The sequence below is a fragment of the Mixophyes fleayi genome, chromosome 2 (assembly GCF_038048845.1).
Source record: "Mixophyes fleayi isolate aMixFle1 chromosome 2, aMixFle1.hap1, whole genome shotgun sequence".
Taxonomy (NCBI): domain Eukaryota; kingdom Metazoa; phylum Chordata; class Amphibia; order Anura; family Limnodynastidae; genus Mixophyes; species Mixophyes fleayi.
The window spans coordinates 16,815,590-16,959,768 of NC_134403.1; the positions used below are offsets into that span (position 1 = coordinate 16,815,590).

The window sequence follows — 144,179 nt, forward strand, 5'->3', positions numbered from 1 at the left end:
ATTTCAGTATCATCTCTATGCGGATGATACACAAATCTATCTATCCTCTCCTGATCTCTCACCATCTGTGTTGTCTCGCGTTACTGACTGTCTTTCTGCCATTTTGTGGAGATGGTGCCCGAGAAGCGGGCGAAGGTGCCCGCCATCGCTATGCCCCTGGAGGGGCTGAAGATGTGCCTGGCGCCCGGGGAGGGGATGAAGAGTCCCCTGGTAGCTGAGCCCTGCAAGCGGGTGAAGAAAGAAGAGGAGAAGTACTTACCCGTCCATCGATCCAGCGGCGGTGAGTATGACTTTCTTCCTGCAGGTCCCGTGCGCGGGGGAAGGATGAGCCAATCAGGGCTCATCTTTCCCCGCTGGCCAATCAGCGGCCGGATGCGCGAGCCAATCGCGGCTCGCGCCCGGCCATTCAAAAGATTGGCGCCGACGCGAGCCAATCAGCGCTCGCGCCGGCTAATGACGTCACGCCGGCGACTATATAAGTCGCCGGGTGGCGCCATTTTAGGAGAAGTCCGTCGGCGGAGAAGAGGAAGGACGTCTCTTCACGGCGTCCAGGACCAGGACCAGCGGCAGCGGCGGCAGGGGGCCCTTGTAAGGGCCGTGAGCTACCCTGCCGCCAGAAGACTTCAATCAAGTCGCCGGAGCAGTGATCGCCGGCGGGGAGCCCTTGTAAGGGCTGAGAGCGCCTCCGCCAAGCAGCTCTCAACAGCGCCGAACCGGAGAAGAGGCGCCGCCGGTTGGAGGGTCTGGAAGACCCGGAGAAGGCGGAAGAAGACGGCGTGGCAAGCTGAGATACCTGCGCAGAGCAGGTAAGTATACTCAGCGTGAATTCGGGCACTAGGCCCGTGGGCACAGTCGGGCACAAGGCCCGTGGCACCGTGAAGTAGGGGCACAAGGCCCAGGGATCTGGGCACTAGGCCCCAACAAAGTTAGTGGGCCAGTAGGCCATTAGTATATATGATAAAGGGGACAAGCCCCTATTAGCTAGACAGGGGCGTGAGAGCCCAGGTACAAGGGCACAAGGCCCTTAGGTAGTTAGTGGCCTAGAGGCCATAGGAAGGCCAGAGGGCCTGGTTAGGGGCTAGTAGCCCGTATGCTATTAAGGGCACAAGGCCCTCAGTCAGTTAGGGAGGCCACAGGCCTCAGGCAGGGGCTAGGACCCCTAGGTAGTAGGGCACAAGGCCCTAGTTAGTGGGCTCAGAGCCCTGAGGTAGAGAGGGGGCTGAGGCCTGTTAATCAGAGCACAAGGCTCTGTGTGTAGCTGGGCAGAGACCCATGGTGTGTAGGGCATAAGGCCCTGGTGGTGTGTGGTAGAGGCGTGGGAGCCTCGTGAGTGTAGGCGCGGTCCTGTGTGAGGTGAGCACACGTGGTTAGGAGGTACAGTAGAGCGTAGGCTCCTGTGGTGCTGTAGCAACCTGCTGGTTGGCTAGCAGCGGTGTGCTCGGGTAAGTAGCGTGCAAAGTACTGTATACTGTATTTATTCTGTCTGTGCGGCGAGTATAGTTTACATTACGGTATTTTGGGGTGTGCTACATAACTGTGTCCAGGGGCAAGACGTCAGGCCCCCATTAAAGGTAGGCTCTTGTTCCTGTGGTTTTCCTGTGCTAACCCGTGTTGTGGGGACAAGCGTAGTTACCAGCATACACATAGTCAGGGGAGAACACACGTAGTTTCCCTGTCCCTTAGGTCCCCGGGGTCACACTGGTACCCAGAGGGGGTGGCTGAGTGAGTCGGTGGCAGTGCAACACACCTTGAGGCAGTTCCAGGGGCGGCCGTGGTTCTGATCAAGGGTCCTCAAGGCCGGTTCCGTGCAGGTGGACCGGTGGTTCCGGACGTAGGGACACGTGTGAGATACCCGAGTACAGGCAGTCGGGCGGTTCAGTTCGATCGGCTGTTCCGTGCGGCAGTCGGCCCGCGGGTTAGTGTGCTGTTCTACTGAGCCTCAGCCGGGCATAAAGAACTGGTCCTTAGGGTCCGTGAGTGACCCCATAGCAAGAAGGCAGCTTCTTGGTACGACCTGGGTGAGGGGGTTAGGAACCGCCCTCCGGTTTAGGCTGTGAACACCGGCTGGTGTTCCCCGTAGCGTGTAAGTGAGCAGTTCTGTTAGTGCACCACACCTAGTTAGTCCTAGTGTTTTGACTTAGTTGCGTTGCCGACCATTAGAACGTTGTTAGGGTCGGGTCGCTGTTGCAGTCAGTCCAGTTTGGTGGGTGCCATCTTAGTCTCACGGAGAGCGTAGAGGGAGGCTGTGTGTTCTTGTCATCCGCAGGAGTCGGGAAGGTGCAGGAGAACCGGATCGGAAGTGGGAGTGTCCCGGTGAGTATCACGCTCGATTCCCCCTTTCGGTTAGGCCCTCACCGGCAGGTGTGTGAGGTACTTGTGGCGGGATTAGTCCTCGGATTAGTCTTGGCCTTCAGTGCCTGTAGTCCCCCGCGTCTTGGCAAGAACAAAGTGAGGAGGCGGCAAGGAGCTTGGACTGACTGTGCCCTTGTTCTTTGCTGTAGTCTCGGACAGCCCTTACCTGGTAGGCACGGCCGTAATCTCTGCCTCTATCTTAGAGGGACGTGATTGGAGGTGACTGCGGCTGCGGATCTGCTGGGATTGGATCGCAGCTGGGAAATCGGAAGCGGACTGGAGGTGACCATCGTTTACAAGGTGAGTTCTTTTGTGTTGCGTCTGTCCCTGTCTTTCCCCGCAGGGGGCGTTACATTTTGGCGTAGTCGGCAGGATCAACGATGGCTCATCGGGGGATCATTCCGCTGTACGAGGGATACAGCTGTGTCATCTCTCGTGACGAAGTGGCAGCGTTCACGAAGCAAATCCTGGAACGTTGTGAGACAAGGAAGAAGAAGAACAGAGGTACTAAACGGCAACCGGTGGAAGAAATGCTGTGCTGGAAGTGTGGGTTGCCTGGACACTTCGCATACCACTGCCCAGTTGCCGAGGAGCTCTTTGGTGAATGGGAGGACGAAGAAGTCTCCGATGAATGGGAAGACGTAGAAGTCTTCGAGTGGAAGGACGAGGAAGTCTTCCATCAATGGTCTCAAGAGAAGTCGGAGTCTGGAGGGAAGGATCGGCAGAGCCTGCTGACTGTTGGATCGCAGGAGATCGTCTCGTCCAAGCAAGATTCGCGACAGGAATACCCGCGTCAGCCGGATGCTGGAGCCGGGGTATTGGAGACTTCGGATACGTCAGACGACTTGTCCGTGGCTGTGGAAGAGTTGGTCCCTGAGGACGAAGGGAGAACTGAGCAGACCCTCCACGGGGCAACGTTGTGTCCGGAGACATGTGAAGATGTCTGCCCGGTGGTACCTGAGAGGATGGAAGCCATCAGTACCCCGGAAGAGAGAGCTGCTGAAGAAGTACTGCCTGAAGAAGACTGTACTTTAGAGAGCGCAGCTGGAGAGTGGTGGATGTTTTCACCTTCTGAAGAAGCTTCCCGCACAACCGAGGAGGTATCGGACGGATGGGAGGTTCCGGCAGGTGCCGAGGAAGAGACTCCCTGGATACCGACTTCGGGCGAGGAAGTTGCCAGAATGGTGTGGATCCTGCGCGAAAGGGCCTTACCGCGGAGGATCTGGTGGACGCAAGTCAGGGATGCCGGTAAGCGACCCTTGGAGGTGGACGTTGAGGAGAAGACGTCGATTGTGGGGACCACAATGGAAAAAGGCGGCGGAAATGTGGAGATGGTGCCCGAGAAGTGGGCGAAGGTGCCCGCCATCGCTATGCCCCTGGAGGGGCTGAAGATGTGCCTGGCGCCCGGGGAGGGGATGAAGAGTCCCCTGGTAGCTGAGCCCTGCAAGCGGGTGAAGAAAGAAGAAGAGGAGAAGTACTTACCCGTCCATCGATCCAGCGGCGGTGAGTATGACTTTCTTCCTGCAGGTCCCGTGCGCGGGGGAAGGATGAGCCAATCAGGGCTCATCTTTCCCCGCTGGCCAATCAGCGGCCGGATGCGCGAGCCAATCGCGGCTCGCGCCCGGCCATTCAAAAGATTGGCGCTGACGCGAGCCAATCAGCGCTCGCGCCGGCTAATGACGTCACGCCGGCGACTATATAAGTCGCCGGGTGGCGCCATTTTAGGAGAAGTCCGTCGGCGGAGAAGAGGAAGGACGTCTCTTCACGGCGTCCAGGACCAGGACCAGCGGCAGCGGCGGCAGGGGGCCCTTGTAAGGGCCGTGAGCTACCCTGCCGCCAGAAGACTTCAATCAAGTCGCCGGAGCAGTGATCGCCGGCGGGGAGCCCTTGTAAGGGCTGAGAGCGCCTCCGCCAAGCAGCTCTCAACAGCGCCGAACCGGAGAAGAGGCGCCGCCGGTTGGAGGGTCTGGAAGACCCGGAGAAGGCGGAAGAAGACGGCGTGGCAAGCTGAGATACCTGCGCAGAGCAGGTAAGTATACTCAGCGTGAATTCGGGCACTAGGCCCGTGGGCACAGTCGGGCACAAGGCCCGTGGCACCGTGAAGTAGGGGCACAAGGCCCAGGGATCTGGGCACTAGGCCCCAACAAAGTTAGTGGGCCAGTAGGCCATTAGTATATATGATAAAGGGGACAAGCCCCTATTAGCTAGACAGGGGCGTGAGAGCCCAGGTACAAGGGCACAAGGCCCTTAGGTAGTTAGTGGCCTAGAGGCCATAGGAAGGCCAGAGGGCCTGGTTAGGGGCTAGTAGCCCGTATGCTATTAAGGGCACAAGGCCCTCAGTCAGTTAGGGAGGCCACAGGCCTCAGGCAGGGGCTAGGACCCCTAGGTAGTAGGGCACAAGGCCCTAGTTAGTGGGCTCAGAGCCCTGAGGTAGAGAGGGGGCTGAGGCCCGTTAATCAGAGCACAAGGCTCTGTGTGTAGCTGGGCAGAGACCCATGGTGTGTAGGGCATAAGGCCCTGGTGGTGTGTGGTAGAGGCGTGGGAGCCTCGTGAGTGTAGGCGCGGTCCTGTGTGAGGTGAGCACACGTGGTTAGGAGGTACAGTAGAGCGTAGGCTCCTGTGGTGCTGTAGCAACCTGCTGGTTGGCTAGCAGCGGTGTGCTCGGGTAAGTAGCGTGCAAAGTACTGTATACTGTATTTATTCTGTCTGTGCGGCGAGTATAGTTTACATTACGGTATTTTGGGGTGTGCTACATAACTGTGTCCAGGGGCAAGACGTCAGGCCCCCATTAAAGGTAGGCTCTTGTTCCTGTGGTTTTCCTGTGCTAACCCGTGTTGTGGGGACAAGCGTAGTTACCAGCATACACATAGTCAGGGGAGAACACACGTAGTTTCCCTGTCCCTTAGGTCCCCGGGGTCACACTGGTACCCAGAGGGGGTTGCTGAGTGAGTCGGTGGCAGTGCAACACACCTTGAGGCAGTTCCAGGGGCGGCCGTGGTTCTGATCAAGGGTCCTCAAGGCCGGTTCCGTGCAGGTGGACCTGTGGTTCCGGACGTAGGGACACGTGTGAGATACCCGAGTACAGGCAGTCGGGCGGTTCAGTTCGATCGGCTGTTCCGTGCGGCAGTCGGCCCGCGGGTTAGTGTGCTGTTCTACTGAGCCTCAGCCGGGCTTAAAGAACCGGTCCTTAGGGTCCGTGAGTGACCCCATAGCAAGAAGGCAGCTTCTTGGTACGACCTGGGTGAGGGGGTTAGGAACCGCCCTCCGGTTTAGGCTGTGAACACCGGCTGGTGTTCCCCGTAGCGTGTAAGTGAGCAGTTCTGTTAGTGCACCACACCTAGTTAGTCCTAGTGTTTTGACTTAGTTGCGTTGCCGACCATTAGAACGTTGTTAGGGTCGGGTCGCTGTTGCAGTCAGTCCAGTTTGGTGGGTGCCATCTTAGTCTCACGGAGAGCGTAGAGGGAGGCTGTGTGTTCTTGTCATCCGCAGGAGTCGGGAAGGTGCAGGAGAACCGGATCGGAAGTGGGAGTGTCCCGGTGAGTATCACGCTCGATTCCCCCTTTCGGTTAGGCCCTCACCGGCAGGTGTGTGAGGTACTTGAGGCGGGATTAGTCCTCGGATTAGTCTTGGCCTTCAGTGCCTGTAGTCCCCCGCGTCTTGGCAAGAACAAAGTGAGGAGGCGGCAAGGAGCTTGGACTGACTGTGCCCTTGTTCTTTGCCGTAGTCTCGGACAGCCCTTACCTGGTAGGCACGGCCGTAATCTCTGCCTCTATCTTAGAGGGACGTGATTGGAGGTGACTGCGGCTGCGGATCTGCTGGGATTGGATCGCAGCTGGGAAATCGGAAGCGGACTGGAGGTGACCATCGTTTACAAGGTGAGTTCTTTTGTGTTGCGTCTGTCCCTGTCTTTCCCCGCAGGGGGCGTTACAATTTCATCTTGGATGTCTTCTCGCCAACTCAAACTCAGTCTTTCAAAAACTGAATTAATAATATTCCAACCCAAAAACAGAAGCTTCCTGCCTGACATTTCTATTTCTGTTGATAACATGACCATAAATCCCACCCCACAAGCTCGTTGCCTAGGTGTAATCCTTGATTCACAACTGTCATTTATTCCCCACATCAACTCTATATCTAAATCATGTTACATACACCTAAAGAACATTTCCAGAATACGCACATATCTGACACAAGACACCGCAAAAACATTAATTCATGCACTCATCATCTCCCACATCGACTATTGCAATTCCCTCCTTACTGGTCTTCCCAAAGTCAGACTTGAACCCCTACAATCTATTTTGCATGCAGCGGCTAGATTGATTTTCCTTACAAACCGTTATTCCTTTGCTGAGCCACTCTGTCAGTCTCTACATTGGTTGCCTGTATTTCAACGAATCCAGTATAACATTCTTCTACTAACATATAAGGCCATCAATAAAATTGCACCGACATACATTTCCTCACTTGTCTCAAAATATCTCCCTACTCGACACCTCCGTTCTGCACAAGATCTACGTCTCTCCTCCACTCTCATCACATCCTCCCATTCTCGGTTACAGGATTTTTTCCGGGCTGCACCCACTTTGTGGAATTCCCTCCCACGCACAATAAGACTTTCCTCTAGTCTTCAAACCTTCAAGTGTTCACTGAAAACCCACCTCTTCAGACAAGGTTATGATATTCCTCAACCACCATCTTAATTTCCCTAGATTACCCTATTACCATCCACTACACAGCTAATGCAAGACAACAACCTTCTGACCAACTCTGCCACACACACAGCCCACTCAATACTTTTACCTTTGCATTCTAGTTGGTCCATTGGGCAATATGATGTAGCACATGCCCTTGTGTTTCAAACTCCCATTGTCCTATAGATTGTAAGCTTGCGAGCAGGGTTCTCTTACCTCTCTGTCTGTATGTATTACACAGTATTGTGTTATCAATGTTTGTTCCCAATTGTAAAGCGCTACGGAATTTGCTGGTGCTATATAAATAAATGTTGATGATGATGATGATGAGTCAGCAGTAGTTGTCAGTGTAATTTTTAGTGTAATCATAATTTCTCTATATTCTAAATAGAAGTAATAATATATTTTGCGTTATATTTAATGTGTTCTTTCCCGTGAAAGCATAGAGGGTCGCTAAACAAGATCATTCCATGAAAAGAGAACTATTTTGGAGATTTGTAAGGGGGCAAAATAGTTGAAAATTTCATTTTGGGTGGGAAATATATAGACAAAATGGAAATATTTCATAGGCTTTGTTGTTCATAAAATTGCAGTATTAAATACCCATCAAACTGACAAAAATCGACCGCAGATTTATATATTTGCCCCTGGGAATCTTTTGTGGGTCTTACTCCCTACACACACTCCCTAGACAACAGTGAGTTCAGAATTATATGTAGGGAGTGAAGAGGTTTCTTGATGTAACAGTCTGACAATATCATCTGGTCATCACTGAGGGAGCAGCTGGGACTGCTCATGATGATGGACTTTAGAGGCCACAGGGTTGTCCAAACCGTCTGATCCGCTGACAACTCTAATGTGTTTTTAGCACAGTAGAACGGCACTTGTGTGCTTCCAGCATAACAGTTTTATCCACTTTTATATATTGGCTTGAAAATGATAAATCCACCATTAAAGACTTATTTTTGCTAACAAATGGCCATATGGCTACTGGATGGGACTGGCACCCTGGTGTGAGGACCGCACTTCCTAATGGGTTCCTGTAAATCACCCAGGCAGATTGTTGCAACAAAAGCGCAATTATTTCCGTACATGGCAATACAGACCTGCGGGCACACAATCACCAGACAGATGTGATTCTTCGCCGGTACAGCATACACACGCGACAGAAGCACAGATCTTAGTCACCAATCCACGAACCTTCTCAGTACAGTCAAAACACAGGTTATATATCCGTCAATATTCCCACGGAGGTGGAGCGAGTGGTGGGCGGACTAAGGGCAGTAGCCAGGTTATGATAGGTGGGTCAGTGATGAGGCATAACCCTGAGGCTCCTCCCCCTTGGTGGTTGGGTATTGAGGACTCCCTGTGGAGAAAGTACCTAGGAGTCTAATCCAGGGATACCCATATAACAATAACCTGGTAGACTACACAGGAGATAAGTGTATTTGACTTTTTGTAACTTTATTTTTCTGTGTTCGAGGGATCTCAGCCCCTTCGTCATAGTCCCCCCCCAACTTACCATTCTCACATTTTTTCCCTTTCCTTCTCACGCTTACCATTCCTCTCCTCCTTATACTTCTCTCTCTCCCCTCCTCCTGACACTTACTGTCCCCCCCCATCCTTCACCCACTTCCCTTCCCTCTTTTCCCTCCTAATCTCACACTCCCCCCTCTCTCCTGCTCTTATTAGTATTATTAATAATAACATTTAATTATATAGCACCAGCATATTCTGTAGTGCTTTACTACCGGGGAGAAACACAGTAATAAAATAGCAGAATATTGACAAACAGATAAAGAATTAAGAGGTCGCTGCTCCCAAGCTTACAATTGATATTTACTCTCCCCTCAGTCTTACACATAACTCTATCATCCTTCTCACTCCTCTTTTCTCTCACACTGCCCCATCATTCTCCCACAACTCTTCCTTCTCTTACACTCCTAACGCTTTCCTCCTTTTCATGTATGGCATGAACTCAAAAGGACACACACCTTATTCAAAATCTCAAGGAAATATAAAGTGTCCAAAAGATAATATTTAACTGCATATAGCAATGGAGTTAATTATCTTTTTATGATACTGGAGATAGAATGGAGCCAGTTAGTGCCTCGGTTTGACACTCTGGGGCTTGTTTTTAAAAATGTGTCGGTATTTTAGGTAATATATAAAACCCGGGGTAATAGGATAAGCCTTCATCAGAAAATCTTAAAGATGTTTAGGACACTCCAGTTCACATAATAATCAACCACATTGAAAATGTTATCCTTTAAGAAGAGCGTCGTTGGGTAGTAAGGAATGTACCACGGTATCGAATATCTGCAGATTGATTTTTTTCAGCATATTAAACCCATCCTATCAATCACTACTAAGGAACCTTCTTTGTCAGCTTGTTTCACAAGCCAAATTTTTGCCCCACCTTAACAGTTGTAAAGCAACACAATAACAATTGCTCATATTATCATACAAAAACCGCCCAATACCCACAACAACAGATGTAACGTCTCTGGAGGACCAAACTGGCTTTTAGGTTTCAAATTAAACTGTGTTAAACGTTTAACTGTGAGTTAAACTTACAAACTCAGTGAGCAGCAACGTTGAGCCAAAATAAGCTTTCAGCCTCAATAAACTAAATCATTTGCGCATATACATGTCCAAATCAAAAGTATCTTATTTCGTTGAAGGATAGAACGATAGAATGATAAGGCTTTTCTACAGTAACTGTGTGAGTGAACGGGTCCTATGTATTCCAATATCTTCCTGTCTCATCGATCAGCTGAAAGCACGGTTAGCTAGTCTTTTCAGAACTGTCTGTAACAGAACCTGTTACAGACTTGAAATGGACTGGGCCAAGACCTGTAGAACAGCAACACTTCATCATCATCATCATTTATTTATATAGCGCCAACATATTCCGTAGCGCTTTACAATTGGGACAAACATAGTAAACTAATAAACAAACTGGGTAAAACAGACAAAGAGGTGAGAAAGTCCTGCTCGCAAGCTTACAATCTATTGGACAATGGGAGTTTGACACATGAGGTTAAGTCTACATTTGCAGTCGGCCCAGCCAGACTGCAGAGGTAAAAGTATCTCATAAGCTAAATGATCCTGTCAAACAACAATGTTGGTCAATGGGTAGTTGTACAACGGGTAGCAATAGGGTAATGTAGTGAGGTTAAGAGGGTGGTTGAGGGTGTTTCAGCATGTCTGAAGAGGTGGGTTTTCAGAGAACTTCAAGATGGCAAAATAAAGTAATATTAATAAGTAATGCAGTCAAATAGGGATAATTAAAAAAATGACCACAATTTTTTCTGCTGGTCCCCTTCAGCTCTGAAAGGTTATATAATTATGTACTTTTTTCTTTCTCTACCTTACTGTGCATTCACCCAGTGTGGTGGGAGGATATTGTTTGCTGTCATAGGTTAGTCTATTGAACATGAGTATCCAAATATTAGTATTCTAGTGTGACTGGATCACTGATAAATAACTTTTGTTATGAATTTATTTGAAGGAAATAGCGCAGGCTGCTGATTTATATAAATTGCCAATGCACTTATTTTTAATATTGTGTATGTTTTGATATACGGAAATCTTTAATTTCTGAGACCAGGGGAAGAAATTTGTCTTTTGATTAACCTTGCTATAGGATATGCCTATTTCTGATGTATATATCTGATACAATGAGCCTTTGTTTACAAAGCCTCTTGTGTATTGTGATGTGGGAAACAAGCTGGTTTTTGGTTTTTGTTGTTCTGTGTGAATATGTATTCCGAACGGTCTGATGAAAGGCCCCATGTTAATTAGATCTTTTGATGTGTGAAGGTCCAACATTGAAGGCAGGAACTTTTAATTAAGACTGGCTCCTGGATTCTCTGCATCTGAAAACCAGATGCAGGACGTCACAGCGTTTCTAGAATTTCACATATAAGTGTAAATATTGCTAGATTTCCAATGCATGTAAATTCATGTTTGTGTAAATAGAGCACATCCTGATGCTAAAAATAGCATGTGTCTGAACTGTATAAAAGATGAGCTGTGTGAGCATGTAATGTATCATTCTTCTGATTTTCATCTGACCTGATGACACTTGTACCTTTCACCAGTGTGTGAGAGCAAATAAACATCTTGCTTCAAGATCTGCTTGAAAACATCTTCAATATTGCTGTATTCCTGGGATCTGCAGATTAGACCCAAAATCAAATCCGTTCTCCGGCTGTCTGAGGTTTGGACCCAAGCGTTTCCAGTACCACTGCTCTGCCTGCTACCCAGCAGCCCTGGTCAATGTGATAGGCCAGAGGGGATCCATTCACAGCAACCCTGATCTATAGTGAGAGGTCAGGAGTTACCAGCCCAGGTACACCAGCAACGAGATACACTAGTAGCGTCAGTTATCCAGAAGGAACGTGGTCCTGAGAGCCTTAGGAGCTCAGTGGTGGCAGCAGGCCCCTCCCACTGCAGCAGGAGGGGCGTATTCGCAATAACGAAAGGGGGCGGTGGCAAAGTAAGCCCAGCCGATTCCCAGCAGCAACAGACAGGGTGGGATATACGGTCCATCCTGTCGCATCTTGTAAAAAAAAAGAGTATCCCAGACAGTGTTTACCAAAGCAATGCCTAACGACTTCTTCCCAAAACAACAGCTCTTTCAAGTGGTAAGGTAAAACATTTATAATAATGGCGGTGATGGATTTTGTAAAAATAAAGTAGCCATCCCATGCACCACCTGCAGGGGCGAGGAAAGGCTCAAAATCAGGGCCACTTCTTATGTGCACAGGTTCTGCTTCAGCTCGCACTAGAATTCCCAGTACAAAAGTAAGTGCCCACCAAGGCCATGTTTCTGTATCTTCTCACGTATCACTTTCAAATTTTATGTATACGTGTAACCCTCTTACCTTTCCTCGTTCCAGCGCTGTCTCCTCCGTGCTGTGATCGGCGCTTCCGGGAAGTAGGTCACATGACTCGACTGTCAGGGCGGATTTTTGGAATCTGCCTATATAAAATCTCAGCATTGACACTTGCTCAGTGTGTGTCTGACTCCTCTGTGCTGCTGCTCGTGTGGTGCTTTCTGCTGGATCTTCTGTGTAGCGTGGTGCCCCCCTCCTATAATAACATAGAGCTCCAGGCAGGTAAGCATGGCATGGGGCTTTATTCCCTAGGGAGTCGGGGTCCGCAAAAAAAATGCAGGTCCCCTCCCTAGGGGTACCCAGCACTGTGCTGACAGCACAAGGGTAATTCCCACACCCCTGGGTGCTGAGTGTGTGGTAATAAATGGTTAATGTAAACCGTAGTCCTTCCAGCCTAGTGCAGGGCAGAGGAAACTCAGGGGTGACAAACAGCGCAATTCTGCTGTAATTTTTTGGTCCGCAACCATGTTCCGGTGGATTATTTTGCAGATCAAGCTGCAAGACAAATTATTTTTCCAACACCCTTGAAATATTTTTTTTTTTAACAACGCCATTTGGATTAAAAGAATGAATGTTTTTTTTAAAAAAAATATGCTTATAAAAAATTGTATATTGTGGTTTCAATGAGGGATGTCTTATTTACATTTTGCATTGGTGCACTAGAGCTCAGTGGCTCTGGGTGTCAGAGCATGCAGGCACTTGTGGTTCCCTAAGTGAAAGCATGCCCTGGCAGCCATGGGTATGCTGGTGCTTGTAGTACTCCAAGCACCTGGGTACCCCTGTGGGGGAGGGGGGCTGCATGTTTTGTGTGGACCCCGACTCCCTAGGGAATTCAGCCCAATGCTGACTACCCTGGGGCTGTCTGTCAGTATGGCAGGGAGACCCCGTGCTGTTAGTTACCCTGCTATAATTCCATGAGCCTCGACTGGCAAAGCCTTTGCTTGGTTGGAGGAGAATTGGAGGGACCACACACCGTTAGTCCCCTAATTTTCCTCCTACCAGCACTAGGGTGAACATTAACCATTTATTGCCGCACATCCACCACCCAGGGGTGTAGGAATAGCCCTGGTGCTGTCGGCACGGGGCTGGGTACCCCTAGGGAGTTGGGGTCCGCAAAAAAAAAAAAAAATGCGACTATACTAAGTATTTTGACCTTGAAGGTTAAGTTTTTTATTTGCTGCACCGGCACCCAAGTGGTCGCAGCATATTAAAATAGGTTCACTATATTGTGTCTACCATGCATGGCTCAAGGTACATATAAAGAACGTCTTTGTGTTTAACAGAAACGGTGGTAAACAGAACAGGTTGTCAGCTCACGTGGCACATGAATCAAGGAGCTCCTTCAGTATCTTCTGTAAATTCTGCAGCTTCTGAAAACAACTTCTTGTAATGAGAATTACACTGATAATGAGCCGCCGCAGCACACACATGGTTAAGATTATTAGGACGGCTGATCAGGTTCAAAAGTGATGCTCAAATATCTTGCCGCCTCTATGATGTCCCAAACTGAAACACTGTCTCAAGCGGTGGAAGATTATTTAAATGATAACAGAGAAGTCGATATCAGAGACAGTTGCTTTGAAAACGGTAAGGAAAAGAAGACTGCCTAAGGTCAGCCGGGATCATTCTAAGTCATTGATGCAAAAACTGCTGAACATTGGTATTCGTCAAAATGAACTATAAATGTACTATAACTTGTTAGATGACTACTGCTGCTGTCAATTTGAGAAAGAATACGTAACATTTAATTCCAGCAGGAATGATTTTCTATTGTTGAGGACGTTGAGCAAATTGAAGACGACCACTCTGAGGCTCATCTTTAATCCATAGTCCAAAATACTTAATCTTTTATTTTGTGGGCCCTCAAACAATCCAAAAACTTAATTCACAAAAATCACTGAAGTTTCTGGTTTGTTAAAACTATGGGCATGCTCTGTTGATTGTACCAACATTAGGGAGGTAGAGGGGGCCCAAGGACAATATCTTTTATTAAACTGCCATTGAATCTGCCACGACGCAGCTATTGTTTCATTTGTGTCAAATGACACCTCATTTTACTAGGAAGAAACATTTTGCTATTCAGTTACCGCTATGGGGTTGCTCTTCTAATCTGTTTCATGTGTATCCAAAGCCATCTCCTAGTACTAAGAAATCTTGGGATTTGCTCAACTACATATTTGATTAAACTGCCATTCTATCTGTCATTATGCAGCTATTGTTTAATTTGTGTCAAATGACACCTCATTTTACTAGGAGGAAATATTTATACTATTCAACTACCAATATAGGGTTGCTCTTCTAATCTGTTTCATGTGTATCCAAAGCCATCTCCTAGTACTAAAAAATCTTTGGATCTTAACCCGAGGAAGTTCTTTTTGTAGGAAATGTATCTTGTATTAAACTTCAATTCTATATGGGGCTGGTCTGTCACTCTGTTTCATTTGCATTCACTGCCATCTCGGTTTACCACTAGTAGGAAATGTATATTTTATTAAACAGCCATCCAACTATCTTCAGCTGTTCTGCCAGCCTACTTCAATTGCAAATTTGGCCTACTTGTATCACTTTCGTAATCTCCCATCCCACAACAGCTGGTGCTGCTTTTCTGTTTTAAGTCATTTGCATCCAATGCCGTCTCTTAAGCTGGGTACACACTACACGGTTTTCGTCCATTAATCGGCTAAATCAGCCGACATACGACCGCTCGTTCAAAAGTCGGGTCAGTGTGTGCAGTGACACGATGGTCGAAAGTCTGCCCAAATGGACGATTATCGCCTCATTTGTTTGGTCGCACCGTTTAATATTTTCATTCCAATCTCGTTTCCGTTGTGTAGTGTGTATAAACTTCCGACCGATCCACAACAGTGAGTACGAAATTGCAATCATTGCTCACGAAAACATGGCTGTAAAAAGTCGCTAAAGGGACGTCCGCTCTTCCCTTTATCATCCTAAACAAGGCTAGTGTGTATGCAGTCCATGGACCGAGCGATCGGAACATCGATCGCATGTAAAATCGCTCGGCATAAAAAGTTGGTTGAAATTTCTGTAGTGTGTACCCAGCTTTAGAAGCAGAAAGACAAGACTGCAACAAGGTTAAATATTTAGCCTATTAAATAGGCAAGTGAAAATGCCTACAATGGAGGAGAGCACAAGCACATTTTCCATAGGCCTGTTGCAAACTATATAATGTAAAAAATGTAACATTTTCAGCCAGCCAGTCAGCTTGCTGCAGTTTTGACCAATTTTGAGATGGTCATTATAAAATAAACGATAAAGGACTGCACACAATAGATTGAAAAGTAGCTAAAAATTGCACGATTTTCTGAGATTTTTCACCATGCTAAAATTTACATATTTCAGTGATATGTAAAAAATAAAACCAGCACTAAAACAAGAGGATGGTTTTGGAAACAAACCCAAAGCACTAAAAGGTATATTTACTAAACTGCAGGTTTGAAAAAGGGGAGATGTTGCCTATAGCAACCAATCAGATTCTAGCTAACATCTCCACTTTTTAAAACCCGCAGTTTAGTAAAATATACCCCTTGGTGTTTCATTCATTTCTAAAACAAAGCGGGTCTACTTACTCAGGAACCAGCTTGCAGAAATTTCTGTTTATTTTATAAATATAATGAACTAGCATAAAATCTAATGTAACAAAAGGAGGCATTTAGCTGGCAATATGCAGAGAAAGCAGGGAAATAGAGTAAAACATTTGTGCAGTAACGTACCTAGATTCAATGTAAAGACTTATGTATGAAAAGCAATAGTTTAAGTTTGGTTAACTTACATGATTTGAAATCCTTCCTCTCTGCAAACAGAAAGGGTGTGTCTGTCTGTTAGTGCAAACAGAGCCAGTGATGGGTGTTTCCTTTTAAAGAGAAGGTGGGTGTGTCACCTGTCCATCAAGCTAAGGCTGGGGGAGGAGTATCAGGTATAAAAGCTTGTTTGTATCACTCGTTCAGGAAGACCAACGCTGGGTTAGCTGGCTGGTCCTGAGAGAGAGCTGGTCTATGTATAGCTAGCGTTTAGGGTCTCCAAGTATTGCTGTGAAATCTGTACGGTGTCAAAACATTTACCATCCTGACAATAAAACTACATAAAAAGGAAGAAGTTGTTCGCTTGTGCTTCTGCAGTAGCGGGCTCTTGTCTCACTAAATATATATATATATATATATATATATATATATATATATATATATATATATAGGCTTAGCTTAAACCCCCCCCCACCCAAAAAAAAGCCTCTATTACTACAAGCCTTTCCACCTTGCTAAAATTATCTGGAGCCAACAAATGCATACCACTGAATATTACCCAAGTCCTGTTCTATGTAACATGAAATTTCTAAACATGTTGAATGCATCAGGAGATATAACGTCTACCTGGATTATTATTTATAACCTTGGGATGGCGAACAAGCAAAGTTTTATTGTTCAAGGAAGATCAAAGTTCTTCCACCCTTCAGTCATCCGTTAGACACCGCTTATTCCCTTCATCCGTCATATCACCACCACACAAAATTAGACGGAATACGCTGAGACAAGGAAAACACGTCAGTTGGGGTTGTTATATAAAGCCCTTTCAATTTGCTTTCTTTGTGATTAAAATAAATCTTACAATTGCCATACAATTTGCTTTAAGATTGTCTTTGTTTTATTTTGGACAGGAGGGTCGGCCGTGGTGACATGAAAGGCCCATGAGAACGCAATAAGGAAATGTTTTCTTCATGACGCAGAGATTTGGCCATCCACAATCGCAGGTCCTGAGCAGCTGTGGCTGATAAGTGCTGTCAGGATCTTTCAAGGATGAATTTAAAGCTGAGAGTTAGACAGAGGAAACGCAGAACATTCCGAAACTGAAATGACGGACAGTGCAGGATTAGAGTATTGGAACGGAGCCTACGGGACTTTCTTCATAGTTAGGTTTGTCAACAGGATGGGTGCATTTGAAAGAACTCTAAAATAACAAACTGAAACACAACATTGTAAAATAGTTTATGGAAGGAACTAATTGTTTGTTCTACGTTACAACTTGAAAGAATTAAGATCGTTATGGGTGGGCATCGGAGACCCAACACAGATATGAATCAAAGCAACTTAAGTCTATGGGAAGTGGCACACTGGCATTCTGTATGCCCACGCATTGAACTCGGGCAGCATAAACACTTATAAGCTCTTTTAGGGTTGGTTGCAAACTGGGCAAAATTATGATTTTTAAAAAAAGCCAGCGGTAAAAAAAAAAACCCCATGTGCTGAGCCGTACGCATCTGAAGATCCGTGAATGTTGGCACCGGTGACAAATGTGCCCGGTATATGCCAGGGACATATCACAGACATGTTTTAATCCATTTGTATTATGTGCAATAAACCCATCCACTATTATGTATCATTAAAACTTAAAAATCCGCTAATACAGCAGAAAAAACTCCCCGTCTCATGTACGAAAAAAAAATATTTTTGCTCAAACAAGCACACAAAAGCATAATATATGCCAGAGTGACAAAGAAAGCACCTACCAGCATCAGCAGTACAATAGCAAACAGCCAATCACAAGTGGTTCACTAGCGCCGGAAACAGCATCATCCACTAAGTACACCTGCCGCTGATCACCAGCAAATAAAACAGCTTTATCAGATGTATATGCGTCTTTTCCCTGCCTACATCCGTTCTTCAGTTGTGTGAATAGGCCCTTACTGTACTCTGGCCTACCATAGACAGTCCCCTTACCTCCCAAGTCCTTCCTTACCAGGCGCAGGAAGGTATAAGTGGCAGAATCATGCGCATTATTATTATTATTGTTTATTTGTAAGGCGCCACAAGGTTTCCGCAGCGCCGTACACGGTACGAACAGTAGACTATACAGGGTAAAACAGTACAGAACAATAAACACAAAGTACCAGTACTTCAGAAACTCCAGGCAGGCAAATACAGTAGAGACGGAGCGGAAGAACAGGTATGGAGACAGGAGGGAAGATGGGCCATGCTCATACGGGCTTACATCCTAAGGGAGGGTAAACAGAATCAGGTACATAAGGGAGCCAGTGAAGCAACGGGGAGAGAGGAAGGGGGCAGGGGAAAACAAGAAGAGGTGAGAGGTTAAGTGGATGGTTGGTAGGCCCTTAAGGAACAGGTGAGTTTTAAGTGACCGCTTGAAGGAGCACAGATTGGGTGAGAGACGAATGGAGTGAGGGAGGTCGTTCCAGTGAAGGGGGGCAGCACGGGAGAAGTCTTGGATTCTAGAGTGGGAAGAGGTGATCAGAGTGGAGGAGAGGCGGCGATCATTGGCCGAACGCAGGGAGCGGGCGGGAGTGTGAATGGAGAGGAGGTTAGAGATATAAGGGACAATAGACTGAGAGAGAGCCTTGTAAGTGGTGGTGAGGAGTTTGAAAAGGATTCTATAGGGGAAGGGGAGCCAGTGTAAGGAAAGACAGAGAGGGGAGGCAGAGGAGGAGCGGTGTGAGAGGAAGATGAGTCTCGCAGCCGCATTGATTATAGAGCGGAGGGGGGCAAGGTGGGAGCAGGGGAGGCCAGTAAGGAGGAGGTTGCATTAGTCGAGACGGGAGATAATGAGAGCATGGATGATAGTTTTGGTGGCATCTTGAGAGAGGAAGGGACGGATGCGGGCAATGTTACGGAGTTGGAAGCGACAGGCTTGGGCTAGCGATTGAATGTGGGGGGCAAAAGAGAGAGAGGAGTCGAGAGTGACACCTAGGCAGCGGAGTTGGGTGAAAGAGGAGATAGTGGAGTTGTTAACAACAATAGAGAGGTCATGGTGGGAAGGGAGTCTGGGTGGGGGAAAGACAATGAGTTCGGTTTTGGAGATGTTAATTTTAGGAAAGCGAGAGGACATCCAGGAGGAGATGGCTGAGAGGCAGTCAGTTACACGAGAGAGGAGGGAGGAGGAAAGATCAGGAGAAGAGATGTAGAGTTGAATATCATCAGCATATAGGTAATACTGAAGACCGAAAGAGGAGATGAGAGCCCCAAGGGAGGAAGTATAGAGCGAAAAGAATAAAGGTCCAAGGACAGAGCCCTGAGGGACTCCAACAGGGAGAGGGGAGGGGGAGGAGGAAGAAGCATCTACATGGGCATGTATTTCTGCAGCCACTTTCTGGGCATCTGCAGAGCGATACACTATGCAATCTGGCGCAGTGCTCACCTGCATCAAACCCTAGGAGTGGTCTTAGAGCATGTCACTGGCCATAACCCAAACATGATAGCCAGTAGTTGCCAACCCTACAACATGGCTATGTGCTATGACATTTGCTAGGTGATAAATGTTTTGTGATGCATTAACGCTCAAATTAGATTTTGTTGTGGTGCCTCACGCCTCAGGGATGTCACTATTTCTCAGTGAACGGACTGGTTGCAATGTCATGCGTGTTGGTTAAGCACATAAAACACCTCCTCCCCATATGTAGATAACCTCAGTAAAGAGAACTCGAACCGTTAAAAAATTATTTGTACATTTCAAAATCTCCACAAAATTTGATCCGTTACAATTAAAGTCCACATAACGCCTCAACTTATTTTTCTAAGACATTTACCTATATCACTCAAAATATACATCCCTATGTATTATAGGGGTAACACGGATCTATGATTGACTGGCTATTTGGCCCAACAAACACAAGAATCAGTTCTTCCTGCATGCTGGTCAGTGAGAAGACGGTAATTAGGGTGGGTCAAAAAGCACTAAGTAAACAGATTAATAATTCCCCTATTTGCAATGATATCTGAGTTGTTGTTGCATCACTTGCACTGCCCCTGTTTATGTATCAACCAATCAGCACAGTGTACTTCTGAAAGGCAAGTCTGGCAAACAGTCAGTCCCTCTGACTCTGCTGTCAGAGAAGCTCCTCCCCCACGCAGAAACCTGCTGCAGAGAAGTGAGAGGGGGACATTGTTAAGAATAAACACAGTCATGCATATTATTTAACTCAGTATTAGACAGCTTCGATATATAGCAATGGAAGAGGAGTGACTTTACTTGCCCAAGCCCCATATATGAAAGTTCTTTAAGCCAGAGGTTAAATATGACAGAGCTGTGCAGGGCAATAGAGGATACCATTGTAAAGAGAACAGGGCAAGAATCATACTACAAACAGAAACCGCACCTAGTTGCAACTGTTCGAAAGTCATACTATGGGCCTGATGCAGAATCGGCCAAAATTGCTCCCCAAATCGCAGGTGCAAATTTCATTCACTAATAAAAGCTGAGGGCATTTGCAAAGCTGCCAGGTGCGTGCAGGTTTGCACCAGTAACATATGCGCCCGCTTTACGCCACACACACTCACACCCATGTTTATAACCAATTGCTTTTATTGCAAAATACTTATTGGCTTTTAGGCATCAATACAACTTCTAAACCCTAATACAACTCCCCATCTCATGCAGGTGAAAACATGTTTTGATTAAACACGAACAAATGCATAATTTATGCACATGCAACCTATCAGCGTCAGCGGATCACGCACATACAGCCAATCACAAGCAATTCGTTATTAATGGCGACCATCATCATCATCATCTACTATTTGCACCTAGGGCTTGAACAGGCATATTATGCGTCTGTGGCCCATTCTGTATCAGGTCCCAATGACGCCTAGACGTCCTTACTGTACATGACCTACGTAAGAACGCCCCTTCCTCATGAGTTCGGCCTCTCCAAGGGCAAGCGTACATAAGTGCCAGCCACAGAAATCTGCACAGGCACATATACCTGTGGGTGTTTTCCTGGGCCTGCGCAGAGTTTTCACATAAGATACACTACAGGGACCGGGCATAGTACCCACTCTGCATCAGTCCCGTTAGCGTGGAAGGCAATCTGTAGGAAGCGAGAGGCCGCTCCCGATCGGCTGCCCATCTAGTAAGCTGGCGGGATTATCGGACATTAACTAATTTTTGCGTCAGGAACTCATTGGTAGCATTCTATGTCGTCACTGAGTTTCTATTTTTTTATCCATTACGTCGTATTAAGTGCAGAAGAATATTCCAGGTAAGTATATATTAAACCCACGGCACTACAGAAACATTTGGGGCAAAATGATGTCACTTGTGTATAATGGCGCAGATTTATTTATTTAATGAGGGCGCTATGATTTAATGGTGGCAGTATGATTCAATGATTAAATGGGGGCACAATTAGAGCTTTATTTAGCAATGCGGACATTATGTTTTAGGAGACATTTTATCAGTATTTACCCTGGTACCCACTGGCCAAGGGTAGCAGGAGAGACCCGGTGCTACGATGCGGAGTACCACGGCATGTTAAATAACGCAAGGTAAAGACGGATGATTCCCCCATCCAGGTTTTTACCAGGTGGTTTCCGCTAAACTACATGCAAATTGGGGGTGTTGAAACTGGCGCACATTTAGTTTTTCACCATCCAAACCGCAGGATAGAAAATCCTATAGCTTAGAGGTGGAAAGTGCCGTCAATTTAAAAACCGGCCCAAAAAAATAATGCCTTAGTAAATTTTCCCCCAAGTCCAATACATTCTCTTTACCTTTGAAATAATTAGGAATCAACAGCATCATAGAGGAAAATGTACAAAAAAAAAAAATACTGACTGACTTTACTATGCCATTTACAGTGGTGAAAATTTTTGACCCCATTCCACATGTGGAATTTTCCCACTTTGTGCTCTTCACTACACTTCTGGTTGACTAGTGTACAAATCTGACCCTAATCTAGGAACTCCAATCTGGCACAAGTATATAAAAACCATTAAGTTCCTAGACCTGTACTCACTTAACAACCGATTATTCTAGACCACCAATCTTCTAAGTAGCCAGCGGAATTATAGGTTGATAGAACACCGATTCTTGTCCTGCACCAAACATCGACTGGATCCTGGAGTCCAGTGCAAGTAAACCGCTCTAACGGCAAACACCACAACTGGCTGATAGACGCTCCAATGCGTTGAAGAACGGTCTTTGCCTTCTTCCTCCACACACAGGTCCTGTTACACTCAGTTTGCAGTAGTTATGATGCGTCTACTTAGTATTTAAGCTTTTGCATCATTATGCATTTTATATTATTATATTTTGAATTTTGACATAGCCCCCCACTTCCATGTCATTTATATTTTTTTCAAACTTTTTTATACATCGCTTTCTTTTCTGGTAACAAGATAGATAAATACTACATAAGATTGGATGCAAAATCCTTCAAATAAATTGTCCCGTAACTATCTCCGACACTGCTATAAATCTCTTCTATTGGAGTGCCAGAATTAAACATTTGGTGTGCATTACTGCAAATTCCCAGATGTTCAACTACGGCAATCTAAATGGAATTTACCAAAAAACGGAAACGAGAGGCCACCTGCAACTGCTTCGCAAAATTGCCCTCTTTCTCTACGTAGTGGATAAAATGCAATCTGATGCAACCGGTTATGACCAATGCCAGCTCCGAACTGTCTACTTACAGGAATTATCTGCCCATTATTCAGGTCCTGGAAATGTTATTAAACCAACTATGGAATCATTTTGCCAATTCCTCTGTACTGTCATCACTACAAAGCTCTAAGCTTGAAGAGGAATTTAAATACATCCAAATTTTCTGGATCTTATTACTAGAACGGTGAGCCATCAGAGAAGCCTTCATCGAGACGCTCCGTCTTCAGGAACAGCTAATAAAAAATAAAAAATAAAATTATCCCACCCGTCATGCTCGCTAAAGGCCAGCAGATCAAAATTGTCGCTTTAATTTAAAGCAGATACTTGTCAAGTAATTACATAAAAGCTCAATTCCAGAACATCATTTTGCAAAACGGTATATTAATCCAGATATTCAGTTACAAAGCAAGTATCTATACAATTTAGTTAATATCTCAGTTCAGGGTCTAAGTAAATATAACTCTCAATTTACAGACATAAGTAAAAGCAAGAGTAAGTTTTTCAAGCCTACGTCATCATTGCAGGGCTTCAATGTGAAGCCCTGCTGGGCATTGTTACCCTAAATCCCTGCAGTGTTCTATGACAGCAGAGCACCAAACACACGTTTAGCATCAGAGATGTTGACAAAAACAGACAGTAGATGACTCAGTTTTGAACAATGTGGTTTCCTTTAATTACTGTTGGCTGCAAAATTTGTTTGGAAACAAAACGATTTGTCCAAAATAATAAAATGTTACTAAATAATTAGTAGATTGCAAAACAGTGTTTCGCAAAGCAGAGCGTGGGGACACATTTTTAGGTTCTCCCGCTTCCCTCTGTTGTATCTCTCCCCCATTCCCATTCTCTTTTCTGTATCCCAATGGTGCAATAAAAGTTTCAATAAAATGTACTAGTTAAAAAAAATAAAAAGGCACAAGGCAAATATACAGGACATTCAACAAGAATACAATATTAGCATAAAATTATGCATACATAATATATAACAGGTGAGGTATAGAACAAGCATATGTCATACAGACCAAACAAGATCCATGATACTGGACACACAAGTGGTTAAGGTTGGTGTAGACAAGAAGGGAGAGGAGAAAATGCAGGCAGACACGCTAAGTCAGCGAAAGTTAGGTGAGGGACTGGTAGGTTTTGATGAACATGTGGGTTTTTAAGAATCGTTTAAACCCGCTCCAAGGATAGTGGCAGGTGGGAAGTTTGACCGGGCCGGTACACCTGTCAAACCGTAACACAGGTGTCCTAAGGCGAGCTCAGGGAGGACAGAAACCTCCCGTGGAGCAGAAGTGCTGGTGGGGATTCTGAATGGGTGAGAAAGTGTATTCCATAGGTTAGGAGTGGCACAGGAGAAGTCTTGGAGACAGCAGTGGGATGGGGTTATCAGTGGGGAGTTGATCCATCGATTAATAGTGGCGTAAAATTAGGTTAAAGAAGGGGGAGGGCAACAGGGTGGCAGAGGGCTTTGTAGGGGAGGGCGAGTAGTTTTATCTGGATTCTCCGGGTATGGGGAAGCAGGATGGGGCTGCGGGAGAGCAAAAACAGTCTGGCCACGGCATTGAGGATGGATTGAAGCGGGGAGAGGTGGGTGACAGGGAGGCCAAGCGGAGGAGTTGCAGTAATCAATGCGGCAGATGAATGTGGAGGAGTTTTGGTAGGATGTGAATGGGTCTTCTCTTTCAAAGGTGGATTCTACAGGATACGGAGAGAGATTATTTCTGGGGAATTAAGATAAGGGTCGAGTCAATGGTGACAACCAGCCAGCAGATATGAGTGAGATGTGTGAGGACGTGTGCAGTGAGAAGAACAGAGGTCTGAGGATGGAACCTTTTGGGACTTTAAATGGTTAAGGGACAGGAGGGAAGTATTAGCTAGAGGTAGGAACAGAGAAACACCAGTTGTAGAAGTAGGAACTGAACCAGTAAAGAACAGTCCCACATAGGCCTATGGAGCAAAGAGTGTGCAGAAGATGTTGGTCGACGGTGTCCAAAGCGACAGAGATCCAAGGAGGATGAAAGGGACACTTGGACTTTGCTTTAAGAAGATTGTTGGTGACTTTAATTGGTAAAGGGAACAGAAACATGATTTACAGAGCTGAAAGGACTGAGAAGAGAGAGACATTGTGAGGCACTAGTAGACAAGTAATTTACAGGTGAATGGGAGGAGACAAATTGGATATTAGTTGCAAAGATTTTTTTTCTAGGATTGGTGAGATTAGAGCATGTTTAAAGGATGAGGGAAAGTTGACAATAGGAAAGGAAAGAAGTGAGAAGAGATACGGTCAGATACAGGGGGTAGCAGATGACAGAGTAGCATGTAAATTCAGCCTCTCTGGTTCTGTCCATGCCTGGTTCGCCTCATACCTCGCTAATCGATCCTTCACTGTATCCACGTCTGGGTCTTCCTCCTCCCCCTACCCTCTCCCCGTAGTAGTCCCGTAGAGCTCTGTTCTTGACCCTCTACACTTTTCGCTCTACACTTCCTCCCTTGGTGCTCTCATCTCCTCCTTCGGTCTTCAGTATCACCTTTATGCTGACGACATTCAACTCTATATCTCCTCTCCTGATCTTTCCTCCACCCATCCTTCGCTCGGGTATCCGACTGCCTCTCCGCCATCTCCTCCTGGATGTCCGAGCGCTTTCTCAAAATCTATCTCTAAAACTGAACTCATTGTCTTTCCTCCGCCCAGACTCCCATCCCACGATGACCTCTCTATTGTCGTCAACAACACCACCATCTCCTCCGTCACCCAACTTCGCTGCCTGGGTGTCACCCTCGACTCCGCTCTCTCTTTTGCCCCCCACATTCATTCCCTTGCCCAAGCCTGTCGCTTCCAACTACGCAACATCGCCCGCATGCGTCCTTTTCTCACTCAGGATGCCACCAAAACTATCATCCATGCACTCATCATCTCCCGCCTTGATTATTGTAACCTCCTCCTCATTGGCCTCCCCCACTCCCGTCTCTCCCCCCTCCGCTCTATAATCAATGCGGCCGCAAGACTCACCTTGCTCTCACGCCGCTCCTCCTCTGCCTCCCCTCTCTGCCTTGCCTTACACTGGTTCCCCTTCCCCTACAGAATCCTTTTCAAACTCCTCACCACCACTTACAAGGTTCTCTCCCACTCTACTGCCCCTTATGTCTCTAACCTCCTCTCCATTCACTCCTGCCCGCTCCCTGCGCTCGGCCAACGACCGCCGCCTCTCCTCTACCGTTATCACCTCTTCCCAATCCAGGACTTTTCCCATGCAGCCCCCCTTCTCTGGAACGCCCTCCCTCGTTCCATCCGTCTCTCTTCTACTCGGTGCTCCTTCAAACGTGCACTCAAAACTCACCTCTTCCTCAAAGCCTACCAACCATCTACTTAACCCCCATCTCCTACCTTCTCTCCTCTTGCCTCAACTGGCTCCTCTTGTGCCGGTTCTGTTTACCCTCCCTTAGGATGTAAGCTCGTATGAGCAGGGCCCCCTCCCCTCCTGTCTCCATACCTGTTCTTCCGCTCCGTCTTTACTGCATATGACTAGCCAGAGTTTCTGAAGTATTGGTACTTTTTGTTCATTGTTCTGTATGGTTTCACCCTGTATAGTCTACTGTTAGTACTGTGTGCGGCGCTGCGGATACCTTGCGGCGCCTAACAAATAAATTATATTATTATTATTATTATTATTAATAATGTACTTTGCTTCTTCAGACTGGGGGGAAATACCAGATGTTGGGAGAAGGGAGAAGGACTTAGCATATTTCTTGACAGTGTAAATTTTGGTGGTGGTTAGCGACTGTGTTGAGGACAAAAAGAAGGAATGGGGTGGGTAGGGGAGGGGAGTTGAGGGTGACAAAGGTGACAGGGGTTGGAAGACTGGATAGGTTTTGAACGAGAAGACAGAGATGCAACAGAAAATAATACACTTAAAATGGAAGTAGTAATCATTTAAGAGATTTCCACTTCGTGGTATGGAAGCACTTTTGCATGTAACGGGTCTGCTTGGCGTGCCACGGCTGGAGTTTAGAGTGCTGCCGGGAGAAAGGAGCATGACCAGGCCACATAGTCTGCCTCTGCGAGTGTGGAAGAAGTCCTCCATTGGAGAGAGCTACAGCAGAAGGGATGTTGTACAAGGAGGAGCAAAACTTCCATAATGGCAAGAAGCTTAAGGAAGTTGGAGATGAGGATTGTGAATGGAGGCCATTTTGTTAGTAATCCAGAGAGCGCAGGAGGTAAGAGGGAAGATGTGGATAAGGTTTGCAGGTATACAAGGGGAAGTTAGGTTTGGGACATGAGGTGGCATAGAGTGGGAAAAAGGCAAGACCCAGGAATGGGAGAGATGCTGGGTAGAGGATCTGTTGGAGACAAGTGAGGTAGAAGTGGGTAGAAGAAATAATGTAAATTAGGTAGGTGCATGACATTGCGATGTGAGATATGTAGAGGTGTATGGATAAAATGAGGCTAATATAGAGTGGGGAGGATCAGTTGATCCAGGTATGCAGGGCGGGGGAGGTGCACTCGCTGGTTTTGTTTGGTTTTATAAATCTATAATATAAAAGCCTAGCGGCGTGTGTTAGTCTGTGTGTGGGGGGAAAAAAAACCAAGCTGCAGCGCCACCTGCTGGACGGAGTTATACACTGACCTACTAAATTCTTAGCATTATCTAATATATAAAAGTAAAAGCCTAGCGTCGTGTGTTAGTGTGTGTGTGGAAAAAACTATTTTCACAGAAAGGGCTCATCCAATTGACCTGAAATTTGGTATACTGACATTATTTGACAAAAAAAATTAGAATAGTGAAGTCAGTTAACTTCCATCATCCCCCCTTCCCCCCGTGGGAGGGGTAAGTAAAGGCTAAATTTACGAGTTGAGGGGTCAAACTCATTTTCGTGAGGTAATTTTACCTCATAAACACAGATTAAAAAGGGCGCTTGCGTCAGGAAGTAACGCTTTTCCCCTGAGGAGGCCTGGGCTAGGCCCAAATGCATGACAAGAACCTTTTTAAGACCTTAAGTAGCTTGATTTGACTAGAATGCATGAGTATCATGCACGGGTTAACATATATATATATATATATATATACACAATTTATTTGTGAAGACTAAAGAAGGTGACAGGTAGTAAGATGAGATTACCTGTAGAGGAACGAAATGAGAATCCATCTAAAAGTGTCCATATTTAGCATGATGTACTCCAGATGGAGTCAGGCTGCATCATAATGAAACATGCCACTCAGCGAGGTTAATCCACAAAAGTGCTGTGTGCCAAATATGTTCCGTATATATTTTCTTACTGGTATTTTTAAACCTATTGCAACTGCATAATAGCAAAAATACAATGCTGCTATAAGACAAATTTCTATAGTAACAAATGCTTCGGTGTGATTAGTCAAAGAATTGGTAAGTGACTACAATTTACATAGTTGATGAGGTTGAAAAAAGACACCAGTCCATCAAGTTCAACCTATTTTGGATCTCCTGTGATCCTGCACTTATATTTGAAATTAATCCAGAGTAAGCAACCGCCAATCTGTTTCAATTGTGAAAATCTCCCCAATTTGCAAAGACTTAAAATAATGCATACTGACTTAAGGTCTTTAGTCCCACTTTAAAGGTTTAATGAATCACAAATATAACAAGTACGTTTTTCTGGTTGAACTGAATTAGTAGACAGTGGGTTAATAAACAGTAAAGGTCTGCAGTTTGATTTTCAATTGCATATAGAACCCTCAGGTCGGTTTCCAAATCAACAAATGTTTATTCACTTCAAACTCCTAAAAATCACTGCCAATGGGAAAAAAAAATCTTAAATCACTTTCTAACAGAAAGTTTTATTTTTGTCTCAAATTTTACAAAAAAATGAAATTTCAGTATAAAAATACAAACAGGAAATTTGTACATCTTTTGCTAGTTATTATTAAGCTTTGCTAAATTAACCCAATTCTGAACTGAAATAAACACAGTTAAACTCCTAGTAACTATACTAAACCGATGTCTTAGTGCACCTAAGGTTTTCCAATTAACAAAAAAAACCAAAAACATTTAGTACATAGTTTTATGATATAGCTTTGAAATAATTATATTTTTCCATAAAACCATTAAATAGCAAATGTGTATATATTTATAGGTCTGCTTCATTTATTTCACAACCTTTCTGGTAAATACCCATATTCATTTACAAATGCGGGTCGACACATCTCCTTCCAAATACCTACTGTATCACACAGTAACTTTTATATGGTTATAACCCACATTACTGCATAATGAATTGGATTTATAGTTTGGGGAACAGTCATTTAAGGCAAAGTGTCAGGACCAAAACAAAAACACAGCAGCTAAGTCCATGACTGTCAGAAGAGAGGACAGAAACTATGGTGCATCGGTATCAAACTTCCTCAGCGATTTCTGAATGTGAAGACATTGGTTCAAGTTTAACGTTATTGGCAAGCATTTTCATATACGTGTCCACCATTAAATCCAAATCGTGTTTGGAGTCATAATTTATGTTCAAAAACGCCAGGTGCGGCGACCGCTGGTCCACCGGCGTGCTCTCCAGGTAGAACTTCAAGCGCTTCCTGCCAGTTTCAAATTTCTCATTTTCCACTTTGATGACCGGGAGAATGCACAAAACTTTAAGTAGGGCATAAACGTTGGGGAAGAACTTTATGTCTGGCAGATGGAGGGACTCGTAGATGTTAGACGGAAGCTCAACGTCCTTGCCTCTGTGTTTCCATTTGACACGCCAACAGTGAAGTTCTGCAGAGAGCGTGTCAGGATTGGGGAGATCACATTTGTAGAGATCGGTGTTGTGTTCCTCACTGGTGCTGAATTTTAGCTGGCCCATTACAAAGGGTACAAGGGATAAGCATTTGAGGGCTTTTAAATGCTGTTCTGAAAAGATGTCCTTCAAACCTTGAATTATGTGTTGGATTGTCGGTATACTAAGGGCTTCTTTATAAAAGTTTTCCGACGTTAGGTCCGGCTGCAAATTGGCATGTTGCATTCTACGGAACCTACCTGGTAGCTTAATTGGGATGTCTAACTTGGCTGCCAGATTAGTAGCTTCCTCAAACCAGAACTCGTGGTAAACTTCAATGTTTTCCATGACCTCGTTCAAAGCATGTAATACTGCGGTTAAGCTATTGGCTGCAGAGAAAATATCAGACGTCAGACCTTGTAAATTCTTCCCAAAAGCCCTGGTAAACGAAAGGGCATTTTTCAATATTACAATAGTAACAACGAAATCAAAATCCGCCATGGCGCTCGACAGTATAAACGCATGACTGGTTGTCCTCGTATTCCATCGAAACATGTTGTCGCACGCTACTTTGTCAAAGCAGAGGACGAACGACTGAAGAAGAGCCACTATAATTTCAAAAGCATCGTGTCTTCTTATCCAATCCGATCGCACGACTTCTATAAGTTCAGAACCCTTCTCCGCATTGTCCAGAAAAAGACTGGCGATTGTACTTTCCAGCTCTTTCTGTAAATTAGGCGAGTTTTTAAAAAATAAATAAATATCTTCCAGTGTACCCAATACTACTGAAACTCCGGTGACAGGTGTTGACTTTGCCAACCATATATTCAAGGCACAAGACGAACAGAGTGTATAAGTGGCTTGCGGATACTTTTGTAACAATCGTGAATGAACAACTTTCATTTTAGAGGAAAGATTATTTGAGGCAACGTAAGACTGCCCGCGACAGTATTCCATATTCAGATTCCATTTCTCGGTAATAGTTGAGAGAAAGTTTACAGCCAAGATTTCCGCATCTCCGTGGCTAGGAAAAAACCCAATGAATTCCTCACGGAGGTTATTTGCGTCGTCTAAATGCCTGATGAAAATGGGCAGATGTTCCTCTCCTGCTAAATCCACAGCATCTTCAGCAATTATGGAGAAGAACTGGGAATTACGTATATCAAGTAGCACCTCCTCTCTTATGCAGCTCTCGCAAACCTCCAACATCTGCTCTTGCTGGAACCGGGTGCAATACTCCTGGTTGACAGCAAAGATCTCAAATCGTCTTCTCAGAACATCATCCCCCGAATTTATACGATACTCCAGAAGAGCCTGAAAGTTGTCAGGTACATAAACTTCATCGGGGACTTTAAAACTGCGACCTGCAAACGATATATTCTGCTTGCCCATAAGTAGCACAACCTCAAACAAGGACTTCAAGTAGTCCTTGTATTCTCTTTCTTCTGCTGTCAACACCGCAATCTCCTCTGACTGTTCTATTTCGACAATCTGTATTTCCATGTCATTGTTATTATTTTGATGGTTTTCTTTCTCGGGCACCACGGCATCTACTAAAGGAACAGAAACGACATTTCAGTGGAGGGGTAAAACATATTGACAATCAAAAATGACAACACAACAACAAAATGTTTTTCCAAGGAGAATGCATTAAATGGAACTGTAAGCAAACTTTTTCTTTAATTGCGAAAACACAGGGAAATGTATAGGATAGACAGTTTTAGGTTATCCCTCAGTACATGCTATTTAGGGGTTGTACCTCTTACGGCTTTTCCTGAACGGTCAAATTTTTCACACTTTCCAGATGTGACCATGTCTCAATGACTTCACACATATCTTTTACCACAAGTCCATGCCCCAATATATTTTTCTTGACTACAATAATAAGTCTCCTCACTCTGATTTGATTCAATAAAGATCTTAAATAAAAAATAAAATAATGTAGAGAAGAATATTGTAGAACTTTCTGAATTAAATTTGAAATATAGTGCAGTGTTGTATTTCCATGAAGATGAACACATTTCTATCATAAGTACGTATTCGCAGGTTGAATACTGTTCAAAAGACGATGCCAATCATCTTTGTCTGTGGAGCTTTCAGGGAAGCTGGGGGGCCACAGAAAGAGCTTTGGAGGGCCCTCGTCCAACCGTGACCAGTAAAATGACCTCTTAATTGTGAAATATATAAACTCTTGCTAAGGGCTGTACAGTAACAATATTAGCAGATTCAATACATACTTAGGGGATCAACACTTAGACCAGATTAATAACGAAAAACTATCAAGACGAGTTTTTTTAATAAGATGTAAAATTAAATATAATTGCTCCGATTCAGTACATTTTTATTTTATGGATTTTGCTGTTCATTCTCTTTAATACTATGTTAAAGTCTCGCGCAAACTGGGGTTAATTTTGAGCTTTCCTAAACCTTATAAAATGTGCTTTGAGGCAGATAGTGAACAACAATTAGGGAAGTGAACCTGTAAATACATACTTTCTTGCTTTTGTAGCATTTTTGTATAAAGTGCATACACATAAAATAGACACAGGTAGGGAAATGATTCTTAATCTAACATACTAGATATGCCTAGTAAGCAATTTGTAGTTATGTATCTGTTCCTTCCTACGCAGACACAGGTCTGTTGCATTACGCGTAGCCGCTGTTTTCTGTGCATGTAGGATCCGTTTTCTTTACACACTTTTATGGACAATGAAGGCACAAAAGTATGGGTAGTGTTGCAATAGCATTTTAGATGTGGGAAGTGGAGGAACAGACCGATTAGAAGAAAGGAAGCTCTCAAAAGGTTGTTCTGGAAGCATAGGAACAAAAGCTGGATAATTGTTTATATTGCCACTAATCTAATGAAGATATTATCCATGACCGGAGGAAAGTTCGAGCTAGTGTAGATATTATTAGATATTTTTAGTTCAGACAGACTTGCTCAATAGTGGGTGTAATTTAGTTTTATGATGGCGTTTATGCATACTTACCAACTTTACAATGTTGGTATCCGGGAGCCTGCGAGGGAGGTGGGCATCATGGGGGGCGGGCCTCAAAATTCGCTTCATTTTGGACACGCCCCCGTGACAGCATGACGCAAAATGCGTCATTTGACAGTGGGGGGGTCAGAGCCAAACGCCGCGATTCACCAGGAATCGCGGCGTTTGTGACCTAATTCTGCCCACTTCACTAGGAAGTGGGCAGATCCGGGATTTTTCCACACTCGCCCGGGAGTCTCTCTCAAAATGCGGGAGTCTCCCGGACATTCCGGGAGAGTTGGCAAGTATGCGTTTATGGAATGCCATTATAAATGTGCAACGGGGCATCAAACCAAGGGGTAAATGTATGAAGCTCCCTTTACAAGGCAGGGCCGCTTTAAATTTAAGCGCTGAAGACGCCGAACTCGCGGGTGTTGCAGAACCCGGAGCTTCATACATTTACCCCCAAATCTTTCCTAGAGACCCACAGCGTTGGACGTTCATTAAGGTGCCAACCTGGTAAGCGGCTAAGGTGGCAGAGTATATACTATTTTTTTTCCTATATACGGCACATCTAACCCAGCTCTGTGTTTACAAGAAGTAAAAGTTCACTGTGTAGAGCATTGTTATGTGACTTGTCATCTGATATTAAAGATATGTTCAAATTAAACATTTAATTATGAAGTTGGTTAATAGGCCAAAGAGCAGGAAACTGGGAAAGAATATAAAATGACAATATGAATATTTGCAAAGCAATTACCGATATATTTGTTTAATCTCTGCTGATGTTTGTGGGACTTTTGACTGGTGAAATGTGTGGTCTCCAAAAATACCTTCTGAAAAATGTTTGCTTCACATCAACGTCAACATTGTAGTGTTCAGACCCCTTAACGCTATTGTAAAATACAATGGATTATTAAGTACATCATCATCAATTTATATAGCGCCACTAATTCCGCAGCGCTGTACAGAGAACTCGCTCACATCAGTCCCTGCCCCATTGGAGCTTAGTCTAAATTCACTAATATACACAGAGAGAGACACTAGGGTCAATTTTGATAGCAGCCAATTAGCCTACTAGTATGTTTTTGGACAGTGGGAGGAAAACGGAGCACCTGGAGGAAACCCACACAAACTCCACACAGATAAGGCCATGGTCGGGAATTGAACTCATGACCCCAGTGCTGTGAGGCAGAAGTACTAACCACTAAGCCACCGTGCTGCCCATAAGTACATAATACATTAAGCTGCAGGGAAGCTTTGAGATGCATTAATGAATGTGTAAGGCTCTGTTAAACCAAGGACAAGGTTTGATCTATGCTTTTAACTAGCGCCTTTCAATGCTCATGTGTAGGAGTCTGCCTACAGGTGATTGGCCTAAACCTCTTAATTGACAGCAGTAACAATTTTCCTCAATAAACACAGTGTTATAATGAATTGACGAACAAACATGAGCAGTGGACCCTAGACATTCTTCAATGTCAAGTTATTTCATACTAAAATCAGGAGACCATTTTTTTTTTTTATGGAACTCGCTTTGTGCACGGGAGCATTGTCATGCTGAAAATAGGTTGATAATACTACAGCATTCAATGATATTCTAGAGATTTCCCTTCACTAGAAGCAGGCCAAATCATGACAGTACAAGACCATTATACCTCCTCCACAAATCTTTAAACGTTGGCAGTACGCAATTTGGGTAGGGAGTGTCGTTCTCCTGGCGTCAAACCAAAATTTGTGCATCAAACTCTCAGACAGTAAAGTGCGATTGGTCAACACAGAGAACAAGTTTCTACTGCTCCAGAGTCCAATGACTGTGTGCATTACACCACTCCAGATGTCTTTAACATGGTGAGGAGGGTTGCCATGGAAACCCAATTTCTGCCGAACATTTCTTGCATTGATGTTGCTTCTAGGAGCAGTTTGGAACTCTACAGTGATTACTGCAACAGACTATCTTAACACGCTGCCATTTCAGCACTCAGAGATCCCGTTCTGTGAGCTTGTATGGCCAAGGCTGAGCCGTTATATCCACTTCACACTTGCCGTTGACCGAGCAGATCTAACAGGGCAGAATTTGATGAACTGACCGCTGGGCGAGGTGGCATCTTATGACAGTGTCAGTTTGAAAGTCACCGAGCTCTTCATAACCCATTATACTGTTAATGTTTATCTATGGAGATTGCAATGTCACCGCTGGACAAAGTATTGGTTTTGCAGGCAAGGTTAAACAACAATGCAATCCATGGTGCACAATAAACACACTAAAGCATATTAAGCACCGTAAAAATGTATTTCTATAAATACCTCTACAACATTGCTAATATAGCACTTTAAATATTCAAAATAAGGTTCTTAACTCACTTTTTGATCCTCAGTTCAAACGAGTCCCTATACGGTCACCCTGAACAATCGGTAATTTACATGAATTTATAAAAAAAAAAAAAAAAAAAAAAAAAAAAAAAATCAGATTTGTTTTGCTTTTCGTTTTGTTTTTAAAGTTGCTTTCTCTTCAGACTGGCACTAGTTGCAGTTAGCAATCTGCCGTAGGCTAATATATACTAAGGACCTCACTTTAAATTCACACCAAAATTTTTTAAAGAAAATTAAAAATGTTGCAATAATGCAAAGTTACGCAGCAAAATCATAATATGGAGACTACAGGACAAAACTTTAAAATATATATGGTATGAATTAAATGAATTAACACAGGACAAGAAAAAAAATACACACACATTAAATATATACACACATGTACGTGTGCTACAATTATGTGACTAGGTGACAAACATTTTATTTTATTACTGAAAGATGAATAGTACTTAATGGGCAAAAAAACTAGGAAACTTTCTACACACGACAAACTTTAGCAAGAAATTGTTTTACATATCACTATATATAAAAGTAAGGCCTCCTGAGCCCCATCGCTAACATTATCTTAAGAAAAAAAAACCTTAATTAGGATTGGTTTAATCACAAAGTTTGCGACACCTGGCATTGGGTGAGCCAAGCTCCGCCTGGCCGCGTTCATCGCCAAGTACGGCGATGTTTTCTTTCGTGTCTGCTGAGCCTTGCAGTTTGATTGGCACTGATCAAATCATTGAATTACTGCAGTTGTGTAGAGCTTTAAAAGAAAAAAAAAAAAAGGTGACACTACACACAAAATGTTGCTTACGCAGAAAATTAAAGGTCAAACCAATCCAAATGAAGGCATTACATAAAGCTGGTGCTGCCTTCTCACCATTCATCATGGCTTCGAGTATAGGAACATTGGTGGAAGTTTGAGGATTCTCGAGGAACAATGAGTTTAGTGTACATCGGGCTTAGGCAAGCTTTAGCTCGCCAGCTTCTGTGGAACGGAACAGACCCAGCATACGCCGCCAGCGGCTATACCAAGACTTTTCCTTACACCCTCGGTGGCAAGTCCACCTCCGGTGTATGAAGCGTGCATTAGGATTAAGGTGAATTTGATGACAACGGATTTCTGGTTAATAGAGATGGCTGCGGGTAAATGCCTGGAGAAATATACTGCAGCAATTGTGGGCTGGCTGTGGGGGTATGTCCTTGAATGTTCTCAATATAACAAAAAATAACATTCGTCAGAGCCATTCTAAGGCTTGTTTGGTGGCTGTCGGGGACCTGGGCAAAATACGGTACAAGACTTCTGGCAAAGTCCATGTGAGGATCTCCTTCTAGATTCTGGTCTGCTAATCTGTTCATGAGTCCCATCACATTGTGGGTGAATTCCTCCTGAGCACGTTGAGGACTGTCATCGGGGTAGGTGGTGGTCCAAGAGGCCATCTCTGCATGAACTGATGGGGAATGCGGAGAAGAGGGCTCGTCCTTGACGTAGACAATCTCTAGATCGTCTTCCGTTGGTTCCGTCTCCTCATTTGCCGTCCCCGATATAGTAGGAGGGTCAACCCAGCTTTCAGTTCTAGGATAGAAACTTAGGATTATTTTTTAAAACGTATTTTACAATACAAACACTGTATGAATTGTGCATTAACTTACTCGTGCAGCATCATTACATTTTTAAGAAATAATAATTTCTTGAAGTGAGAGGAGGCTGGTGTTTCAGGGCAGGTGGAGCCACTTTTTGGCTTCTTTTCATTACAGAGTTCTCTTCTGAAATTTTCCTTAAGCGACTGCCATTGCGCTTGCACCTCTTTTACTGAAAAATAAACAAATGATTCAAATATAATTATTTTGAGTGGTGTCGCAAGCATAATATTCAGATTCTTAATCTGATACAGAGGTGCCCAAGTTCAGTCCTCAAGGGCTACTAACAGGTCATGATTTCAGGATTTCTGTCTGTAGAAACAGGTAGAATAATTACTGACCCAGCCAAATAGATTAACTCACCCGTGTATGATCAAAGAAACCCTGAAAACATGAACTGTTGGCAGTCCTTGAAGACTGAACTTGGGCACATCTGATCCAATAATATATATCTCACATCATCATCACCATTTATATAGCGCCACTAATTCTGCAGCGCTGTACAGAGAACTCATTCACATGAGCCCCTGCCCCAATGGAGCTTACAGTCTAAATTCCCTAACATACACAACACACTAGGGTAAATTTTGTTAGCAGCCAATTAACCTACCAGTATGTTTTTGGAGTGTGGGAGGAAACCAGAGCACCTGGAGGAAACCAACGCAAACATGGGGAGAACATACAAACTCCATACAGATAAGGCCATGGTTAGAAATTGAACTCATGACCACAGTGCTGTAAGGCAGTAGTGCTAACCACTAGGCCACCCTTAATAAATATATATATATTTTTTCTCTTTGTACTTCACTGATGTAAATTGGACAACTATTTAGGGCGTAGGGCTTAACGACAAGGGGTACGTGTAACAACGGTAGGCTAGAAAAGAAAAATATGACAGAGCAGGAGCAGAGAAAGCAGATACTTCTCCCCTAAGCATACTCAGAACCTGCATAAGGGATAACATTACACTTTCTATAATATGTATAGATCATACCCTGCGCTAAACATAAAATTAAGCAAGTACAATTTGAGGTCAGTGTTCCTTTAAAATGATGGTAGTCGCTTTTACGATACTGTAAATCACGCCACTACTTACCCTCAGCAGGATTACAGCGAAGACCACATCGCTGACTCACTGCAAACACGGCCAGCTTGAGACGCAGACTTTACTCATTTGCGGCAGCTGAAGAACCCGGCAGCGCCCGATGAGCTCTTAAGGTAGTAACTTAAGGAGGCGCTGCCTGTACAAGGTTCTTTACTAAGCCATATACATAATCCTGCCGGGGTAAGTAGTGGCGTGATTTACAGCAGCGTTTTATAGTAACCCACTCCTTTAAAAGGAGAAATTCTCACAATCTTTTACAGATGAACCGTCCCTCACCCCATCTGGCAGATGGGCCTCATTCTATAGAATTCATCCAGCCATCTCCATTCATGGTTTCCTCTGGTCAGTATTTCCCCCTGTAGTTTAAATTGATACTCTGCTCATTGTATGGCTGCATGCCGAGAGGTGAATGAGGATAAAACTTCTCCAGGAGTGACAGCCTGGAAAACTCACCATCACTGGAGTTGTCAGAAGTGAAATTCTTCAAAACCCACAGGGTGTACGAGGTCAGGGTTGTAAAAATTTAAAATTTAAAGATGTCCACCCCAAATTATCAGCTGACTTATTAGTTAAAGGTTTATTGGCTTAACTTTTTCCATAGGTTTAAAAGTAACAAACACTTGTTTGTGCATCCACTCGAAATGTTAATGATATTGCACTATAAATCATCATCATCTCACTACAGGTATATAAAGTGTGGCTGTCTCTTTTAAATTATTGATATATTACATAATTATGTACAGTGATAATCCACAGCAGCCGCAAGTTGTCACGTAAAGATATTAAAGCTTGTAAAAAAAAATATCACCAACCTTTCATATATCGCTGCTGGGGGTTCAGGTCGCACCAGTCCGTGAAAATTTCAGAAGAAATCTGATTCCACAGGATCATCCGCCGGTGGGTGTCATTGTAGGAGGCGTTGTGAGGATCGTATAGCTCGGGGTGCAGGCGAACAAGTGCTATCAGAAGCTCAATATCAAGGAATGATTTTGAAGCCATGATGAAACTGTGATGTAATCCAAATACCATTTCCGTTCCTGTATAGACAGGAAATATGTGCCAGCGCGTCAAAAACGCATCCCATTGCATTTGGTATGCGTTTTTTGGCGCAGTGCTTACACAATGTTAAAATAAATAACGAGCGTTCACACCTCCAAAAGCCAGCGTGGTTTTATAAATAGCGCAATGCATGGATGGAAGCTAAATGTGCTGAATTTGTTTATCTGCAAACTGAATGATCTTCTCATGCATTTAGTTCATGGAAAATGCAGAAAATGAAGAATTATGGAAACCAACCCCTCAATGTGAGAACATAATGAAGGGGGAGGAACATTACAACACTGTTTGTAATGGAGCTAATTGCAATGTTCAATTATTAAAACAAATGTTTTTTTATTTTTTTAACACAACATTCCAAAACGGTTCCGACACAAACAAATTCATTAAAAAGTATAAACACTGTGGCCTTGCTATAGCCTAGTGCTTAAAATAGATTTTCTTAACTGTTTTATTACCTTTCACCCTCTCAATGTGTTTGGTAATGCTAAATGTTCATCTTTATTTTTATACATTAATATCTCTAATGTAGCGGACAGTAATAAAATTTAACAAGCTGAAACACCCTTTAAAAACAACCTCAAAGTGCATCTGTCGTTTCACAAAACAAAGTCAGATATGTTTCAGACTGAACCAATATTCAATAATAAAGCACGTCGGTGATGTCATTGGTTCCCTTTGAATGAGTAGTACGTAGGTCAAGGCCATTTTGACATAGCAGAATGGGAATTGGGGGTGGAGGGGATAATCATAGAGAGTTTAAAAGTACTTTTGGTGCTCTTGGGGATAAATGTATCACCAATTGATAATCTACGGTTTTGATTAATTAAGTTATTTACGACAAATACGAGGATGCGCATTATTGCAAGGAACGCAAGAAAACCTTCCTGGACCAATCCAATTTGAGGCCCAGCAGTAATGAACAGATCATGTGTAGTTTCATTAAACAAGTGTTTGTTAATCTATTTTGTGGAACCCTGAAGTCTCCCAAAGTTCCACAGGTCGTAGGTCATCACACCCCTGAAAGCGAACTGCTAGCAACATGCGTTACAGCGGCCTCATGTGGTAGCAAGTGTCATTTATTTGTTAAACAAATACATCTACACATATTGTGACCTATTTTTCTAGCTCAATAAACAGGAAGTAGAGTAGGGCTATTAAACTCCAGTGGGCAAGTTTTCTGGTCTACAATTACAATGCCATCATCTAGCTTTGTCTGACTGGCTCCTAACGTCAAGACAACCCGTGCCCACTAGGCATTAGTTTTACTCAGTTACCTCAATAAGATCTGACAAAGTAAAGACTGGAAAAACAGCATAATATTAGAATGGTAGAACAAAGTGACAATCAGACTGAGGCACACAAGCAACAGAGTCCAGCATTCTATAAAACCCCAGGTTATACACTAACAGAATATCTTCAGGACTTGGTCATTTAGTCAGACATCACAGGTTATTCTGTAGGTGTCCTGGGAAATACAAAACCAATCCCAAAATTGCAAGTCCCAAGCAGGTAAAGAATAATATAAAAGGGCAGCACAGTGGCCTAGTGGTTAGCACATCTGCCTCACAGCACTGGGGTCATGAGTTCGATTCCCGACCATGGCCTTATCTGTGTGGAGTTTGTATGTTCTCCCTGTGTTTGCGTGGGTTTCCTCCGGGTGCTCCGGTTTCCTCCCACACTCCAAAAACATACTGGTAGGTTAATTGGCTGCAATCAAAAATTGACCCTAGTCTCTGTCTGTCTCCCTCTCTGTCTGTCTTTGTGTGAGTGTGTGTATATATTAGGGAATTTAGACTGTAAGCTCCAATGGGGCAGGGACTGATGTGAATGAGTTCTCTGTACAGCGCTGCGGAATTAGTGGCGCTATATAAATAAATGATGATGATGATGATGACTACGGTGGACAGTTCCTTACAAAGTCTGGTTTCAGTCTCTAATCAATTGTTTGGTAATATGAGTCTTGGCTGCTCAACTGCTCAAAAGTAGCCCTAGTTTGAGCCAATCCATTACTTCATGCACACACGGTGGTGTGACCACATCCAACTGCTTGGTACAGAGTTATCTCCTTAAAGGAGCAGTTAACTGTCTTAAGCTCACCCCTCTGCTTACTGGGATTCCAGGAGCAGCACTGTGACTGAGAAAAGGAACGAACTAGGCCAAATTACATGCAGTGCGACCAGGCTCCAAATATCTAGACAGTGGAAGATGGCAGCTTTCTTGTGGTGCCCAAAATAAGACCAGATTAGCAGGGGATAAATATTGAGTTTGTGAGAATCAGAGGGCAGCGGACTGACCAAAGCCTTTCCTCAGACCAGCAAATCCCCTTGTTTAATGGTGAAGAATGTAAAAAGTATTGAAAATTAAGATGTTTTAGTCAAGTTGTCTTTTGTATATTCCTCTGCATTAACCTCACAAATGAAGGCTACAAAGTAGTGTTATATTCAATTTATGTAATACCTTCTACTTACAGATAAAATATTAAGCGAAACCCCCCCCTCCCCCAAAAAAAGCATGCAGACGGGACGGACGAACCTCTCCCGTTACCATTCTGATCACTGATTGACAATATCTGAGAACTATTCAACAAAAAGCCACAAGTTGTTCTACAAATAAAATAACTTACGTTTTCTATCTTTTAATGTCCTTATTTCATCTTCACTCTAAATAATAGAACACAGGAGGGGAAATAAGATCACTGAATAAAGAGGAATATATAAAATAGCAGCCAACCATTCACTTGAATTGCAGGTATGAGCTATAGATAAAAATAAGCAGCAGCAAGTATCCTGTGTCACCCAGTAGCTTAACGGTGCTATCAGTTTATTGCCAGTGACAATGGTATTATTATTCAACCAGACACGGGGTGGGGGGGGGGGGGGGGGGGGGGGGGACACAAAAAAGGGGGCACACGTGCAAACGTAAACCTACAAAAGCACAAACATAATTCTGCCTCCATTCTACAACTCCATGTCTGTCGATAACATAGCGGCAATGAAGCATGAAAATTGGTCTGCTTATAGTGGTGTCCACCACTTCCGGTATTGAAAAAGAAAAGTCAAAATTATTATTACATTGTCACATCCTTGTGTGAGCAAAATGTATCCTTTGTTTATTGTATAACTGAGGTGTTTCTCCATCCGTAGCACTCACTTGCTGACCATGCATGAGTTTACAACCTCACTTGAGTAGATCCAACGAAAGTTTAAACATCAAATATGCAGAAACACAATTTTTTTTTGTTAATGCAGCTGTCATTTCGCCTGGGAATGCAGACTCATCTCGTTAATGACCGGAAATAGCATTTAGTAATTAAAGCTTCCTTGAAAGGGTCGCTACATATGACATACACACTAGTGAAAGGGCATCAACAACCACTCCGGCCGGCTTTAATCAGGAGAGCTGTAAAATACAGATCACAAGATAGAGACCTTCACATCACAGATGGAAGTGTAGGTAAACGCAGTCGGAAGTATATCACCTGTGTGCGCGGACATCTTTCAACGGCTCGAGCAGACCCCAGCAACCTGTCTGCCCAAGCACAGGACACCATATCTCGTCCAATGCGGCTGCCTACGTCTCAGTCCCCCAGCACTCGTGCAAGAGGCTTATTGACAGGAAGTTGGATGTGCAGAGAAAATATGCCTCCCCCATGACAAGGCTCAGCTCAGAGAGCTTATTGAAAAAACTAAGAAAACCTTTACATAGATCTCTGTGAATGTGACTAGTAGCCATCAGAAGCCAAGACTGGACAGCTCCAACTCCAAGGTTCAGGAGTCATAAGATCAAATTTCTTTTAATCAGGATATGAGATAACATCTTTGTTCCTGCACATTCTAGACAAAACACTTAGAAGTAACATACATGTCCCCCATCACTGCTAATGACCATATGATCTACTCCAGTACAACAAGCTACTAGCTGCAGACATATTACAAGCTTCACTCCGCTCACACAAGTAAACACACATTTTTCTTGGCACATTAGTTCATGCAGGTGCAGATCAGGGGGGAACTCAGTCTTGTTACAGTCAATTTTGAGGAAACAAAAAACCTACCAGCTCTTTTATCCTCTTCCGACGTCTGCCTGGATTACCCAGATGACTCGTGAGATCAAATATCGTTGGGATGGCATTTTCCCGAAGTACGGTCCTGTATGGACTCTGAAAATAAATATAGTTATATTAACTCACTGTATAAATTCATATGCCTACAAGTAAATGGTATATAACTAATTACCATTAAATGGAACACGACAAAAGGTGTAATGAACAAACTGCAAATGCCACATCCGCCGTCTGACTGTCAGCATCACTCACTTTATTATGTTTAGTCATATTAAGCATTTCTTGCTTTTAAAGAATATAGTCATGGCCAAAAGTTTTGAGAATGACAAGTATTGGTCTTCATAAAGTTTGCAGCTTCAGTGTTTTTAGACCTTTTTGTCAGATGTTGCTATGGTCTACGGAAGTGAAATTACAAGCATTTCATAAATTTCAAAGGCTTTTATTGACAATTACATAAAGTTTATAAAGTCAATATTTAGAGCATTGACCCTTCTATTTGCAGACCTTTGCAATTCGCGCTGGCATGCTGTCAATCTTCTGGGCCACATACTGACTGATGGCCGCCCATTCTTGCCTAATCAATGCTTGGAGTTTGTCAGAATATGTGGGCTTTTGTTTGTCCAACCGCCTCTTGAGGACTGACCACAATTTCTCAATGTGAATATGGTCTGGGGATTTTCCTGTCCATGGACCCAAAATTTTGATGTTTTGATCCCCGAGCCCCTTAGTTATCACTTTTGCCTTACGGCAAGGTGCTCCATCATGCTGGAAAAGGCATTGTTCATCACCAAACTGTTCTTGGATGGTTGGGAGAAGTTGTACTTGGAGGATGTTTTGGTACCATTCTTAATTCATGGCTGTGTTCTTAGGCAAAATTTGAGTGAGCCCACTCCCTTGGCTATGAAACAACCCCATACATGGTCTCAGGATGCTTTACTGTTGGCACGACACAGGACTGATGGTAGCGCTCACCTTTCCTTCACCGAACAAGTGTTTTTGCAGATGCCCCAAATAATCTAAAAGGGGATTCATCAGAGAAAATGACTGTATCCCAGTCCTCAGCAGTCCAATATCTGTATCTTTTGCAAAATATCAGTCTGCCCCTGATGTTTTTCCTGGAGAGAAGTGGCTTCTTGGCTGGCATTCTTAACACCAGATCATCCTCCAAAAGTGTTCGCCTCACTCTCACACCTGCCTGCTGCCATGGTGGTGCCCCGATTCGGCAGCTAAATCAACTTTACGAGACGGTCCTGGCGCTTGCTGGACGTTCTTGGACGCCCTGAAGCCTTCTTCACAACTGTTGAACCTCTCTCTTTGAAGTTCTTGATGATCCAATAAATGGTTGATTTAGGTGCAATCTTACTAGCAGCAATATCCTTGTCTGTGAAGCCCTTTTTGTGCAAAGCAATGACGACTGCACATCTTTCCTTACAGGTAACCATGGTTAACAGAGAAAGAACAATGATTTCAACCACCCTCCTTTTAAAGCTTCCAGTCTGTTATTCTAACTCAATCAGCATGACAGAGTGATCTCCAGCCTTGTCCTTGTCAACACTCTCACCTGTGTTAACGAGAGAATCACTGACCTGAGTCAGCTGGTCCTTTTGTGGCAGGGCTGAAATGCAGTGGGAATTATGTTTTTGGGATAAAGTTCATTGTCGTGACAAAGAAAGACTTTAAAATTAATTGCAATTCATCTGATCACTCTTCATGACATTCTAGCGTATATGCAAATTGCCATCATAAAAACTGAAGCAGCAGAGTTTGTGAAAAATAATATTTGTGTCATTCTCAAAACTTTTGGCCATGACTGTACATACACTGCAAATTACACAGGGAATGGGGATTAACAGCTCTGCCTGTCTGAATCCTGGTAAGCAGGCCTAGAGTACAAAAGATGAACATAGGACTATTAGAAGCTTCGAGGATCCAGCAGATTGGGCAACTGGCGCATCAGAGGTAAGAAACATTGTATTTAACCATAACCTGGTAAACACCACCCAAAACTAGAGTTCTAAAACTTATTATTCTTTAAACTACCAACTTCGATGTGTAAGTACAATGTGTAAATATTTCCTGGCACTTACACTTCTACAAATCATGGAATCCTCAAAGTGCTGAGCACATAATCTGTAGTGCTTGTTAAGCTGATCAGGAGTCTTCTCTTCCAAATCAGCTCTTCGACAGTTCTCGACCCACTTCTGGCATCTACGGTGACATGGGAAAGGAAAAAATGACTAGATAGAATACGGCAAATAAATGTGGCCACCCAACAGAAGGTCACCAGAGACTACTGTCAAATAATGCACTAAAATACTGGGCTGCCATCTAATCCAAATTTTAACAAGGAAGCAGATAGCACTTAAGAACATTGCAATGATCTGGCGTTCACAGATAACAATCCTGAAAATTAGAGGATGATATGCAAAGCTTAAGCAACACTATCCATATAAACTGTAAGAATAATTTTTGGGAGTGCATTATAGCCAGAGTGGCACAGTGGTTAGCAGTACTGGCGCTCTCAGCGCTGGGGGCCTTGGGATCATTTCCGAACAGGGCCCTGTGTGTTCGCCCTGTGCTTGCATGAGTTTCCTACCACAGTCCAAATCCATAATGGTAGGATAATTAGCTCTGGAGGGAATTAACCCTAGTGTGTGTTAACAAATGTAACCTCCATTGGGACAGGAACTGAATAGAATGATTAAATATTCTCTCTGTAAAGCACTTCAGAAAATGTAGGTGCTATATAAGTAAAGGTTAATAGCAGCTAGCAGTTTACAATTAAAGTGTAATGAGCAATAGTACCCCACATGCCAGAGGAGGAACCCCAGAGGCCACCCAGGAGCTAGCGGAGGACACCCTCCTCCAGCGCAAGTGACAGCTGAGGAACCCTGCATGCAAAGGTGGAGGAACCCCGCATGGCCCAGAAGAGGAACCCCACCTCCCGCATCAGCAGAGGAGGAACCCCACCTCCGGCGCACAACTCCCACACACGCCCCAAGAGGAGAAACCCCACCTCCCGCGCACGCCCCAAGAGGAGAAATCCCACCTCCCACATCAGCAGAGGAACCCCGCACGGCCCAGAAGAGGAACCCCACCTCCCACATCAGCAGAGGAGGAACCCCACCTCCTGCGCACAACTCCCACACGCCCCAAGAGGAGAAACCCCACCTCCCGCGCACGCCCCAGAGGAGGAACCCCACCTCCCGCCCCAAGAGGAGGAACTCCGCCTCCAGCACACACGCCTCTGAGGAGGAACCCCACCTCCCGTGCACACGCCCCAAGAGGAGGAACCCCACCTCCCGCCCCAAGAGGAGGAACCCCACCTCCAGCTCACACGCCCCAAGAGGAGGAACCCCACCTCCCGCGCACACACGCCCCAAGAGGAGGAACCCCACCTCCCGCGCACACACGCCCCAAGAGGAGGAACCCCACCTCCCGCACACACACGCCCCAAGAGGAGGAACCCCACCTCCCGCACACACACGCCCCAAGAGGAGGAACCCCACCTCCAGCACACACGCCTCTGAGGAGGAACCCCACCTCCCGTGCACACGCCCCAAGAGGAGGAACCCCACCTCCCGCCCCAAGAGGAGGAACCCCACCTCCAGCTCACACGCCCCAAGAGGAGGAACCCCACCTCCCGCGCACACACGCCCCAAGAGGAGGAACCCCACCTCCCGCGCACACACGCCCCAAGAGGAGGAACCCCACCTCCCGCACACACACGCCCCAAGAGGAGGAACCCCACCTCCCGCACACACACGCCCCAAGAGGAGGAACCCCACCTCCCGCACACACACGCCCCAAGAGGAGGAACCCCACCTCCCGCACACACACGCCCCAAGAGGAGGAACCCCACCTCCCGCACACACACGCCCCAAGAGGAGGAACCCCACCTCCCGCACACACACGCCCCAAGAGGAGGAACCCCACCTCCAGCACACATGCCCCAAGAGGAGGAACCCCACCTCCAGCACACACGCCCCAAGAGGAGGAACCCCACCTCCAGCACACACGCCCCAAGAGGGGAACCCCACCTCCTGCACACACGCCCCAAGAGGAGGAACCCCACCTCCAGCACACACGCCCCAAGAGGAGGAACCCCAGCTCCTGCACACACGCCCCAAGAGGAGGAACCCCAGCTCCTGCACACACGCCCCAAGAGGAGGAAGCCCACCTCCTGCACACACTCCCCAAGAGGAGGAACCCCACCTCCAGCACACACGCCTCTGAGGAGGAACCCCACCTCCTGCACACACTCCCCAAGAGGAGGAACCCCACCTCCAGCACAAACGCCCCAAGAGGAGGAACCCCACCTCCAGCACACACGCCCCAAGAGGAGGAACCCCACCTCCTGCACACACGCCCCAAGAGGAGGAACCCCACCTCCAGCACACAGGCCCCAAGAGGAGGAACCCCACCTCCAGCACACACGCCTCGGAGGAGGAACCCCACCTCCCACACACGCGCCTCTGAGGAGGAACCCCACCTCCAGCACACACGCGCCTCTGAGGAGGAACCCCACCTCCAGCACACACGCCTCTGAGGATGAACCCCACCTCCAGCACACACGCCTCTGAGGAGGAACCCCACCTCCCGCACACACGCCCCAAGAGGAGGAACCCCACCTCCAGCACACACGCCCCAAGAGGAGGAACCCCACCTCCCGCACACACACCCCCTCAGAGGAGGAACCCCACCTCCAGCACACACACCCCCTCAGAGGAGGAACCCCACCTCCCGCACACACGCCCCAAGAGGAGGAACCCCACCTCCAGCACACACGCCACAAGATGAGGAACCCCACCTCCCGCACACACGCCCCAAGAGGAGGAACCCCACCTCCAGCACACACGCCCCAAGAGGAGGAACCCCACCTCCAGCACACACGCCCCAAGAGGAGGAACCCCACCTCCAGCACACACGCCCCAAGAGGAGGAACCCCACCTCCCGCACACACACCCCAAGAGGAGGAACCCCACCTCCAGCACACACGCCCCAAGAGGAGGAACCCCACCTCCTGCACACACGCCCCAAGAGGAGGAACCCCACCTCCTGCACACACGCCTCTGAGGAGGAACCCCACCTCCAGCACACACGCCTCTGAGGAACCCCACCTCCAGCACACACGCCACAAGAGGAGGAACCCCACCTCCAGCACACACACCCCAAGAGGAGGAACCCCACCTCCAGCACACACGCCCCAAGAGGAGGAACCCCACCTCCAGCACACACGCCCCAAGAGGAGGAACCCCACCTCCAGCACACACGCCCCAAGAGGAGGAACCCCACCTCCTGCACACACGCCCCAAGAGGAGGAACCCCACCTCCTGCACACACGCCCCAAGAGGAGGAACCCCACCTCCTGCACACACGCCCCAAGAGGAGGAACCCCACCTCCAGCACACACGCCCCAAGAGGAGGAACCCCACCTCCAGCACACACGCCTCTGAGGAGGAACCCCACCTCCAGCACACACGCCTCTGAGGAGGAACCCCACCTCCAGCACACACGCCTCTGAGGGGGAACCCCACCTCCAGATCACATTACAGTCATACAATGACGTTTCCCGCTGACCCCTGTCACGTGCTCACCGGCTCGGGTCCCGGGGGAACCTGAAGAAGGCCAGGTCTGACTGAGTGCTTTTCCGGGTGCAGTTCGGGGCTGCGCAGAAATTCGGCATTTTCGGGTGTTACCGGGGTGACCCCAGCCTCCTCCCCTCACCCGGGGGGCGGGGACACTGAGCACCGGGAGACAGAGAGGCCGCGGCGGCTCCACACTGCTGTGCGCGGCTCGGAGGAGTCACATCCACATCCCAGCATGCACCGCGCGACGCTCTACACGCCCCTTGCCAGCTCTATGACTCAGGGCTGAAAGAGCGCGGACCGGAAGCGGCTGACCATAGAGATGCGTTAGTGGCGGCTAGAGCAGCCTGTGCTGGGAGGACTAAAGTCATGTTCTGTGTGTAGGGCTGAGTGTCTTCTGGTGGTGTAGAACTACAAGTCACAGGAGGCCTTCCCATCCCCAGTAGTGGAGCCAAGAAAGGCAGGGCATGTAGCATTATAGTCACATCTGTTCTATATTTCTACTGACATTATTATATTATATCTCCTGTAACTGTCCGAAATTGCAGTATGTATTATTATTATTATTATTATTATTATTGCACCAAATATTCTGCAACCTATCTGCACTGAGAAATTATCAATATAATAGAAATAAACATACAGAATACCAATTTCCATATATAGAACTATATAACTACATATTTTGGACATGAAAGTCCTTTCTTCAAGTAGATTTTAATGATAGCATAAAAGCTGCTTTATGTTTCTACTCCAGATCTTAGGAACAACCCCTTGCCAAATACTGTCCTGCACCATTGGCGTTCAGTGTGGTGGTCCCTATTCAGATTGCTATGACTTTATATGTCTGATCATTAGCCACATATTCATCTAGGACCTGTTGGAATGTTAAGCCCGCAGATGGCGCCTGAATGCAGGATTCAAACGTTGCAGTTTCAGTACTGATAATAATTATCAAGGTCCTCATCTGACTGCTGCATGGGAATGGCCCTTGGTAATTGGGGAATTAATGATATTTAATGAAAGGGGTTCAGAAACCAATAAAGTATCAATATTGTCTGATGTTGCATACTAGTACTGTACTAGAGGCATAAATAAATCTGTTTATATGCTATAAACTATATAGATAAACCATACATAGACCTCACAACCCGTTCTGCACTCCAGATACATATATGCTTTTATCCTTTGTGCTTCAGTTGTCCTTCATATTCATGAAGAGGTAGGTACCAAGTACATTCAGTAAAGATTCAGTCCTCCCAAGACCCCCTATCCCAGCAGAAACAAGAGACCTAATTTCATTTTTGGGTGTAAATGTAACTTAATTGGTACTGTTTAAATGGAAAAAAAAAGCTATAGCCACCCTGGGATAACCCTGCTACAAAGACTGGCTTAAGCGCATACACTTTCTGTGGTGTACTAAGTACCGACCACCTCTGCTGAAGATTCCCGGACTATATGCTCAGCTGGCTAACATTCCTCTGCCAGTAAGTTTGAAGTTCTGAATATCACAAAGAGATTGTGTGGAGATTAATTTAGCGAAGGAACCACAGCTAGCATCATCATCAGTGTCTATGCCTATTGAGAACTAAGCTACGGCCAATCTGGTAGCCAGAAGATAAAACTCCCTCAGTGACTCGAAAGCAATTGACCGTGGGACCTGTAGTGAAGATAAGGAACCTTTACTGGAGACCAGAGGGAGGAACCCGAAATGCTGGAAGCTTGTGAGGACATTAAGACAGGACTGACTACTGTCACGGTGCTGGATGCCCCCAGGAGAGAACGACTTGGCTGAGGTAGTTGTCAAAGACGCACCACTACCGGTGAAGCAAAGTTCTAAGTCGTGATGGACAAAGGTGATCCAGAGGTTCCAATGTTTTCCCACCATTACTGTCTGCAAGTCCCTTCTAAAGCAGAAATTAAAACAGCCCTTAGACAATGGAAACGACAACATCCCTTCTGACATCTTGAAGGTAGACCTTGAAACATCAGCTACGCTGCTGCATCCCTTGCTCGAGAAAAGATCTGTGTAGGGGAAATGATTCCCTGGGAATAGAGTAAGATCATAAATGTTAAGTTAAGCTGCCCAAAAAAGGAAACACCTCCAACTGCAACAACTAGAGAGGGATCACCCTCGTTGTGCTTAGTAAGGTGCTAGCAAGAGTGATCTTACACTGCATCTGTCAAAGCTCGACTTCGGAAAAAGCAGGCCGGGTTCTGAAAACATTTCAGTCAACACACTCCCAATAATCTTTGAGCAAAGTAGCAAGTGGCAAAACACCCTCATTGCCTTTGAGAAAGCATTTGACCCAACAGAAGAAGACTTTTACCTTTGCGTTCTAGCTGGTTCATTGTGCAATATGATGTAGCACATGCCCTTGTGTTTCTAACTCCCATTGTCCTATAGATTGTAAGCTTGCGAGCAGGGTTCTCTTACCTCTCTGTCTGTATGTATTACCCAGTATTGTCTTATCAGTGTTTGTTCCCAATTGTAAAGCGCTACGGAATTTGCTGGTGCTATATAAATAAATGATGATGAACAGAAGGATCATGTGGCACACCCTGAAATAATATGGCATGCCCTGCAAAATTATTATCATCAGGGAAATCTATGATGGCTACAAATACCAGGGAAATGTTGAGAGATTGGGAGGACACAAGGGTTTTTCTTTCACCAACCCTGTTTTTGCTAGCGCTGGAACAGAGTAATGAAAGTTGCAGAAGTTAGGAAGACAGGTGTACAGTGTGGATTACACAGGCCCAAAGACAAAAATGTTACTGATGATATTTGCCTTCTCACAATGATTTTGAGATGTGGAAGAGAAGCTAAGCTCAGGTGCAGAGAGAGAGGCTGAGGACTGGGTTGAACGACAATGTTTGCAAAACAAAGAAGACATTGCAAGCAAGATCAGTATCAATGGAAATGTCATTGAGCAAGTGGACTCTTGTTTATTTAGAAAGTATTGTCATGAAAGGAGACCTGGCTGATGAGGATGTAAAGCACTGTATCTACAAGGCAAATGGCACTTTTGTACAATTGTATCCTGTCTGGGAAAACTGGAACATCACCAGACAAACTAACCTGAGACTTTTTTTTAAAACAATGTTAAGTCAGTCCTTCTCTATGTTTATGAAACTTGGAAGTTCATAGAGTAGATGACCAAACAACTGCAAATATTCGTAAATCATTGCCTATTAATCAACGTCCGGTGGCCCGGAGTAATATGAAACGACGACTTGCTAGGAAGTTGGATGGAGCAGTGGAGAAAGTAGCCTAGAATTGGAACCCTCAGGGATCTCGAAATGTGCTCGTCCAAGGAAAACCTGGAGCAAGACCATAGGATGGCAGCCCTGGCAGTAGGGAAGATGTGGAAGGAAGTAAAGAGGATTGCTAGCAGTTGAACCCAGTAGAAGTGATTCTCGGAACCCCTTTGCTCCACATAGCAGCTACAGGATGAAGAAGGAAGTATTTAAGCGCACACAGGATGCACTAAGTGTTAGCCATCACTGATGAAGTTCCTGAAACTATAAACTCACATTGACTGGAAGTGCCAGGGAATCTGAAGCTGTGATTCTCATGGAAAGACTATAAGGGGTTAATGCAGGGAGGGTACCACAGCTATCATCACCAGAAATGGTTATGTTCCTTTATGAGAACTTACCTCCAGACCCCACAGGCAGCAAGGTGTACGGGACAGAGAGGGGCAGAAACTCAGTCTCTTCCAGTCTACCTGTGGGACTTAGTGAAACTGATGGGCAGTAAGATTTTGAAGATAAGACTGGCTAAAGATGATGGTCTTGCTGGGCTTTCATGGATCGGAGAAAATACAATTAATTTAAGACTGGGCACAGAGCCTATGGTGCTACTCAAAAAAGATATCGCTGTTTATCCTCAAATGTCAAAAAAACGAAAATACTCATAGAAGAGCAGCACTGAGTTGTGTTCACATCAAATGTATACGCAAGAACACTACGGTGGATATTTGTCACGTATCGGACTGTGAGGACTGGACAGTCTTCTACTTCACCCAAGTTCTCTGTGGGTTTTATGACAGTATGTGCCCGCAGCATGTTTCCACTGGACTGCGCCAGAGCAGGATACACCAGAGATTGGCCTAAGGAGTTTGCAATAGTTTTCCTTTATATTGTAATGCAGTGTTTCAGTGGGACTGTTAATCCTTCCATAGAAGTCCTATAGCTCTTTGATGATTGTTAAATAAACTACATATGTCTTTATTCAGAGATTCATCTGTGTGTGAAAATATTTTACCACCGCTATAGGTAGTATGTGGAAAGATATCCCAAGTGCTCACTTGGCACTGGAGTAGTCAATTGATCTCTACCAGTTGGTGCTGATATATTTATAGTTATATAGTTTAGATGCCCCAGTATCGGCCTTCCCCCTCTCCGGCAACCGCTTAATTTCCTTTATCGTCACCTTACCTCGTGCTTCTGCCTTTGTACTTAATTCCACATACACACAGCGGCACCTAAATACTCTAGACCCCATCTGATTCTACTACAACTACCCTGATCTGGCTGCCTCTTTGTGCAATAGTGCACTCACTTCAGCCCCAGTCACAGAAGCTCCAGTCACTGCATACAACCTCAGGAAATTCAAACCACAACCGTGGCACACCAAAGAGATCGGGTACCGGTAAAAGTACTCTCACATTGCTGAGTGCCAGTTGAGGAAATCTTGCAACACTACCACTACCTTACTGTCACTCGCCAAGCAAACCTATTTCACTTCTCTAATATGCACCCAATCTCCTAGACTTCCTCAAAGCCCATGAATGGCAATTATTCAAAGACAAAATCAGCATCATTCAACAGGATATCCCCTCATGCCAGACCTACTACTCCAAACCCACTCTCTCCGGCACTCTGCAATCCGCGCTCAGTTCTTTTTTTTTCCTGCAACAGAGGATGAAGTCTCTGCACTTATCTCATTGCCTCATTCTATAATCTTCCCCAATGACCCTATTCCCTGTCAACTTCTCCATTCCCATTCCCCTGTTTGATGTATTAATAAAGAATAAAACTTGTACAAAACAAATTAAATGGCACATTTGTTTTAAAATGTTTTAAGATATATGGGGCTATTTAGTATAGATTATACACATTAGGGCGTACTTGGAGCATATTGGCACACTTTGCAGCCTTGGCCAACCTGTGGTTCTCCAGATGTTGTAAAACTGCAAGTCTCAGCATGCTGTGACAGCGATTTGCTAGCTATCTACCTGCAAAGCAGGCTTGGCCTTGTACTTTTGCAAAACCTGGAGAGCCGCTGGTTGGCCAGGTCTGCTTAAGTTGACATGCCCTATTTCTGAGGCAGTTCCTGCCATGAATTAAGAATATCCTTTCAAGTCACATCAATCACCTGAGCTTCCTCCTGCAATCACTGTATTATGAGCACAGTAACTAATGCGAGTGGAGCAGGGGCAGGAAAAGTAGAGGAAGGTTGATAGGCTGAATATTGAATTAAATGGCTGCCTCCGTTGTAGCATGTGACGGGTCGGGCAGAAAACTAGCAAGATATTTGCCTGAACATCACCTTTGACCAGCTACAAATGTTTATTTTTCAGTGAATAATTCTGGCTCACATTAAGCTACAACTGGAGCTTACATTTGCAAAATGAACAGACTGAATTACACTGCCACTCAATTCCTCAATTCAAGTTTCATTTTTTTTTTTTTTTTTTACTAAACTTATGTATTTCAAATGACAATTCCAAATCAGCAATTTCCTATAGAAATGAACAAGAGCTGTCATCATCCGGGCCTTGTCAGGAAGTGTCCCGTAATCTCCTCTTGTAACCACCTGAAATGCACTCGGCTGCCAGCGGAGGAGATTGAAATTAAGAGAGATGTATTAACATCTGGGGCGCAAATCAGATAAGCAGAAAGGAGAAACTATCATATAACAAAAACTTTGCACAACATTTAAACTCAACCAAAATGACATGTAACCGTGTAAGTTAATTTAATATGTCTGGTATGGAATTAAGTGGGTGTTTTTTTTTTTTACCTTGTTTCAACACATTTTTAGTTTACTACTATATCTAAATTAAATATAAGTTTATTAAAGTAGTCTATTGATTTCATGATTTCTAAATGATTTAAACACTGACAGGTCCTAATTATGCATGTGTGTTTTTTTAAGTTATATTTTAGCACAGTGGCTCAGTGGTTAGCACTTCTGCCTCACAGCACTGGGGTCATGAGTTCGGTTCCCGACCATGGCCTTATCTATGTGGAGTTTGTATGTTCTCCCCGTGTTTGCGTGCGTTTCCTCCAGGTGCTGCGGTTTCATCCCACACTCTAAAAACATACTGGTAGGTTACTTGGCTGCTATCAAATTGACCCTAGTCTGTCTCTCAGTGTGTGTGAGTGTGTGTATATTAGGGAATTTAGACTGTAAGCTCCAATGGGGCAGGGACTGATGTGAGTGAATTCTCTGTACAGGGCTGCGGAATTAGTGGCGCTATATAAATAAATGGTGATGATGATGATCATTATATGTTTATATTTTATTCATTTATTCATATAATTAAATTTTATTTATAGGGCCTAGTAGAGTTTCGGGTGTAATTTGTGTTTTTGTGCACATGCCTTATTTCTGGCACAGTGGGTCTTATTCACTGGAATGACCTTCCTTGCTCTATCCGACTGTCCCCTAATCTGTGCACCTTCAAACGGGCACTTAAAACTCATCTGTTCCCCAGAACATACCAGCCATCCCCCTAACCATCTCCATGGTTGTTCTGCTCACCTTCCTTCTCCCATGTCCCCATATGTACTCCTATTACTCCTGATCACCTCCACTCACTTCCTCTTGTGTCTGCTGTTTGTTTGCCTTCCCTTTAAGATGTAAGCTCTTATGAGCAGGGCCCTCTTCCCTCATGTCTCTAAACCATTTCTTCTCCTCCAACTTCACTGTATTAGCTATCATCATCAACATCATCAACATTTATTTATATAGCGCCAGCAAATTCCGTAGCGCTTTACAATTGGGAACAAACATTAACAATACTGGGTAATACATACAGACAGAGAGGTAAGAGAACCCTGCTCGCAAGCTTACAATCTATAGGACAATGGGAGTTAGAAACACAAGGGCATGTGCTACATCATATTGCACAATGGACCAGCTAGAATGCAAAGGTAAAAGTATTGAGTGGGCTGTGTGTGTTGCAATGTTGGTCAGAGGGTTGTTGTCTGTGGAGGTATTGGTGTCTTGGTTTTACTCGTTTATTGTTCTGTACTGTTTTACCCTGTATGGTCCACTGTTTGTATTATGTACAGCGCTGCGGAAACCTTGTGGAACCCTATAAATAAAGGTTTTTAATAATAATAATTTAGGAGCCAATTTAATAAAGAAGAAGAAAATTCCTACTGCTACAGGTGTTTTCACCATCATTGTGTCTTTCTCCCGGCAATAAGAGATGAAAATCATTGAAACAATGCACAATTTTTTTTCAAATAAAAGCACACACATGAATTATGTATCAGTGGGAGGGGTCAACCCACCATCGGCCAATCAGCAGCAGCTAGCTAGTGCTATTGATCGTCATCATTATCATTGTGTCTTGTTGCACCAGTCCTCCAGCACGGGCAAGAGATACACCTTCTAACATCAGTGTCCGGGTCTACCTCAGTCGTAACGTGAACATGTGCTTACTGTGCCCTTCTCTCCCCCTGTTCATGGGCAACCCGAGGGGGTTACCTAGTGCCTAGAAACCCCCCTCCAAGCCTGTATAATTGAGATGGCTGTACCTTGCTCCCGCTTCACACAGCTCTGCTTGAAAAGGGAGAGCTGCGTGTACCTAACGGTAGTGCACGCAGCATTGCCCATGTATATTATAGGAAGAGCTGGAGAGCAGCCATGCACTGTCTAAAATTATAGCCACGCCCCCATGCATGCTGGTCACGCCCACTGGTGTGGAAACCCCCTTCACAAATCCTGCATTTGCCCCCGCTGTTCTGCGTACAACAGGGTGCCCTGCACCACACCTTTTGGAAATGTCCAAAAATATCTCCTCTGTAGAAGAAAGGTGATCTTATCTTACGCCTGTGAGCTAAGATACGGATACCAGTTGTCTATCTTACGCCCTCTTTCCATGTTCCCTTACTGACACCCCCATAGGCTGATATAGCCTATCCTCAATGCGTAGATGCCAAATCTCCTTACCAAGGAAAAAACCAATCCACTGCGTTTGAATTCCACCATTGAGAAGGTTTGTTTAATTCATAGGATGGAACATATACTGTATCTTGGATTATCTCCAATACCCCAATTAGATTCTCTGCAATCTGCTGCATTATTGGGTCTCCTTTCTCCACTATCCTATGACCTTTGAATTTGCAGGCGGCGTTCTCAGGCCCCTGGTGTTGAATTGCTTCCTGTATTATCTACTATATAAATGCCTAGTGTCGTGTGTGAACAAAAAACAAGCTGCAGCGCCACCTGCTGGGCAGAGTTATACACTGACCTATATATTTCTTGAAGGAGAAGTGACAGTTGGGAGTGGTTGCCGGGGGTGACAGTGGGGAGTTTTTAACATCTTAAGTAGCTTGATGAAGGATGTGGTGATGAAGATGAAGGATGAGGTGATGGAGAAAAATGATGAGGTGGTGACATGTGGACAAAACCACGTTAAAAAAGGGCGCTTACGTCCCTGAGGAGGCCTGGGCTAGGCCCAAATGCATGACAAGAACCTTTTTAACACCTTAAGTAGCTTGATTTGACTAGAATGCATGAGTATCATGCACGGGTTAACTTGTCATTGATAACTGTCATACATTTATATTGTTGGTGTAAGGAACATGTCTCTGATGTAATATATTGCAATCTCTTATTGTATAATTGAATGCCCCCTCCTCTATATATGTCCTTTCTGTACCCCTTCCCTAACCCATTTGTTGAAAAATTTCAATAAAGTAAATCCTGCCAGGATACCTGTTAAATAGACTTTGTGCTGTTGCCAGACATAGAGATTAGTTCTTACCGCCGGCGCGTGTAATGTAATCGGCCCTTTGATGTCGAGGGTGAAATGAGAAAAAGGTATTTATCCTCCATTTAATAAATCGGACCATAAATGTTAAAGGGTATTTCCATACAATTATGTTTTTCTGCTAATGGGATATGTGAGTGAATGTTTTTCACAACACCACAATGTAACCCTGCTCTTCTGAGCCCCTTTTGTTACTTATAAATTGATGTAGCAATTTTTCTTTTTTTTTTAATGCATAAGAGCAATCCATTTATTTCGATGCAGGGAGCAGTGTCAAGATGACCCGATTTGAGGCAAATTGCTTCACGAAGGCCCCCGATCCTCCCCATTTCACTAGGAAGTGGGCAGAATGCGGGAGAATGGACTGCGCTCACGGGAGACCACCCCGGAATTCATGAGCCTCCCGAACATTCCGGGAGACTGGGCAAGTATGCCTGCAAGTGAGCTTTGCACTCAATATAAAAATATATGAATATATATGACCCAATGTTGGTACTCTTACTTTTAAGAGTTAGGATCAACCTATTAGGTGGGCAGCACGGTGGCTTAGTGGTTAGCACTTCTGCCTCACAGCACTGGGGTCATGAGTTCAATTCCTGACCATGGCCTTATCTGTGAGGAGTTTGTATGTTCTCCCCATGTTTGCGTGGGTTTCCTCCGAGTGCTCCAGGTTCTCCTAGTCTCCAAAAAACATACTAGTAGGTTAATTGGCTGCTATTAAATTGCCCTTAGTCTCTCTCGGTCTCTGTGTGTATGTTATGGGATTTAGATTGTAACCTCCAATGGGGCAGGGACTGATGTGAATGAGTTCTGTGTACAGCGCTGCGGAATTAGTGGCGCTATATAAATAAATAGATGGTGATGATGATCTGTAAGTGGTTATGGCTTACCATATAGGGACAAATATACACTAAGGGGTAAATGTATGAAAGTCCGGTTTTTTTCAACTCGCCGGAAATCGGCGAGTTTACAGCTAACATTTAAAGCGGCGCTGGCTTGTAAAGGCGAACTTGCCTTTACAAGCCATCGCCGCTTTAAGACTTCTGTTTTTTATTAGTTTAGAAGCAGTTGTATTATTATTTTGTTCTGCTGGAAGCATTTGAGAGCTGTGGGATCCTAATTTGTTTCACAAGTAATCCCGACCTTTGTAGCACTTTCTGCAGCTTATAAAATTGATTGAGCACCCTGTCTTGTATGTTAAGATGCAAACTATTTATCTAAATGAGTTAACTCTGTTTTATTTGTTACAAAAAGTAACAATAATTAAATTGGTTCAGTGTTACACTACTGTCAACAAAATTTGAATGTAAAACAAAATTGTCTAACAATGTATAAAAGTGCAGTGACCCGGAACTACCAAACAGAAACCTGCGTTCATTAGGGCTCATTTGCTAAGAATTGAAGAAATGAAAGCGATTGTCTGAGTGGAGATTTGCACCTTTGAGCAGTGTCAGTAGATTATTTATCACACTATCAATGAAAGCTAATTACGGATTGGTTGCAGTACACTTAGTAAATAACCTGCTATGTTTGTAATTTGGTAAATATCTGTAGCTTGTTGCAGCTTATTTAAATGACCATGTGTCTTGTACATAGATTGAGCTCATACCATTGAAAGAATTTATAATGCTTTTTTATTACAGTGTTTATAAAGCGCTAAGATATTCAGTAGCGCTGTAGCAATGACTGTATCATTACAAGAGAACCAGACGACCTCAGACAGTCCTGCGTGTCTATCGGTCCCGTGCGTGATTTATCCTATGCTTCCAGGTGGTGCTGGAATAACATTGTGTAATATGACTATTTTTCCATGGTCTCACCTTTTCACTGCGCTGGTCCCACTTTTTCTCCATCTACAAAACTATAAATCACAGCTCACCGAGAAGCCTGAGCAATATGCTACCAGCTTAAGTCTGCAATGATCAGATCTTGAATTACAATAAACACTGCTCAGTCTTTTGTATTTTAGTTGGGATAAAGGCCAGACATCTATTAGGAAAACTTCACCCTCTTACTCTGCTAGCTCTGCTGTAAGCATTGCATTATTTAACTGGTTTAGGTGGCAAAACTGTATTATCATTTGCAATAAAAAAATCTTAACTGGTCTGCAAAGAATCACATACACACACAACACACACATACATTGTAAACTCTCATGTACTGGGCCGGCTCCCTACCCAATGTCTCATGTTTGCTCCTCCTTTATCTACATATATTCTGTGACACAGGCACCCTTAGTTGATTCATACACTGACAACTTCTTGCTATCTAAGCAGTACTTTTATTGTTCCATCACAATAGAACAGCATACACTTCCATCAGGATGACACCAGGAAACCCCGCACTGGCTAGACGTAGTTCTCCTGTCTGATCACCAGCCACCGTCTGGCATCGGTCACACATTAGCACAATACAGGTTTTTATACTTTGCAGTCCTCCTCCCTCTTAGCTTGATTGACAGGTGACACTCCCACTTGGTCCTTAGAGAAGAAGGTCTTTTCAGGTGCTCTGTTTGATCTGTCGCACTGCAGACACACCCATTCAGCTGTAAAAAAAACAAAACATATCCATACCACTTCCTCCACGCATGTTAAATCACACTTTATACTTTGTCACACATGTCTTACACCTGTGTACCTTTAAGCTAGGTGCACTACTATACATGTGTGTAACCCGGTCTGCAGCCTTTACCTGCAGACTTTCAACTGAATTGCTAATTCCTATATATATATCTTGTAGAACTTTTGACACCTTGCGTCACTGACACCCTTAGGTGATTCATATATGAACAACTTTTTGCTTCAAATAAACCGGTGTTTTATTGTTTGCATCACAATAACAGCATGCAGTTTAGTCAGGATGACACCAGTAATACCGATTTACCTACACCTCCTGATGACCTTAATGCTTACTATCACAGAGTCCAGCTCTCTAGTCACCGGGCAGCTCTTCTAGCATCGGTCACACCTTACAACTGGAAATACAGGCTTAAATACACAAAGCCCCTCCCTTTGGTCTAATTACCTCATTAGACCCTATTAAACCTAGGGTTCTTGGTCTATAAGAGCTTAACCCTGTATGCAGCTTTCCCCGTTTTGCACAAAAAGTGCAATTTGCATCACTACAAACACACCCCTAAGACACTTATGTCCCATTTGTGACTATGTAATAGACCTTTTACTTTATATGTTGCAAACGCAAATGCTATGAAGCATCATTTACTCTTGAATAACCTATCTCATAAAGAAGTAACAGCAACTTCCCACAACTTCTATAAAGCCAATGGGCCTTGTCTTTTATAAAATTAAAAAAAATGACGCCAGAGTGCCAAGAATCTGTTGTTCATTGGAACCGCCGCTTAGTAAATATACCTCTAAGGGATATATTTACTAAACTGCGGTTTTGAAAAACTGGAGATGTTGTCTATAGCAACCAATCAGATTCTAGCTGTCATTTTGTAGAATGCAAATGGAAAATTACCATATGACTTATATTTGTGTGTGTCGGAGGTAATGCTGGTATATATTATATACATACATTGACAATGTTTAAATTCTGTTTCCTGGGGGGATGGTGGCGTTTCTATGCCAATGTTCACACATGCAGAATAGAAGCACATAGTTTACAACAGAAGTGGTATTATCCATTTGTTGCTACTCATACTAAGAACAGACACTGAAAATTACATTCAGCATACAGAAAAAGAGCACCATATATTTATATACAGAATAAGGACATAATTGAAATGTACATAGTATTCAGTGATGCGTTTATGAGACAGACAGGGTCATTTGTCTCAGCGGGAAATAGCAGCAATATGTATGGAATCATCTTGGTGTCAATGCCGAAATTAGTGGTTTATTCCTTGTCAGTAGATCTAATATTGATTAAAGTGACACTACCTAACTGATACACTGTATTGCAAAGAATTATGTGCGGTCAATACATGTTCTGCCTACTTACAAACGGATGGCTTATTCCCCCAAGATTTTAAATACTGGCTTTTCAGAGGCAGAAATTTTAAGGGTCAAATTGTTGTACTTGAATCTTACACACTCGCCAACATTTTAAAATCATTTACCAGTACATTGTGCTGAACCAGTCGCATTCAAGCACCTTTCAGGTATACCCAATTATTTTGGCTACCAGGGGACAGTAGCGCCGGATTGAGGGAAGGAAGGCCCCTGGGCTAAGGGTACTGTGAGGGTCCCCCCCATGAGGCCCCCCCAGCCATGAGGCCCCCAATAGTCTCACTCTCACGAGATCTCCTCAGTAAGGAGATTACTGCGCGCCGCGTAAGCCCTACAGTGGCAGCAGGCAGCTAACAGCATAACATTTGATGTTAGCTGCCTGCCATTCTCCTTGAACAGGTGACAGTCAGAGCCGGGGCCCCGACCCAATGAATGCTGGAGGGCTCCCCAGCTGCCCGAGGCCCCTAGGCTGTAGCCCCTTTAGCCCTATTGTTAATCCTGCTCTGGAAAGCAGGTTTTAAGTGGGACAGAGAAAAAGACTGCAAACTTCCAAACCTGTTTTTCCTGTGCATGGATTGTACATTTAGACAAGGCTTAGGAAAATGTTGGTGCCAGATTCAAAGCTATTGGAGCGGAATGTGAGCATGGTTTTGCATGAGCTTACTAGGGTTCCTAGCTTACAATAGAACGAGTAAGAGAACTCATCATTCCGGTGATGAGCCACAAAGGATTAGGTCACCTTCATGGGAGATCCCATCTGTATCAAGTCAGAAGGGAGTTCTACATAAATACAGCGCTAAGTGTCACTGGAGCCCTCTCACAACCGCCACGGAGTCTCTCGCCTTGGACCACTACAGCAAATTGCAACCCATCTCCCTGCCAACCAGCACTACCTAACCTGAGTAGCTCACTAAACGGTGATTGGTCAGCACTGAACGAGGAGCAGGGCAAGACCCGCCCCAGAGGATCCTTTCTGGCAACCTCAAGAATAGCGTTAAGAGTGGGCTACAGGGATGTCAACAAACAATAACAGACCTTGGACACCCCTGGTTTAGATGGACTTCAGGACATTACAATCTAAATTAAGACATGTTTACTGAATTTGATATAATGTAGTCTTTCATTCCCTATACTCTTCAACAACGATGATCTTATAAAACCCAATGAAAAAGAATAAAGAATTGAATCATGGTGACACATGCAAAATCCAAAATCTGTAAATCCTATCTTACTTTATTTATAAATTAGAACTCCTGGCTTGGCCCTGGAGTCAGGAATCAGTGCCTGTTTTAGGGTCACAGTACCATTTAACAGCATCTTCCATCTCCCCAAAACTTCTCTTGCGAGCAAAACAGATTTCCTCGTAAACGTACCTCTGGTGTTCTGCCTGAGTGGTAATTCTACCTTCAATATGTCATATAATTTGTATCACTGCAGCCTGCTTGAAATACACCCAGAGCACTCGGCTCTGCTGGCTGAATACCCGTGAATGTCAGAAACAGCTGGACGTCTCGGAACCTGCAGACAAGCGGAAAAGTGTTGCATGGGATTTACGACATTCTGTCTTGGTGACATTGCCTGAATGTTTCAATTTTTATGGCCCAGGAAGCAGAATCTTATTGGATCTCACCTTCTGAGATGGTAAATGATTACCAGACAGATTTCCGTCTGGGAGATCCGTAATTTTTTTTTTTTGCTCTTTTATGGAAAAAACATGATAGGGGGAAAAAAAGGAAAATGTTTTAGGTTGACAGGGAATGCCAAATGTTTCTGTCACTTCCTTTTCATTTATGAAAGTCTGCAAAATATTGATTCACACTGCAAAGCTTACAGGACTTTTGTACATGCAGTATTGTTGAGTGCTCTTTGCAAAAAACATTGTTTTTTCAGGACATATAAGGTTTTCAGCAACAAATTTAACAAGTTTTTTAGTTTATGCTTATTAGCTAGGAATAAGATGCTCTTCCATAATTTTCCCAAGGCTACTTTTACATATTGAGGGTAATTCTAGAAAATTACCTTGACGTGTATCATTTTAGGTCTCCCGTGTAAAGGAATACCATTATCATCAACGTTTATTTATATAGCGCCAGCAGATTCCGTAGTGCTTTACAATTGGGAACAAACAGTAATAAAACAATACTGGGTAATACATACAGTGAGGTCAGATGGTCCTGCTCACAAGCTTACAGTCTATGGGAAAAATGCATACTTTAATTAAGGGTCTTCAGGCGTTAAAGAAGTAAAAACGAGGATGTTTTTTTTATTTTTAGGGGGTTTTTTTTGTTTTTTTTAACCAAGAAAGACCTTAACAAAGTCATCAGAGACTCCCAATAGTTTCCACTTATTTTTATGACTAATAGATCCAATGGAAACTATATCTAGATCCATCTCAGCACAAACCGAACAGTAATGTCTCGCATCAAGGTTTGCAATGCGGCTGGTATCACATTGAACATACACTCATTCACATCAGTCCCTGCCCCATTGGGGCTTACAGTCTAAATTCCCTAACATACACACACACCCAGAGAGATAGACTAGGGTCAATTTTGATAGCAGCCAATTAACCTACTAGTATATTTTTGGAGTGCGGGAGGAAACCGGAGCACCCGGAGGAAACCCACACAAACACGGGGAGAATACACTATTCAGTTTTCAACGCCGTTTGTACAGAGCATGGGGCTAGGAACCAAACCAAACAGGCCATTCGTATATGGTGGTGTGTGCCTACCGAAAGTGGGGGGACGTCTGGGCAGAACCGCTACCGCTTCTCAGTCGCTTTTCCCGCACTCTCCTTTCGTCCCGGGGTTGGACGCTTGTCTCCTCTCCTAAGCCGCGTTCTGTTACCTAGCAATGGGAGATACTTCCGTGTACGATGCGCGCATGCCCAGTAGTTCTGCACCCCATTGCTAGGCAACTGGACACTTCTCTCCACGGCCAGTCGACTGTCAGCGCTGTCCCCGCTCTATCCTTTCGTGCCAGGGACGGACGCCCGTCTCTTCTGCTAAGCCGCGTCCCGTTGCCTAGCAACGGGACGTACTTCTGGGTACGCTGCAAGCACATGTGCAGTAGGTCCGCGTCCCATTGCTAGGCAAAGGCCACTTCTTTCCGCGACCAGTCGGCAGTCGGATGCATCTGACTGCCGAAATCACATTCCTCCTATCAGGGCCCACACAATCATACTTAAGGCACCTCTCTCTATTAGTCTGGTGCCAGAGTATTGGTTTCACAAGCTCCAGCGTCCTGAATCCTGTTCCCTTCTTCCTGTATTTGCTTCTTTGGTTCCTGACTCCTGGCTCATCCCTGACCACTCTCTTGTCCTGCGATTTGGCTGTGTTGATATCTAGATTCTGACCTCTGGCTCGCTTCTGACACTCCCTCTGGATCTCCCCTGTGTACTGCGCTATCGTTTGGCATCTGACCTGGACCATATGACCATTCCTATTCTCTTCCGCTGCATTGATAGCTAACTTGGAGAACCGCGACCTGCGCAGCTCACGCAGCCAAGCCCATACCTCCTTGCGGGGGTCCCTGGTGAATACCGGGGGTGCGTTAGACTCTGCGTCTCCCTGTTTAGTTGCGCCAATATCAGTCAGTGGCATCCTCAAAAGTCAGTACTGTGCCACCGTTTCGGCAGTAAGGCAGGGGGGCCCCTGATCAACAAGGATTGTGCCTCTGTGTTCCAAATGTGTTTTTCCCCACTGTGCATGTTTTACATTGCACTGTTATATTTAGCTGAATTAGTGTTTTTATGGTGGTTGCTAGAAATAAAGTTACCTCTTTACTACAAATACCTATGTTACAGTACTGGGGAAAAGGGAATAAGGCTGTAACTTAAGCACAAGGGGCCTGATTCATTAAGGATCTTAACTTAAGAAACTTCTTATTCCAGTCTCCTGGACAAAACCATGTTACAATGCAAGGGATGCAAATTAGTTTTCTGTTGTGCACATAAGTTAAATACTGACTGTTTTTTCATGTAGCACACAAATATCAACTTTAAATTTCAGCTTACAAATAAGCTATCAAGTATTTGTGTGCTGCATGAAAAAACAGTCAGTATTTAACTTATGTGCAAAACAGAATACTCATTTGCATCCCTTGCAATGTAACATGGTTTTGTCCAGGAGACTGAAATAAGAAGTTTCTTAAGTTAAGATCCTTAATGAATCAGGCCCAAGAAGTGCCGCTTCTGTGCAGAACCAATATTTCAGATGCCATATTATATGAATTCATAAAGAACCTGTGACATCATTAAGGCACTTTATAACCAATATTTAAGCCACATTGGTTGTTGCTGAATTGGTCATCAGATTTTTATTTTATTTTAACCATTTCTGCTGGAGATCCCTCCCATTACCAAGAACAGCTACAGCTACAGACTAGAGAATTGTCAAAATTATTCCGACAACACTTTACCACCCACTTTGAACTATCCCCAGGCACCATTTGTGGAAAAAAACAATACAGCTTTGACCCCAGTTCTTTCCATCCAACGTCTCTTCCTGAGTGTCTCATGCTGTTTGGTCAGTATTATTCTTGGAAATGAGCGTCTTGGACATAAAAAGTCCTGGATTAGCAAGATTTGTAGTCTAGAATACATACTACATAGGTGTCTCATACAACGAAGCCAAATATATTGTAGCGGAAACTTCCCGAAATGCAGTTATAGAACAATTGTCAGACTAATTAGTCATCTCAATATTATTTTATTTTTTATATATCCACTATCCGAGCTCCCTCTTGGTTATAACAGCTTTTATTGTTAAGTTTTATATCTGATAATGGTCTTTACCCTTAATTCTATGCCTTTACTGATCATAATCTCAGTTATTTCCTTTCAAGTCGAGCAGGTGTTTCACTACAGGAAATATATTTTTTGGCAGTGCTCAGCGCTGACAATACTTAATTTGCTGATTTCATTTTGATATCCGGTATTGCAAGATAATCGTCAGCAGATGCGGCTAACAGTCTATGCGTTAACCCCTCCAAGGGAGGAAGGATATCATCTCGCAAATCATTGCAATCCTTGTGTTCCATTTTTGTTTTAGTCATTCCGCTGAATTTAATGTCTATATCTTGAGCTGGGACGATGACAGTGCCAATTCTTTTGGGTCTGTAGTGCAGTTGGACTATCACAAGAATATAATGTCATCTATAATTTCACATTTAAAGCAAAATTATCCAAAGAAATGTGCAAAACGCTGCAGACAGACGTAAAAATGTTGCATTTTTTTGGCATTAAACTGTAGTTGCCACACGTACATAGGGAAGGTATGCAAGAGGGTAGGCACATCAGGAGGGGTAAAACAAATAATTGATGATCGAGGTAGACTAGAGGACTGGTCAAGAGAGTGGCAACCAAAGTTTAATGCCAAAAAATGCAAAATCATGCACTTGGTTATCAAAAGCCCAAAGGCTAAATATAGTATTATCGGCAATATAATAGGAACTACAGAGGAGGAAAGGGATCTAGGAGTCACTATTTCAGGTGACATAAAGGCAGATAAGCAATGTAACAAAGCAATGAGGAAGGTTAGTGAGATGCTTGGTTATATAGAGAGAGGAATCAGTAGCATAAAGAAAGAAGTAATAATACCACTGTATAGGTCATTGGTACGGCCTCATCTAGAATACTGTGTTCAGTTCTGGAGGCCATATCTCCACAAGAATATAAATACATTAGAGACTGTACAAAGAAGGGCAACTAAAATGGTGCATGGTCTACAGCACAAAACTTACCCGGAAAGACTAAAAGATCTTAATGTAGAGTTTGGAGCAGAGAAGGGAACGGGGGACATGATAGAAATTTTCATATATATCAAGGGTTATAACAAGGTGCAGGAGGGAAACATTCTACAAAGGAAGAGAAGTATTAGAACATGATGACATGTACTGACACCGGAGGGAAGAGAAGTACTAGAACATGAGGACATGTACTGACACCGGAGGGAAGAGAAGTATTAGAACACGAGGACATGTACTGACACTGGAGGGAAGAGAAGTGTTAGAACACGAGGACATGTACTGACACTGGGGGGAAGAGAAGTATTAGAACACGAGGACATGTACTGACACTGGGGGGAAGAGAAGTATTAGAACACGAGGACATGTACTGACACTGGAGGGAAGAGAAGTATTAGAACACGAGGACATGTACTGACACTGGGGGGAAGAGAAGTATTAGAACACGAGGACATGTACTGACACTGGGGGGGAAGAGAAGTATTAGAACACGAGGACATGTACTGACACTGGGGGGAAGAGAAGTATTAGAACACGAAGACATGTACTGACACTGGGGGGTAGAGAAGTATTAGAACACGAGGACATGTACTGACACTGGGGGGAAGAGAAGTATTACAACACGAGGACATGTACTGACACTGGGGGGAAGAGAAGTATTAGAACACGAGGACATGTACTGACACTGGGGGAAGAGAAGTATTAGAACACGAGGACATGTACTGACACTGGGGGAAGAGAAGTATTAGAACACGAGGACATGTACTGACACTGGGGGGAAGAGAAGTATTAGAACACGAGGACATGCACTGACACTGGGGGGAAGAGAAGTATTAGAACACGAGGACATGCACTGACACTGGGGGGTAGAGAAGTATTAGAACACGAGGACATGTACTGACACTGGGGGGTAGAGAAGTATTAGAACACGAGGACATGTACTGACACTGGGGGGAAGAGAAGTATTAGAACACGAGGACATGTACTGACACTGGGGGGAAGAGAAGTATTAAAACACGAGGACATGTACTGACACTGGGGGAAGAGAAGTATTAGAACACGAGGACATGTACTGACACTGGAGGGAAGAGAAGTATTAGAACACGAGGACATGTACTGACACTGGGGGGAAGAGAAGTATTAGAACACGAGGACATGTACTGACACTGGGGGGAAGAGAAGTATTAGAACACGAGGACGTGCACTGACACTGGGAGGAAGAGAAGTATTAGAACACGAGGACGTGCACTGACACTGGGGGAAGAGAAGTATTAGAACACGAGGACATGCACTGGCTCAAATAAGGTTTGGGGTTACCATAGGGTAAAAACTGGGCAGACTAGAGGGACCAAGCGGTTCAGATATGTCGTCAAATTCTAGGTTTCTAAAATGAGCATCATATTCCAATAAACAGTGTGCGGAATACACAACAGTTATAAATGATGTTGCTCACCAGCTGCTTCCTTTATTTACCCTGTTGCTCTTTGCATGGTACAGTAGATGTCAGGCAGTGTAATTATAAATGATAATGGCACTAATTTTATTTCTTACACATTACCAACAAGCTGTTGTTGTGCAGAAGTGAAAAATCTGTCATTTTAAAAATAAATTCGTCAGTCTCCTGAACATTTTGAGAGGCTAGGCCAAGTATGATTATAACAGATGGGCACTAAGCTCCTCTTCACATCGCATTCTGTCAGGACCAATACACAACATACTTACCAACCTTTTAAAACTTCATTCCGGGAGATCCCGGGCAGGGGGGGGCGTGGTTGGAGGGCGGGAGGGGCGGGGTGCGGTGAATTGCGGCATTATGGCCCCACCCACGCGACAAAATGCAGTTTTTGTCGCGGGGGCACGGTCAAAATAACGCGATTCACCTTGCCATTTGTGGGATACTTGCTTGCTCTCCCGGGAGTCCGGGAGACCGACCCGAATTTCGGGAGAGTTGGCAAGTATGATATACAATCTGTAGCACTTACCCTCATGTATCAAACTTCCATTGTCCATTATATTGTAAGCTTGTGAGTACAGTCCCCTTACATGTATGTTACTTAATTACTGTTTGTTACCAAGTGTAAAGTACTGTGGAGTATGCTGGAGATATATTAATATGTGTTAATAATAATAATAATATAAAATCACTTACTATAACATTGGGCCGCCATGTACAGCCTGTATGTGCCCTGGCACGGAATCTACCAATGCCTGGAGTTGTGCAGGGGGGGTGCAACATCATTCTTCCACAAGAAAATCACTCAACTGTTGCCTGGTATTATGATTATCCCTGAGTATATATTAGTATACACCGCCGACATATTGTGCAGAGCTGTACATACAGGGGATCATGATACAAATAATAACATACAGTGACATGAAACAGAAAGTGAAGATGGCGTTGCCCATATGAGCAGACAATCCAAGAGGTGTTTGGAACACTTGATACATCTGGTAGCGGAATAATTTAATCTGTTGGAAGTGTTTAGTGTAAGGTGGTAGCTGGTTGACGGTGGTAGAAAACGCTGTCTCAGGTCTGGCCATAAATGCTCAGACCAAAACATATGGCATACTTGCCAACTCTCCCGGAATGTCCGGGAGACTCACGCATTTTGCGAGAGTCTCCCGGGCGAGTGTGGCAATCTCCCGCATCTGGATAATTCTGCCCACTTCCTAGTGAGGTGGGCAGAATTAAGTCCCAAACACCGCGATTCCCACGTCATGGGTCCAAAATGACGCCATTTTGGAGCCCCGCCCCCCGTTACGCCCACCTCCTCCGCAGGCTCCCGGATTTGACCAACAGAAAGTTGGTAAGTATGACATATGGGTAACAATAAATTCATGCTCATCAAACCATTGGGTAACCACATCTAACTTCCCTATCCCTCCCATCAAAAATGAATATAACACGGGGTGAATATGCTGACTCAGTACCATTAAGCAGTGCTTAGCATTGATTTGCTTGACATCGTTGTAGGCAAACAGGACAGTACAGCACTTTGTATGTGAACCTGACCACACTGGGGTGTTATATGCTTAAATAATTCATACACCAGTATTGAAGCCAGACGTTTACCAGAGCATTTTACGGGGGGGGGGGGGGAGTGGAGAACTGTATAGTGTGGTCATGGGGCTCAGTGTTATGTTAGTAAATACAGAGAGCCCTGTACAATGGACGGATTAGTTTTTATTATTTGCATATTATTTAGCTTATGCCATACTACACATTAAATATTTAAGTGTTCACCATACAGCACTTATCATTTATCCCATAGTGTGCATTACTAATGCTATAATTACTAGTCAGACATTCTGAGACAAAGATTCTGTGGGAGAAACCCCAGACAGTCCTGTCACCTACAAACACTATGGAGCTTAACAGATGTTTCTGTTTTGGGGGTACTTTCACTTCAGGACTAAGAGAATTATCAGCACATTTAAAGACTTACAACTGTATATTGTACTAAAGAGTCCTTAGATATAACTTAACTACAGAGGTGGCAACAAGATCCAGCAATCCCTGACAGAATAACAACTGTACATTGAATACCTCTCAACATTGTCCTGGTGGAAATTGGGATAACGGGCCTGATTCATTAAGGTACTTAAATTAAGAAACGTCTTATTTCAGTCTCCTGGACAAAACCATGTTACAATGCAAGGGGTGAAAATTAGTTTTCTGTTTTGCACATAAGTTAAATACTGACTGTTTTTTCATGTAGCACACAAATATCAACTTTAAATTTCAGTGTACAAATAAGCTATCAAGTATTTGTGTGCTACATGAAAAAACAGACAGTATTTAACTTATGTGCAAAACAGAAAACTAATTTTCACCCCTTACATTGTAACATGGTTTTGTCCAGGAGACTGAAATAAGAAGTTTCTTAATTTAAGTACCTTAATGAATCAGGCCCAACGTGTGCATGTAATGGCTGTGTGCACACAAAATGTTGGGATGTGGTCCTCACCCTAAATAACTTCTTCGTCCCTAAGAAAACCTCCGTCACCAGTGGCAGATGCCTACAGCATCGGCTCACCATGGTGAGTGGGATATACCTCCCAATGGGATTAGGGATAAAGGTTCTGTCAGGGAAGTGGAACAGTCCCCTCAAATCTGGAGAGTTGGGACGTAGACATTGTATCAGTAAGCAGTTATATGGCTCTTCCTGCAAAAGTAAGCAACCAGTGGCTCGCCAGGTGGTGGGGGACTACAAGTCCCAGCACTCCCTGCCAAATTTACAAGATATGAGGCCCTCTGATGTAACTTTCCAGTACTGGTAGGCAGCCAGTGGTTCGCCATCTACTGTAGTACTATAAGTCCCAGCACACCCAGCCACATGGAACATGAAGGTCATGCTGGGACTTGTAGTACCACAACAGCAGAGGTATCACCCTGCCTGACCTGATGGACTGCACTATGCAGAAGTAGAAACGTATCCTATCAGTCCTCCAGTGTTGCAGTACCACCCAGGGGGCGCTGTGTCCTTCTTTTGTTTGTCCCACGCCGGCATCCGTCGGCAGGTCACCTCCTCCGCTGGCAGCGATACGCTCGCCTCATCCCCTCGGCCACCAATCAGCGGCCAGCACTACAACTCCCGGCGTACCCCGCGCATGCGCGATGTCACCGGCGCGCCATCTTGACAGCGGGAGCCGCAGTCAAACTTACCGTATCTGCGCCAGCTGAACGTCTCCGGAGCGGACCTACACCGGGGGGTGTGTGGCAGGGTCCTGCCTCCTCATCCTGCGGCCAGTCCGCTCCCTCCTCCCCCCTCTGCATGATCCGCCCCCATTGATCAGCTCCTGAAAGGACAGACTGGGGCCCTCACAGCATCCCAGGAGCCCCCCGCACTGTCCCAGGGGCCCTCACACCGTGACCGGGGGCTGCCGGGAGTGATGCCCTCCAGTCACCTCCCCACCAGGGCTGTCTGATTGCAGGGGAGGTGGTCAGAGGACACAGGGGCAGGATGCCTGTGGTGTGGCCGACCCTCCTGGACTTTAGCCGGGATGAGTGTAAGAGGATCCTCCGTAAACTGGGTAACTATCCCCCTCAATTTACCGTTATTCTCGCTCCGGCGGCACTGCGCATGCGCGGCCTGCTTTGTGTTAGTGCTGTCAGACACGCCCACTGACGTCAGCGCCCGGTCTGTCTGTAAACATTTCGTGGGTGTGGGTACAGGCTGCTGCCGGCAGGGGGAGCTCCCTCCACTGTGAGTTTATACTGTATGGGAAGCATCAGCATCATGTAACTGCACAGTGGGAAGTGGCTTTGAGCAAAGAATGTGAAGATGTATTTTCCTGGGACTTCCTGGCTGTATGTAGGTTTCCAGGTCACACCAGTATCCAGCTGCACAGTGTCATTAGGCAGCAAGGTTACATATTATAGCATTGATCTCAATGGTAACAGCACAGTCTGTAGACACTAATGCTCTTTTCCAGAGCTGGGTGGACCTCAGATGTTGTTTGTTCTTTAAATTGGAGACAATTCCTGTACAATCTATCACTGTATGTGTTTACTGTCAATATCTATAATCTGTCGGCCGTAACCACATAATTGCATCCGAAGGACCAACGCTGCAGAAACGTGTAGTGCATATAACTCTGGACACGTGTAATAGATATATTGCATGGCTTCCATACAGTATTTGTCCCTGATGCTGTTAATATCTTGTTGAACGTGGTGGTCAGTGGTTTTATTAATTAGACTATTTCCATTATCATTGGGTCTAAAGTGGAGCTGTCACTGTAGGTGGTAGAGGCAGCTGTATTGTGTGCTGGACTGGTATTCATGAGGATGTTATCTATCCGTTTACTAGGAACCAGAAGCTCATGAATATTGAGCAGTATTTGTGAATTCATAGGCTGTATAGTGATTCATATTGGATCAGCCCACAAGATGACTGTCACAGCTGAATGTTGGCGATAGGTGCTCTTTAATTGTTGCTACATTGCCCTGTAAAGAACAGTAAATACACTATTTAGATGTGTGAATAAATACATGAAATGATGAGCATTTATATTAATATGTCCACCATGTTCTCATTCTCTGCAGCTAGTTGCCTTGTTAGGGAGGTTGTGGCAGCTTTGAGAAGGCAGTGAGTGAGTGACAGCCTGGAAGAATTGTTGCACTGTGGATTTACAGATTCACGCACACAGGGTCGGGGGCCAGGGGTGTTGCAGGATCTGAAATGACTGCAATCTCCGCTCTGTGACCTGTGTCTGATCCCATGAGGACACTGTCCTAAGGGTGTGGGAGAAGTTGCAGCTGTCTGTAGCGGGGAGGGTATCACAGAGCTGCAATAGAAAATCAGTGTAACTCAGAGCAATGTATTTTACGATCATGGTTTACAGCTGAAGATTTTAATTTTGGTGCTTTGTGGTGTTTAAGACTTGTCTTGTATGGGTTAAATGGAAACACTTTAAAGCAGATGTCCAACTTCCACTCACTATAAGCATAGTATACTCTAAATACAATGCGGAGTACTGCTAGTTTCTCTGCTATACACTCGCTCTTTGCTGTACATGTTTATACCAGCGGGTTAGAACCTACAGACTTCTGCTCCACATCATAATGCCAACACCTCTGTGACTGACGGTCTCTGATAGTCCTAGCGATGTCCTGCCCTGTGATCTGCTCTAGCACTGATGGTCACAATGGTGTCACTAGTGGGATGTTGCAGTGTGGGCGATCTTCAGCTCCCCTAGATGTCCTGGTTTTCCATTAGAAATGCTGAATCCCAGTTATAAAGGCCTGAGGATAAATATATCAAGCTGCAGGTTTGAACAAGTGGAGATGTTGCCTATAGCAACCAATCAGATTCTAGTTATCATTTATTTAGTACATTCTATAAAATGACAGCTAGAATGTGATTGGTTACTATGGGCAATATCTCCACTTTTTCAAACCCGCAGCTTGACAAATTTACCCCCTGGGGTCTTATGGAGTTGCAAGAGCCTTGGTGCGGGCTATTGAATTTTTTCGGGTGGGTGTCACAAGAAGCACTGGGGCTCTTGCAGATCCCCTTTGTAAATACTAAATGAGCTTTACTCTTACAGTCCCTTCACAATGACCAAGGTGTCATGGGATTACCATGGCAACCACAGTCACATGACATATTGCTATAGTATCCGATATCGGCTTCGTGCTAATTCATGTTACAAAGGTACAAAACGTCCTGCTTGTGTCTTTGTGGGATTTCGGCTTTAAAAAACCCAGGCAGTATAGTTATTAATGTTTATAGGGTGTGACATAATTCGGCATCACCAGAGCCGGGGAAAATGAACAAACATAACGCCTAACCTAAAGACATACAAGGTTGATGAAATGGGAAGTAAAAAAGAAGACTGCAGAAATGACGGCATGATTTTAAGAGCTTACAATCTAGTGGTAGAATATAGAACGTTTAGGCAACCTGTGTCACTCCTGATTTTGTGGAATGAACAACAGTGTTCCCCTCCCACCACCCAGGACAGTATCTGGCCAGTACAATATCTAATATGTTAATCAGGCTGACTAGTATGCTAATTACATACTGATTAGCACCTGGGATCTCTGTTCTGCATCGTTACGGAGCATGTAAAGTGGATGAGGCAGTATTGGAGTGACAGCCCAATGTCCAATGAGCAATTTGGTGCATAGTGGGTGTGCTATTTACCATACCAGGTACTCAGAGACCCCTTCTGTTACCCAAATCCCACTCGTATCCCCTCTAGATTAATTAAGAGCCCTGTATCTGCACAAGTGGCACGTGTGTGCGTGCGTGCGTGCGTGTACGGGGGGGGGGGATTTTCGCTATTTAGCACTGGTATTTGTGAAAATATGTGTAATAAAAGACGCTTTTATTAGGCTGTTTAGCTGCTGTTTCTATCAGACAGAAAGTACAGACAACCTGGCTGCTTAAATTTTTATAGAAATCTCACTGTAAACCTTACATGCCTTTACATTTTTCCATAATAAAAATACCAAGACTGGTGAAAGGATTTCTCACCCTTAGGTATACGCTCTCATTGTTTAACTGAACGAAACTCAAAGTATATCTATTATTGTATTTACTTTATTTTGTCTGTGTAATTTAGTGTCTTAGGGCAATAGTAATTATTGCTAATGGAATTTTCAGTGCCCAGTGTCCATATATGCCCCGCTGTCTTCATATTAAGTGTTAAATATACATTAAATCTCTTATTTCACATTGGCAGTGATGACACAGACGTGTGCTGTATATTGCTAGATAAAGGATAGTAGGTAATAACTAATGTATTGTCCTCATACTCACGGGCGATAGCTTAGTCTATTAAAGTTTTTATGCTTCTAATCCAAAAAATAATGTAAGTGAATGGACTCTTTCTGGCAAGCGTTCCAATTGAATTGTATTAAATTCAATATTACATGCAGTGTTCCCAAGTGATAACATTCAGTACAATGTAATGGATTTCTTTGGGCAGGGAGACTTGGAGAACACACTATTACTGTTTGACAACACAATACAAGGTTTTGTCTATGTCTATGCCTGGAGTATGAGCCTTTATGAAGTTCTGAAGTATTATATTTGGTAGAGTACTCGCTTGGCATTAATACCTTTTTGATATTTTGCTCTGCTCGGCGATCCCCTTCCTGTTTGGCCGGCAGTAGTATGGTTCGTGGTACAGTTGGGTCTGGCAGACGTGTTCGTCTTTACTGACATTGCGTTTTACCATAGAGGTGACTGATCTCTGTGCTGACATCCGTCCAAGCAGCAATCACCATGTGTAACTTCAGTAAACTTGACCATTGATGTCAATGTGTACTTACCTCTAGGGGTTGTGTGTACAGTGTAGGTGAATAAGCTGTGTATGGTATACTTGCATGTTAATAAACCTTATCTGTTGGGTTAATCCAGCCTCAGGCTGGTGGGGGCTCTTCTGCTGTGGTGGAACTACAAGTTCCTGCATGCCCTGCCATCTCAGAGTAGTATAGCTTGCTGGAACTTGTTGTCCCAAAGCATCTGGAGACTGATGTTTTGTCCAAGGCGTGTATGGTCATCGGCTGACTTTCAGCAAGACCTCCGTTGGGATCTGATTGACCTGCCCAACAAATAGCTGGATTCCCCTTACTTAGAAATATCTGTTGCCAAATCTCCACAAGTCACCATTTTTAAAGACTTCCGTCGCCTGCTAACATCATAGGAATATTTCACTATATAACTTTGACTTTATTGACCATAGTTATTTCCTAGTTCTGTCTCTGGTGCTCACTGGTTTATATCTCGTGTTATTAGAGCTGGAGGCCTACGCTGGCGTCATTAGCGCGCTCCGTGCGCAGGGCGACCTCAGCAAGGAGAAGAAAGACCTTCTGGGAGAACTCTCTAAAGTGCTGAGGTGAGTCCTCTAATCTCACAGGAGTTTACTTCACTGCGGCCATCTTTCTTTTTATGTTAATAGTAAACCTGATAAATCTGTCTCTGGTGCACAGTAAATATATTTTTGTTAATAACAAGTAACCGATATGTTGTATCCTACAGCAACCAATCAAATTCTAACTGGTAAAACATTCTTGTAGAACCGCTCAATAATTGAAAAGTGAAATCTGATTGGTTACTTTAGGCTAATGCACCATATTTGCTGTGCCCGGGGTCTGTGCCAAAGGTTCTTTATGAGCTTGTCTACGTTGTATAAAGTGCCATGTTTGCTTTCAGCATTTCCACAGAGCGGCATCGAGCGGAGGTGCGCAGAGCGGTCAACGATGAGCGACTCACAACCATTGCTCACAAGTAAGTACTTCCGTTGTTCCTGGTCTCTTGTAGACTGTAATCTGGCTTATAAACTCTTGAAGTTTAATGAATTGTAAACGCTGTTTTAATTACTTTTACGGGACTTGTTAAATAGTATTTTGAGGATACTGTTCCTGTTCATGTCACAACAGCGTCCTCTTTGTAGAGTGTTAAATTGTACGTCTCTAACCTGGAGCTGCCAACACACAGTCTGGTTCTGTGTGATTGTAATTACCATCAATCTTTTATGTTTATGTATTTATGTTTTTACTGGATGTGATTTTATTTTTATTTTCTTTTGTAGCATGTCTGGTCCGAACAGCTCTTCTGAGTGGTCCATTGAAGGAAGGCGGTTAGTTCCGTTGATGCCGCGACTGGTTCCTCAAACGGCCTTTACGGCCACTGCCAATGCTGTAGCTAATTCCGCTGGGCAGCACAACTCTTCCCTGCCGGACCCGGCAGAAACCGGGAACAAGGAAGGTGAGTGCGGTGGAGGGTGGGCTCAGGCTCCTCCTACCTTTATGGCATCCACTTGAAGCCAGCTGGATACTTCTGCTTCTTACACATAGATTTGTAATATTCTAATTCAGTCTGCTACAGAAAGCTGAAGACCTATAAGCTCATAGCTCATCGATGTGCATCATCCTTGTGGCCTTATTTTAGCATCTCCAAGGAAGCGGCACCTCGTTCCTTAGAGGCGGATACAACTATACAGGAGTCAGGAGTTGCGTCACTTGGACACACTCATTGGGGTGCAGCTCCTTATCGCTTACAGATAAAAAAAAATAACTGCTTGACATGTTTAACAGCAGTCATAAGTGCTATATTTCAACCATAAGACATTCAATCAAGATGTGTAGTTAAGAGTGACAGTCACCTTTTAATAAATACTTATTTTTTTAAAAACTAACAAACTGGTATGTTTAAATCAAGAAGACATAAGTAGCTATTAATATAACTGCCTCAGGTTGATAGACTCTGGCTTAGCAGGTAAAGTGTATATATTTAATGTAGCTAACACTGACTTCTTCTCCCCCTCGTAGTAGTCGTGTGTTACTCTTACACCAGTACGACGTCCACACCGACGTCCACCCCAGTTCCCAGCGGGAGTGTGGCCACAGTGAAGTCTCCTCGACCAGCCAGTCCTGCCTCCAACGTGGTGGTACTGCCCAGCGGCAGCACCGTCTATGTTAAAAGTAAGTGATGGCAGCCAGAAGTCGTCCGTCGTGTGGGGAGCTCTTCAGCACAGATATATATCCTTCTTCTTACACTGTAACCCTTTCCTCTCCTCAGTAGGAGCTCCTAAAGTTCTGCAGTTAGAGAATATTACAGCTGAATAACTCTAATTTAGCAGAGACTGGAGAATTCACAGACAAATGGGCAAAATATTTCTTAAAATGGACCCGGCAGAGGCAGCTGTTTTGTGGGAGGAACAGATTCAGGCTATAAGTTCACTGGAAACTAGTTACGTCCCTGAGGTATGAGGTACCGAGTGCCTCGTGATATCCCAAGTTCCTGGTGAATTGATAGGCTGCATTCTCAGGACCATTGGTTCAGCCGCAGCGTGGGGATGTTGGGTCCTTTCTAGTAACGCAAAATGTATAAAATTATATTTAATATAATACCTGTACCTTCCGCCTATAGACACCTGTCACATTCAGCATTACTTTTGTGAACTTGTGTTTTGTTTAAAATGTTTTATGAAATTTCGTTAAATCATTGCACGTGAAATGAAAACATTTAGAACAAAATGTTACACTTATTCCAAACCTCATGTCTCTCAGTCGGTAATACAGTGATTTGCAAAATATTGATCCTTTTTTAAAGTTCCGTTTCAGCTTACCACCGTTAAACGAAAGACAACTTAGTTTGATGGTCAGAGGGTGCACAATCTAAGGCTGTGTTTTATTTTTAGCAACCTATAGTCAATTGGAATCACCACCCCAGCAGGAGATAAGTGCGCGGTAATCAATCAGTGATCTGTACTTTCGTGTGACTGTGTTAGTGAGGACAGGGCTACATGTGACAGGAGCAGTGACATGATGTGAGGAGGGGAATGGAGGCAGCAGGAAGCCACAGACTGAGAGTTATATAGTGGAAGGGGCAGGGTCACCAGCAGCACAGAGTATATCAGGAGATGAGTGATGTGTTAGTGAGGACAGGGCTGCATGTGACGCGGCAGTGACATGATGTGAGGAGGGGAATGGAGGCAGCAGGAAGCCACAGACTGAGAGTTATATAGTGGAAGGGGCAGGCTCACCAGCAGCACAGAGTATATCAGGAGATGAGTGATGTGTTAGTGAGGACAGGGCTAGGTTACCATAACTGAACTCCAAAACCAATTAATCACAAGTGAAATGCATTCTTGTTTATTTAATCTCTTTTACTGTTTGTTTTATGTTTTTTTTGACCTTCTCTGTCCTCCTGCCAGGTGTCAACTGTTCAGATGACGATGAGAAGCCCCGCAAACGGCGACGCACAAACTCCAACAGCTCCTCTCCGGTGGTCTTAAAAGACGTTCCCAAGCCCGCGACGCCGGTCTCGAAAACCATCACCGTGCCAGTCACCGGCAGTCCCAAAATCAGCAACATCATGCAGAGCATCGCCAACTCCTTGCCACCGCACATGTCGCCGGTGAAAATCACTTTTACCAAACCCACCACACAGACCACGAACACGTCCACGCAGAAGGTCAGTGCCTCAGGTTACCACCACAGGGGCAGTAAGAATGGTTTTAATGATGATCTGTATATCATGGCTGGAAAGTGAGAGGATGACAAGATATAACTTTATTACAAACTTCCCCGAACTATTAATACAGTGGAAATAATAAAATGATTCTATGTTTCGGTCTACAATAGAATCTTCCTGCTCTAGTTATTCCTTAGTATATTGTTGATATAGTCGTGTTCTGATCTTCCCGTGTTCTATGACTTACCGGTAGGTCATCATCGTAACAACTTCTCCAAGTTCAACGTTTGTTCCAAACATTTTATCGAAATCCCACAACTATGCGGCAGTCACCAAACTGGTCCCCACGTCGGTCATCACATCCACCACACAGAAGCCGCCGGTGGTCATCTCGTCCAGCCAGTCCTCCGTCATCGGCAGCAGCAACGCCAGCGGCCTCTCTCCATCTCTACCCACCGGGAGCATTGCAGTGACCACCATGGTGTCTTCTACCCCATCCCTGGTCATGTCCACCATGGCACAAGGTAAGGACATCCCTTCTCCTTTTGGTTACTGAGGTCCTATCTGGTGTCGTTGACTGTACAACGTTGTCTCTCTGCTATAGGTATCTCCACATCGGCAGTGAAAGTAGCTTCCAGCAGGCTTCCCTCTCCTAAGAGCTTGCTGGCTACCCCTGGCCAAATCCTGGCTCAGTTTCCAAAGCAGTACCAGCAGTCTCCCAAACACCATATCCACCAGCTGGCCCAGACGTCGGCTCTTTCCCACCCCTCTTCTACCCCACAGCCGCAGATGCCCCCCGGAATCAAGCCCACCATACAGATTAAGCAGGAGTCTGGTAAGTACACGTCGTGCTCTTTACCCTGCTTAAACTCCGTCCTCCTTTGTGGTTCTGTAGTTGGAAGGGTCCCGCATGGTTGATCGCACTGGGCATTGTGAAGGGGTTTCCACGGAGGAGTCGTATGCCTTGGTGTCTGCGTTTGGGATAGACTCCCGATCCTATCCTCAATAAAGTGCTTCCCACACATAGGAGCGTGTCACATGGCAAGACCAGCACTGATTGGTCGGTGCTATCGGCATATGACAGTCCTCTGTGTGCTGTGGCAGGAAATTTAGCCATTAAACCAAGCCTGGCCAACCCGTGGCTCGCTAGGTGTTGTGAAACTACAAGCCCCAGCATGCTTTGCCAGCCGATGACCAGATGATAGCTGGCAGGGTATGCTGGGACTTGTAGTTACACCTGGCGAGCCACAGATTGGCCTGATCTGCAATAAGGCTTTATGAATAGGTTGGGATGGTTAGTATTTAACATTTAGATCCATTAAAAGAAATAATTGTATCTAGCGGTAATGCTAATATTGCACAGGCTTCTCTCTGCGGGAATATGTATGTACAACGTGTTCTGTAATAATCATTGCTGGTTTCTCACCTTTCTTTTTATTGTTCCTCCAGGTGTTAAAATAATCACCCAGCAGGTTCAGCCCAGCAAGATCCTTCCCAAACCTGTGTCTGCCGGCCTGCCGAGCAGCAGCAACACCCCCATCATGGTGGTCAGCAGCAACGGGGCCATAATGACCACCAAACTGGTGACGGCTCCCAGCGGTAAGAGATTGGCGGGATATAGCCTGATATAGAGGAGGCGGGAGGTAGAGGAACACAGCTGAGTCCTCTCCTTCGTGAGGGGAAGACGAGATTGGTTCATGGGAAGGAACGGAGACCATGTTCCTGTTAATGTCAATCCCCAACACCCCCCCCCCCTCCCCCTTTATTATTTACCCCTCATTATTACAGCACTTTTAATGGGTCGTTGAAAAACAGTTGTGAAACCGATCTCTTGTTGCTGCTATCAAGTTATTTCTTTTTTTCTGTTGTGTAACATGGGAAAGATCCAGACTTTGTCCTTGAACACCTGTGAATAGACAGTAATATGTGGTGTCTGGAGAACTGAGATCATCCCACTGCTGCCATCTGCCGTCTTATTTTCATTTCATTTCACCCTCCCGGTCTCTAGGGGCACAGGCCAGTTACACTCGTCCGGCTGTCAGCTCCGCTCTGGGTGCCCGTATGGCTGCCACACCCGGTGCCACGTACGTGAAAACCACCAGTGGGAGTATTATCACAGTGGTACCGAAGTCTCTGGCCTCACTGGGGGGGAAGATCATCAGCAGCAACATCGTATCTGGTGAGTGTCAGCTCTGCGGCCTCCTAGACACCAACCGATAGCTCTGTAGTGGGCGATGAGGGACGTGTTGTACCATATAGGGGTCTAGTCTGCATAATGTTGGAGGAACCAATTTAAATGCGCTGTACTTTATTTATTTTTTGAAAAGGAGCATTAAAAAAAAAAATAATAATACAGAATAAAGAACTTAATAAATTTACTCTACTATATAATTTTTTATGTGACATAAAAGTTCCTTTCAGTGTTGTGCTTATTAGCTCCTCACTGATTTGTACCCAGGCATCTGAATCCAGAGGAGGCGTCTTTTACAGTGCAGGATGCTTACCAATAATAGCCAAGTTCATAGTGCCACCTTCTGTATGTTTTTGTGTCCAACACCCCATAATGAATAATTGTAAAGAGAAGGAAAACAACGACACTGCACTATATTGTAACTTAATAGCACCATTGTAAGAACTAGGCACAGTCCTATGACAAGAATGTTGTATAACAGGGGTCGCCAACCAGTCGGAGACCAAGAGCCAAAAAATATCTACCGGCACCGCAGTGACAAATTGCCTTTTATATGTGCGTGCATATACATGTACCCAGGATAAACATGCACGTACATACAGCGCACACATACATACCGCACACATACATTGAAAATATAAAAGTTGTGTGTCCAGCGGAGGAGAATTCAAAGGGTTACTTAGTCTCTTCACAGTAGCTCCCGCTGCTTCTCTATCTACTGTCCCTCTGACCTCTTTACATGCCCATCGGATCGCCCCACATGCCCCTTACATGCACATCAGCCTCTCCACATGCCCCAGCAATGCCCGTCAGGTATTCCCACCTGCCCATCAAACCTCTGGGCCTGCCATCAGATCTCCCCACATGTCATCAAACCTATCCAAATGCATTTTGCATGCCAACAGGCTTCTCCTCGGATCTCTCCACATGCCCTTTACATGCCATCATACCTCCCTACATGCCCCTTACAGGCCATCAGACCTCCCTACATACCCCTTACATGCCATCAGACCTCCCTACATGCCCCTTACAGGCCATCAGACCTCCCTACATGCCCTTTACAGGCCATCAGACCTCCCTACATGCCCCTTACAGGCCATCAGACCTCCCTACATGCCCCTTACATGCCATCAGACCTCCCTACATGCCCCTTACATGCCATCAGACCTCCCTACGTGCCCTTTACATGCCATCAGACCTCCCTACATGCCCCTTACAGGCCATCAGACCTCCCTACATGCCCCTTACATGCCATCAGACCTCCCTACATGCCATCAGACCTCCCTACATGCCCCTTACATGCCATCAGACCTCCCTACATGCCCCTTACATGCCATCAGACCTCCCTACATGCCCCTTACATGCCATCAGACCTCCCTACATGCCCCTTACATGCCATCAGACCTCCCTACATGCCCCTTACAGGCCATCATACCTCCCTACATGCCCCTTACAGGCCATCAGACCTCCCTACATGCCCCTTACAGGCCATCAGACCTCCCTACATGCCCCTTACAGGCCATCAGACCTCCCTACATGCCCCTTACAGGCCATCAGACCTCCCTACATGCCCCTTACAGGCCATCAGACCTCCCTACATGCCCCTTACAGGCCATCAGACCTCCCTACATGCCCCTTACAGGCCATCAGACCTCCCTACATGCCCCTTACATGCCATCAGACCTCCCTACATGCCCCTTACATGCCATCAGACCTCCCTACATGCCCTTTACATGCCATCAGACCTCCCTACATGCCCCTTACATGCCATCAGACCTCCCTACATGCCCCTTACATGCCATCAGACCTCCCTACATGCCCCTTACATGCCATCAGACCTCCCTACATGCCCCTTACATGCCATCAGACCTCCCTACATGCCCCTTACATGCCATCAGACCTCCCTACATGCCCCTTACATGCCATCAGACCTCCCTACATGCCCCTTACATGCCATCAGACCTCCCTACATGCCCCTTACATGCCATCAGACCTCCCTACATGCCCCTTACATGCCATCAGACCTCCCTACATGCCCCTTACATGCCATCAGACCTCCCTACATGCCCCTTACATGCCATCAGACCTCCCTACATGCCCCTTACATGCCATCAGACCTCACTACATGCCCCTTACATGCCATCAGACCTCACTACATGCCCCTTACATGCCATCAGACCTCACTACATGCCAACAGACATCCACACATTCTATCTCCTCAAATCCCATGACCTGTCCATCAGCCTCTTCATGTGCCATCACATGTCCGTCAGCCTCTTCATGTGCCATCAGATCTCACATGCCCCTTACTTACCTCTCCCACCCTTAGCCACTGGGGCCTGCGCAGAGGACAGAGGAAGAGCACACTATGCTCTCTCCTCCTTCTTTCCTGATTGCCTGCAACACTGTGACCTCCCTGCATTGTGCAGATGAGGTCACATGACATGGCTGCTCTCTGTCAGTTGAGCAGCTGAATGTTTTCCAATCTGTCCCTACCGGCGCCTGGAACACTATTACCTCGTTGATGCTCCCAGCCAGCAGCCACATTCCAACGCTCAAAGAGCTGCACGTGGCTGTAGAGCCACGGACTGGCCACCACTACTGTTGTATACATTAATTCCTTAATATTTACATAAGATAAGTTCAATGGGAAAAATATAGCGGTACCTTCCTGTTAAAGTGATCGTGTCCCATTTTTTTTAAACCACTTGCTGTCTAAGCTTCTTCTAGTGAAACTGCCAGAGCATGCTGGGAAAAAGCAGTGGATCTTCAGCCGCTTACTGCTGAAAAATAGCGTCAAACGTCTAGAAAAACAAGAGCGGAAAGAGGTTATTGGCCCAGCTTGTACTAATATCTGGTATTTGTGTGCATCTTACATCACACACAGATTTATAAGTGATTTACATTATTTCCTATCGATACAAAGTATCACTAATGCTATATATGAATCTATTGGAAACCTAGGATCTATTCTCAAAGCCCTGTCTTTATCAAGCAAAGAGGGGAATTAAAACACTCAGTACGTAGATTACGTAGAGTAATGTTCTGGTTTCCTCATTAGAGGAGAATCTAAAAGGAACTTGTCCAGAATCTTCTGTTTTACTCGATCATCCGCTAATACCGAAGAGACACAGTCGTCACTTCCTCCTAGAGAAACATTTCATCAATGAATGTTTGTGGGGCTTCCTAAGTGTATCTGTCTATACGGTGCCCACACCAGAGAGGTGTTAGATAATGATGTACCCTGCTTTCAGCCGGTGATGTCGCCCGTAGGCAGGATGCCCGTCCGTCTAGGGCACACGTCCTGTTTACTATGGCTGGGAGACCTGCTAGATTAAACAAGGCTCAGCCAGGTTGGGACGCGCGTTTCGCCGGTTACCTAAGCCTGATCTCTTCAAACTGAAAGTGTTACTTTATATGGAAATGTTTATCCAAAAAAATGGATTACTGTATAGTTAAAAAGGTGTCTTCTTGAGGCACATACATATGGTCTTTTTTTACGTATATTCTATATTTAAAGTTCCCCGTTAAGGAGATGTTAATAGGATTTAGCTGTATTTATTTTTATTAGCCGTACTCTATAGCCAGAGACTCTAATAACACTGGTGCACTGTCTGTCTTACAAGGTGTTATAGTTGCTGTCTACAGACTGCGGCCAGTTCTCCAGGACACCTTGTAAGGTTTACGTCCTGGCCCAGTAAAACGTCGTCTGACAGCTTTATACAGCCCTCTTTATAACGTGCCAGCCGTGTCCTCTGCACTTTACCAGAATAAACACTTGAAGGGTTCTCGAACACCTCCGTGTAACACAATATATCGTCAAGGAGGGGCTCGAGGTGTGTCGTACAATTTAGGGACATGGTTGTACATGTGCGTTTATAATCTGTGGGAATAATATTGTTACAGTGATCTGTTGGCATCTGTGTAATACATTGTTCCGTTAGAGTTAATTATGATGAAGAGTAAGGGATAACCTTTATAGAGATCTGAAATGTCAATGGCTCCTAGTGAGTTGGTTCACCCACTAGATGGCAGTCTCTACCATCTGTAGGAACTTAGTGCACTTAAATAAAAGTCAATATGAAATGAAGTTTCCTCTGCAGTATATACGGGTGTGTGTATAGCAACATGTATCCGTATAGTGAAGGGAAAATACATTACCATTATAAATCTACCTAATTCCTTTCTTCTGATCCCTTCCTTAGTCTAACTATATTACATTTCCAGGCCTAAAATCATCATCATCATCATCATCACCATTTATTTATATAGCGCCACTGATTCCGCAGAGCTGTACAGAGAACTCGCTCACATCAGTCCCTGCCCCATTGGAGCTTAGAGTCTAAATTCCCTAACACACACACACACACACAGACTAGGGTCAATTTTTGATTGCAGCCAATTAACCTACCAGTATGTTTTTGGAATGTGGGAGGAAACCGGAGCACCTGAAGGAAACCCACGCAAACACAGGGAGAACATACAAACTCCACACAGATAAGGCCATGGTCAGGAATTAAACTCATGACCCCAGTGCTGTGAGGCAGAAGTGCTAACCACTTAGCCACCGTACTGCCATATTGCTCCACATTCTGAGCATAAATCATCTATCCTACACTAACTATTCCCAAAAAGGGTGAAACAGTCTTCCTTCATGTGGTAGTCTTTCCCTGCATTAGCCTGGTTCATGAGTCGAATACTCAGTGGGTTAAAGCACTGACTTACAGGGCTGTCATGTGAATGTGACTTTCCCTAAATATCAGTTATCTCCTTCCTCTGACTTATTGATTGCACCAGACTTTGGCAGGCGGCCAAAGAGGTCCATAGAGCGTTACTCTGTAAAACACGGGTAATTCCTAATGCTGTAGGGATTGGTAAGTTGGAAGCGCCGCATATCATCCAAAAGGCATCATTAGAAGAGAATAATTGTATGTGGATCTTATTAACTGGGATTGTGAATGAGGTTTCTTGGCTTTTATGGTCCGCTCTAACTTTTCGATTTCTCTCTTCAAGGTACAACAACAAAAATCACCACCATCCCCATGACGTCTAAACCGAACGTCATTGTGGTGCAGAAAACGACCGGCAAAGGAACAACTATACAGGGTATTCCTGGGAAAAATGTTGTGACGACCTTGCTGAACGCTGGGGTAAGGACACAGTGCTTCTGAGTCACGGTGCACCTGGAGGCTGCAAATGCCGACACTTGGTGGTTGACTTAATAATTTTTCAGAATGGGAATACAGGCTCTTTAAAGCTGCAATCCACTCTTAAAAAAAAAAAAAAAAATTAAAAAATGTAGTGAGCAGAGTTTCACGGACCCCCACTCCCCAATCCCCTCTTTCCTCTGCCGTCATGTGACCACCGAGCAGCTTCACGACTGACTGGCTCTCGCTCAGAGATCAGGTCACACACTCCTGTGTTGAAGCAGACGCCAAATGCTTCTATTTGTGAGTTTTTATTTATTTTTTTTCCCAGTAGCCGCTATATCTGTTATATTAAAATCTCCCCTACAGAGCGATTTTGCAAAGGGAACACTGAGTTTTAGGAGGACCTCCTGGAAAAATGACTGTCAGCTTCAGCTTCATGTTAAAGAGGTACAGAACTTGATGTTTAACCAAAAAAAAAAAAAAAAAAAGATGTCTATTTGGGATTGCTCCTTTAAAGGGGAAAATGTATTTGAAATGATTTAAGTGTAGATCTAAGTGATTCAGCTCAAAAAATAAAATAAAATGGATCTACTATTTTCATTTTATTTTTTTAGCGTAAATGCATTGGCTCAGATGAAATGACACCTCAGCCGTACACTTCTTAGAGCAACTTGTGGCCAATTTGGAATGGAAATGTTGCAACACGTTTAGTGACTTTACTAAGTTTTAAGTGCAAATGTAACCCCTCCCCTTAATTATTGGTTTCCCTATAGCCGAGTTTTAGTACTTTTTGCAGCCTATTCTCGGTCAGGTGCCTGAAGTGCTCACTCTACACCTGTCTACAGCTGCCATGACACATACCGATGTTGTATAAAAGAGATACAGAAACTTTCCTAAATATTAATGTAATGGCTTTAGGTGCTTATCAGAAATGAGGATATTTGACAAAATGACTCGTAGGAAGATTTGTTACCAATGCACTGCGGACTTCCTGTCTGTTGAATGACCCAGACGGGTGAATTCAGTTGTCCGTTGAGTGCCTCCAGAATGCTAATTGAATTCTACACCCCCCACCCCAACACTGGGTACACACTACAGAAAACAACCGCAGATGCGATTTCTGTAACGGTTTTACCAACGACTGAAAGCACCGATGAGCAGCCCATTCATGTGTACACACCTACACGATTCACCTTCAGATCTGTGATCTTCATATCTTATAACCATTTGCACACTCCATAGAGATCTGTGGACACTGCCGGTCGTGAGTGCGTACACACTTCCACATTTGCCCAATATCACTTCATCGTTGATGGTAATTTTTAGGAAGTTTATCAAACCAAACAAAAGGATGCAATGTGCTTTGGTGGGATAAAACATGATCGTTGGGGCGTACACACATTGCGCATTATCTTACAAAACGGTAGTTTATCATGTGATCGGCACGATAATTGGATGAAATCCCTGTAGTGTGTACCCAGCTCGAATGACTTATGCTGAAATGGTTGAAAACAAAACTTTGAGTGGAGCTGCATAGCACATTTTAAAACAATGGTAGACGCCTCTTGACGTGACACAATCATGAAATGTAATCTTACATATCTGTTAGAGGAAGCCTTTTCATTTTCTCTGAACCTGTATTTTATATTTTGTGGGACTTTAAAGGCAAAATATTTTTTGTTCCCAAAAGTGCTCTACAGGAGTCTATTTGTCACATAAACACTTAAACTGCTCAGTATGAAAACCATTGTATAGTTTACTTCCCTGGCTGTTTTCCAGCTTAGCAAAACCAGCTTGTGTGACACCACCCGAAACTGAAAGTGAGTCTATAAGTGTTCTGATGAGAATCCATGCTCTTCCTCTTCTTCCTTAGTCCTGTTCTGTTGGCTTTGCACACTTCAGATGTTTTTCAGGGATTTGTTAATATTTTACAGCCATGATCAGATTAAACGGGGTGGTGCACCTACATACGACTTTGTTGGCTTGTGCACGCCCTCCTGCGACTTTACAACATGCATTACTAGTAAACAAGCGCAACGTTTGTACGATAGCTTTTGTTTGAAGTGAGAGTGTTGCCCATAGCAACCAATCGGATGTCTTGTATGTTCTAGAAAATGACAGCTAGAATCTGGTTGTCGTGGGCAACACTTCCACTTTTCCTATTTAGGAGGATTCATAAATCTACACCTTAGTGTGACCCTTTACCAAGTCTGGATCAATCCCCAGTGCGTTCATAGGACGTAGCCAACTGGAATATCAACTTATTTTAATTGACATTATTTTAAACCAATTCATTCTTTTTATTTATTGGTTTATTTATATTTTGTTTGCGTGTGGTTTTATATCGCCATGATGGTCTCCTGAATATTACATTGTGAACTTACACATTGTTATAAAGGGTAGTATGAATGAGCCTTTATTATAATTATGTTCTTAATATTTGGTACTATTAAGACTTAGATATACATTGTCGTATTTGAATATAGGGATTGGGTTAGCAGTGTAAAGATTTTGGTATTTACTAATGAGATTATTTTCTGCCATCCTACTGTGCTGTTCAGCCAGGTGTTACTATCATCAGGCCGAGTTATTGCCATTGACCTGCTCTCGATATTTGCTATTTAAGTATCCAGAGAACAACGTTGTGTCTTATCTCCTGTCTGTTTAAATACATGTCTAAACAGATAAGACATGAGGTTTGTAAGATAAAGCTATTTAATTAGGAAAAAGTTGCAGTAGAGCGTGCACACGCCAAGCACCATCCTAAGGTGGAAGCCCACGTGAAACAGACCTCCTGTATTTTGCAGTATTGTTTAGATGTACAATAGGTTATTTGTGCACGCAGGGGTACACTAAGGAGACTTTTCGCACTTGACATATTCTTGCAGTATCTGATCTCTGGCGTAAACGTTATTTTATCTTTTATTCAGAGTGATAAAGCTCTCCAAGCAATGCCAGCAGGAACCAAGCCAGCCATCATCACTGCCACCCGTCCCATTACCAAGATGATCGTCACCCAACCCAAGGGCCTTGGTTCAGCCGTTCAACCACAGACTAAAATAATCCCCACCAAAATAGTGTACGGCCAGCAAGGGAAGACCCAGGTACGTATCCACGTCCTCGTTCTGTCTATGTTGGTATTAAGGAGCTCAGCTGTACAATAGATGGAATCTCTTTGCACTGTTATTGGTAAGCTGTACCGTCTTCTATAATGTTCTGACATTTCTGAAGGGTTAAATTATTTATGCTGTGTAACTTGTTTAAAAACGCGCATTTGTAGCATCACAAAGTGATCTCATTGTATGCAACTTATTTGAGAAAACCAACGCGCTCGTGGATCAAACAGTTGTTTGAGTCCGTGCAGAGGTTGAATTTTGATTGGGCATGATTGAAATTCCTATCCGATAATGATTGGTCAATAGTGAGCGGATCTTTCATCATTGCAAGAATTGTGTTTTATATCAGTCGCACTGCCGCAAAATATATGTATCAAATATATGTATCAAAAGACACCATGCTGACGTGTCATGGTAAGCTCTATATATGTTACCGAAAATAAACCCTTTATTGTATGTAGTGCGGCCCTGAGATCCTGCAATATGACATCACAAGTAATAAATAAAGATCAATCAAAACTGACCACTGGTCACGATTAATTATTAGTAAAGAGAACAATAGCTCCTAATATAGAATACACCATCTGTATCATGGCTCATGCTATTGTATTGTATGTACGTATAGATCCTGATGGTGGTCAGTGACTGAGCTTTATATACATAAAGCAGCTTACATTCATGGCTAGAATTGGTCTGTGATTGCCGTGCTGCCGTCATGGTGCTTAACTGTACGTTATATGGAACGTCCCGTCTTCCATGATGGTGCAGATCCCTTTCCTGGACAGACGGTGGCGCTCTCATGTGTAAGAGAGGCTTCAGTCCTCTGTCATCTCATGTTGTCCCCATTTGGGTTTTCCTCCAGGGTTCCTTATTGTCTTAGCAGAGTTCTCCGTGTTCTATCTGCTGTTTGGCTTCATGAAAGCAGAGAAAGTAAAACAAGGGAGAATACATAATGTGTCTCCTTATCCTGTTCATCAACAGCAAAATAATCCCCAGCCGTGCCTCTCTAAAACCTCCAATTATAAGGGACTCTTGCAGTCATTACAATGCTGACATACTGTTATTTACTAATGAAGGAATACGTCGTTTTTCGCACATTTGTCGCCTATTTGGAGTGTTCTTTCCTGTGACGTTGGACACTGCTAACCGGCGTCTTACTCTCTTAGTGTTACATAACGGAAAACACACCTGGTCCTGGTCAATCCGTTATGTAATGGTCCAGGTGACCGGTATGTGAGCTTAGTCACTGGTAGACTAGCTTCTAGTTGGCCATACTGAAGGACTATAGAGCTCCAACCTTGAGGGTGGCCAAGGGTTCATCTGAAGGTTCCTGGGTGAAATTGTAGTTCAGTAGAAGCAATTTCTAGGAAGAAGGTACTTCATGTAGCGGTCTTCCTTCCCTCCATACTTGAAGTCTGGTGCAACCCCAAAGTAATGTTTGTGTACCCCTTATAGGAGAGAGGGAATGTATTAATGTCCTTTTAATTCTTTTCTCCGAAGGCTATAGAGGGACACGGACGTACCCACCTGGGAAGGTCCCTTTTGGAACTTATGTTCTGTCATGCTTAGAGTTTCTGTTACCAACTCTTTCTGCTATATCACATGGGCAATAATCTTCCTATTTCGTTTTAATATAGACGACTCCTCTTGAAAATCAGTGGTCCTGCCACTTGGTTTTGGTTGCCAACATAAATCTAGAAAAAACATCCCCCAATCAAAACTGAAAACTCGTCGGCAAGAAAGGGAGACCGTGAATGACAATGACCATGTGCTCTCTTGTCTTAGGTCCTCATAAAACCAAAGCCAGTCACATTCCAGGCCACCGTCATGAGCGAGCAAACCAGGCAGCTGGTCACCGAAACTCTGCAGCAGGCCTCGCGGGTGGTGGAGACCACCAGCGCCACCATCCAGGAAGTAAAAGAAGACACCGAGAGCAGTTCGTCTTCTACCGAATCCTCGCAAAGCTCCCAAGGTGCCACAGTCTACATGTCAAGTTATGCTCAGGTTTTTTATATACAAATCACACATGAAACCCCAGTTTTGGGAAATGTTCAGTTGTTGTTGTTGTTGTTGTTGTTTTATCATTACATTGATGCGTCCGCCATTCTTTATTGTCTTGTGTCAACGTTCGTTGATGGTGGATCCATTATATTTCTCAATTTTCCATCTCAGATTCCCAGCCTGTAGTTCACGTCATCGCGTCTCGGGGTCAAGACTGGTCGGAACATGAAATAGCCATGGACACCACGCCAACAATCATCTACCAAGACATAGCGGGAGAGTCGCAGTCTGCCACGTCCACCATCAAGGCTCTTATGGAGCTCCAGCAGACGTGCGGTACGTACAGATAGGAGGCACAGCCAATCAATGTACAATATTAGGTGTATGATATAAATCACATCTTGGGTAACCTGTACAAAATATTGAAACCTTCCTTCTCCTTTGACTTCTTCTCTATAAGTGATAGAACCACCATCTATAGGGCTGCATGTCGCCTCCTTCATACGCCGCACATTCTCACAGCTGACCAGTGGGTGGCGCTTTACAGTCCTGCAACACCTCGGAAACCCATAAAACCATGTCTGAAAAAATATATATAATGAAAAAGAAAATGAATTACCCTGGGTTGTCTGTGATAGACTTGTGGAATACTTTATGGTTTGTACACATGGGCCCGTTCCTCTTGTAAATACAGCTCAACTGGAACTACAAGTAGGGATGATTAAACCCTTTTGAAGAATGTGGGGTCAGTACACACAAGTGTCCACATAGAAGGCTAGATGAATATCCACGTCTGACTGTACACACTGCTCGCACTTCATAGGGTTCAGTCATTCCATTCTGAACCCGCTCACAGTGAAACCTCTTGTGTAGAAGTCCCCTTTGTACAGCTACCACTAGATATATATCATGTAGGTCTTTCCGCTTGGATTCCCTGCATGTAGCCTTACAGACCACCGGACAAGGAGAGGGCACAGAGGGCGAGCCCACCATAGCTATTCACTCATTTGGGGCAAGGCGTGTGTGTATAAACTCAACGCTACACCAATGCACCAGTGAGTACGCTACACCAATGCACCAGTGAGTACGCTACACCAATGCACCAGTGAGTACGCTACACCAATGCACCAGTGAGCACGCTACACCAATGCACCAGTGAGCACGCTACACCAATGCACCAGTGAGCACGCTACACCAATGCACCAGTGAGCACGCTACACCAATGCACCAGTGAGCACGCTACACCAATGCACCAGTGAGCACGCTACACCAATGCACCAGTGAGCACGCTACACCAATGCACCAGTGAGCACGCTACACCAATGCACCAGTGAGCACGCTACACCAATGCACCAGTGAGCACGCTACACCAATGCACCAGTGAGCACGCTACACCAATGCACCAGTGAGCACGCTACACCAATGCACCAGTGAGCACGCTACACCAATGCACCAGTGAGAGCACACTACACACCTTCATTACGGGGAAAACTATCTACCAGCTGCACAGATCCCACTCTCCCCTCCCTGCTGATACCACCAGCAGTAGTTTATTACAGATGATATGAAGGGTTTAACCCTTTGGTAATATATTTTTTTTTTTTCTAGTGCGAGAATGTAAATTAAAGTAATTTGTAGCAGTCCGTACGATATTGCAGAGACTTTTTCCCCAAAACAGCCTTAATTCCAGATAATGACCCTATCAAAATGCATAGGAGCATTATCAAGCACAGTGAAAGATGCGGCCTATAGTCCGTGGGGTGAGGTCAAGTTCCAACCACGTTAACCATCTGGAAGTGATCCGGCCACTTGATCCGAGAGACTTATCGGCCGGATCTGTTTTTATTTGTCCACCTTTAGTAACAGCAATTAGAACTTTGGGTGCTCTATGTTGAAGTTTATAGCTGCAACAGAGTGTAATACAGGGGTGACCATTTTATATCCGATACCGTTTAGTCCTATAGAAAGGTTTATTTAATGACAACTATATGAATTTATTTCAAATGTTTACCAGAATGTCTAGGTCTGTGGATTAGCTTGACAAGGGGGAACTACGTTTTTAGTTGAGGGTGGAATATCAAAAGTTTACATAGCCCAGGTCCGGCGTTCCTAAGGTTAGTCTGGTTCCCCTGACGTGATCTGCGCCATTTTGTTGCTTCTGGCTGGCGGCGCATTGTGTCTGAACAGTGGCCGGAGCGAGGAGAGCCCGACATCTGTGGAAATGTATTTTTATAGGAACACTAGTTTACTATGACATTTAAGTGTTCGTTTAGGTCACACGGCAGCTTGCAGCGAAAATAAGGAGTTCTCTTTACTATAAGGTTTTTTTTTTTTTTTTTTTTTTTTTTTTTAAATTCTTTTTTTATTGGAAAGAAAATTAAACAGCTTTTACAAATATATCTGTTTTGAATTGAACGATGCATTAAAGTCATTGATAAACATTGCATATAAAGATACAGTTACACGAATGAGGTGTGTCTTTGCACCAGTATATAAAAAACAAAGTACCATTTAGTATACTATAATACATCATGTAAGGACGGGGGAAAGGTCAAGAGGAATGCAGACAGGGAAGGAGGGATAGATCAGAGATGAGAGAGAGGGGAAAAAAGGGGGGGGGGGGGGGTTCACCTATTCCACTGAGAATATAGTGGTGAATCCTTAAATTCAAGCCATTTAAACCATATATAGTAATACTCCCTATATTTGTCTCTTGATGAATAGAGTATGTCATCCATTATTCTGTAGGATTCTAGACGGGCAAACCATTCTTTGATGGTAGGAATATTCTGTGATCTCCAGTGCACCGGAATCACAGCCTTTGCCGCGTTGCTGAGGTTTTTAATTGTTGATTTTTTATATTTTGAGATGGTCAATTTATTAAGATTCAATATACTATAAGGTTTTAATATTTAAAACTGTGTGTATTATATAACTAAATAATATCCATGGAATAAAGGAAATGTTTACAATGAATTATCTGTTGCATCTTCGACGAATAAAATAAACGGACTAGTGGGCGCTCCATTTTTAGTGGTTTGTTATTAATGTTGAGTGTTTATAATGTTATAATGAATTACATAGTGCCCTGTAGTGTCTGAGGTACACAGAACGTACCGACTAAGACTGATACAAAAATGGGAAGTGGACTCTTCTACATATAAATTACAGTCTTAAAGATAAAAGTGAGAGACACAAGGTCTGGGGGCTAGTTGGCTGACACTGTAGTAAAAGGAGGAGGGGGGTCTAAGACAGTAGCTTAAGTCTACGTGTGGCCCTCTGATAATTCACCTGTGGCCCCCGCTCCTTCCTGCTTCATTGTCAGATGTTTGTTACAGCTTGTGACCCATGTATAAAATATCTCCTGATCTGTTATTACAGATAGGTGTCTCTTTCTTTGATTAAATGTTTTAATTTATTGCTGAGATTAAGGGTGATGTGTGGCCCCTTTGAAGTTTAGCGGGTGCCCATGTGGCCCCTGAAGTGCATCGGGTTGCTGCCCATCACTGCTCTAAGAAGATAAAACTTATCTGAAAAGCTCAGTTTTCCGCACTTAAAGGTTGGGCCACTAGGGGGCAGTGTAATGGAGCGAGGGAGAGTGTTTCATTGAAGAACCTAGATTAGTCCTGAGACAGTGTAAGGAGATGTCTGTGGTCATGGATGATCTTCATCTTCGGACCCCAAATACAGACCATTATTAGTGTATTTTCCAGCTCTCCTGTATAGTGTTCTAGTTATTGAGGATAAGGCTCCGGAGCTGTGACGTTCTCTGCATTCAGGGTAATGATAGATCGCCGTTCAGGTGCTAGCCCGTGGTCAGTCGGTGGATTACTTTTACAATTGCCCTTTTGTTCTTCAGTGAAAGACAGAGCGGACTATAAGCCCCGCGGGCCGACCATTGACCTCAGTCAGATGGCTGTTCCTATCCAGATGGCCCCAAATAAACGGCAGGCTGAAATTGCTGTGGTGGAGTCAGAATTGGTTGCAGAATACATGTCTACAGGTAGGGGGCGCACTATAAGTCAGTCATTTCTAAGGTTGAGTACTGGAAGGAGAGAGATTATATTAGGGTGACCGCTAATGTCATGTGACTATGATCAGGATAACGTACTGTGGCATAACCTCTACCTAGGACCTCGTACACACAGGACTCGCAGACCTCTGCTCCACGTACATTGAGTACTATGCTGCAGAGAAGCTTTGACACATTAATGAATGTGCGTCTAGCGCTCTGTTATAGCGCAGACAAAGTACAAGGTTTGTCTACTCTGTTTAGTTAGTGTTTATGATTCATTGCTCATGTGCAACTGCTGATTGAGCTTAAGAGATAGATCAAGCACTGCAGACTGAGGAGCGTATAGTATGACTGCATCTCTCGGACGGGTTAAATGTCCAGAAAAGGATTGAAATCATTAGGACCGTTATCGGATATGGTTGTTAATGTGTCCAAAGATAATCGCTAGTTCCGATCACACTAACAGGCCCCAATGACACTCGGCTTCATACAATGTGTCCACTACTACGTATTGGATTTTGCCTGGCCTGTATCTCCCTGGTTTAACTGTACAATAACGGAGTTCGGATAAATTTACTCTGCAGAGCGCAAGTTAATAGCAGCACTGATTTGTATGTTAGTGCGGACACTGGCTTCACGTTGGCTGCGCTCTAGATGGACTTCAGTCACTGCGCCCTCAAACGTGACGCCATCGCGGTGGCAGAAATCGCTCACATTCAGTAAATCTTGCATAGCATACAGACAACATTGTGGATAATAAGTGTTCAAGCCGGGTATAGAAAGCAGGATAAATGGCATTTTGCATTATCTGTATAGAGAATAGTGTTATATACTGAGAATTACACTTCATAAATGCACTTTTATTGTTTCACGGTGTGCGTTATTTCTGTATACCGAGTAACGGGTACTATAAATTATATCCAGGGTACAGAACAAGCAAAGTGTTACTGCAGAGACTTAGTACATAACAGAACACTAACAAGGGCTGAGAATTGCTTACAGAGCAGGAGAAGTGGTACTATGCAGTTGTCTACGTACAGAATAAGAATGTGCACTGAGCATTACATCCAACAGACAGAACAAGAGAAGTTAGACTGTGTAGGTGTGTCGAAAGATTGGGACCGGATTCTGAGTATTGCATACAGAACAAGAGTAACTGTCGGATGTATTTATTCAATATTGCAGTCAGGGAACATTGTCCGAAAATTTGTTTAGGGCAAGATTGTTGAGTATGTGTTAAGGGGCAATATCTGCTGTGATATAATCTCTACGTTGCCATTTCTATACCTTCCTTATGTGAGGGGCCATTTGCTAGTGTGCTTCTACCATAATTCCTCCAAGTATTCATGTTAACCTAGACTTTATTCATGCTCTGTGTTTCCCATCATACATTGCTTCAGCGATTTTACTGGCACTGTTAGAGGGGGCTCTCCCCTGTCATATGTCACATGGAATTCCAGCCATTATTTTTTAGTGAACTCTTATTAGTCCTTTGACAAGGGGGGGGGGGGCAGACTCCTTGTGGGTTAAGCTCCACCCCCAGGAGGCGGGACATGACGAAAAAGCCCCTCCTACCCCTTACATAACCCGTTCCACCAGCTAAGGATCTCTGATTTGTTCAGTGCTATTGGTTATGGCCACAGACTTGTCCTGGGTCTTTTTCTGTCCTTTTGTTGGTTATTTGCTAACCGTACCCAAATCATGTTACATAAATACAAAATGCCCCTTTATGTTTCTTCTACCTCAAGCCTCTAGTATTTCTGAGTAAAACGAGGTGTCTGCTGTATATGACAGACACCTCATTCCTCGGTGATGTCACTTGTTTCTAGAATATCGATAGGCTGCAGTTTTATGAATTTTGGTTCAGCATACAAATACGGACTCTGCTGTGTTTTACAATAGACTCGTTCATTGTGTGTAAAAAAACAAAAAACACATCTCCCAATAGGACTCTATTCCCGTCACTAGCAGTATTAGCAGGGAGTTATGGGTTAAATCAACCTATAAAGAGGGTCAAAGTTCTACTTCCAACATGCAGAAGCGTACACGTGCCCCTGCGTGGCTGGAAATACCACGACTTGGTCAAACCTTTGGCGTAGTCATTTTCTTTCCAGTGCTCCATGGAAGATATATCTGCATAATGAGAATCCCGTGTAATCCCCCTGTGTAAGAACATTATACGTGTAATAGTTCAGACGTTCTGAACCCACATGACCTTCCCAGTTCCAGTAACTTGTGTGACTGAGACTGACCTCTGACCCATCTCATGCCTGTGGTCACCTCTCCCTGAGGTAACTGTGGGGATGTAACGAGGTTATGGCTCCTATTCGCTGGCAGTTAATACAATTCTGACCAGATGAATAAGTTTAAGTCAATGAGTTACCGGTAAATAAATTATACTCTGTTTACATCCATTAAACGGCAACAGTCATCGTCTATGGAAATATTGTGGGTTGTAAATTTTTCCCAAATGTTATCCTTTTAGCAAATGCATTATGTATTAACCATTAAGAGAGCGTTTACCAGCATGTCTATTTAGATATTTAACTGTATCAGACTTAAACATAGTTGAGGCAGCCATTTTATAGTCTGGAACAATATTGGTTTTTCCCACAAAATGGCTGCTAGACCTCAGATACAGATCATGTGACGTTTGTTGCTTTTATTTCCCACCAATCATGCGCTATTGTGTCCAGTAGGTGTGGCAGTACGTCAAAGTGACCCTTCCCCTCTGTTTTGTTCTCTCTCTCTCGCCTGTAGGTAAAACCAGGCCGGTGGCTTCCACCACCACCGTGAGTTCCGGGGACGTTCCCCTCACGTCTCTCCTCCATGTCAGTCACCCGTCGCAGCACCACCAGCTGCAGACTTCGCAGTCCCAGCGCACTCTCCTCCAGCACGTCACGCAGTCTCAGAGCGCGGCACAGACGTCGGTGGTGGTGAAGTCCATCCCCACTTCCTCTAGCGGGGCCTTCACCCATATTATGCAACAGGTACGTACCGCGGATGTATGAGCGTTCTATTAGTATATGGGCGCGGTGGGCGGAGCTGTGATACTATAATATAACATGAATGTGTTCCAAATTAGTAAGTGCTCATTCTACCCTACACCGCACTTTCTAATTTGTGGGTTTAAATGGATATATTGGTGCTTGGCGTAGACCATAAATACTTAGAATGAAACAAGAAGATATATTTTGTAAAAGGGTAGAATAGAATAACATACTGAACACTAGTGACATGGGATATGTGTAATATCGTTGGGGTCGTCGAGGAAAGGTTCTAAAGGGTGTCTGACGCTTCTTTGTCTGCTCTTCGTCATAACTTGTTCATAGCTTACCTGGGGAGATAACATAATAATTATAATTACGCACAGAATATTTGACTTTAATTCTCCATTGCCAGACACTTATCTGCTGCTTCTCTGCATTTGTAGATCAATGGTGGTGTTTTTCTGTCGGGAAAATCTGGTCAAACTGTAGGTGGCGCTGTTTGTTTTGTCAGTTTTCACCATTTCTTTTTCTTATACAGCTTTTGCTGTCTCTATGATCCTTCGTCAATCATTAAGATCTTTTTATTTTGTTAATATTGTCCTCTCAGGCGCTAAGCAGCCACGCTGCCTTCAAGAGAACAGAGGAGACGGTGACCGAGGAGGGGGAAGTGGAGGAGATGGACACGTTGGACCCTCAGACCGGGCTCTTCTACAGATCTGCTCTGGCTCACAAGCAGCAGAAACAAATCCACCTGCACCAGGAGGGGACACACCTCCAAGTGAAGACGGTGCAGTCCCTCCAGACCAAGCAGAAGCAGATCATCCAGCTTCAGCCGGAGCAGCTTCAGCACAAGATCCAGCAAACGGCCCAACTGTCCATCAGGCAGCAGAAGATCACGCCGCTGCAGCAGGAGCACATCCACCAGCACACACAGCGCCACATGCTGGTCAAAGAGAGGCACATCCCTTCGTTGGTGTCTCAGCCGCAGCAGACTGTAGTGCAGGTTCTGGCCGTGAAAACCACCCAGCAGCTACCCAAACTGCAGCAGGTCCCCGGGCAGCAGAAGATCTACATGCAGTCCCAGCTCTCCCAGACCCCGATGCAGCTGCAGGTCTCGTCCGACAAGCAGAGCGTCGGTCAGGTAAGCGTGCCGGAAATTTTAACAACAGCCAAACACGGTGTAGATCCCAAACCACCAGTTCTTAAAATACTCCTTTAAGTATTTTGGTGACTTCGTACTTGGAATATCCGGTCTTTCCCAGAGCCAGGACTAGTATAGTGATGCAAAAACAACTTTATTATACTAAAAAGTAAAACAACAAAAAACAAAACCTTGATTCTATGTGATTATTTTTGGGTTGGTCCCCTAGGCTGCATTTTATTTGCTTTTTTGGGGTATAGTTGTCGCCCTCTTTATTTGTTTTCAGTTTAAATTTCCTTTTTCAAAACAATAGAACTCTAGAAAGTCATCAGGAAGGACACTTGCCTAATTTTTTATTGGCTTCCTATTAGTGCTCTAGCATTTTATAAGAGCTGAATAATGAAATACCAGGGACTTGTAAGTTTTAATTAGTATGTTGTGTCTGCTGCGTGTCAAAAGTAAGGAAGATGAAGTATGAATGTAGTTGTATAGTTGCAATAGGCAGCCAGCATAATCGTCCCTCATGCAGCTACAGTTGTTCACTACTATAGGACTTCAAGAAAATGGCCACCCTGGAAGCCCCTCCCAACAGGAAAAGGACTTTAGATAATTAAAACCCATGAAATTCGTCTGCTTTAGGCTTCATCTCCTGCTGCACACTGAACAGATAGGTTGATTTAGTGTCTTAATTCCTTAGATATTGTTAAACACTACTTATTTTTCATTCTATTTTCTTTTTTCCTGCTGCTCGACCAGGTGACGCAGCCAATCGTATCGCAGGGTTCTGCCGTTACGAAGATCACTTTTGAAGGACACCAGCCCCCCACTGTTTCTAAGGCAACTATTAGCGAGTGCCTACCGAAGCTCACCCCGGCTGTGTCCAGCATCCTGCCCACGGTCTCGTTGGTGGAGAAGGCCTCCGTAGCGGACATACTGAAGATGTCCATGATGCAGGCGGATATAGAGCCTGACGTGGAACCCATGCTGGTGGACCCTCCGTGTAAAGTTACCCCCATCATTAAACCTATGCCAGTGTTAACCGAGGCAGCTATACTCCCCCAGGTGCAAAGGTTATCTGCCCCAAGTACAGTGACTGCTACAGTACCGCCCCCTCCCAAATGTTTCCCAGCCCCCATCATTACAGCGACCACTTCCACGGCACTTCCTGTGCCCCTGCCCCCACCGCCCCCCTTAACCAGGAAAGTCGATGTCCCGGCTGCCAGTCAGATCATACAGATCCAGACTATGCCACACAAAAGGGCCGAAGAGATGCCTTCCGAAATTATCATCCAGGTAAGGCTACTGACTCCGTCACATACGGCGAACATACCGCGTCTGATCAAGGGCTGACGTTTGGTTTGAAAGGTTCACGTAATCCGAGGTCAGAATTAATATAAATGTATAATATATCAGTTGGAAATTTAAATTTTCAGTTCCTGCGTCTAAAACCAATAGTCCAGGCAGTAACCCTAGCCACCCCTGTCTCTCTAATATTGTTACTGTTCCTCTCTGCAATCCACTCCCCACCTACTACCAGAGGAAACAGGACTTTAATATGCAGAGATTTAAAGTTTCAATAGTTTTAAGGAATTTCATTGGTTGAGAAGATTTAGAGAGAGAAAAAAAACGATAAATTGCTGTAAGAATAACTTTATTTAACTGGACAGTTTTGTTTGAGTCCCTGAAATACTGTCCTGTTCATTTCAGTCTCTTGCAGGGATTTAAAAAGTATATTTAGTATAGCTATGGAAGGATATTTGTAGATTACATTGTGACCATCTCAAACAGCGATAATGTTTCCTTTATTGGTAGATGTGCTTCAAACATTCACAAATATGTGAGATATTCCCAATCTTATCAAAACTTTTCCGTTAAGTTGTTGTAGATGGTAAATAAATAGCTGGACACGTTGTCCGTTCACAAACAAATATGAATCCCGCCTGAGCACATAGTGCAAATATCATGATATTTTTAGAGTGACTGAAAGCAGCTGTACAAGAGTTGTTTTCCTGGCTTCTTATTGAGCATTTCGCTCAGCTCTGGTTGAGTTGAATGTTTTGGTGCTGGGTAGAACATCTAGTCATTTGCTGGTTATCTCCGACACGGAATTCTATCTAGAGAGATTCTTCTCTTTGTAACAGCGATGCAGAATGTAAAATATGAGTTTGGGCAGTATGTAGGATCTTTTTACTAGATGAGAATGTTACAAGATGCACTTACTGTTTGGATCAAACTTAATTTCTCATTTTGCCAAAGGGGGAAACAGAGGCTTAATAATGAGGTTAAATGCCACCTTTGAGGGCAGGACACTTTAGTCAAGTTTAATTTCAGGATTTCTCTCCTACTTAATTCCTCTTCGATAGGAGATCCCCGACTCTTGACGTGCAGAGGTTCAGAACCAGGCTCTGCTTTGTTATTGGGTCTTTTTGGATTTATCCCTTTCCCATACTAACTAGTTGGATTAGGGATGTCCCCATCAGTAAGTCTATGTCCTCAGGTTGGCCAAACAAGAAGTAGTGTCTTACTTCTTGACAAATCCTTTTCTCTGGTGGTTGGGGAGAGACGTAGACCTGCCCATCCCTGGGATGTTTCTGTGCTTGTCTTCAGTTGTCCTATCGACCGGTTAGAAATCACCAAAAGTTGGCCCTTTCTGTTCCACCTTTCAGTGTTTTGCTTTCATTTGTTTTTCATCTCTGTTATATTTCAAATTGTAATACGGAAACTGTGTCTCCCCTGTCGAGTAGGGGTTACGGTATAGGAAAACTGAGTCAGAATCAGTCCAACCACTGATGGAGTTCCATCAGTAAGTCTGTGTCCCCCATTAGCGTCAGAGAAAAGGGTTTATCGTTGGGTAACAATCCATCGTTGGTGTCCGTTTAATTCTTACCAGCAAAGCTTCCGTGAGCAGGTTCTGGCTAAAGAAAGATAGAGAGGTTGGGACATAGAAATGTGTAGCGTGATCATGTAAAGCTTTGTGCTGCCACCACGGTTAGTCTTTTTTTGTTTTTCCTTCTATCTTTCAGACCATCCCTCAGTATCCCATCGCTTGTCACTCCAGCTCCAATGTGGTGGTAGAACCCAGTGGCCTTCTGGAGATGAATAATTTCACCAGTCAGCGGCTCGGAGACGAAGACACGGTCATCATACATGACGGAGATCTGAGCGCCGATGAGAGGACACAGTGTAAACCTTCGCTCAATATTGAGCACGTGTAGCAGTCATTAAAACAGGACAAACTGTATTGTGGCGGCGATGACCTCTCTACACGGAACCGCCGATTTAGCTTTGGATAATACGTCCGAAACCATGGATAAGTGCAAAGCCAAAGAGTTGGAAAGTCTTTTACCCTCTCTTCAGTGTCGTGTGGCACGGTCATATTTTATAGTGTATGAAAGGCAGAAGATTCTCTTTATGAGCACAGTATTCTTTTATTTTATTTTTATGGCGAGAAGATTTGGCCAAGACGTTGGTACCGTGTTGTCCACCTATAAGGGCCCTCGTAAAATATTCTGTAGGAATCATGGGACAATTTTTGGATCTGCACTTTTTAGCCCCTGTGTTATGATTTTGGAATTCCTTTTTTTTTTGCATGCAACAATGAGAAATGATTTGTTTAATTTGAGGAGTTTGATTACTGTGATGCCTGCAGATCCCGTTGCAAATTACAGCATAATCTGCAAGACATTTAGGGGGTTTATTTACTAAACTGCGGGTTTGAAAAGGTGGAGATGTTGCCTATAGCAACCAATCAGATTCTAGTTATCATGTATTTTGTACATTCTACAAAATGACAGCTAGAATCTGATTGGTTGCTATAGGCAACATCTCCACTTTTTCAAACCCGCAGTTTAGTAAATATACCCTTAAGAGTGTAAAGTCTCCACTTAGCAGCCTGAGAGAATTTTATATTTAGAAAATGTTTCCGGTTTGATTTTTTTTTTTTTTTTAGCTTGTTGGCTGATAGCGGCAAGAGTTCTAAGTGCACTGGATTAGTGCAGTTATCCCCCGTGTCCTGTTTTTATTTTTACATTTTTAACGTACCTGTCCTCTATAATCAGTGGAGGCTGCCATTTTGTGGGAGGAGCCCATATAAATGTGCATACAGCTTATAAATTGACCAAGGGATATCAGGCTTCCTCTTCTGCGGGTGACAAGTACACGTCCATATATGCCTACCGTATATGGTTACTAGGAGTGAAAAGAGACCCGCACATTTTTTTTTGTTTTCCATTCTACAGATATCTAACTCCTAAAAATGATTTCCTGGGATATATTTTGTAATGTGCAGAGCAGAATTTTAACACCACCGGTATTCCTATAAATACAAATTTTATACACGTACATAAAAAAAAGGTTTTTGGACTATATCCATTATGAATGATGACAGACATTTAAAAATATTATTGTTGGCTTCTTTTTTTTTTTTTTTTTTTTTTTTGTATGTAGATAACATGGTGCTTTATTTAACTCATAGCAGCCACCCAGAGTGACTATCGTTTCATCTTTCACTTGGCTGATCAAAAACATATATTAGTTGCTGATCACAGATCTGTTACTGAACATGGCCAATCTCTGCACCGCATATTTGTTACAAGTCCTGAAATCATTCATCCACAAATATTTTTTACATTGAATGTCATTTTGAATAATGTTAACATTACTCAAGATACAAACGTGTGTATAATGTGTACACACACACACACACACACACACACACACACACACACACACACACACACACACACACACACACACTCCCTCTCCCTCTCTCTCCCTCTCTCTCCCCCTCTCTCCCCCTCTCTCCCCCTCTCTCCCCCTCTCTCTCCCTCTCTCTCCCTCTCTCTCTCCCCCTCTCTCTCCCCCTCTCTCTCCCCCTCTCTCTCCCCCTCTCTCTCCCCCTCTCTCTCCCCCTCTCTCTCCCCCTCTCTCTCCCCCTCTCTCTCCCCCTCTCTCTCCCCTAACCTGTGACACTCCAGGTGTTGTGAAACTACAAGTCCCAGCATACCCTTCCAGCAATAAGCTGCTGTATATTGGTAAAGCATGCTGGGACTTGTAGTTTCACAACACCTGGAGTGCCACCAATTACCCAACACTGCTGTAGACAGGGAGAGTACTAATAGTGTAGTCTGTTACATGATTTGATGTATAACTGCGTTCTTTCAGATGAATATTGAGGTCTTCTCTGCTGACAATCCCTATAAGACATTGGACCCCTCTTGGATCCCAGGTCTCACACACTGTTAATAGTAGTTTATTGCTATATTATTATAATTTGTTCAGTAACATAACTGACATTGGCATCTGATATCTGTCTTGTATATGTGTATAATAAGTCTATGTATATATAATATGTATATATGTATGTATGTAAAGTATAAAGGCTCAGTCACATGTATGCACTGGGAAAGTGGATAAAAAGGTTTGGCGAGGAACGCACGCTTTAGACGCGTTTTCGATGTGCATTTTTAGCCCATACTGATACGTTTACCAGTACAACCTGGTATACAGGTAGCGCGCATTACAATATGAGATAGAGGCCATGGTAATATTTTAGAATGCTATAATGCAAACAATCCATCCTACTGTTAATGCAGTTTATAGGTGCGAACGAGCCCTAAATCTGTGCGCAGATTTTTATTTCCGGGTTTTCGTTGGGTGTTTTCACAAGTAAAACAACCACATTCTCACAATGGTCAGGCTGGAACCCGCTCCCGATTTTATATTTCCCACAATGCTTAGCCTGTGTTGACGTTAGCCTATCGCTGCTCTGGGTTCCTGCAGTGACGGCGAATGTCGGATGATTTATAAACGACTCATTATATTACAGGAAAAATTCATATTGCAACCGCCAGTTAAAAAAAAAAAAAAAAAGTGGTCCAGATTTATCTGTTCCTGGATATTTTTCAGACTAGTAAAACAGAATTGGGAACGTTTTTAAAATCTGGTGCATTGGTAACCGCAAAAAAATATATATTTTGCATCGGGATAGATTGCCTCTTGATGATTTGTCTGCTAATTCTCCAGGCCTAGTGATTAGCATCACATGTCTTCTATCACGGTAAAAGAACTTCTAGTGATATACTTATGAATTGTTTTAATATTCGACAAACTTGTATTTTGGGTGCAGAGACCTTTTTAGAGGACCAAAAAAAAGGTTTAGTCATAATTGATAAATTTTCTGCCTTGGCTCTATACAATTCACTATATTTTATCTACAGACTCTTCGGACCTGAGTCATTAAGGAGAACATAGCATAAAAAAGGAGTAACTTTGCACCTGGGCAAAACCATGTTGCATTGGAGGGGGAGGTAAATTTAAAATGTGTGGACAGATTTATAGTTGGGGTAGGGCATGTCCTAGATCAAATTTAAATTTCAGTGTAAGCATAAAGCCTTGAAATATTTGTGCGGTAGATGACAAAACAGTCAGTATTTATCTTATGTGCAAAATAATATTCTGATTTGGACCCGTTGCGTTGTAACATGGTTTTGTCCAGGAGAAAATGTACTCCTATTTTTTCCTTACTTTCCTTAATGACTCAGGCCCTTCGAGTGCTTCCTGGAGCGTTGGCCAGGATTGAGCTGCAGAATGTAAATTTTTATAGCATAATGTACTTAATACAACAAGAGCGACAGAAGTTTTCTCGTAAATGCAAAAAAGCAACTATGTAGCCGTGTCTCGTTTTTTTTTTTTTTTTGTTTTGTTTTTTCATTTTTCCTTTTATCAGCAAGCATTACTTTCTATGTATATGAATTCTAAAACCTGTTTCAATGTTATGTAATAGTCTCACTGTTCTGCACATTCTTTTTAACATTATTCCCTCTGTTCACACTTGTAACAATTCTGTGCTTCTTGGGACGCACTGAAATTGACAATCTGAACGCACCATAAAAAAACAAAAAATATATTTTTGTCCCAGCGGTCTCCTTCCTTCCAGTTTGCATATGCTGTGGGCCAAGTGTCCGACCTACATCTCCCAGCAACTGAAAATCATGGCCGCCACATTTGAGTCTTGTAGGCTCCACGTTCCATCGTAGGCCAATTCTTGTTACCCATGATTTTTTTTGTTTTTGGGTTTTTTTCTTGCACGACAAATTGGTACAAACATTTTGTATCATAAGGAGAAAGCACACGGCCGTCTGTGTAAATAAGTAGCCATTACATTTAATAAGTCAGTCCAGCATTTCAAGGACATTGAGGTCTTTCTAAAGCCTTTTTTTTTTTTTTTAAAGCAACGATGTGAAAGGTGAATATTTAATTCCGTTTCTAGTCCGTGTTGTGTATATAGCGGCAGTTTTTGCAACTGTTTTATAAATAAATCATTGAGCTTTGTATTGTACATATTTTGTATATTGGCGTCGCTGATGCTCTGTTAAGGTCTTAGAAAAAGGTCTTGCCTTGGCATTACCCACCAAACGTCCCCCCAATTCCTCCACTATATCCTGGCACTGCGGCCACAGAAAACATACTATATGATGGCATTATAACATGAGATGTGGAGACTGCATTTAAAACAAAAAATAGTTTGGTTTTAGGAATGTGTCTGACACCACCAAGCTGAGGAAACCACTTTGGGTGTATATCACGAACATGATTTTCTAAAAGATGGATCACTGTTGAACACTTGTAAATTGCTAAAAGTCTAGTCACAATTGACTTTTAGGGGTTGTACGCACTCTTATTAAAAAACAGAAAAAAACCAGCACTGGTTAAAGCGTAGACAAAACTTTGTCCTCATTATAATAGTGTGTTAGACTTGTGGTCATTAATGCGTCTCAAAGCCTTCCTGCAGCATAGTATACGAAGCACTCGACAAGCGCTCCCATAGAACCCCGTTATATTGTACCAAGCATTAAAGCATCTGAACGCTTCAAGCAATGTCTGAAATTGGCAAAAAGCAAATGCTTATAGGTCTGTTTGCTAAGACTATTTTTTCGTTATATTTTAAAAAATATAATGCCCATATGTATGGTCACAATCATGAGTAAGAATGTGGCATTAAACGTGTGCTGTAGTAATCTGTGTGTGTATAATATACACACATGCACACAATCATTCGTGAAATGACTAATGCAAATTGTTGATTTACATACCTCCGGAAGGTCTTGCATGCTCTTCCTTTAGGTTTTTATACCAGTTTGTTTTTAGTTTTCAGCACTTATTTATTTTTTTATTTTTTTTTATTTATTTTTAGAAGCAGTTACCAGCTTTTGGGCAATTGTTTTTGTCGCCTGCGTATTGCACCCAGGAGCTCCTGTAAAGCGCAGCTGTCACCTAACCACAGTGCAGGCAGCCATTTTGTGTACCGAACCAATATGTTGGGATGCGGTTTATCCATTCACTATGAATGGAGATGTACGATCTGCAGGTTTCGAGCCCCATGTTGACCAGGTATTTGATAAATCCTTTTTGGAACTTCTTCTTTTTAGTTCAATATTCAAACTTGTGATCCTTCCACCTTCCGCCCCCACCCCTAAAATAAAAAAAATAAAAAAAAGTCCAGCCTGCAAATTGGCTGCTATCACTGTATTTATAGGGCCATACTTGACTACTTTCAGGCAATGAGGTCCGGGAGATCCCGGGCAGTGGGCGTGACTAGAGGGAGGGGGCGGGGCGCGGTCAATAGCGTATTTTTGGCCCTGCGAAGGAAACTACGTTTTGTTGCGGGCGGCGGGGTCAAAATGACGCGATTCACTGCGAAACGTGTTATTTTGGCCACAGAATTGCGGGAGACAGACCCGGATTTCGGGAGTCAGAACTAAAGGAAGCACTGCAACCATAACCATCGTTCAGACTTTTTCTCTCTCATACTTATCATTTCTCCAGGCTGGTGCTGTTGCTCATGTTACAACCGTTCATCTTTAATGGCAAAATAATCTTCGATTTGGAGCCAAATTGTCATGTTAAAAAAATAAATAAAAAAAATGCCATGCATTTCTTTAAACCAAACCTCTTAGCATCCTTGTCTTTAAGCAGCAAGAGGAGCTAGATTATTTTTAATGAAGTGATTGTAAAGTAAAAATGTCCTTTTAAACTGCCCCCCTCCCCTCCGAGTGCTGACTAGGTGCAAATTCTACAAAATCCGATTGTACAGTTGCACTGCAAAGTATTAAACGATTCTGTGTACATATGATCATTTTTTTGGGGATATCTAATTTAATAACACACTTTATTTTTTTATTAACCGCTAACTCACGTTTGTGGCCCAGTAGGTGCCTTAATAAAGGCAAGTTGCTTGTTTTGTACCATTTAGGTTGGTTGGATTTAAGTTGCTGTTTATTTTGCGAGGAATAATCGTCTACCTATACGCATTAAACTTGGAGTGCACATGTTGTCTGCGCACATGGAAGCCGCCATTTTGTGGGCTGAGCCAATATTTGCAATCCGGCCTATCCATTAAGCATCAATTGCCACCTTCTGCCGTCTAATTATTGATTCAGTCCACAAAACGACTTCCTTCGCTGTGTCTAGGCAACATTACATAGAAAGAAGTATGACTAACTGTACATGGGGCGTAGAAAAACTTTCTTAATATTTCGATTTGAAATATTCACAGGTAAAATGTATTTTTTTTTAATTTTATTTTTAAATGCAATGGTCTCTGTTTGTAGAAATCATCACAGTGTTGTTGGTGTGACACATCCTTAGGCTTTTTCATAAGTCTTCACTACCTATGATAAAACAATTGTACTTAGATCTTTCACCGTGGTGTGTGTGGTTTTTTTGTTTTTTAAACTTGCAACGAGTTATAGCACAGAATTAAACCCATCTGTAAACTCTAAATTGTATATATTTTCTTTTTCTTTTCTTTTTTTATATATATATATCTTTTGAAAGTGCCCAATGTAAATTTATTTTAACCATGGCTGAGCTTGTAATAAAAAGCAATTTAAATTCTTGTGACTTTTTGTTTTCCACGATTTTGGGTTTTTGGTGACCTTCAGCAGTATCTACAAATTACAGGAACATTCCCTGTCTTTTAATTTTATGTTTCCGGTGGAAACTTCAGGTTCGAAGGGGTTAAAGACTTTTGACCACAAAGTTCAAATATTAATCTTTTACTGCAAACAAGTAAAAAGATAATAAGAAGGTACTTAACTCCCACTAGTGAATGACAGTGCAGTAAGAAAGGGCATATTCTGCAGTGCTGGACAGTCGGTTATAATACAAACATACACTGAAATAAAATGTATGATTTCTGCCCATATGAGCTTACAATCTAAAAGGGAAGGTAAACAGGTGACATGTAAGGTATAAAGCAGGGCCGGACTGGGACTAAAAGTTGGCCTTGGCATTTAAAGTACACAGACCCACCTTGGTTCCAGCAGGAAAGAAACTGCTGAAAAGGGTGTGACCACGTTGTGTTGTGGGTGTGGCCAACATGGAACCTTGATACATAAATTATAATACAACATTACATTTATCACGCCCTCCCAGCCACATCACACCATCCCCCCAGGCGCATTATGACACCCCCAGCCCACTGTACTTACCTATGCTTCTGGTGCTGCTGACATCTATCAGGGTGGGAACTTCCTGCAGAGCGAGCAGGGAAGCTCTTTGACTCAGGAGATTACCAAATCTTGTGATACTTAGAGCTCCTCGGCTTGCTCTGCAGGCTGTGTCCTATCCAGGGACTGGGAGCAGCTATCCGCTCCCTCCTGCTAACCAGAGCTGGATAGACGTTCGGGGGGCCCTATTATGTAACATGGTTATCATTTTAGACAAATGTTAGACAAATACACAGGCAATACTGTTAGTTGCACGCAGCTCTGCCATCAAGCAGTACAATGTGAAGCGGGACATACCTCCCAACTGTCCTTGTAGTCGGACCAAATCTCACTAAAGGAGACACAGTCGCCAAAATTCGGGACAGTTGGCAGGCAGTCCTGCTCTCTCCTAACCGGTCTAGTCAATTTCACCACCTGTGGCTACTGGTGTTTTTAGTTGCTGCTTGTCTGGATCCTGGAATGTTGGAAGCCCTATTTGGAAAAAAAAATGGGTACATGTAATTTAGAAAACTCTAACTAGCCCTGGTGTTTAATCAATACAACCCATGTTTTATAATTGGGCCTCCTTCCAGCCTCAACATTAAAATACTAGTATTTACATTTAATTTCCCTCCCTCCAAACAACCCCAGCAATAATTTAAATAACATTTACGTTTAAAAAACATATACCTATTTCCCGCAACCATCACTGCCATTAAATAATTCATATTCACATTTAATAAATAGACATTATTTTTTTCCCCAAATAACCCCACTTTCAATTAATAGTCCCCGAATCACCCCAGCATTAATTTAAAGGTCCAATCACCCCTTCTTAAATTGCTAGGCCCCAATATTAAATTAAAGTGACCCACATCACCCCACAAATAAAATGGCACCAATTAAATAATTAGCCCACACCTAAACTCTAGCATTAAATTAATAGCCTACCTCCTGCATTATATTAACACTCTCCCCCTTCCCTTATGCCTGAGTATGTGCCCCTAATTGATATTGAGCCACCATGGAGCCCACAAATAATAATATGCCATCCAGTAGTGCCCCAAATCATATGCCAGAGAGTGACCATATTAACACCACTAAATTATATTTGTATAAACTAAGAATAAATATTCATTAGGAATAATTATGGACTATACAGCATCCCCCTCCCCTGTGGGTGGCATCCTTTCTCTCCCCCCTGTTTTCTGTGTACTTACCTTCTCATCTTCTTTTCTCTTCTTGTTTCTGTCTACTGTCGGCTCTTCAGACAGCGTGCAGGACTCTGCGCACGGCACGTGATCTGATTCCTGGGGAGAAGCCTGTCACTGACTGCCCGGGACTGGCCCATATGACCATTGGTCCTTCTGACATTTGCCAGAAGTGCCAGATGCCCACTGGATATGGGAAAAGGTGTGCGAGAAGTCAGACGATCTTTCATCAGAATTCAGGGTAATATTTATACAGAGCAGAAGAGTCATTAGGAGAAATAACGATGCTTAGTGCAGGCAATAGGAGATGATTGGACGTATTGCAGTGTTGGCTAACCTGTGACACTCCAGGTGTTGTGAAACCCAGCATCCCCTTCCCGCAATAAGCTGCTATATATTGGCAAAGCATGCTGGGACTTGTAGTTCACAACACCTGGGTGTAAATGTATCAAGGTTCGATTTTGCAAATCCAGTGATTTTCTTGGGAGAGCTGAAACTCGCTGATGTATGAAGCTGAGATTTAATATAAAATCGCCAGATTTGTGTTTCTGCCAAAAACGATAGAGATCAAAGTTCTGACTGTTTGCCACTCTAGCTATACAAGTCTCACATATATGAAGCTGCGATTAAGCAAACTCTCCTGAGTTTGCTTTAAAAATCGCCAGATACAACACGCTGCTTACTAGCAGCATGATTAGTAAACACATCACTGTTGCACTGTTCTGTCTATAGAGTCGGAGCTCCCCGCAGCTGTCAAATGTTTAAAAATAGATAAATGTAAAAAAAAAATAAGCGTGGGGTCCCCCCGTCCGAGCACTATTAACCATAGTGCTGCCAGCCTACTGCTGGTTACATGAAAATAAGGGAAACATTTGCGTGGGGTCCCCCCATCCGAGCACTATTAACCCTAGTGCTGCCAGACTACTGCTGGTTACATGAAAATAGGGGAAACATTTGCGTGGGGTCCCCCCGATTTTCACTTAACCAGCACTAGTCAAACCAGCAAACAGTATTAATCAATATACTTTCTTTCATCCAATTATTCAACTTTGACAGTGTTATGTTGTAGACTTACAACTGACACTTTTTCTTCACTGAGCACCTACAAGTACACTAAATTTTTGAAAAGCTTTGTGTCCATTGCCTATGGGATGCCTGACCAGCTGTAACAAAGAAATAGTGAAATTCCACTACTATGAGAAGGGTGGATTAGGAGACGGAAAAAAAAAGATAATCAACACAGTTCTGTTCACTGCTTACTTTCCAGGAGGATACAATGTAAGGAATACACATCCAGTACCAACTCTCTGTGTATAGACTTCCTTGCTGTTGGGTGAAGCTTTCACAACCGTGTATCACAATTCTAAGTGACTGTATCTCTTTACATTGGCTGGGGGCCTAGATCACCCACTCCTCTAATGATGCCAGGCTTTTCTCTCCAAACCTTCCGATACAAAACCCTTGTTACTTGCACAGGAGAGACACAGATGTCCCTGGTTATCTCAGTACCATGTTGTGGAGCACAGCACAGGAATATTAGTGCAATGAGAACGAGTCCTCAGGGAATACTCCAGACATTTTAGTGTCTTTTCACTAAAAAAAAAAAACAATAAGCCACAAGATATTAAAAGTCTTTGTAATCTTCTGATATACTTCAGCTGACTGGTGCTTTTTAATAACCTTTTTCTTGGGGTTTCTTTGCATGTTATTTGATCTTCATGATGAAGCTCAGTTTAGACATACATTAACCAAATGTAGGACCTCTCACAGTGCATTTACTTTTAAATAAAATAAAAAACTTTATTTGTACACAGGTGGACTTCCATAAATTAACCATAATTAAATGAGGTCATTAAATATGACCTCATGTAACAAACAGCACTCACCTGTTCCTGCATAATGCGTATGTGACAATAGATTAATAGCTGAAAAAACCACCTGGTCTGGTTAAAAAAATAATGATTCAAAAGTCCTCAAAATTATATTTCACACTCTCCATAGATGCAAAACTGCCACCACCAACATTTGGTTTCAAAAATCACACTTTCAGGAAATCTTAGGTTACTCCCCTTAATTAAAAATGCCATCACAATTTGTATCCCACTACAATTCAACTCAATTTGACCAAAGTTATCACTCACCAAACAATCTACTGTAATTCAGTTATGTGAAATTTAATAACCATGAGATTGAACACATGAATTTAAGAACACAAAGGCAGAATGTTATTAAATGAAATTTTATATAACAAATGGCCACAATGCTTAAGGTATAAATAGAAAATATACTAAAATATAACCTTATGCTTACAAGTTTCTTTAAAATAAAGAAGAGAAAAGCAGAAACATAAAAAAACGTACGTAATTCCATATCTGTTGTGGGAGAGCGCAGAAACATGGATCAATTCCCCAATACAGATTGGCTTTTAGGAATCTGGAAAAATCTCTTAAAGTTTTTCAGGGATTGAAACATTTTTCTACCAACAACACCTCCCTCTTGTGAGGTCTTGTGAGATATATGCTATTATGGAAGAAATTCACACATGCATGTGAAACACATTATATTACTGAATAGCCAGAAACCCTTATACAGGACATAAGTTTTCCTCTCAAACATCACAGAATCAACAGAGTATAAATTTACCTATGTGTAAAGGTGCAACTGGGGGTTCAGCTGAACACTTGTCTTCTAGAATTCCTGTATGGAAGCAAGATGAATGGGGGGCTTGGAGAACGCACTGCTGCTGCTGCAGGCTCTGCCAGGGGTACTGAGGGTAAGTGGACAGCCTCTGCTTTTTATTCACACATGCAGCAGTGTATAGAGCTATTCCATTTTACTGTCAGCTGTGTGCCTCCCCCCCCCCAGCCTGGAACCACTTTCATATTCCTCTCTGTCAAATTGATGTGGATGAGTTTACCTTGTGGACAGCACGGTGGCTCAGTGGTTAGCACTTCTGCCTTACAGGTCTGGGGTCATGAGTTCAATTCTCGACCATGGCCTTATCTGTGAGGAGTTTGTATGTTCTCCCCATGTTTGTGTGGGTTTCCTCCGGGTGCTCCGGTTTCCTCCCACACTCCAAAAACTAGACTGTAAGCTCCAATGGGGCAGGGGCTGATGTGAGTGAGTTCTCTGTACAGCGCTGCGGAATTAGTGGCGTTATATAAATAAATGTTGATGATGATGAACCTTAGAATGGGTGGGTTGAATTCTCTATGGAAGAGGCTCCTGAATGGATGTAAATGTAATGTATAAATGTGAGCTAATATGGATGAAAAGTATCCACTGTGAATGGATTATATCCTCACTTATATAGCCTCTATAATGCCTCCTCCCACCATATCTCCGACCTTGTCAATAAATACTCCCCTACTCTCCCACTACATTCTGTCAATGACCTTCTCCTGTCCTCATCACATTCCCGCCTTCAAGACTTTGCCTGCGCTGTTTCACCCAGTTGGAACTCTGCTCCGCCCAATCAGCCTCGCACCCAACCTCAAACACTCCTTCAAAACTCACCTTTTCTCACTTGTCTGCCTGACCCCACCCTAAGACCATTCCTTCCTCACGCTCCACCTGCCCCTTTCACTCCATCTCTATCGTCTCCGTTTACTACCCTAATCCTCTTAACGGTAACTGTCACAAGTTTGTCCTCTCTACCTCCTATCTCCTCATCCTCTTTGTCCTTGTTGTGTCTTCTTATGTTTTTAGTTTCTCTATAGTCTCTTGTATTGATTCTATTGTTTCTTTTGTCCCTTACTTATCTGTATTTTTTTTCTGTTCATTTTTTTGTTGATTGTTCGGAGCTGCGGATACTGTGGTGCCAAATAAATAAAATATGATGATGACTGAATGGGTTAGTTTCGTATGTATAGTCTGTATAAATACCTGGGTATGAATGAAGACAATTAATTGTTCACTTGGCATAGAGGGAATGGGCGTATATATCTTTTTGTTACCAGTAATCCGTTATATCCTAATATTAACAGCCTTCTGAAGAGTCTACACGTCCTTCCAGTCACTACCTGTGAGGCTGATCGCAGCTTTACCGCTAAAAAACACATCGGCGCATCCTTGTGGGTCGGTGTTTTCTGATTGGTTTGGTCTTATGTCACGTAAATTCGCTCCTGCTGTGGATGAAGGATTAGACCTCATTGGACTCCATAAGCGTAGAATAGAATAGACGTTGAAATATTTAAATAAATGATTAATCAACAGAGGCTCACAGAAAAAGTTTTCAATTTTTTTTAAATACACTCACTTTGTCTCAATCTTGTGATTAGATAATGTTTTATGCTATGTGACTAAGCCTATGTGTATGTTGCAGGTTTATTGCATTTTTGGCTTGTTTTCTTCTTCTGAAATGAAGCGTTAGAAACCCCTATCTAGATATCCTACATTTACAAAATTGTATACATCTCAAACGATTGGCAACCAATGAAATTAGAGAACAGTAAGAGCAAACATCTTTTATACAGATATAGTTACAATTTCACTGGGTCTGTTCTGAAAGACTGATTGTGGGAATATATATTTTCTCTGGCCCAGCGAACATGTCCCAGATGACGAGACTCATCAGAAGGGACAATTTCCAATCCTCTTCCCCAATGTTTGACCTTTGTAGTGATACACTATAAATTTATAGGTGTCAGAAACGGACACTGGGAGAACGATTTCATGGGTCTTCCTGTAGAATCCTATTTATGTGGATTTAAATGCTGCATCTGACATCTCTAACTTCCTGTCTATCAAACATTTTTTTGTGTTCCCATAAATTCCATTCTAGAAGGTCGCTTGCTAGAGAAAACTCACGACACGTCTGGACCCCGGGGACTGCAATCATACTGCCCAGGCTTTTCCCTTAGAGTGGAAGTAAATATGTATGTTTAAACCCCATGGGCTAGATTTACTAAACGGCGGGTTTGAAAAAGCGGAGATGTTACCTATGGCATCCAATCAGATTCTAGCTTTCATTTATTTAGTGCATTCTACAAAATGACAGCAAGAGTCTGATTGGTTGCCATAGGCAACATCTCCACTTTTTCAAACCCGCAGTTTAGTAAATATACCCCTATGTCTTTAATGATAAGTGGATACAATATACTTACTGTCTTCCCTCTCTATAATCTCTGCTGAGAGCTGTAAGGATGACCTTCCTTAAAGTGGAAAATACTATGCAGTATATTCTGAGATCAAAGCAGATTCTATGATCGTGGAAATGATCTGATATATCTATATTTAAAATGTGCGATATTTAAAAAGGAGAATTAAGTTAAACACTTTTTACCGGGGCAGTTGTTTTACTGACTAAAATCGTAAACTACTCATTATCTTAGTATAGCGATAGCAGATTAATATCATTAAACAAATTGCTTTATTCTTTGAATAAAGCATTTTTTATTTTGAAAAGGTTTTAAAATATTGTTTATTTTTTTTAATAATTTTTAAGCTTTCATTTTATTTTTTATTTTTTACATTAGTTGAACAGAGAGCACGTAAGTGTGAGTGCCATCTGATTCATGTACATATCTGTTCATCCTTACTGCTTCGGGCCAATATTTCCACGACAGCTGAGCGATAATCTTTGAGTAAATTGCGGCTATAAGTGATTTGTTTTATCGCCGTGAAAATAACTGACTCTGTCTCTTAAGGACGCTATTAAATCACTTTCCCCCCTCTATACTCTCTTTTCCTTATGTGTTGTGTCTGACTAAATAACCGACTGTCTGATTAACTAAATAACTGACTGACTAAATATCTGACTGTCTGACTAACTAAATAATTGACTAACTAAATAAATAAATGACTGACTAAATAACTGACTAACTAAATAAATAACTGACTGACTAAATAACTGACTGTCTGACTAACTAAATAAATAGCGGAATGTCTGACTAAATAACTGACTGACTAGCTAAATAGCTGACTAAATAAATGACTGACTAACTAAATAACTGACGAACAAAATAACTGACTGACTAACTAAATAACTAACTAAATACATGACTGACTGACTGACTATATAACTGACAAACTAAATAACTGACTGACTAACTAAATAACTGACTAACTAAATACATGACTGACTAAATAAATAACTAAATACATAACTGACTGACTAAATAACTGACTAACTAAATAACTTACTAACGAACTAAATAACTGACTGACTGACTAAATAACTGATTGACTAAATAAATGACTGACTAAATAACTGATTGACTAAATAACTGACTGACTAAATAACTGACTAACTAAATAACTGATTGACTAAATAAATAACTGACTAACTAACTAAATAACTGACTAACTAAATAACTGACTGACTAAATAACTGATTGACTAAATAACTGACTGACTAAATAACTGACTAACTAAAAAACTGATTGACTAAATAAATAACTGATTGACTAAATAAATAACTGACTTACTAAATAACTGACTGACTAACTAAATAACTGATTGACTAAATAAATAACTGATTGACTAAATAAATAACTGACTGACTAAATAACTGACTGACTAACTACATAACTGACTAACTAAATAACTGACTTACTAAATAACTGACTGACTAACTACATAACTGACTAAATAAATAACTGACTGACTAAATAACTGACTGACTAACTAAATAACTGATTGACTAAATAAATAACTGATTGACTAAATAAATAACTGATTGACTAAATAAATAACTGACTTACTAAATAACTGACTGACTAACTAAATAACTGATTGACTAAATAAATAACTGATTGACTAAATAAATAACTGATTGACTAAATAAATAACTGACTGACTAAATAACTGACTGACTAAATAACTGACTGACTAACTACATAACTGACTAACTAAATAACTGACTTACTAAATAACTGACTGACTAAATAACTGACTGACTAACTACATAACTGACTAAATAAATAACTGACTGACTAAATAACTAACTGACTAACTACATAACTGACTAACTAAATAACTGACTTACTAAATAACTGACTGACTAAATAACTGACTGACTAACTACATAACTGACTAAATAACTGACTGACTGACTAAATAACTGATTGACTAAATAAATAACTGACTTACTAAATAACTGACTGACTGACTAAATAAATGACTGACTAACTAAATGACTAATGAACTATATGACTGACTGACTAAATAACTGACTGATTGATTATCTGACTTGCTTAATATATGTTTCTTTCCCTCTCAAAAATCTTTCTTATTCTTTCATTTAACACATTTCTTTCCTTGTTGCCTCCTATTGTGTCAAAGTTTTACTCTCTTACCCCCTTTGTCCACTGCTCTCTTTTTTTCTCAATTTTGGTTTCAACGTTTCTTTTACCTCTGTCAATTATTTCTCAACTTCCCGCCTCTTCTGTTCTTCCCTCCTGCCAATTGTTTCCTCTCTTACTGCTGCTCCACCATCTGTCCCTATCTCCCAGAAATTATGACCCTCTCAGCCGCGTCTCACTGTTCTCTGCTCAGGTCTCTCTTTTCAGTTCTCCTCTCTAGTCCTCCTCACTGCTGTTTGTCTGTTCCTGTCCTTATTCTACCTATCTCCTCTTCATATCTAGACAGACGCCCATTTTCCCTAACAGTATCTCCCTCCTTAGTTTCTGCACAGCCTCGTTCCTCAGCTTGAAATGCTTGCTTCTCATTGGTCCATTTGGAGGTGTGGTGGGAGGTTCTACCCGGCCATGAAAATGGAAGGGGGGGGGGGGGCATGACTCTGAATGATGTCCACTGTCAAATTGTTCACAGTCCTCCTTAACAGTGTTCATCTTGACCAATTTGTTTCCAGAGACTGTGTCACGACCTGCATCCAGCAGCTCCTGTCTGCAGGTACTTTGTTGGACCTTTGTATATATTTGTATTCTGCCTGTAGTACCACTGACCACCAAAGGGGCCACTGTGGTACTTAGACTGCTCTTACCTGCCTCGTTATTGGTGAAAAGCTTAAACACCTGCTTCTGGCCTATATAAGACTGCCTGTCGCAGCAACCTTGGCCTGATCATCTGTTGAAATTACCTGTGTTGCTGTGCCTGGTCCCTGGCTCCTGTTTGCTGCCTGTTCTCTGAGTTTCCAGCACATCTATCCGCAGATCATCTCAGCCACTGTGTCTACTCTAGTATCCTGTAGTAACGCTCTGCAGATTATTGCTACCTGTTCTCTGAGTCTCCAGCACATCTATCCGCAGATCATCTCAGCCACTGTGTCTACTCCACTATCCTGTGGCAACGCTCTGCAGATTATTGCTACCTGTTCTCTGAGTCTCCAGCCCATCTATCCGCAGATCATCTCAGCCACTGTGTCTACTCCACTATCCTGTGGTAACGCTCTGCAGATTATTGCTACCTGTTCTCTAAGTCTCCAGCACATCTATCCGCAGATCATCTCAGCCACTGTGTCTACTCCACTATCCTGTGGTAACGCTCTGCAGATTATTGCTACCTGTTCTCTGAGTCTCCAGCACATCTATCCGCAGATCATCTCAGCCACTGTGTCTACTCCACTATCCTGTGGCAACGCTCTGCAGATTATTGCTACCTGTTCTCTGAGTCTCCAGCCCATCTATCCGCAGATCATCTCAGCCACTGTGTCTACTCCACTATCCTGTGGTAACGCTCTGCAGATTATTGCTACCTGTTCTCTGAGTCTCCAGCACATCTATCCGCAGATCATCTCAGCCACTGTGTCTACTCCACTATCCTGTGGCAACGCTCTGAAGATTATTGCTACCTGTTCTCTGAGTCTCCAGCCCATCTATCCGCAGATCATCTCAGCCACTGTGTCTACTCCACTATCCTGTGGCAACGCTCTGCAGATTATTGCTACCTGTTCTCTGAGTCTCCAGCCCATCTATCCGCAGATCATCTCAGCCACTGTGTCTACTCCACTATCCTGTGGCAACGCTCTGCAGATTATTGCTACCTGTTCTCTGAGTCTCTAGCACATCTATCCGCAGATCATCTCAGCCACTGTGTCTACTCCACTATCCTGTGGCAACGCTCTGCAGATTATTGCTACCTGTTTTCTGAGTCTCCAGCACATCTATCCACAGATCATCTCAGCCACTGTGTCTACTCCACTATCCTGTGGCAACGCTCTGCAGATTATTGCTACCTGTTCTCTGAGTTTCCAGCACATCTATCCGCAGATCATCTCAGCCACTGTGTCTACTCCACTATCCTGTGGCAACGCTCTGCAGATTATTGTTACCTGTCCTCTGAATCTTCAGTGCCTAGCTCTGGAGACCGTCGCACCTTGTGTGCCATCTCCACTACTTCGTGGTAAAGTCCTGCGGACCACCGCATTCTGCATCTGTTATCCATTGTGTTCTTTAGCTATTTCTTCCATACCCTACCGTACTGCTACCTGTAACCTGTGTAACCGGTGTTAATTAAAACCACTTCATTTCACTACTCTGTCTCTGTGGTTTTTATTGGGAATCCTGACAGACCGAAGACGAATTAATGAAATTGTAGATGTCCGATTCATTTACTGTGTTACATATGTTGCAATTTCTTGTTGGAATGTTTAGTCTGTCTTAGGAAATAGATGTGAAATGTGATTATATTCCTCTTTGTTGTACTTGGCATCTCCTATGTTTCTGTTCTCACATTCTTCTGTAACAATAAATTCATTCTGACAAGTTTGTTATTCGCTGTGAAGACATTGATCCCCGTGTGATGTTCTCATCAGCATCCGTCATGTCACGTTTTCCAGTCCATCGGCAGACAGGCCATGACGGGTAATTAGAACAGAAGAGGGATTTGAGTTCTCGCAAGATAGGTCAACCTCCAATTTAAGTGTCAAAGTTTAATCAATTATAAAAGCATACATCTAATTACAAGTAGAGTTTTATTCTCTTTAAAGTTATAATAAACATAAAAAGCCATTTTTTATGGGGAAAGTTCATGTGCAATCACATACACATAGTCTGTCTATAAATACTTAACAGCTCTTAGTATTTGCTTTATTGTAGCTAAATTCATGTTCTTTTCATGTGGCAGGTTAATGTCTAAAGAGATCTCATGAAAAAGTATTTAAGTGGCTGTAAAATAACGCTTTACTCAAATCCTTGTCAGTCCTGTCAAATTTCCATAATACGAAATGTTAATGTCATCTAATATTTGCAATTGCAAATCCTCCCAAAAATGTCCATTTTGTATTATGATCATGTCCAGTGGTCAGGTCATGTTGGAGGTATAGTGTCCTATGTCTGTATATAGTGTAATAGAATTGTATAATGATCATGTCCAGTGGTCAGGTCATGTTGGGGGTGTAGTGTCCTATGTCTGTATACAGTGTAATAGAATTGTATTATGATCATGTCCAGTGGTCAGGTCATGTTGGGGGTGTAGTGTCCTATGTCTGTATAGAGTGTAATAGAATTGTATTATGATCATGTCCAGTGGTCAGGTCATGTTGGGGGTGTAGTGTCCTATGTCTGTATAGAGTGCAATAGAATTGTGTTATGATTATGTCCAGTGGTCAGGTCATGTTGAGGGTGTAGTGTCCTATGTCTGTATAGAGTGTAATAGAATTGTAGTATGATCATGTCCAGTGGTCAGGTCATGTTGAGGGTGCCCTATGCATCATTGGTCGATATGTAAAACGGATAGATTATTCTACCCAGTGCAAAAGTAGATCTCGCTGGAAACTGATTTTATTCATTTATAAATATGTAAGTCCAGGGATATGAGTAAAATACCCAGGGACTATAGCAAGGTTGCATTAACTGGCAAGATGTACATTCAGGAAATGGTTAATAAAATAAGATCTCAGTCTAGAAGGTTCTGTGGGAAAACATTGCTCTTCTTCGGAGAGGAGCATGTTTATATTAAGATGGGTGTCCCTTGGCTGCAGTTCATGGATGTTCTCACAAACACTTCTGGCACCCGGCCATGAATGTCATCAAGACCTCTATACTTTTCCCATACGCATTATCTTTGTAATGTGCCTCAGTGGACAAAGAATCTGCTATTCAATGTTCTTCTACAGGATCACCTGTATCTCACATATGCGGCTCCTCAGAGTTAAGCCTATGTTGAAGCATGTAAACACAAGATCTAACACTAGGGGCGCTGTAGCAGACTCAGACCACCTTTTTCTCAGTAAAATAATAGCGATTATGTGGCCTTCTAGACCAGGTCACTAAAGCACCAATGCAGGAAGAACAATGAAGGAGAATCAATTTCAGTGGCGTCTGTCGGATAGGCTTTGGCGTATATTCTACAGCGCGCTTTCATATGGTCAACAGTTATAATTAATACATTTGTAAACTGGGAAAAACATGGAGGACATAGACTAAGCTCAAAATGGCCGTGGCCCTGTTCAAAATCGTCTTTGGTGGTGCCGTGTGCATCTATCTTCGCAAGTGTCCCTAGATTTCCTCCATAAACCCATAGATTACGATGGCGCCATTTGTGGAGGGACAGAACTTTGCACCATTCGATGAGAGGAGTTATAATTTGATTTGTGCACTAAACGTTAGGTTTTTGTCCTATAGTTTTTATGGGTCGCATTTTGCTCCTTTTTGTTGCCGTAGAAAAGCATTTCTAGGTGCACTGGAAGCTTATTGTGGTGAAAGACGGGGTGGTAAAGTGGTCGGAGACTGGATTTGATGTGATGATTTCACCTTGGCACAGTGCCTCTTCTTCAGGGTGTTCCGCCTTTCTGCACATCGAGCCGTGTCTCTGATTCGCACGCACGGCGGACGTTTAATTCCGGTCAAGTGAACTAGAAGAATTGTGATGTTATATGCTGGTGAAATCAAAAATAAAATAAAAAGGGATTAATCATAAATAAATGACTCATTCCACCCATATTTCAAACTCTTTGGAATATGTGTTTGTAAGGTAGAAACCCATAATGCCTTTCTTCTCCAATACTTCATCATCATCATCATCATTTATTTATATAGCGCCAACATATTCCGTAGCGCTTTACAATTGGGGACAAACGTAATAAACTAATAAACAAACTGGGTAAAACAGACAAAGAGGTGAGAAGGCCCTGCTCGCAAGCTTACAATCTATGGGACAATGGGAGATTGACACATGAGGTTAAGTATACATTTTGCATCTTGGCCCAGCCAGACTGCAAAGGTAGGGTGACTCATAAGCTAAATGATCCTGTCACACAACAATGTTGGTCCGGGGGTAGTTGTCTTGTGTGAAATTGTGTAACAGGCTAAAGGTAGTGAGGTTAAGATGGTGGTTGAGGAATATTATAAGCTTGTCTGAATAGGTAGGTTTTCAGAGAACGCTTGAAAGTTTGTAGACCAGAGGAGAGTCTTATTGTGCGAGGGAGAGAGTTCCATAGAGTGGGTGCAGCCCGAAAAAAGTCCTGTAACCGGGAATGGGAGCATGTAATGAGGGTGGATGAGATACTTTTTCTAGTCCTAATCCGATTTGTGTCTTCTTACTCTGCATCCTTAGCTGACCGTCTCTTCCCTTATACAGACTCATTTAATACGAGTTGCGTGCAATCTAAATATTGTCATTTAAGCATTATTAGATCTACCAGAAATGTAAATACAACCAATATAGTCTTTGCATCAAGAAAATCTGCATTTTTTAAATTAATTATTTTCCTGCCCCCCAAAACTTTCTGCCAGAAACAGCTGCCTCTTGTTCCCTCATTAAAAATACCCCCCCCCCCCTGTTGCTTATGCAGGGCTGAAGTTGTCACCATTGGTGTTGTCACCTTCTCTGATGTCATATGATTCCTAAATAATTACAGAGCCTGCGTATTGTACGCCCCTGATGTATTGTGCATTACATGAACTGCAGATCAGAACATTCATCCCACATCTAACACCATTAAACTATGTCCATATATTGTTATAGTACTCAGTAATGGTCCTCTCTACAGGACTCAAGACCCTAGAGGAGCTTAAAGAGGATCTGTTATGTTTCAGATAAAGGAAAAATTTGACATATTCTCTTCTCTACTTTGTGTGTCTTAAAAAGTCCCCTTATGCTGGGAGAGCCTAAATATCTCTATGTGCTAATGTCAGCTGCAGAGAGAACGATGCTTGCTCTAGAGCAATGTCCTTCTACCGCTTCTCAGTATCCTTTCCGACACTTCCTAGTGCTGTATTTTGATTGGCCGGCTGCTGCGGAGCCACGGCTGCCATCCAATCAGTGTGAACGAAACAATAATCTGGATAATTTATTCATTGAAACGTTTCCAGGGTGTGGAGCCCTGTAGAAGGGTCTGTCACCAGCCCTGCAAGAGCCAGTTTGTCAAGAACTGTGGGCGACATGGAATGAGATGTTAGTAAATTGCCCTCATTGAGTTTTGCGTCACACGATTTGGTCATGTGCTGCTGGCGTCAGAGATTAATGGGTTATGTTTAGCGCTATAAAGTTTTTCTACAGTTTACGCTGACAAAAGGGTGTTCATTCCATCAATCACAATTTATTGATTTTTTTTTGGGGGGGGGGGGGGGGGGCATTTAGAGGTTTATACCACACAGGCTACTTATAGCTGACAATTATTATTACTGTTTATTTATATAGCGGCAATCATATTATGCAGCTCTGTACAGAGAGTATGTAATCAGTCACATCAACATTATGCCCATGCACTATGATCTGTACATTTTTGTGGCATGTTGAAGCCTGTGATTAAGAGAAAATTCTATCCGAATAGAATAACATCACACTGTAATATGAATTTCTAAGATTGTATTCACAGTGTTATTTCAGCTAATGTCGGATATAAAATATCATTTTCTTCCAGGGGGACAATATATCACCTTCTGAGTCACTACAATGTAAACAACCATTTGACAGATTGTAATACTTTCTGTAACACGTTTACTTACATTTTCCAGTGCCGATTACTAATCTGCAGGCTCATTTTATAGTACAATAATAATGATGATACGGTTTTCTGTATAATACAATAATAGCATGATTCTAGATTTTGTGCATTGTTTAATACACTGGGGAAATGTAAGAAAATTTGTGCACAGCAAAAGGTGTAACCAAAAGCAACCAATCAGATTCTGTAATTTTCTAAATACAACCTGATGCACTTCAAGGGCCACATGCGTGACCCTCTGTCCTTTAAAAGGGCCACACATTTGCCTTAATTTCACTAACAAATAAAATATCCCCAGAATGACTTCTGCACCCCACATCACTCACCCCAAAACTGACCCAATATGCCCCTTGGAACACCCCCCACTTGCTTCAGAATTCTACCACATGCCCTCAGATCACTCATGTACTCAAAACCTCCCCACACTTATTCCAGAAAACATCTGGTTGCTAACTTGCTATAGATTACAGCATACTTATTTGCGGCACACGATATTTCATTGCTGTCATCTGTTCTCTTCCTTCACTGCAAAGCATGCTGGGAGATGTAGTCAGTGTTTTGCTAGTAGCATCGTCATACTGGCCTACATTGGCAAGGACTCCTCCGGGAGATAGGGGAAGGTGGGCGTGTTGGAGGTGGGACCCGACGGGTCACGGGGCCACGATGACACATGGTTCACGTCCTAAGCCCCACCCCCTACACTTTACTATAGGTGGCAATTAGTAACAGGGAGGTTGCCTCGCTCTCCCAGAAATTTGGGAGACTCCCAGGCATTCCGGGAGAGCGAGGCAACTATGAGCATCGCCCTATTACAGTTCTCCATACCGTACTTTATCTGTGACAGCTGTTTGTTCTATGATACTTACACATGTACAGATCCGATTGTCCAGATTCATCATTTTTTATCTACATGTTTAAATGTTGTTTAGTGTATCGCTAACAAAAGACCGACAACTATCACATGCAGTCGCATATGATCATTGAAATCGTCTTTTAAGTCACTAGTAAAACAAAAATATATTTTTTGTTTGCCTGGTCCAGTCTGCCATATTAGTGTGTGGGAACTCAGTGGATGAAGTTAACCGAAACAGCTCTGAGCTCAGTCATTAGGTGCGTCTGTGTGTGTGGCTGATCCAAGGGAAAACATAGGATTTCGGCACAGACACACTATCCTATATGTAACCACAAGACCCTGCCGATTTATGTGTTGTGCGGTCACTTACTTGGGAACCACAATGTAATATGGCCCCCACTCACTGTCACCCTCTTCTTCTGCTCTGATTATGGCGTGAGTGTGGCATCCTCAACCAGGGGACAGTCTGGGCTGGGGGGCAGGGGGCATCGGCGACCCGGGCCGGTCCCATAGTGCACTACCTTGGGCGTGGGTCACTGGGCCATCTGCATTTTTTACCATTAAAATAGGCTGCTGAGCCGACTCTTTCTCCCCCCCCGGCTAAAATTTGCCCCCCCCTCCCCCCTTCCTGCTCAGGGATATAAATAGGTGTGTGGTGTGGACTCTGTGGAGTGGACAATAATGGTTGTGAAGTGAAAAGTTAAAAAAAATATTGTACGCAAGACCCTCTCATAGGAAAAATAAACAGGTTTTATTTTCCAAAGCCTTCTCCTCCAGCAGATAAGGTGGTTATAAGAACAACTTCTCCAAACACCACCAACACAAACTTCAGCAGATGTTAAGCTAATTACTCCTTTACGCCATCTGCACTTTACTTTCGTAAGTCCATTACCTATAATTACACAGCTGCATACTTGGTGTTGCTGGGTGCAGTAGTTCCACACACTCAGAATACTTGTGTCTCTCTCTCTCTGACAGGTGTCAGCCGACACTGGACATACTTCATGCTCACACTCCAACAAGGATTACCTGATCTCCCACTACCCAGGGATTCTCCTTGCTATGGTGCACCCCATCCCTCACAGGGACCCTCTCACTCCGGCCCCACTGCTGCCTCCCCCACGGCTCTTTTCAGACGTCCTCCCAATATCCAGGGACCCTTCCATGCAGGGCCATCTTTTCCATTGGGCACCATGGGCAGCTGCCCGGGGGCCCCTTGGGCAAGGGGGCCCCATAGGCACGGCTCTTAATGAGAATAAATGATCCTGCAAAAGAAAAAACCCTGCAAAAAAAACCCTACAAGGGTCACTGAGCAAGTACATCTATCTATCTCTATATATCTATATCTATATCTGTATCTGTATACATCTATATATCTATATCTATATCTAGGGGCCCCGCTGCACTGCTTTGACCGGGGCCCATAATGTTGTTAAGATGGCCCTGCTTCCATGCTTGGGAAACACGCTGCCGTACTGTGCAATCTCCTGGACGGTTACAAGCGTAGCATACACACGTGTGGCTGCTTTAGACAGCACTTTATAGATGAGGAAACAATCAATACAAGATAGTCCATGAGACACTATTATGATTTTAAGCAGTGTGTTATATTTATGTAATGCAATGTACTATCAGGGGGATAGTGTAACACTGTGTGACGATGTCAGTTCCTCAACTGAGAGAGACTTGGTTCAGGATTGAGAGTTGAAGCTTGAGAGTAACTGCAGCACCAATCGATAGGTTTCACTGCAGGTCACAGCGATGCATAATGACACATCTCTGTAATTTACCATGCTGGGGCTGATCTGGGGGCCCCGGTAAAGCCCCCCCTCCTCCGATGAGATTTGTGCTGGTGAATGGAGGAAGTACTTGGTACATAACGATTTCTCCCGGGAGAGATCCACCGAAGCCGGAGAGGCCTCAGTTGGATCCCACTTGGAAATGATCGGTAACGGAATCCTGAGCTTATTATATCTACAAGTACTGCTGTCTCCATTGAGGTCTATGGGGACCACGGTAAGTGTTGGTAATTAAGCTAATGCCGGAGAAATCTGTAATTTTGGTTCTACATTGCTTAATAAATAGTCCGATAAGAAAGCTGGAGCGGAACGAGAGTGACAATACCCAGAGCTCTATCTGGACCTAGGAATGGGGAGAACAGAACCAAGAAGGGGAGATAGGAACACATGAAGGTTCCGAGATGGAGATAGAGATCCAGAGAGAGAGATTAAACAATGTGGAACGATAGAGCTGGTGCCGACTTCAAGAAAAGCCTAGTGCTAGGAGCAGATCACCTGATCTGAGGGAGAGCGTGAGTACACACTCATGTGAAACTCATGTGAGATACAGAGTGCTGAGTACCACAATATTCAGGAAAACCGGATACGGCAAGAGACATTGATGAGCGACGGATACTAAGATCGTGGGTGAACGCGTATGAGAAGATTATGTGTTAGAAAGTAAGGAATCCGAGCTGCCTGCGGGGTTTAGGGGAAATAATCAATTAATTCAAAGCTACAGTACAGGAGCAGTGCAGAGTGACAGCTCTTGGGTCAAGTGAACTTATTATGTCTTGATAAACCCAATGATAGGTGGGATGATAGTTGTTTATTCTGCAAAACTTACGTTGTAAGCAAATTACTTTCCTATAGGATCATATCCGTCCCACAATCTCATTTATTGTGTCTCTCCGATCCCCCAATAGAGTATGATTGGACCATTGTGTGTCCGTTCCTTTTAGTATACGAAGAGAGGTCTATAGTTACTGGTGAAGTAGGATGCCGCTCCCAGAAAAAGACTCCTCTATTCCGCCATCAGACTGTTTCACCCTTATCAGGGATAGGAACAGTAGGTTAGGTGCTTTATTCTCAAATCAATGAGGCAGCCATGTGGCTTAGTTGTTAGCGCTTCTGCCTTACAGCACTGGGGTCATGCGTTTGATTCCCAACCATGGCCTTATCTGTGTGGAATTTGTATGTTCTCCCCATGTTTGCGTGGGTTTCCTCCGGGTGCTCCGGTTTCCTCCCCCACTCCAAAAACATACTAGTAGGTTAATTGGCTACTATCAAATTGACCTTAGTCTGTGTGTCTGTCTGTGTGTGTGTGTGTGTGTGTGTATTAGGGAATTTAGACTGTAAGCTCCAATGGGGCAGGGACTGATGTGAGTGAGTTCTCTGTACAGCGCTGCAGAATTAGTGGCGCTATATAAATAAATAAATGATAATGATGATGATAATCCACCTAAAACCATACAATGCATAACATACACTTGCTGATATATCTTAGCTCTCCTCCTGGAGACTCTGTAGGGAAGGTCCGAGGAACAAGATCTGGGGACGTGAAACCGTAAAGTCTTCATGACCCAGTGATTTGCAGCATCAGGCAGCAGGGGTAAGATGACGCCATTCATCACTTATCGTATGATCAAGCCCCTCCTGAGTCTGCTCCACCAGGGAAGCTGACGGATCTGGGATAGTTCAAAGCTCTAACGGGAATCTTGGATAACTCCCCGAAATTTGGGAGCGGCTCGGATGTTTTTGGGAGAGCAGGCGAGTATGATATATACCTACAGGGCCTCATCCATGTCTTACATTTATCTTATTTTCTTGATCCTCCAGCACAATATCACAAAGACGATATTTATAGAACATTGTTACGTGGGAAAAAAACCCTGGATTTTAATTTTAGTCTGGGAAAACAGATGTGACAGTTCATATAGATAGTGCGTATTTTGTGACATTTACAGCCTCTGTTTAATGGGATACTGTGACGTCAATATATGTACACCCCAGACCTATAAATTAAATAGTGCTGGAACCCAGTGACATCGCTTCTCACGTCAGTTCCACTGGCAAGAACATTATTCCTTTAAATATGTTACATCAATGTGAACACTACGGTGCAGGAGATTTACAAGAATTATTGCATAAAAAAACCCAAGTTATTTTGGAAGTTATTGTGACTTTTCTACCAGATTCCAGGGAGAAAAATAAATCTCCCCCCTAACCTGCTCAGCCATATCCCAAACTCACTAAGGGTGTTCTGTCTGCCCCAGCAAAATCACTACCTTCTTTTTTAATGTTTCTGTCCTTTTACGTACAAATCAAAAGTTTGAGGTGCAAAGTGTGCCCACAATAAATCAACCAATCAAAGCAGCAGAAGTGCAGGCAGCGCTAATTAAACATTTTTCATTCAGATGTCAGTATGTTGGAGTGCAGAAATTCCAATACATCATTCAGGTATATTTTCCAATCTTCTATTTATACACAAATGTTTCTCGCCAAATAACACAATGCCCGTCATGCGTCATTATGCGCGTTTCAACTGAGTCGTAGAAAAATTACAAAAATAGCGTGACGACCTGTGCTTTCAATTTTTTTTATTCATTTCTTTTTTCTCCATCTGGCTCCTGTGCTTGTATATGATATATTTGACAAGTTTTTATCCTTTAGCCTCATAAAAAATATTTTTTTTCCTCTCACCCAGTTTGTATTATTCTGCATAAACGTGGTATTATATGATATTATGTGTCAAACATCCCTTATATCTTTACATGAATGTAAAACCAATTGTGTTTGCTAATAGTGTCATAATGTTATGATAATATTTACATCAATCTTTTATACTATTGTATACATTTCTGTTTAATAAATATGTATTGCTTATAGTCTAATATTAGGATTATAATATGTAATTATTATTTTTTAAATATTGTGTACTTACGCAATTGTGTGATTGCAGTGTTTACATTTTTGAATAAATTAAGATCAGGACATCCTTCCGGCCCCTGTGGCAGAACCTAAACTGTGTGTATATTAATCCACAATCATCATCATCATCATTTATTTATATAGCGCCAACATATTCCGTAGCGCTTTACAATTGGGGACAAAAAAAGTAAACTAATAAACAAACTGGGTAAAACAGACAGGTGAGAAGGCTGCTCACAAGCTTACAATCTATGGGACAATGGGAGTTTGACACATGAGGTTAAGTCTACATTTTGCATTTTGGCCCAGCCAGATTGCAAAGATAAAAGTGACTCATAAGCTAAATGATCCCGTCACACAACAATGTTGGTCAGGGGGTAGTTGTCTTGTGTGAAATTGTGTAACGGGTAGTAATAGGGTAATGTAGTGAGGTTAAGAGGGTGGTTGAGGAATATTATAAGCTTGTCTGAAGAGGGGGGTTTTCAGAGGACACTTGAAAGCTTGTAGACCAGAGGAAAGTCTTATTGTGCGAGGGAGAGAATTCCATAGAGTGGGTGCAGCCCAAAAAAAAGTCCTGTAACCGGGAATGGGAGGATGTGATGAGGGTGAATTAGAGACGCAGATCTTGACCATGACACAAGAATTGCTGGAATCTTACAAAAAGGTAGTTTATTGGTGATTCTGAAGCTAGTAACGTTTTTCTAAAGGAGTCTTTTGTAAAGTCCTGTATAGAAAGCTGGAACCAGAGGTGTAAGGAGCAGTGTGTACATCCGGGTGGTCCAGCGCTAGGACCGCAAATCATTCCAATTGGGAACAATGCGCTTGGTATTTCTTACTAAACTCTGTGTTCAATGTGGAAGTTGGTTTTGCCTATGGAGAGCTGGCGCCTTGTTAAACAGATAGGGGCTTTAAACAATGAAGCATATTGCTGAGAGCTGTGCAGGTTGCTCACTGCACAGTGCCCAGGGTCCCACAGATCAGCCACAGTGATGTTACTTGTTGCTGGTAAATTCATAGGCTGCGGTCCTCTGACTGTGCACTGTAACTCAGAGACTTCTGGTGGGAAATATATTAAACTGCGGTTTTGTCAAATCGAGGATTTTGACGGCCATATTTAAAACAATAATTTTATTAAAGGCAAAACTCGCCTGGTTTTGCCTTTAATAAAATTACCAATTTTAAATATGGACATCCAAGTCGGCAATAATCGGCAATTTGACAAAACTGCGGTTTAATATATTTACCCCCTGGTCTTGTTTCGTTCCGTAGGACATACTTCAACTTTTATACATTAACGGATCCCGGCAGAAGCGGGGCTTAGAGTGTCTACTCTTCTGGGAGGACACCAAGATGTTCAGGAGCTTCTCTGAAAACCCGGAGAGTAGCCAAGTATGTAGCAGGACAAAGTGGTATAGACATCTTTAACGCTTACTCTGCATTTCCCCCTCTCCTCCTAAAAACAAGTAGTGGCTTTAATGATCTGAGCAAACTTCAGGCTATAAGGGTTTCTTAATTTTCTTTAAAAAAAATAAATAAATCTCTCTTTGTTTGTGACTAGGTTGTAAATGTCTTGCAAGCATTTCCCTCTAACTTTTGTGCTTTTTGGGTTTTCCCATTTAAGTCATTATAATACCATGCTAACGACTCTGCTTGTGATACAGACACCTAAAGGTTCATCTTTCTGAAATCCTTACATTTAAAGAATTGCAACCTCACTTACAGCCACTAGATGGTGCTGTAACTATAGTAATTGCCACTAGATTGACTCACACTAAAAAAATAATAATATTTTTTTAGGATATTTAAACGAATTTAAGGTATTTTGTGGTTGTTGAATTAATAAAACATTTCTTTTTTACTTCAAATTGGCTCTTGTTCTTGAGATAATGGATACCCTCAATTATTAAGGAACTTAGTCAGAACGTGGGTTTATGTGACTCTACCAGAACATTCTAGGAGGTGAGACACATGAATATTTTAGGTGTTCACTCTGCTATCAGTCTAGAGTATTCCCCTACTGTATGTAAGTTATTGGTCACAAAACCAGCTAGTTAGTTGGCAGTTAAGCGGTTTGCATTGTCTTCTTGCTTGGGCAGCAAAGTTAATATCATCATCATCATTTATATAGTGCCACTAATTTTGCAACGCTGTACAGGGAACTCATTCACATCAGTCCCTGCCCCATTGGAGCTTACAATCTAAATTCCCTAACATACACACACACACAGACACGGGTCAATTTTGATAGCAGCCAAATAACCTACCAGTATGTTTTTGGAGTGTGGGAGGAAACCGGAGCACCCGGAGGAAACACACGTAAGCACAGGGAGAACATACAAACTCCACACAGATAAGGCCATGGTCGGGAATTTAACTCATGACCCCAGTGCTGTGAGGCAGAAGTGCTAACCACTGAGCCACCGTGCTGCCAACATACACAGTACCCTTGTTTCTTGTAACTGTGGGATAGTAGGTGACATGACATTGAAGAGAAAACATGACTGTAGGTGCAGTGGACATCATTAACGAGCCATTGGTTAACAGGAAAAATATCATTCTCCCACCACTCCATATCAAGCTGGGACTAATGAAACAATTCATTAAGGCCTTGGACCATTGCTCAAATACATTTGTGGATCGTTCCCTGGACTAAGTATGTAAACACAGAAAGCTGCAGTCTTTGATGGCAGTCAAATTTGTAAGCTTACCAAAATGTGTGAATGGTGTTTAAACTTCTGCCTGGTGCTGTTATGTCTCAGTTATCAAGAACTTCTTAGGTAACCACAAAGCAGACAATTGGGCAGCACGGTGGCTCAGTGGTTAGCACTTCTGCCTTACAGCACTGGGGTCATGAGTTCAATTCCCGACCATGACCTTATCTGTTTGGAGTTTGTATGTTCTCCCCATGCTTGCGTGGGTTTCCTCTGGGTGCTCTGGTTTCCGCCCACACTCCAAAAACATACTAGTAGGTTAATTGGCTGCTAACAAAATTGACCCTAGTCTGTGTCTGTCTGTGTGTCTGTTAGGGAGTTTAGACTGTAAGCTCCAATGGGACAGGGACTGATGTGAGTGACTTCTCTGTACAGCGCTACGGAATTAGTGGCGCTATATAAATAAATGATGATGATGACGATGAATTATGAAGAACTGGTGCAATACATGCTCACTAACATTAATAACGTGGGTACTGATGTGAGTATATAAGTGCACTGTCTCCACAGCCACTGACAGATGTCCCATCAATCTTGGTAATTTTAGTGAGAAACAAGAGGTTTCAGCAAGATATAAAGGGGATGGAGGGAAGGTATCAAGGCAGATGGGACAGACACAGGATGGCAGAATATTACTGGAGCCTCCAACTGATTGTCCTGATAATCCACATAGCAGAAAATTGTATAAACAGCGTTTTACTTTGCATTAATTGTAATTATCTGAGTCAGCTCACTATGTTTATCTGTTGAAATACATAATGGCATTTTATTCTGTATAACATGTGTTTACTTTGTATGATTTTTAGACAATTTCAATGTGATTTGTAGGCAGGCTCTGCCTGACCATTAATTTTTTTGCATTTTATGTTTTTTAATGGGGTAGTAAATATCTCAAAAATTAGAGCCAATCTAGCAAAACCGATGTCGTATTTGTAATCAGCACCACAAAGTTACCCCAAAATCGCTGTGTTATGATTGTCAGTAACATGAGTGTTGACCCGTGATCTGTGCTGCTTCTGCGGCTACAAACTAACTTTAAGCAAAATATATATGAATATTTGTCATATGAACTTATAAGTATATTGTGATATATAAAAATAATGTTTTCCCCATGAAATGGAATTCCATGGTAATTTAGTCACTTACAACGGTAATCCTACCCCTTCCTTCATCGGGGTGAATAGTGATATATCTTCTAGCTAGAGGTGAGCAAAGCTGCAGTGAGATTTTGCACAAATTGGGTTTCATAGCGAACTTGGTCCTTTTGCAGAGGTGATAAGTTCTGACAAGTGCTGATTCTGCATCGCCATTCTGCGGAATGCTGCTCTCCCATAGGCAAACCGAGGAAGGTAGGGGGGTCCTAGTACTAGGAAACCCCCCATCCAAGCCTGGGGCACTGTATAATTGAGGTGGCCGGACCCTGCTCCGCTTCACACGGCTCTGCTCAAAAAGAGAGAGCTGCGTGCACCTAACAGTAGTGCACGCAGCATTGTCCATGTATAATATAGGGATAGGAAGAGTTGGAGAGCAGCCAAGCACTGTCTAATATTATAGCCACGCCCCCATGCATGCTGGTCATGCCCACTGGCGGCGTGGTGTGGAAACCCCCCTCTACAAATCCTGCGCTTGCCCCTGTCTCCATTGCATTAGTCAATTTGCATTTAGCAGGATTTATAGAGTAGGAATGGAGCTGGGTGATGGGGTTGGGGGTAGGATTAGGAACATTTAAGAACAAAGTCAGAAATCAAAACGTGCAAAATGTCGATGACAAATGTGGAATATTTCACAGAACAGGTTTTAAAATTTCACTAATCTCCACTTCTAAACTGACACCTTCTCATTGTGATAATTCTCTGTGAAATGTTGTTTTCTTTGCATTCAACTGGCTGTACAACAGAGCTTTACTGGAGGGAGGAACGCTTACATGCCTGAAATTTTACAGCGATCAGGCACAATGTAATTTAGTCATACAGTTTAATTCATTTTGTTTGAATTGTACACAAATCTTTCAGTGTAGGACAGATATACAATCAAATGCAATTACATTTCTAAACTCAGGTTGTATAGAAATCATATTGCATGAGATGTAAAGTTTTACATATGAGTATATATCTTAAGAATTTCAGATTAGAGTGTTTGGGGAAATTCTAAATCAATTGATTCAACCATCAATCAGCAGTTGTCAGAATTAATAAATTGTACAAAAATTAAGTTTTGATTGTTCAATACTTCATTACTGTGCAAAGACTAAACAGAATGCTGCTTATACTGCTGTCAGAAAAAACAGAAATTTATTTGGCTATTGTACTGCAAGTTCACCTCGTTGCCACTAGAGGGCAGTAGGCTACAATCCCATACTGATGAGTACAGCAGCCTCTGGTGTAAATGCTAATTACTAGTGATGACGGCTGTGTATGCAGCTAGAACATGTGTTTGCAATCAGGAGCAACTGTAAAAATAATTTTTCTGTGCAGAAGACATTAATAACATTCTAATAAATGTATTTCATTTAAAAACTACATTCTTTGGAAAAATTTTTTTTTAACATTTTTTGTCATATTATTAGCAGGTGATTAATTATTTTCATTTCCATGTGCAATTTTTTGTGACTTTATATTCCACATATGTATTGGATGTATCCTGCAGTGTATTGTCTGTTAGAGCAGAGCGGACCTAGACCCCTATTCATCACCAGACATATCGTCAGATCCGCTCCGTGCGTATACCTGATACACATTCGTTTTATGTTTGTCTGTGTATCTTGTGCTGTAAACGTGCCCATTCCATTTACTCCTATAGGCTAGGTGCTATCTCCATTTAAGCATTCATCATCACATCATCATCACCATTTATATATATAGCGCCACTGATTCCGCAACGCTGTACAGAGAACTCACTCACATCAGTCCCTGCCCCTATGAAGCTTACAGTCTAAATTCCCTAATATACACACACATGCACACACAGACTATGGTCAATTTGTTAGCAGCGAATTAACCTACTAGTATGTTTTTGGAGTGTGGGAGGAAACCTACGCATACATGGGGAGAACATACAAACTCCTCACAGATAAGGCCATGGTCGGGAATTGAACTCATGACCCTAGAACTGTAAGGCAGAAGTGCTAACCACTGAGCCACCTTACTCCATATTGCCTTACATTCACTTTGCAGGTAAGATCAGAGCGTGCACATGTTCCACATGACATAAAGTGAGCTTGTGACTGCAAAGAACTTTAATGGCTTCAACCTATCCAATGATCTAACTTAAATTAGTTCTATAGAGATAGCTGAAAAACTTGGACAAAATTAGAAACTGCATTTCTCATCTGTACTATAAAGAGGGACTCTACAAGTTTAATCATCCACGGCAACGATTTGTTGTATGAAGTCTGCAAAAATTAAAGAAATGTTATTGCCGATCATAAAGACAAACGCATCAATAACTCTTTGCGAAAACGATGCTTTTCAGTTGACTGTGGTGCGCTGAGGTGCGTTCAAGAACTTACGTGACCGCAACAAGGATTGTAAACACTTTGCGGGTGTTCAGAGTCCACACGGTTTTCATTATGACAGCTCATGTGTACAGTTGGCACAATCAATGTTACAAATGAAAATCTGTTCATATCACCCTCTTGACATAAATTAAGATACAGGCGGTATGGCTTATAGACATACGCATCAACCTTTCATTACAACAGGGTACAGGACCTGGTCATCCCCCTTTGAACAAGTTCCACTATTGTGCAAACGTCTATTGTTATAATTATCTACTGACCTAAGTCTGTGTAAGCAAGTTGGAAAGGGAATGTGCTAGAAGCAACTTGTAGCCAATCAAAATGCTCACAGCACAAAAGTTAACAAAGGCAGCTATGACTAAAATATTTGACTCCAAACTTTACACTAGTTCCCATTGTTTTCACTAATTTCCAAATTACATTACCCCGAAAAGCCAAGGAATCCATGTCTAACACCCTCAACCATTAACATCATTTATTTATATAGCACCAGCAATTCCGCAGCGCTGTACAGAGAACTCACTCACATCAGTCCCTGCACATTGGAGCTTACAGTCTAAATTCCCTAACACACACACAGACACACACACAGACAGACTACAGTCATTTTGTCAGCACCCGATTAACCTACTAGTATTTTTTTGGAGTGTGGGAGGAAACCAGAGCACCCGGAGTAAACCCACGCAAACACGGGGAGAACATACAAACTCCACACAGATAAGGCCATGGTCGGGAATTGAACTTGTGACCCCAGTGCTGTGAGGCAGAAGTGCTAACCACTGAGCCACTAGCAATTGCAAAAGATTCCTGCAAACACCTTTAATCTCCTATCTCTTGTCCAACATAGAAACTCCATTAACACTGATCAGACTGAAATATATTGATCGATAGATAGATAGACAGATATGAGATAGATAGATAGATAGATAGATATAGATAGATAGACAGATATGAGATAGATAGATAGATAGATAGATATGAGATAGATAGATAGATAGATAGATAGATAGATAGATATTAGATAGATAGATATATATGAGATAGATAGATAGATAGATAGATAGATAGATAGATAGATAGATAGATAGATATGAGATAGATAGATAGATAAATAGATAGATAGATAGACAGGTATGAGATAGATAGATAGATAGGTAGATAGATAGATAGATAGACAGATATGAGATAGATAGATAGATAGATAGATAGATAGATAGATAGATATGAGATAGATAGATAGTTAGATAGATACAGATAGATAGATAGATAGATAGATAGATAGATAGATAGATAGATGATAGACAGATATTAGATAGATAGATAGATAGATAGATAGATAGATAGATATGAGATAGATAGATAGATAGATAGATAGATAGATAGATAGATAGATAGATATGAGATAGATAGATAGATAGATAGACAGGTATGAGATAGATAGATAGTTAGATAGATACAGATAGATAGATAGATAGATAGATAGATAGATAGATAGATAGATAGATAGATAGATGATAGACAGATATTAGATAGATAGATAGATAGATAGATATGAGATAGATAGATAGATAGATAGATAGATAGATAGATAGATAGATAGATAGATAGATATGAGATAGATAGATAGATAGACAGGTATGAGATAGATAGATAGTTAGATAGATACAGATAGATAGATAGATAGATAGATAGATAGATAGATAGATAGATAGATAGATAGACAGAAATTAGATAGCTAGATAGATAGATAGATAGATATGAGATAGATAGATAGATATGAGATAGATAGATAGATAGATAGATAGATAGATAGATAGATATGAGATAGATAGATAGATAAATAGATAGATAGATAGACAGACAGATATGAGATCGATAGATAGATAGATATATAGATAGATAGATAGATATGAGATAGATAGATAGATAGATAGATAGATAGATAGATAGACAGATATGAGATAGATAGATAGATAGATAGATATGAGATAAATAGATAGATAGATAGATATGAGATAGATAGATAGATAGATAGATAGATAGATAGATAGACAGATATGAGATAGATAGATAGATAGATAGGCCTAGTGGTTAGCACTTCTGCCTCACAGCACTGGGGTCATGAGTTCGATTCCCAACCACGGCCTAATCTGTGTGGAGTTTGTATGTTCTCCCTGTGCTTGCGTGGGTTTCCTCCAGGTGCTCTGGTTTCCTCCCACACTCAAAAAAACCCAACATACTGGTAGGTTAATTGGCTGCTATCAAAAATTGACCCTAGTCTCTGTCTGTCTGTGTATGTGTCTATATTAGGGAATTTAGACTGTAAGCTCCAATGGGGCAGGGACTGATGTGAGTGAGTTCTTTGTACAGCGCTGCAGAATTAGTGGCGCTATATAAGTAAATGATGAAGATGATGATAGATACATACATACATACATACATATAGATATATAAGACAGGAAGGATTGAACCATATAATATGTAACTTTAATTTCACCTTGACTGTGTGTGGTCTTATCCTAAGAAAATCCCCTTTATTAGAACAATGACATTTGCTTTCTGTGAAGTCTGTGAATCATGGGCCACATAGACATAGAAGGAGACTTTCTCCCCCCAGATGCCGGGGTCAGTCCTGTTTGTCTGCCCTGCGCGTCTCGCAAACAGCTGCAACTTTTTCTGTCCGTTTATTGACATAATGCAACTAAATATAACATAGAGAACATGTTTATCTGCTCCGCTCTCCATTCACATATCAGCAGATGCTCCGTTGCCCCATCCTAGCTCCTGAGATAATGATCCCGGTGGGATCCGCTCTCTGACCTTTGTGACCTTGTAATTTTGCTTTCCTCCCCGTTGAGGACAAATGGTTCATTACTGAGCTGTACAGTCTACTCTGAATCAGATCATATGTAACCAGTTAGTTCAGTTCCTGACTCCTCACTTGATTTATCAGTTTCCTGCAGTTACTCAGGTTTGGAATCTGCAAGAATGATTCATATTTCTATATATATTTGAAATCTAACTTTTTTCTGTAATTGTTAACATTCTTTAAAAGCCAGGCTGTCCTGTCAGCTTTCTGGCATCTAGATATACTTATTGAATCAATAGGGAGCTTGCTCATACTGACTGAAATTAGGACTATACCTCATTTTCAAGAATGTCCACAAGTCCCCTGACATGTGATTGGGAATAGAGTTCAAGAATTCTTGTTCTTCCCTTGCCTAGACTTTTATTAAGAAAATGCAGTGGATCTAAACCTACATAAGTTGGATGTAAGAAAGTTTGTTTCATAGATAGGTGCGTTTTACACAATAGTCTTCCTGCATCAGTGTGACAGGAGCCTCACATAACGATTGTGCTGCTGGAGACCCTGCTCTTTCCACTATATAACTCTAAAGGTGGAGATGTTGCCTATAGCAACCAATCAGATTCTAGCTGTCATTTTGTAGAATGTACTAAATAAATGACAGCTAGAATCTGATTGGTTGCTATAGGCAACAGCTCCACTTTTCCAAACCCGCAGTTTATTAAATCTAGCCCTAAGTCTGTGGATTCCTGTTGCCTCCATTCCTCTCCTAACATGTCACTGCCCCTGTCACATGCAGCCTTGTCCTCACTGACACATCACTCATCTCCTGATATACTCTGTGCTGCTGGGGGACCCTGCTCCTTCCACTATATAACTCCCAGTCTGTGGCTTCCTGCTGCCTCCATTCCCCTCCTCACATCATGTCACTGCCCCTGTCACATGCAGCCCTGTCCTCACTAACACATCACCCATCTCCTGATATACTCTGTGCTGATGGGGGGCCCTGCTCCTTCCACTATATAACTCTCAGTCTGTGGCTTCCTGCTGCCTCCATTCCCCTCCTCACATCATGTCACTGCTCATGTCACATGCAGCCCTGTCCTCACTAACACATCACTCATCTCCTGATATACTCTGTGCTGCTGGTGGACCCTGCTCCTTCCACTATAGAACTCTCAGTCTGTGGCTTCCTGCTGCCTCCATTCCCCTCCTCACATCATGTCACTGCCCCTGTCACATGCAGCCCTGTTCTTATGTTGCTTAAGGCAACATAAGAAGTATCAGAAAAAGAGGACGGGTCAAAGAATGCTAATTAATTTACTCAGGAATTGCTTGTGTAATAATAACTATATATTGTGATTAGTGCTTAGTTTATTCAGTATATTGGTATATTAATGTTATATCTTACCATCTACTTGAGAGATGCAGATTAATTTGTGATTTTATGTATAATTGAAATATTCTGCAGCACTTTAAACCAGGATGATATAATGACAATACAGGGATATACACTGGAACAGAAGGTGGGAGGGAGAAGTCACAGGGGCTTACAATCTAATTGTAGAGGTTTCTATCTGCTCTCTGTATATTTGGTACAGTCCAGGTTTCTATATTAAATAATGTGGACTCATGTTTTTTATGTGTCTGTGTGAATGGAAAATAAATGTGTAATTTCTACCTATCAATTTTTCTCAGTAGGGAATTTTTTAGATATAATATGTCTGATTTTAGATGAAGGTTACTGTACAATAACATCTCGTGGCTGTAGCTTAATTTACGAGAATGTTTGTCAAACACGTCTGACAAGCAATTATGCTAACAAAACAATATATAAAAAGGGCATATAACAGATAGGAAACACACTGACACGCAATAGCACACTGACACGTGGGTTCTAGAACAATGGCACAGTGATACTTGAGGTCCTAGAACAATGGCACACTCACACGTGGGTTCTAGAACAATGGCACACTGACATGTGGGTTCTAGAACAATGGCACACTGTCACTTGGGCCTAGAACAATGGCACCCTGTCACTTGGGCCTAGAACAATGGCACACTGACACTTGGGTCCCAGAACAATGACACACTCACATGTGGGTTCTAGAACAATGGCACACTGATACTTGGGTTCTAGAACAATGACACGCTGATACTTGGGTTTTAGAACATTGGCACCCCGAAACTTGGTGATCCCAGAACAATGGCACACTGACACTTGGGGTCCTAGAACAATGATGCGCTGACACTAGGGTCTCAGAGCAATGGCACATTGACACTAGGGGTCCCAAAACATTGGCACACTGACACTTGGTAGTCCCAGAACAATGGCACACTGACACTTTGGGGGCCCAGAATAATGACACACTGATACTTGTTATCCCAGAACAATGGCGCACTGATACTTGTTATCCCAGAACAATGGCGCACTGATACTTGGTGATCCCAGAACAATGGCACACTGACACTTGGGGTCCCAGAACAATGGCGCACTGACACTTGGGGTCCTAGAACAATGACACACTGACACTTGCTGATCCCAGAACAATGGCACACTGACACTTGGTTATCCCAGAACAATGGCACACTGACACTTGATTATCCCAGAACAATGACACACTGACACTTGGGTCCCAGAACAATGGCACACAGACACTTGGTAATCCCAGAACAATGACACACTGACACTTGGTGATCCCAGAACAATGGCACACTGACACTTGGTAATCCCAGAACAATGGCACACTGACACTTTGTAATCCCAGAACAATGGCACACTGACACTTGGTTATCCCAGAACAATGGCACACTGACACTTGTGGTCCCAGAACAATGGCACACTGACATTTGGTAATCCCAGAACAATGGCACACTGCTTTCTCCTGCATTAGTCGTTGGCTGGATTAGGACACTGCGCAAATCGTGCAGCCGCGCTACGTGCCCAAAAAGAGTTTTCCATCTTCCGATAACTTTAATTTATTGCTTTGTGCACGTCCCCTACCACTGGGCTCAGTATATTGTTTTATCATTCTAGTTTCCTTCTGTTCTTTACAGTCATATCTGTAAATGAGAAGCCAAGGTCAGTGTTTGAATCATCCTGGGACTGTGTTACTAGGGACATTCCTGGTGGGCCCTATACCCTGATGTCCCTGGTCGGCCATTCGTACCCCGGTCCGTACAGTCAAAGTAGTTCAGCATTCACAATTTAATTACAACGTGCGCTAAGAAGTAAATGTTTCTTTTACATTATACAGCAATATTACACATTCTATTACACACGTTTGTTATTTTGATTAGTATATCCTTAGTTTGTAACGTGTTCTCCTGCATACATGTCCTGTGTTACATGAATACAGTTACAGGGGTGATGCCATTTCCTACATATCCCAAATCTGGGTGTGCGGAATAAACACCCCTTTATTTTTCATAAGCGTCATTATCCCCGACTTCATTTCCAGTTCCGTGTTTTACCCCTTTCAAACATTTCCGTTACATTGTAGCACACAATACTATCTGAGTATAGTTTTGTTAGTATTTCCAATCACAATTCTTTTTATATTACAAGACATAAGTGAACCTATTGAGAGATAGAGATTTTATGACTTGTCTCAGCCATAAGTGACAATAACTTGGCAGCAAATTTTTCTGTCATTTGGTTGACGATGGTATAAATCCTAAATTAAGTATCCTATGTTCTAGAAATTGATACCACAGATTTCATCATTGCAGAATACAGTTTGTTTGCCAGATCTAAATACTTTCTAATCTCTGTCAGGAGAACCGCGAAAGTGTATGTGGTTAAATCTTCCAGGGTCTGTAATTTATAGTGTTATCTGGCTGATACTGCTAAGGTTAAAGTTCACAGAGGAATAAGAGTCCGTTTCCTAATCCTAAACAGGTGTCAGAAAGTTGTACTCTGGTAGCTGACAGTGTAAACTGAGCTCCACCTTCAGAGATTCTAACATTCAGGGATGTTTCCTTATTTTCACTGAAAACGCAGAGATCCAAAGACCTCATTTTAATGCTCCAACATATTCGCAGGTCTACATGGTAACACTGCCAGAGATCAAGAGTCTACAGCAGAAATTTGGGGTTCTGCATAACGATCGGCGATGTTGGGGTATTCATATCATAGTCCTTGTAGATTTGTGGGTCTGCACAGATGCATAGATTTGGGGTCAGCAGAGATGTGGGGTATTATATTGGTAACTGAGTTGGTTGGTTATTGTGTTGTACAGTGGTTATTGACATGTTCTCTGTACTGTATATTGGTCACTAGATTCCCTCATTAGAATATTCCCATTATATATTAGTTTATAGACTGCTGTACCCCGCATGCTATTTAGTGTTTGGCCAGACACGCCC

General features: G+C 43.2%; 2 protein-coding genes and 1 long non-coding RNA gene across 10 annotated transcripts; 1 reads left to right on the forward strand and 2 right to left on the reverse strand.

Annotated features, from left to right (window-relative positions):
• Positions 1 to 28,154: 28,154 nt before the first annotated feature.
• Positions 28,155 to 48,152, reverse strand: THAP12 (THAP domain containing 12). The gene is made up of 5 exons (XM_075198563.1): positions 47,901 to 48,152; positions 44,391 to 44,511; positions 42,295 to 42,399; positions 40,864 to 40,900; positions 28,155 to 30,649 (listed from the first exon to the last, which is right to left on the reverse strand). The coding sequence occupies exons 1-5, from the start codon at positions 47,987 to 47,989 to the stop codon at positions 28,725 to 28,727; spliced, it is 2,277 nt and encodes a 758-aa protein (XP_075054664.1). The 5' UTR covers positions 47,990 to 48,152; the 3' UTR covers positions 28,155 to 28,724.
• Positions 48,153 to 59,166: 11,014 nt separating this feature from the next.
• On the reverse strand, positions 59,167 to 62,830 carry LOC142140044 (uncharacterized). Its single transcript, XR_012688272.1, has 2 exons — positions 62,253 to 62,830; positions 59,167 to 59,453 (listed from the first exon to the last, which is right to left on the reverse strand). It is a non-coding gene; the product is annotated as an uncharacterized LOC142140044 (long non-coding RNA).
• Positions 62,831 to 71,159: 8,329 nt separating this feature from the next.
• Positions 71,160 to 104,412, forward strand: EMSY (EMSY transcriptional repressor, BRCA2 interacting). 8 transcript variants are annotated; one of them, XM_075198564.1, is made up of 21 exons: positions 71,161 to 71,661; positions 75,879 to 75,978; positions 76,296 to 76,370; positions 76,675 to 76,850; positions 77,414 to 77,566; positions 78,802 to 79,061; positions 79,315 to 79,585; positions 79,666 to 79,896; positions 80,511 to 80,660; positions 81,070 to 81,240; positions 86,266 to 86,402; positions 86,769 to 86,849; positions 89,333 to 89,506; positions 91,304 to 91,511; positions 91,691 to 91,855; positions 95,379 to 95,522; positions 98,295 to 98,524; positions 98,968 to 99,009; positions 99,132 to 99,665; positions 100,422 to 100,958; positions 102,689 to 104,384. In XM_075198564.1, the coding sequence occupies exons 1-21, from the start codon at positions 71,592 to 71,594 to the stop codon at positions 102,878 to 102,880; spliced, it is 4,101 nt and encodes a 1,366-aa protein (XP_075054665.1). In that variant the 5' UTR covers positions 71,161 to 71,591; the 3' UTR covers positions 102,881 to 104,384. The 8 variants fall into 8 exon arrangements, with proteins under 8 accessions (XP_075054669.1, XP_075054668.1, XP_075054672.1 ...); XM_075198565.1 differs by having other exon boundaries at positions 91,304 to 91,490; XM_075198568.1 differs by lacking the exon at positions 86,769 to 86,849 and having other exon boundaries at positions 71,160 to 71,661; positions 91,304 to 91,490; positions 102,689 to 104,412.
• Positions 104,413 to 144,179: the final 39,767 nt, after the last annotated feature.

Bases quoted from the DNA above. Each gene is read 5' to 3' on its own strand.
- EMSY (XM_075198564.1), top strand. From the start codon at position 71,592: ATGCCTGTGGTGTGGCCGACCCTCCTGGACTTTAGCCGGGATGAGTGT. The intron at 79,586-79,665 runs GTAAGGACATCC...TCTCTGCTATAG, and splicing joins CATGTCCACCATGGCACAAG to GTATCTCCACATCGGCAGTG. The intron at 80,661-81,069 runs GTAAGAGATTGG...CCCGGTCTCTAG, and splicing joins ACTGGTGACGGCTCCCAGCG to GGGCACAGGCCAGTTACACT.
- THAP12 (XM_075198563.1), bottom strand. From the start codon at position 47,989: ATGCCGAATTTCTGCGCAGCCCCGAACTGCACCCGGAAAAGCACTCAG. The intron at 44,512-47,900 runs GTGAGCACGTGA...ATGTCACCGTAG, and splicing joins TTCCCCCGGGACCCGAGCCG to ATGCCAGAAGTGGGTCGAGA. The intron at 42,400-44,390 runs GTAAGTGCCAGG...ATTTATTTTCAG, and splicing joins ATTCCATGATTTGTAGAAGT to AGTCCATACAGGACCGTACT.